At 28.2% G+C, this 109,889-nt stretch overlaps 20 protein-coding genes across 30 annotated transcripts; 10 read left to right on the forward strand and 10 right to left on the reverse strand.

Annotated features, from left to right (window-relative positions):
• Window positions 1-1,107: 1,107 nt before the first annotated feature.
• Polr2J (DNA-directed RNA polymerase II subunit RPB11) lies at window positions 1,108-2,018 on the reverse strand. Its single transcript, XM_027345431.2, has 4 exons — window positions 1,846-2,018; window positions 1,677-1,766; window positions 1,435-1,609; window positions 1,108-1,357 (listed from the first exon to the last, which is right to left on the reverse strand). Exons 1-4 carry the CDS (start codon window positions 1,896-1,898, stop codon window positions 1,322-1,324), a joined length of 354 nt encoding a protein of 117 aa, XP_027201232.1. The 5' UTR covers window positions 1,899-2,018; the 3' UTR covers window positions 1,108-1,321.
• An 18,059-nt stretch (window positions 2,019-20,077) lies between these two features.
• On the forward strand, window positions 20,078-39,773 carry LOC113794057 (myosin regulatory light chain 2, ventricular/cardiac muscle isoform-like). Of its 2 annotated transcripts, none has more exons than XM_075820861.1 (4): window positions 20,078-20,084; window positions 38,706-39,163; window positions 39,229-39,277; window positions 39,357-39,773. In XM_075820861.1, exons 1-4 carry the CDS (start codon window positions 20,082-20,084, stop codon window positions 39,462-39,464), a joined length of 618 nt encoding a protein of 205 aa, XP_075676976.1. In that variant the 5' UTR covers window positions 20,078-20,081; the 3' UTR covers window positions 39,465-39,773. The 2 variants fall into 2 exon arrangements, with proteins under 2 accessions (XP_075676976.1, XP_075676975.1); XM_075820860.1 differs by lacking the exon at window positions 20,078-20,084 and adding an exon at window positions 38,454-38,614.
• LOC113795276 (uncharacterized) lies at window positions 20,096-24,511 on the forward strand. Of its 4 annotated transcripts, none has more exons than XM_075820859.1 (5): window positions 20,096-22,053; window positions 22,151-22,433; window positions 22,540-22,773; window positions 22,875-23,021; window positions 23,102-23,317. In XM_075820859.1, the coding sequence occupies exons 1-5, from the start codon at window positions 21,163-21,165 to the stop codon at window positions 23,185-23,187; spliced, it is 1,641 nt and encodes a 546-aa protein (XP_075676974.1). In that variant the 5' UTR covers window positions 20,096-21,162; the 3' UTR covers window positions 23,188-23,317. The 4 variants fall into 4 exon arrangements, 2 of the variants coding, with proteins under 2 accessions (XP_075676974.1, XP_027201271.2); XM_027345470.2 differs by having other exon boundaries at window positions 20,097-22,053; window positions 23,085-24,511; XR_012846352.1 differs by having other exon boundaries at window positions 20,098-22,053; window positions 22,540-22,757; window positions 23,102-23,235.
• slgA (proline dehydrogenase slgA) lies at window positions 27,101-30,045 on the reverse strand. The gene is made up of 5 exons (XM_027345469.2): window positions 29,103-30,045; window positions 28,087-29,028; window positions 27,691-27,977; window positions 27,548-27,636; window positions 27,101-27,472 (listed from the first exon to the last, which is right to left on the reverse strand). The coding sequence occupies exons 1-5, from the start codon at window positions 29,469-29,471 to the stop codon at window positions 27,267-27,269; spliced, it is 1,893 nt and encodes a 630-aa protein (XP_027201270.2). The 5' UTR covers window positions 29,472-30,045; the 3' UTR covers window positions 27,101-27,266.
• On the forward strand, window positions 32,258-34,388 carry LOC113795277 (uncharacterized). 2 transcript variants are annotated; one of them, XM_027345472.2, is made up of 7 exons: window positions 32,258-32,421; window positions 32,519-32,690; window positions 33,248-33,366; window positions 33,433-33,558; window positions 33,624-33,758; window positions 33,818-34,027; window positions 34,089-34,387. In XM_027345472.2, exons 3-7 carry the CDS (start codon window positions 33,331-33,333, stop codon window positions 34,221-34,223), a joined length of 642 nt encoding a protein of 213 aa, XP_027201273.1. In that variant the 5' UTR covers window positions 32,258-32,421; window positions 32,519-32,690; window positions 33,248-33,330; the 3' UTR covers window positions 34,224-34,387. The 2 variants fall into 2 exon arrangements, with proteins under 2 accessions (XP_027201273.1, XP_027201272.2); XM_027345471.2 differs by lacking the exons at window positions 32,258-32,421; window positions 32,519-32,690 and having other exon boundaries at window positions 32,732-33,366; window positions 34,089-34,388.
• On the forward strand, window positions 34,869-37,033 carry Ran (RAN, member RAS oncogene family). The gene is made up of 5 exons (XM_027345446.2): window positions 34,869-35,042; window positions 35,253-35,352; window positions 35,433-35,643; window positions 35,947-36,134; window positions 36,230-37,033. Exons 2-5 carry the CDS (start codon window positions 35,311-35,313, stop codon window positions 36,446-36,448), a joined length of 660 nt encoding a protein of 219 aa, XP_027201247.1. The 5' UTR covers window positions 34,869-35,042; window positions 35,253-35,310; the 3' UTR covers window positions 36,449-37,033.
• Window positions 39,539-44,238, reverse strand: LOC113795255 (uncharacterized). Of its 2 annotated transcripts, none has more exons than XM_075820855.1 (4): window positions 43,588-44,238; window positions 41,517-42,673; window positions 40,573-41,439; window positions 39,539-40,505 (listed from the first exon to the last, which is right to left on the reverse strand). In XM_075820855.1, exons 2-4 carry the CDS (start codon window positions 42,667-42,669, stop codon window positions 40,288-40,290), a joined length of 2,238 nt encoding a protein of 745 aa, XP_075676970.1. In that variant the 5' UTR covers window positions 42,670-42,673; window positions 43,588-44,238; the 3' UTR covers window positions 39,539-40,287. The 2 variants fall into 2 exon arrangements, with proteins under 2 accessions (XP_075676970.1, XP_075676971.1); XM_075820856.1 differs by lacking the exon at window positions 43,588-44,238 and adding an exon at window positions 42,996-43,319.
• A 2,025-nt stretch (window positions 44,239-46,263) lies between these two features.
• Spt6 (transcription elongation factor Spt6) lies at window positions 46,264-52,894 on the forward strand. 2 transcript variants are annotated; one of them, XM_075820853.1, is made up of 7 exons: window positions 46,264-46,484; window positions 46,523-46,712; window positions 46,780-48,998; window positions 49,064-49,207; window positions 49,280-51,509; window positions 51,591-51,877; window positions 51,954-52,894. In XM_075820853.1, exons 2-7 carry the CDS (start codon window positions 46,562-46,564, stop codon window positions 52,647-52,649), a joined length of 5,727 nt encoding a protein of 1,908 aa, XP_075676968.1. In that variant the 5' UTR covers window positions 46,264-46,484; window positions 46,523-46,561; the 3' UTR covers window positions 52,650-52,894. The 2 variants fall into 2 exon arrangements, with proteins under 2 accessions (XP_075676968.1, XP_027201261.2); XM_027345460.2 differs by having other exon boundaries at window positions 46,264-46,712.
• Window positions 52,895-53,008: 114 nt separating this feature from the next.
• On the reverse strand, window positions 53,009-56,276 carry MFS16 (major facilitator superfamily transporter 16). Its single transcript, XM_027345461.2, has 9 exons — window positions 56,015-56,276; window positions 55,246-55,944; window positions 54,725-55,171; window positions 54,430-54,663; window positions 54,177-54,355; window positions 53,998-54,108; window positions 53,826-53,916; window positions 53,611-53,759; window positions 53,009-53,549 (listed from the first exon to the last, which is right to left on the reverse strand). The coding sequence occupies exons 3-9, from the start codon at window positions 55,164-55,166 to the stop codon at window positions 53,208-53,210; spliced, it is 1,548 nt and encodes a 515-aa protein (XP_027201262.2). The 5' UTR covers window positions 55,167-55,171; window positions 55,246-55,944; window positions 56,015-56,276; the 3' UTR covers window positions 53,009-53,207.
• A 183-nt stretch (window positions 56,277-56,459) lies between these two features.
• On the reverse strand, window positions 56,460-58,202 carry Es2 (ess-2 splicing factor homolog). Its single transcript, XM_027345455.2, has 2 exons — window positions 57,705-58,202; window positions 56,460-57,646 (listed from the first exon to the last, which is right to left on the reverse strand). Exons 1-2 carry the CDS (start codon window positions 58,103-58,105, stop codon window positions 56,536-56,538), a joined length of 1,512 nt encoding a protein of 503 aa, XP_027201256.2. The 5' UTR covers window positions 58,106-58,202; the 3' UTR covers window positions 56,460-56,535.
• Window positions 58,203-58,225: 23 nt separating this feature from the next.
• LOC113795272 (solute carrier family 35 member F5) lies at window positions 58,226-61,079 on the forward strand. The gene is made up of 4 exons (XM_075820854.1): window positions 58,226-58,963; window positions 59,024-59,982; window positions 60,047-60,206; window positions 60,280-61,079. Exons 1-4 carry the CDS (start codon window positions 58,449-58,451, stop codon window positions 60,995-60,997), a joined length of 2,352 nt encoding a protein of 783 aa, XP_075676969.1. The 5' UTR covers window positions 58,226-58,448; the 3' UTR covers window positions 60,998-61,079.
• Window positions 61,021-63,202, reverse strand: LOC113795274 (eukaryotic translation initiation factor 3 subunit D-like). Its single transcript, XM_027345468.2, has 4 exons — window positions 62,938-63,202; window positions 62,754-62,878; window positions 61,813-62,676; window positions 61,021-61,745 (listed from the first exon to the last, which is right to left on the reverse strand). Exons 1-4 carry the CDS (start codon window positions 63,116-63,118, stop codon window positions 61,251-61,253), a joined length of 1,665 nt encoding a protein of 554 aa, XP_027201269.2. The 5' UTR covers window positions 63,119-63,202; the 3' UTR covers window positions 61,021-61,250.
• Window positions 63,203-63,322: 120 nt separating this feature from the next.
• On the forward strand, window positions 63,323-66,903 carry LOC113795273 (uncharacterized). The gene is made up of 4 exons (XM_027345466.2): window positions 63,323-64,181; window positions 64,262-65,101; window positions 65,173-65,273; window positions 65,335-66,903. The coding sequence occupies exons 1-4, from the start codon at window positions 63,402-63,404 to the stop codon at window positions 65,420-65,422; spliced, it is 1,809 nt and encodes a 602-aa protein (XP_027201267.2). The 5' UTR covers window positions 63,323-63,401; the 3' UTR covers window positions 65,423-66,903.
• On the reverse strand, window positions 65,442-72,412 carry Atg2 (Autophagy-related 2). The gene is made up of 4 exons (XM_075820852.1): window positions 72,262-72,412; window positions 66,477-72,159; window positions 66,197-66,401; window positions 65,442-66,138 (listed from the first exon to the last, which is right to left on the reverse strand). The coding sequence occupies exons 2-4, from the start codon at window positions 71,817-71,819 to the stop codon at window positions 65,615-65,617; spliced, it is 6,072 nt and encodes a 2,023-aa protein (XP_075676967.1). The 5' UTR covers window positions 71,820-72,159; window positions 72,262-72,412; the 3' UTR covers window positions 65,442-65,614.
• Window positions 72,413-72,664: 252 nt separating this feature from the next.
• On the forward strand, window positions 72,665-80,859 carry LOC113795245 (uncharacterized). 2 transcript variants are annotated; one of them, XM_075820857.1, is made up of 5 exons: window positions 72,665-73,170; window positions 74,531-75,522; window positions 76,966-77,417; window positions 77,476-77,740; window positions 80,216-80,859. In XM_075820857.1, exons 2-5 carry the CDS (start codon window positions 74,562-74,564, stop codon window positions 80,452-80,454), a joined length of 1,917 nt encoding a protein of 638 aa, XP_075676972.1. In that variant the 5' UTR covers window positions 72,665-73,170; window positions 74,531-74,561; the 3' UTR covers window positions 80,455-80,859. The 2 variants fall into 2 exon arrangements, with proteins under 2 accessions (XP_075676972.1, XP_075676973.1); XM_075820858.1 differs by lacking the exon at window positions 72,665-73,170 and adding an exon at window positions 74,168-74,264.
• Window positions 80,860-82,810: 1,951 nt separating this feature from the next.
• On the reverse strand, window positions 82,811-85,537 carry LOC113795249 (uncharacterized). Of its 2 annotated transcripts, XM_075820993.1 has the most exons (3): window positions 85,250-85,537; window positions 83,379-85,171; window positions 82,811-83,305 (listed from the first exon to the last, which is right to left on the reverse strand). In XM_075820993.1, exons 1-3 carry the CDS (start codon window positions 85,323-85,325, stop codon window positions 83,000-83,002), a joined length of 2,175 nt encoding a protein of 724 aa, XP_075677108.1. In that variant the 5' UTR covers window positions 85,326-85,537; the 3' UTR covers window positions 82,811-82,999. The 2 variants fall into 2 exon arrangements, with proteins under 2 accessions (XP_075677108.1, XP_027201241.2); XM_027345440.2 differs by having other exon boundaries at window positions 83,379-85,537.
• A 3,080-nt stretch (window positions 85,538-88,617) lies between these two features.
• ATPsynB (ATP synthase subunit b, mitochondrial) lies at window positions 88,618-90,061 on the reverse strand. Its single transcript, XM_027345448.2, has 4 exons — window positions 89,903-90,061; window positions 89,772-89,843; window positions 89,191-89,696; window positions 88,618-89,125 (listed from the first exon to the last, which is right to left on the reverse strand). Exons 2-4 carry the CDS (start codon window positions 89,797-89,799, stop codon window positions 88,754-88,756), a joined length of 906 nt encoding a protein of 301 aa, XP_027201249.2. The 5' UTR covers window positions 89,800-89,843; window positions 89,903-90,061; the 3' UTR covers window positions 88,618-88,753.
• A 274-nt stretch (window positions 90,062-90,335) lies between these two features.
• On the forward strand, window positions 90,336-91,863 carry RpS2 (ribosomal protein S2). 2 transcript variants are annotated; one of them, XM_027345439.2, is made up of 3 exons: window positions 90,336-90,493; window positions 90,642-91,159; window positions 91,542-91,863. In XM_027345439.2, the coding sequence occupies exons 2-3, from the start codon at window positions 90,644-90,646 to the stop codon at window positions 91,806-91,808; spliced, it is 783 nt and encodes a 260-aa protein (XP_027201240.1). In that variant the 5' UTR covers window positions 90,336-90,493; window positions 90,642-90,643; the 3' UTR covers window positions 91,809-91,863. The 2 variants fall into 2 exon arrangements, with proteins under 2 accessions (XP_027201240.1, XP_075677110.1); XM_075820995.1 differs by having other exon boundaries at window positions 90,371-90,493; window positions 90,578-91,159.
• On the reverse strand, window positions 91,753-99,038 carry LOC113795265 (uncharacterized). The gene is made up of 3 exons (XM_075820992.1): window positions 94,118-99,038; window positions 92,907-94,059; window positions 91,753-92,846 (listed from the first exon to the last, which is right to left on the reverse strand). Exons 1-3 carry the CDS (start codon window positions 98,865-98,867, stop codon window positions 91,901-91,903), a joined length of 6,849 nt encoding a protein of 2,282 aa, XP_075677107.1. The 5' UTR covers window positions 98,868-99,038; the 3' UTR covers window positions 91,753-91,900.
• Window positions 99,039-99,117: 79 nt separating this feature from the next.
• On the forward strand, window positions 99,118-100,368 carry LOC113795250 (G patch domain-containing protein 11). Its single transcript, XM_027345441.2, has 2 exons — window positions 99,118-99,313; window positions 99,391-100,368. Exons 1-2 carry the CDS (start codon window positions 99,201-99,203, stop codon window positions 100,235-100,237), a joined length of 960 nt encoding a protein of 319 aa, XP_027201242.1. The 5' UTR covers window positions 99,118-99,200; the 3' UTR covers window positions 100,238-100,368.
• Window positions 100,369-109,889: the final 9,521 nt, after the last annotated feature.

Here is a 109,889-nt window from a genome sequence, read left to right on the forward strand (position 1 = left end):
TTGGATGTCGTGTCGTTTCGTATGCATGGCTGTCATTAACGGCAAATTGTGGTCACTTTCAGGAATGATTGTGTAGCAAGATTTTGACAATCACTTTTGGTTAATCCTAAGACATGAGAGATTATCATTGAATGGTTCAAAAATTGTTGGACAATCTTGTTGATTCAAATTCGAGTTGAGAAAAAAAATTCACAATTCTCGATGATTAGCAAGCGCACAGACTGCCATGCACAAGAAACGACACGACTTCCAGACGACAAGCAAAAAATGCATCAGTCTGGATGTCGTGTCGTATGCATTGCATGGCTGTCTATGCTCTTGTGCAACTGCAAATTGTCAACCATAGAAAATTGCGAATTTTTTTTCTCAACCCGAATTTTTTGTTGGTTTTTTCGGTTTAAAAAACTCTTGAATTAATCTGAATTCAAAATTTGAAAAAATTTTATCGTCAATCACAATGGTATAGGGCAAAAAGCACAACAACCATTCTTATTCCGACCGGAAATCAGACCGATTTCGGGAATGATCGCATTGCGGCAGGAGTGCGACAACCACTTTTGATAAGTCCCAAGACATGAGAGATTATCATTTAGTGGTCAAAAGTTTTGGAAAAATCTTGTTGCGGACACAGCGGGCCGAAAACAAAAAACGCCAAAATTTTGATTTTGACAAGGGTCACTTTCAGCGCCCCTAGCGGAATTTTGGGTGTTGAAATTGATAAAATTTTGGTACCAAATTAAAGTCTGATAATCACAAAAACAATCTGCGTTGAAAAAACTTCAAAAACATTAACCAAAAATTTTTGAGGAAAAAATGAAAAATGTTATACAAAAATACGACAATACTTTCCGAATCACCTAATAAATGTAATTCTTATGAAATTGCCAAAAAAAAAAACATTCGATTTGATTTGATTCGATTAGATGGGCGATTCAAAAAAAAAACGCTATCGATTTTGAACAAAATTAGAATATCGAAATGCAAAAAAAAGCAAAACATTCGATTTTTGTTGTTGTCCATCACTTTCTATCCATATCCATATCTTTTTTTCTTTTTTTTGAAGAAATTTTTTTTTACAAATTTTAATTTAATCCATTAATAATAATAAATTTTGCTTGAAGCAAAATGATATTTCTTTATTTAAATTAGAGCTTTTTTTAAAAGAAAAATTTACAAATTTTTTTGCCCTGCAGAGACAAAAAGGTTAAAATGTTGATAATGGAATTGGTTGGGAAAACGTGAATCGTGGTAACACTAAATGATTGAAAAATTTAAAATGATTACTTATGATACATTTGAGATGGTGATTTATCCATGATTTTTAATCATAACCTTCAGTACGTTCACGAATTGCTTCCTTGAATTTTTTTTTGAGAAAAAAAATTTAATTTTAAATTCAAAATGAATCACATTTTGCAATGATAATTTACTTACACGAAAACGTTCTTCCAACAATGACATTTCACTAATTAAATCTTTAATTGCATTCATTAATGCTTCTTGTGGTGAATAATCCGGTGTTGTTTGTATACGTAATATAAATTCATGTTGTAATGGATGTGGTACTTTATAACCAGCAAATATTACTTTTGGATCTTTTAATAGTTGCCTGGTTTCGAAAATATTTTACATTAACAAGTGAAATCCATGGGAAAAAACTGAAGTTGATAACTTACATTCGAATTAGATTACCAAGTGTATGATCTTCTTTCGAAACGGTAAAAAGACATGCATTCGGTACTTTGGTATCTTTTTCAATCGTAACCCTACAATAGTAACCGGGATGATGAGATTTTGTTTTAGAAAAAAAAGGTATTTCAACAACAACAAAAATTTGATACAAATTTTTTTTCGCCTTTAAACAAAAGAAACGATTCGAATGATGGTGGTGCGTTCATGTTTTTCTTTTTTTGTTTTGTTTAAATGAAAAAGTGACTTGTGACAATTGATACAAACAATCGAAAAAAAATCTAAAATTTGAAAATATTTCAAAAATTTTTCAAAATGAAAAAACATGCAGCTGCCGAAATGAGCTCGATTCAAGTTACCGTTCATAAATAATGTAATATTTCAATTTGGATCAACACCACAAGATGGCATTTGGATTTTTAGATTTTTTTTTTTTTAAATTCAAAAATTTAATCAAATTCAAAGTTGTCAGCCAGTATATTCACATCACGAACATTTACACAAACAAACAAAAAGATCAAGTGAAATTCTAGAAATTCTTGACAGAAAAAAATTTGAAATAACCAAAAATAAATATGATTATTCGAATGAAATGTCAGACAGAAAGTGAGAGAAATTCTGCTCGAAGCTGAATTCTGAAAAACCCAGATGAGATTTTGGAAATTGAAATTGAAAAATTTCAAAGAATTTTTATTTACTTAGAAAATCTTTTTCTTCTTCTTTCAGAATAAGAAAAGAATGTACTGAATGAAAAATTTCAAAATAAAAATTTAAATTTTTATGAAAGAAAATTTTCAATTTAAAAGAAAAAACAGAATTCACATTTCTATTCATTCAACTTTTTCTTCCTTTTTTTTTTCTTTCACTGAATTGAAATTCTCCTTTTTTTTACATTCATTTATTGATGATGCTAATTTAGCAAAAGGAAAGAAATTTTCTTCGAAAAACGAATAAAATAAACAATTTTCATTGTTTATTTGTTTATTTTGTTTTGATGAAAAATCGATTGAAAATAATTGGATAATAAAAAAAAAAGTTCTTGGGAATTTACCAAGAAATTTTCCTCATTTTATTGGTAACAAATGAAAATAATTAATTAAATGAATTGAGTGAAATGGGCCATTGATCCTTTTTATTAGTTCGTTCGTTCGTTTGTTTGTAGCGAAAAACAATTCAAGAAAAATGCTTTTTTTTTGGAAAAATCGAAGAATTCTTTTTTTTTGTCTTCTTTTTCGAAGTTTTTATTATTATGTAATTGTAGCGATTTCATGTAGTGCTTTTACAACAAAAATAAAGAATCGCTACATTTATTGCTTATTGTGTTTGTTTATTTGTTTCGGTTCTTCGTTCAATTTATTGCATGTTGTTGTTGTTGTCATTAATGTTAATGTTTTCATTCTTTTTTCTTTCATTTGCTACTTTTATATCCCGAAAAAAAATGTTTTCTCATTTGAAACCACACACACATAATATTCAATAACTTTAGCGCCAAAAAGAAAAAACATAAATTTTATTTTTCATTTTCATTTATGACGAATAATGATGATGATGACAGGCTAAATCTACATGAATTTTATGTTTGTTTGTTTGTTTCAACAAAAAAAAATTCTTCTCAATTACCATGATGATGGTAATAAAAGAAAAATGAAAAATTAACAGAAATGAAGTTCTTGTTGAAAGTTCTTTAGTAGCAGAATATTCTGCACGAAAGAAAACAAAAAATCTTTATAATTAAATTTTAAAAACAAAAGAAAAATCATCCAAGAATGAGAAGAAACAAAAACAAATCCCAAAAGAGCAGGAACAAAAAAAAAAATTGGGCAATAAATTTTCCGTATCCCCCAGAAACGAAAAGAAATCTTTATGAAAAATTATAAAGATTAGCCATTTGTCTTTCGAGGAAAATTTCTTTTCTTTTCTTTTTTGTTTAAGAAAAATCATTATCATTAGTAACATTGGTGTGTGTGTGTGGGGATGTTGTATCCACACAGTAAAATGTCTGGTGTATTAACATTGTGTGTGTGTGTGTGTTTTATTTCATTCATTTCTGTTTCTGTTTCCATAAAACAAGAGAAAAAATTCATTATTATTATTATTATTATTAGATTGAATCCATTAAATGTAGCGAATGATAATAATAATAATAATAATAGCAATTTTTTCGGTATAAAAGTAATAAGAATTTTCAAAAAATGGTCTTAAATCCAACCAGCAAACAAAAAACAAAAAATACAGGTTTTTTTTCATTCATTCATTCTTTAGCCACTGGTATTTTTGGTTCTGGATTTGCTACATCAGTTTTTTTTTTGCTTTGGTCGGATGAAATCAACTAATGATGATGATGATGATGAAGGAGTGGCGACTATTCACATAAAGCTTTTTCTTACGTAATTTTTTTTTTTGTTGTTGAAGAATTTTCATTTTTTTTTATTATTCCATTAAATTGCTACATAATGAAATTAAAAAGCATAGTTTCTTCCATCACTATAGATTATATGTTTTTGTCATTTTTTTTCTTTCCATTCGGTATCTGGCAGTAAGTTGTAGCGAAATTCATTTTGCTACATCATATATACAGTGGGTGGATGTGGGTGGCTGTGAACGTCGTTAATGATGATGATGATGATGATGATTGTTTTTTGCCTAGTGCAGAAACAAAAAATTTTATGGCTTTTTTTAATGGTAATATACGAGAGTAAACTTGGGAAAAATTTTCCCGAAACCAAAAAAAAACCATTATATTTTATCTAAATGAATGAATGAAAAAGAACTGGATGGAAATAAAATGCAAAAAAAATTGACAAAATTTTTTTGGAAAACTTGAAAAAAAATTGAAGGAAAAAAAATGGATACACATTATACGCACCGACAGAATCATCAACTACTGCTACAACCCTTCTTTTTGGAGCAAAAGTAGCAATCATCAATTTACAAATGGAATTTTTTTTTGTAGCAAAATTTTCATTTGTTTCAAACAACCAAACCAACCATTATTGACAATGACCATTTGTCGCCGCTACCAAAAAAAATATCCATTTTTTTGTCGTATATTGATCATGTTTTATCTTTAGTGTGTGTGTGTGTGCGTGGCCATGAGTGAGATCCAAAAATCCAATTCCAAAAAAAATCGTTTTGGCCATTTGAAAATGTTGTAATCTTTTTTTCTTTTTCCCCCCATCCTCTCAGTTTCATTATGTAATAGTTTCCTATAGTCATTTATTTGATTGCCACAGCCAGAATCCAGCCAATGAAACAGAACTGAACCAAACGAGAAAAAAAAATCCAATTTAAAAAATAACCAACCAATATTTATTTATTATCAGACAGAACCAAACAAACTGGAAAAAAAAGCCCGAAGAATATTCTCTATATTTATATGAAAATAAATGAATGAATAAATGAACATTCCATGTATGAACCGAGAGAATATTCTGATTTTTTCATTTTGGTCCAAAATTCCATTTGATTCAATGTGCGTGGATGGGTGGATGAATGAATGGGGAAAGTCATTTTGCAAAAAACTCTTTCATTTTCTTTCAGGATTATTAATTCTGTCATTTTTTTCCTGATTTGAAATAATAAATTGCTACAATCAAATTTTTTTTGTTGAAACTAAAAAAAAAATGTTTTCAATTTAGAGAATTTATAAATGAAAAAAATGAATGAATGAATGAATGACAGCTTGTAAAACATATCATATCACATTCATTCATTCATTCATTCATTCATTCATTTTAATCGAAAAAAAAAATGAATGAATGAATGAATGTGATATGATATCATATCACACAAGAATAATTCTCTCTTTTTTTCTCTGTGTGTGTGTGATTGCATAACACACACATTTGGATATTGTGTAATGAAGGAAAAAAAGATTATCGTTTTTTTGTTTTTGTTTGTTTGTTGTTACCAGAAAATTTCCCTCAATTATTTTCGCTACTTTTTTTTTATTGTAGCAAAAATAAGTAGCGAAAAATAATGAATTTGATACTTATGATTTGTAGTTTTTTTCTTGTTGTTCTTCTTGAATGCAGATTCTTATTTCATTTATTCACAAGAGAAATATAGAAAAACAATTTTTCATCAAAAGAATCTTGTTAGCGTGCAGTTTAACAAATTCCGTGATCGCTACAAGAAAGTAATATTTATTTATTCTGCAAAGAATCCTGGAAGGATTTTCATGGATTTACCAGAATGTTTCTTCTTCGGTATTCAAACCAGGAAAAGTTTTTAGTTGAAAATAGATAAAAAAAGGGGAAAGAAATTCTGACAATAATCATCATCAACATTGAAAATAAAAATTACCTGTAATTATTACGTTTTTCATGAAAAAAAAATTTCCCATCAAATCTCTAATCATTTCAATTCATTTATTTTGTTTGTTTGTAGTTTTTTCATGTGAATTTTGTTGCCCAAATCTCATTTGATGAATTTTCATTATTAATTCGAAAAAAATGACGGAAATTCTTTTTGTTGATCGTGATTTTGAAGAAAAATTACTGCTAACGAGAATTACTAGGCTTCATTTGTTGCAGTAGTAGCAATTTTTATTCATTGGAAAAGCCAGAAAAACAAACAAAAACTACAGACAGAAAGAAGAAAAAAACGACAAGTAATTGTAGCAACCAACAACAACAATGTATATCATACGAACATGATTCTTTTGAATTACTTTTGTTTCTGTTTGTTGATTTGAATAAAATTCGATTCTATTTCGACTCATTTTGGTTTTGATAGGAATTACTCTTCTGTTTATCTTTTTAATTTTAAAAAAGCATCCATGCAAAAATTGATAAGAATTTTTTTTTTTAACAAAAATTTTATTAATTCCATTTGATTGAACAATGTAGCGTTTTTTTCAGTTCATTCTTGATATTTTTATCTCTTTTCTCAAGAAGTTGTCGGATTTTTGTTGTTGTTGTTTCAAATCATTGTCGTTTTTTCAAAATTAATTTCCTGCCATTTTCATTTGAAAACAATGAGTGTAGATATTGTTCTTTCAGAACCAGAATCAAAGAGAAAAAAAGCAGATCAACAAAATTTCAATCAAATCGACAATAATAATAATCCGTTTAAACACAGGCTATCGACCTTGTTTGAAAAAATAGATTTTTTTCATTTCAAACAGACCCACAATTACATCAATCGATCAAATGTGAATACACAAAAACTATTCCCGGGTAAAATATCTATTGACAGAAATCGATACATTTCGATTCATGTTAACAATTTTCCGTATTCCATTTATAAATTCCATTCTTGATTCTGTTTTTCATTTGTCAAAAGTAAACATTTTTTTTTTGTTTTCCTGTCTTTCATCACCACATTTCGCTACATTGATCAATCCATCCAAACAAAACAAAAAAAAACTTTTTTTTTTGTCGATTTCACAATCCAAAATATTTTGCAAACAAATATTTTATTTGGGTGGAACATTATATGATTTGGGTTCGTTTATTGATTAATATTTATTATTTCTTTTACAAAAGAAAAGTTTCCAGTAACAACAGCAACAACAAAATAAATGTGTGTGAAAAAATTTCCTTGGAAAAAAATTCTTATTTTTACCCAAAATTTTTGTTTTCGGTAAAGTTTCTCGCCAAAAAATGATAATATTCCGGATTTTTTTTTTTGGAGTCTTTAAAATATGAAAAGAAAAAATAACGAAGGTCAATAATGTAAAGATTTAAATTTGAAATTTCTCGTTCTTTTCTCCTTTCCTTTTTTGAATAATGTACATTTTTTTGTCAAAATTGAAAAAAACATATTGTTTGCAAACCCACTAAATACGAAAAAGAAATATCAATTTGAATGTAGCGATCGAAAAGATGGGGAAAAAAAGTTACACTTTGAATATTGAGAATCATGTAATTATGATTATTTCATCTGAATATATTTCTATTTTTTCACGAAATAAATCGATATTTAATATTATCCAAAAGAAAAAAACTGATATGATTCAATTGAATTCCGAATTCCGTGCATTGACCTAATGATGATGATGCTTTTTTCTCTTTACTTTTTTTTCCATTATATAGGATCCTGTCTGAATTTTTTCTTCTTTTTTTTTGAATATTCGTGCATGTGGTAAAAATGATGCTGATGGTAGTAATGGTGGTGGTGGTTTTTCATCAATCACAATCTTGTCATTTTGTTCTTTTCAACATTCAAACAATTTCGAGATTGACAAGATTCAATGCCAAGAACAGACAGAACGATCATCATCATCATTATGATTATCAATTGACGAGAAAAGGGAAAAAAAGGATTTTAAAGTTTTTTATAAAAAGAATTCAATGAGTTTGCGTGATTCGAATAATGATTTGAATAGCATCCACACGCACAAGAGTGATATCTTTGTTCATTTGGTGAAATGGATACAGTATCTATTTTGTTTTCGATCTAGGATTCTGCGCATTATCACACTCACACAAACACAATCATTATCAACTGAAAATTTTTTTTAAAATTTCAAACTTGTGCAAAAAAACGACATCTCTACCGATAAAAGAGAGATAAAGATGCTTAACCTTTTTTTTCTGTTGCCTTAGTTGTTGTTGTAAATCAACATTTCGGTTGATGATCATGATCATTACCATCGAATCTCTCAAATCAAATCATAAATGAAAAATGACAATTTTTGTTTTGTTGTCTGTATCGTTTTTGATTGAAAAAAAAGAAGGAATTTAATTGAATTTTGTCAACATAAATTATTCAATCTGTAAATCCATTCATCCATCCACCCACACAACTCAATCAATAAATGAATGTTTTTTTTTCTGTTCTGGTAACAAACAAAGAAAAAAACTGCTGATGGAGATGGAGATGGTCAATGGACTTTTGGTTGTTTGTTTTGTTGAATCTAAACAACATCCATTCATGGTTTATCGCTTAATCAACATCATCATCATTTTTTTACTGAAATTTCTTAGTCGCCCGATAATAATAATAAAGGAACGTCATCGTAATGTTGCTCGGATGAGCGGTTATCGACCATAACAGAATCGAGAAAAAAAATTTTGGAAATAATAATAAAAAAAAAAGAACCCAGAGATCCAGACAGGCGGGTCTAAATAGTGTGTTGGGCCTGTAATTCTGGCCCGCCATCAGAATTTTTTTTCTTCTTTCTGGAAAATGATGAACCCGCCACAATAGCAAAAGAATAAATGCACAATTCAAATTCTCACACACGCACACACACACACAATGTTCATTTTCTATTTCTAAAAGAATTTCTTTTTGGAAAAAAAAGAATTTTTTCCTATTGACATTGAATGAACTTTTCTTTCTTTTTATTTCGGAATGGATTCTGTGTGTGTGTGAGTGTTAATCACAGGGTAGATGTAGCAATCCAATTCGTTCTACTCATGCGCATTTCATTTCGTTGGATTTTGAATAATTTTTCGCTACAATTTTTTTTCTATTAAATTGAAATGAAATGAAAGAAAATTATCATTTTTTTGTTCGCTACAAACCATGCAAAGCATAAGCAGGCACGCACAATGAAAAAAAATCTATTCAACATGAGAATAAGTTTGGCGCCAATTCATAAATTGGTTTTTTGCTTTGCTTTATTCTGTAAATGTCAAACACATTTTGATAAAGATTCCAGACAATAAAATCGAATCGAATGAATGGTTGATTGGCTGGCTGGCTGATTATCTTTCTAACAGAAAAAAAAATTGAGATATCTTTTGTGGATTGGGAAATTCAACTGAGAAAAGTAGCAAACAGCAACAACAAACAAAAAAAAGTTGATTGAAATTTCTAATCATGCGCACAACTAAGAATGCACTAAGAAGAAGAAGAAAAATTTGAAAACATATGGGAAAATTCACTGAATCCATCTATCCAATCATTCATTCATTCAATTCAATTCGTACATTTCAAAGCAATCATCTTTTGAAGATAAAAGAAGAAAAGAATATTCTAGATTCAAGATGATGATGTGATGAATTATGAATATGAAGAATATTCTGTTGTTGTTGTTGTTTGCTATTTGGGATTTTGGGATTCATCATCATCATTGAATGTAGAATCAAGATAAAAATAGCGCCTAAAACCATGATAACAAGCATGATTGCAACATACAGATGAGAGATAAGAATTTTGTGAAAAAAATAAGGGAAAATTCTCGAAAGAAGAATCTTTTTTTGGAGAAATTTTTCCAGAAAAAAAGATTCCAGAAAAATTTCTCATTGTATAAATTCAAATGTATTCCCGAAAAGAAAATTTGAATAAACAATCTTTTTTTTGGGGAAAATAAATAGAAAAAAAGGGTTAAAAAAAACGATGTTCGTTCTTTTCGATTCGAAGAATTTTTCATTTTAAATTCAAATTTTTTTTGCCAAATTTTCGCATCCACAATGTGAATTATTGAACAAAAAAAATTGATAACAATAAAAACCAAAAACAAAACAAATAGAAATCCAAAAAGGTCAAAACAAAAAAAAAAAAAATTGAATTTCCTTGCCACAAATCGCTACACACACCAGGTTGTGAGATATTTGTCATGATACTGTGAACGAAGCAAGCCAGTATTTTCCAGTTTTCCAGTTTGTTGTTTAAACGCTACAATTTTTTTTTGTTAAAACTTTAAAACTTTTCAAAAAAAAGCCGAAATTCTTATCATTCAACCATTTAGTTGTTGAAATTTGTTGAAAAAAATAATACTGATTTTACAATCAAAAATTAACGAAGACAACAAAAAAATAGCAAAAAAAATTGTAGCCAATGGCGTTGGTGTTATTTTTTTTTAAAAAAAAGGTGTGATAGTGATGATCAAATCCTTCGACCTGATTGATTGGTTGATTGGTTGATTGATTGGGAATGGGAATCAATCAAACCAACAGTGATAATATCTTGTGAATGAAATAAAATAAAAGAAAAAAAAATTTTTCATTATCTTTTTTTTTGGGGAAAATTTCCATGTTTTCCAGGAAAATTTTTTGTTTTTGTTGTTGTTTTGAACATTGAAATGTGTAAAAAAATTTGTTGTTTTTCCATTTCGTTTCGGCTCATATCACACATTTTTTGTTTTTGGAAAATAAATTAGTTTCTTCTCTTGGTTCAAAATCAATCTTTTTTTCTGATTTGATAATGATTAAGATGATTAAGATAAGCGAGAAAACTTTTTGATTGAGAAACTTTTCGGGAAAAAAACACCTTCATATTATCGTTCATTTATCTTCTAGATTTTTTGAATTTTCACATCCATCATCATCATCTCGTAAAGATTTCCCAAAAAGAATCTCAGTTTTTTTGAAAGAAATTTAAATGTATTTATTTTTCTGGAAAGTTTCTCAAAACCAACCAAACCAAAACCAAACAAGAATCTTCAATATTGACACTATAAAATGAACAAGAAAAAAAATTTGGAAAACTTTAAAATTTTATTTAAAAAAAATTTAAAATTAAAATTTTCATTGTACAAATACTTCGTTATTTTCCTACTTTCGAAACGCATCTCTTTGATGGCTGAATTCAAAAAAATTCAAAAATGACAAACACCCTTTCATTATTGATGATGATGATGGTTACGTAGGTTTTTCATTTCATTATGTAGCCTTTTTTCAAAAAAAAAAAAAAAATCATCAAAAATACATTAGCCAAAATCATTTCGCAACAACAACAAAAACAAAAATAACGAAATTTGAATATCGAAAAAATTTTCCTATTTGGTCTGATCATCATCATTATGTTGCGAATGAATGATTAATCAAAAAAAACAGAAGAAAATTGTATCAGATTTTAAAAATTTGATTAACGAATTGAATCATCATCATAATGATAATGATGATGATTTTTCCAGGAAAGTTTGACCATCAATCAATCAATCAGGTAAATTACAAATTCGTACGACTTGTTTTGAATTTTGATGTTCATTTTTTCTTTCTGAAATCTAAAATTAATCTCAATCAAAAATCTATTAGTTTTTTTTCTCTCTCTCTCTCTCTCTCTCTCTCTCTCTCGATCAAATTGATTAACGATATCATTATGATGATGATGATTGAATAATAATTTGATTTGATTAAATTATTCTAAAATTATATGTTTGAAATCTTTATGTTTGAAATTCTTTTTTCGTTTTTTTTTCTAGTTATCAAAATTGACATTTTGGTTTCCGGTACGGATGCTGAATTTCATGACAGAATCTGGTTTTGTTGCCATTGTTGATCGAATCGCGCCATAATTCTACATTTTTTTCATTCTTGCCGATGCTGCTACATTCAACATGGCGTCAAGAATGTTAAGCGCAAGCGTGCACACACACGCACACATTCGTAAAATTATTTCCACAGAATTATAGTGGACGAAACAAACAAACATCAAAGAATCAATATCAAAAATTCCATTCCATTTCCAATTCCAATTCGATCCATTCATTCATTCATTCATTCATTTTTTTGTAGCTAAAAATACAAAAGAATCAGGCATGCGCAACCAATTCTGACAAAAAAAAATAATTTGCTATTTTGTACATACATTCATTCATCTCTGTATTTTATCATCATCATTTTTTTACGAGCAGTAAAAAATTCGTTTTTTGCTTGCTTGCTTTCAAACATTATGATCATTATCTTTTTTCTGTGAAAAAAAACGAAAAAGGAAAGAAGGGTAATAAAATGTGACATGCGTATACTTAAAATCATCAGAAAAAAAAGTACATTCTGTCTTCTCTATATACATATGTATCGCTATTTGGCGATTCGCAATCCTCTTTTTGAATTGGTGATAGGATTCTATGATCGTTTTTTTTTGGCAACAATCTTTGATTTTGAACTTTCATTCAATCAATTATGTATTGATGAGAACATGCGTAGTCAATTATTGAACTTCGTAAAAAATGGCTATATCTTGGCTTTTGAATCACGCCATGTTCAATTCACTGATGATCTGAGTATGTGCTGATCGAATATTTTTTCATTTCGTTACTGTAGCGTTTTTTCAAAAGAAAAGCCAATTGAGGCATGCAAGCAATGAAAAAAAATTTGTTAAATTCTAATACACTGTTTGTCTGTATGTGTAGAGGTAGAGATAGGAAGATACATTTGATGAGGCAACAAACGAACAAAAAAAAATCCAATATCTTCGGTTATATAATTTCAGTGTGAAAAAAAAATCCGGATTGGACAAACACAAACAAAAAAACTTGCTTTTTGGCTTGTAAGCTTAAAAAAAATTGTGTGAAAGGGGGAATGAACAAAATAAAAATAAAAAATAAAAAATTCGTGCGTGTTGCATGAATGATTTTTTTTATTTAATTTAATCAAGGATTAAATTTTTTCCAAATTAAACCTTGAATGAAATTCAATTTTTTTTCATTTCTCTTGTCTGATAGAGAGGTCAATCTTTTCCGGTTTTTATTTTTTTAATTTTAATTAATAAAATCAAATAACCAGAAAAAAACCAGATTTTTTTTGGGTATTGATTAATTTAATAGTAGTTTTTTCTTTTTTTTTTTTTTTTTTTTGGTTTGGATTTGGACGATTAGCAAAAAAAAAATCGTGTGCTGAATTTTTGTCTATCATTTTTTTATCATCCATGGCCTTCTGGATATGATGAAAGAAAATCTTTTGTGTCCAGCAGATAATTCCATAAATCATAAATCAATTGAATATCAATAGATTTTATCTTTTTTTGTTGATTAAAAAAATTTCAAAGATTGAGGATAATGTAAAGAAAAAAACAAAATTTATGCGCCAAAATAAAAAAATTCATTTCAATTGAATTTAATTTTGAGCTTGCGCCACCATTTTCGCTACAATTACCAGGAAAAAAAAATCGAACATGCGCATCGCAATATAAATGTAGCCAAATTTATTTTTTTTTGTAGCCATTTTACTCAACAACAAACTGCTACGACCATTTTTTTTTTGTTCGCATTTAACACCAACCTCAATCAAACCAACAGCATCATCATCATGGTGGCCATCGATTGATCATCAACATCGTCGCAGAATGATCGTTGAAGACGAAGAAGAAAAAAAAAGGAAAAATAAAAAACTTTTATTAGGAACATTATTCGTTATTCAATGTTTTTTTGTTGTTGTTGTTTGTTGTCGTCGTCGTCTTCTTCTTCGTTCAATTTTGCTATTTTTATTCGAAAAAAAAACTTTTTCTTTTTTTTTGATTATATTTTTTCCCGTTTAAAACGGTGAAAACAAAAACAAAAAAATTCCGAAAATTACGTTCATTTGTACTGTGTGAAAGAATATTTTTCTCCCAAAAATTTCTTAATCCCGTCCCCCGTAGGTTTTTTTTTTTAAATATCTTAGCCAAAAAGTTTACAGAAAATTCTTGCTGAGTTTTGATTTTTTTTTCTTCCGAAAATATTTCTCCAATTTAAAATTTTATTGATTTAATAAATTATGATGATATGATGAAGGGTTAATAAATTTAAGGAACGGCTCGAGTTAGATAATAAGCAAGCCTTGAATGTTTAAAAAACAAGCAAAATTAATTTCGCTACATTGTCAAATCTTTTTTTTTTCATTTTGCGAAATATTGAAAAAAAATCCGGTATGTATCAATTTTTTTTCTGATTTGATAATTTTTCTGATTAAACAAAATTTTTGAACCCAAAAAAATCAGAACATATTTTTTTCTTTAAAAAAAGACATCCATCCAATCAATCAATCAATCAATCAATTGAATGATAAATCAATTTGCTACATTTTCAATATGATCAACAAAAATTTTTTTTTTTTGTTTAACGAAAATATCATAGAATTTTACAAATTGAAGTGAATTTCCACAAAATCAAAAATATTTCAAAAAATAAAAGCTGTGTTTCGTTTCACACACACACATCTCTTTGATTTTCTTGTGGAATGATTTTTCTTCTGTAAGTAAATGAATCTCTCGCTTTCATAAAGAAATTCAAACAACTCTTTTTTTCTTCCCTTTGCTACGACGATGATGTTTTAATGTGGCTGTTGATGTTCGTCGTGAAAACTACAACTACCATTTTGAGAATATCGTCGTGAAATATAAAAAACATTTTCCTAAAGCATCATCCAACAACTACTACGACAACGATAATGATGATGATGACGACTAATACGACGACGACGACGACGAAAACATTGTATTCAAAAGCGCCATTACCCCATTACTATCGTTAAAGTTGTCGTAGTTGTCGTTTTTTTCCCGAATCATCATCATTTCGACGAAAATATTTTTTTATTATTTTTTTTCGTTTCGTTTCGACAATAATTTGCTGTTGCCGTTGCTGCAAATTAATGAAGAAAAAGAAGAAAAAAAACTTTTGAAATTTGCAAAAGAAAAAAAATATCAAAGAGAAAAAAGAAAATTCTGCAACACGCGCAACATTTACATTTTTGCATCGCCAACAACAACAACAACAACAAATTGCACGCGTTTTGCAATCAATTCTACCTTGAATTTGAATTTTTTTTTGTTTCTTCGATTGACATTCGACAACTAAAAAAAGAAGAAAAATTCTTTAATGTTTGTGCAATTTTTTTGTGTTTGTGAATGTCGATTGGCAAAAAAACAACAAAAATTATTCTAAAATGGTGTTTTGATGTTAGATTTTTTGTTGATGTTAGATAAATTGAAATCATCATCGATTCTTGCGAAAAGTTTTCGGTAAGTTTTTTTTTGTTTTGTTTTGTTGTTTTTGAAAAAAAAACAAATTTTGGCGGGTTTTTTGTCTGTCTATCTGTCTGTCTGTCATTGTGTTTATATAGCCAAATTCCAGGCTATTTTAACACCCAAAAAAAAAGCAAAAAAAAAAAAATTATCATCCACGTAATGGATATTAATTCCAATGAAGAAGAATATTTTTATTCTTCCCGTTTTTCCCCCTAGAAACAACAACAACAAAAATAATTTGTTGTAGCGAAAAGAAGAAGAAAAGATACAAAACAATCGATATGCTTTTGGATGATGCCAATTCTATGAAATTCTTTGCAAAGCAAAAACAAAAACGAAAATAAAGTTTGCAACAAGTCAACATTGATCAATCGAATAAAGTGTTAAATTCTTGACTTGACTTCTCGGAATTTTTCTATTTTTTAAAAAAAGAAAAGAAAATTCACTACTTTTTTTCTGTTGTTACTTACTTTTGATAATTTCATTTTCTCAACCAAAAAATCATTAAATGTTGATGATTGCTAACAAAGATATGACCTCGAAAAAAGAGAGAATGGACATTCAAAGCATAATGGTGATGGTGATGGTGGTGGTAATATCATTCATGGTGTGATGTATTGTTGTTGTTGAACCGTTTCACTTTCCGTTGCTTTTCATTCATTTTCATTTTCATTTTCATGATGATCGCATAAATTTTATTTGCAAAAAGCAAAAAGCAAAAAATCTACACTCGCTACAGCACGATATTTTGAATGATTCATTCATTCATTCAATGAAATCAAATCCATCGATTGATTAAGAATCATTCATTCGACAATTCGCTAATGCGAAACGATGACCAAAAACATCAATAAACATAAATCCTCAATCATCAACGGGATATACAGGTTGGACAATGATGATGATGATGGACAGAAAAAAAACATTAAAAAATATAACTGAAAATCATTACCACCACATGACTTGTTGCTACCATCATTATTATTATTATTATCATTTCCCAAAAAAAAACAACAACAACAAAAATCTACTTTCAATTAAAACATTGGATATCATTTATGTTTTTTTCTTCTGATTTCTTTTCTTATTTTTTTTCCATTTTTCAAGGTTAGCCACTTTTTTACTCTGCTGCAGTCTGTAACCCGTTAGTATTTTGTTTCTTGTTGTTGTTTTAATGGCTTGTAATTTGCTGTAATTTAGCTCAGAATTTCATTATAAATACAATTTTCTGTTGTTGGAAACTAAAACAATTACTTTATAGCTTTGTCCAACTTTTCTTAACTCTTTTTTGTTGTTGTTGAAAGAAAATTTACATTTTTTTCTCTCTACCTTTCCAATCAATCAAATTTTGAATTTGTCGGTAGCAAATTGAATGTTTTTTTTCGATTTTCTCAATTCAAGAATTTCTGACAATTCTCAGGTGAGAATTGACAGAAGCTTAAATCGAAACGAAATCAACAAAAAAAAATCCATTATCAATTCAGAGATTTTAATCTTCGTTTTGAAATTTTACATCCATTTTTTTCTTTTTTCTCTTGATTCGATTCATAAAAATTGATTTGGAAAAAAAATTATGGAAAATTATGATTGAAAAATCTGTTCTGTTGAGTGTGTCTTTTTCGTTAATCATCGTCATCATCCTGTTTTTTTTTCTTCAAATTTTCCAACTTTATTGTCGACTTTGATCTTAATCTAATAATTTTTCTTTTTGCCAAGCATCAACATCTTCATGATTAAAACCACCAAAAAAAAAAAAAAAATAATAATAATTTTTGGTGGTCATTGGCCCTTTGCATTCATCAACAAAAAAATCTTTTTGTACAGTGTCGATTTCGATGTGCATGATGATGATGATGATGATATCAATTTATCATTTGCAAAAAAATTTGATTGCATTCATTTGTTTGCTTGTTTGTTTGCTTTGATTTTGATATTCGATATCAAAAAACACATCGCATATTGAATTTGTTTCCATGTTTTTTTTGCAGGAGGGGGGAATGGATGGGTTGAAATAGTCATCATTTGATGATGAATGACAGAAATTTTTTTTTTTGTTGGAAAATAGCAAAAGGGTTATAGTCGGGTGGTAGATTTCCACAGACAATCCGTCCACCTACATTCTGGTTTTCAAAAAAAAAATTCTTGATTTTTCAAACAAAAAATCCAGAAATTATTCTTGGAAATCAAAAAATCAAATCAAAAAAAAAACTAATGACATTCAATGAATGTGCCAAGTGATAATCAATGGAAAAAAATTGCGAATTTCTAGTTTTTTTTGATGATTCCTTGATAAATGACCACAAGATATGAACATTTCTCTTATTCCATCATCATCAACAACAACATTATCGTTATCTTTTAAGAACAATCTCTTTTCAAACAATGATAATCACCACTTTTAACCACTTTTTTTCTGAATAAGAAATTCTCGTTTTGCTCGATTTTCATCAAGAATTCTCTCATTCGACTGCCACAAAATATGTCATGTGATTGATATGATCGCTGGACCACTTTTAATCTTGTTTTCGGACAAATTACTTTTACTTTTTTTCTCATTCAATTCGATATTGAACAAGTTTTTTTTGAACAAAATGATATTGTGCAATATTGATCATTCAATGTTCTAAATATCAATTTTGATTTTTCTTGTTTTGCTTTTTTCACCCCAATCAAATTCAATTGTAAATCATCAAAAAGGATTTTTTCCTGTTATTGTTTGTTGCTATGCAAATTTTACCCGAAAGTTTTCTTTTTTTTTCTGTGTTTTGTCGCCTAATATTCTAAGATCCAGAAATCCAGATGGATTTTGACTTTTGAGATTTTTTTCTTCTTGGTTTTTTTCCGGGTTGTCATCATCAGAAATCTGGTTAAACCAGAAACTATATCCGTATTCAATTTAACAGCGGTTACGTAATGTTTTTTTTTCGGGGATTCAATCAATCATATTGACACAAATCCGAATCACACACACACACACTTCACACGCAAACAAATCGATCGATATCCAATCAATTCATTACATCCGATTAATATTTTTGTTTGTTTTGTTTTTTTTTCTGGTTTACCAGAAAAACCAAACCATGCAGGAAAAAAACCAACATCAGAAACAAAAGAGTGAATCGATACTATCGATATTTGTCCAAAATTTGATGCTAACTGTTCAGGTACTTAATAGTTCAATTACTTTTCAATCAATCAATTTTTTTTCCTGTTGACATTCTTAATTGATTGATTATCGATTTGATTTCAACAAGTGTGCTGATTTGCTTCAAGTTTGTTTTACTTTCTTCAAAACATTAACAATATCCTGGTTCTGGATTTGTTTTGCTGTTGATCACCCATCATCACCCATATAATCATTATCGTCTACCAAATAACACACACATTATTAGGTCAGCAGTGTGATTGCAAAGAAAAATCAAAAAAATAAAACTTACATCGATGAGAATTAGGTTTTTGTTGTTGTTGTTAGTTAGTTTTTGGGTAGACAGAAAAATCTTTTTTCTTTTTTCTTTTTTTTCGTCTTATTTTTGTTGTTGTTGTTGTTTTCGTCGTAAGAATTTTCTTGTTTTTTTTCTGTTTTTTTGATTTTTCTAAAACACAGATTCATTTACCGGAAATCTTAGTTTACTTTTGTCAATCTCTCTCTCTCTCTCTCTCTCTCTTGGGCGCACACAAACACGGATCTTATTTAAATTAACCAGAAAAAAAACATTTCGTTTCCCAAACGATTTTTTCGTTTAATTCTTTAACCCTTTTTTCCCTCAATCAAAAAACCGAACAAAATCCTTATCATTCTTATTAATCAAATCTTTTTTTCTCTTTCTCCAAATTTAGATTCATCAAAAATCATCAAGCACACTGCAACTGAAAATCAACCGAGAATATTAATAAAAAAAAATCCAATCATCAAACATCAAAAATCGACCAAAAATTTCTTAATATTTTTTTTGACTTTTTGAAAATTGATTTTCAACCAAAAAAGAAAAAAAAATTATTAATTTGTGCAGTGCCGTGTGTAATATGCTACACTACTTCGATCATCATCATTAGCATCGAAATCTTACATGTATCAGCAGAGCGAAAAATTCTTCCAATAAAAAATGAAGTAATGACCAAAAGAAAAACCAGTTCATCGAAAAAAAATAAAATAACCGGCCAATCATTTTAGAATTGATGATGATGATGATGATTAAAAATCATCAACGACATCAACAGCATAAAGTTTGTTTTAAATATTAGAATTAGATTTGTTGTTGTTGTCGTCGTCGTTTAACTCTGACTTTCAATAACATCAACGATCAACGAACGAATATTTTTTTCTTCTTCACCATATTTAGATTTGGTCATTTATTTTCATCTTTCACTATATCTACCCAGTTTGTTTCTCTCTCTATGTGTTGGTGTTGGTGTCTGTGAAAGATTGTTTTGAAGATGCTGCAACCTGATTTTGGTAAAAATCAGAAAATAAAAAAAAATGATAACAAAATTGTCGTCGTTTTTGTGGCTGACTGGCTAGGTTATCAAATTTGTTGATCAAAAATCCATTTCTGTGACTTAACTTTGCTGAATTTCTTCATCTTCTTCTTCATCGTCTTCGTGGTCTTCTGTCTTGAATGAATGATTTTGCCCGCCAGACTTTATGATGATGATGACCATCATCATTATCTTTATTTTCTTCGATTGAATAACAACAACAACAACGTCGTTATTATTATCGAACGACATCGCAAAACCAAAACAACAACAACATTTAGTGAAAAAACGAAAAAATGGCTGAAAAATATCGAAACAAACAAAAATGTCAAAAAAGCAATACATTTTTTAAACAAAAAAAAAATTAACCATTTAGCAAGCAGCTAGAGCCATCATCAAAGTGTGATAAAGTTCCAAATGGAAAAAAAACTGAAAATTTGAAAATTTGGACACTAAAATAAAAATGTAGCAAAAATGTTTTCATTTCATCAGATGATAATGAACCAAAAAACAAACAAACAAAACAAACCAAATGAAAGTTTTTTTTTCTTGAAAAGTAACTTTAGTCCCATAGTCACATTTCATCCAAAAAAAAAAAAAAAAAAAATTCGGGTGAAATAACACGGTGACTCTAAACACAGGCCAATCAATTGGATTTTAAACCAAAAATTTTTTATTTATCAGTCGCTCAATTTGAGCCTTATTTTTTTGCTTTAGAAGCCGATTTCGCTGAACGCAACGAAATTTTAAAAAAAGACGCATCAAGAATTTTCAAAGAAAATTCTCTTGAAAAACAGATTGAATCAAATTCATTTTTAAAACAATTAAATTTTTTTTAACACTTTCATCGACAAAGTCGATTATTTTGATTTTTTATTAATTTTTTTAGGGTTTTCATCTTGTTTCATTTTTTTTTATTTTAGGATATTTTTTAATTGATGAAAAAAACTTAGGCAATTTTTTCTTTTTCTTTTAACAAATTTCTTTAAACAAAACACAAACAAGCAAACACATTTTGAGCTCAATTTGATTGGGACAATTCAAAGAAAACAAAAGCAAAAGCAAAAAATTCAAAGAATTTTCAAAAACAAAAAAAATCCTGCCAATCAATCGATCGATCAATTGATTCAAAAACCACCGTCATTTCATTTCATATTTCAATAACACTTTAAAATACTTTCTTCCATCAAAATCAATCAAACAAGTATTGGTTTTTTTTTCTCATTTGCATAATCAATCAATCAATCAATTACTCACACACGTGTATCGATCTCATCGAAATTAAAATTTTTTTCAAGCCAAAATCGATTCAATCCGTTGATAATTATTTAATCAAACATCAAACAGAATTGATTTGCGATTCATTCATCGGTAAAAATGACCATTTGTAGTGGTCAAATTATTATCGGTAGCCGAATTATAAGCGATAATTTATCATCAACATCACCACCATCAACATCAACATCATCAACATCATCATCGATAGAGAATAATCAACAATCGCAACAGAATTCGTTAATCAATAATCATCATCATCATTATTATTCATCATTAATCAACAACAACAACAACAACAACGATAATCAACAACAACAACAACAATTAAATAAAATCAACATAATGAATACAATTAATACGGAAACATTATTACAAGCAGCAGCAGCACAACAACAACATGAAAAACATGGTTCCATTTTTGGTACGGCTACTGGGTTAAGTGGAACAGTTACAGTTGGTTTGACTGGAAATCAATTAGCAAATCATATCGGGCAAAGTTTACAGGCTGCAGGTATAACAGCTACAGGTGTAAATCATGCATTTCAAATGACAACAACAGGAGGTAATCATCATAATCATCATCCATCACATCATTTACATCATTCATCCGCTGCACATCATAATCATAATCATAATCCGCATCAAAATCATCTTAATCATAATCATCAAAATCATCAACAAAATACAACAACAACACCAACATTACATTCCATGACCGTACCAAGTTTTAGTTTTAATGGTCATTTATTAACAGCCGCAGCAACAACAACCGGTAGTTTGAATGGTCAGCAACAACAACAACAACAAAATCGTCGTTTATCAAATCAATCATCGAATCATAATCATAATCATCGTGTAACAAATAAATCACAACAACAACAGCCGACAAAACAATTTCTTTGTCCAATGTGTAATAGATTTTTTACACAAAAAGGAAATCTTAAAACACATATGATGATACATACTGGTGATAAACCATATGTATGCCATGTATGTTGCTTTTGATTTTTTTTTTTTTTTTTTTTTTTTGATTCTTGACCTTTGATTTTTTGATATTTTTTTTTTGATTCTGGATTCTAACAAATAGGTTTGTGGAAAAAGTTTTACACAAAAAGGTAATGTTGATTTGCACATACGAATACATACTGGTCATAAAGAATATGCTTGTGAACGTTGCGGTAGAAGTTTTACACAACGTGGAAATTTAAAAACACATATGCGTTCAGTACATACAAAAGAAAAACCATTTGCTTGTTCGGTTTGTGGTAAAAGTTTTGCACAACGTGGTAATATGCGTACACATATTCGTACACATAATAAAGATGATCGTTTTCCATGTGGTTTATGTGGTAAAACATTTTCACAAAAAGGTAATGATAATGGTGGGGATGGTGGGGATTTGTTTTGTTTTTTTTGGAACATTTTTTGATTTGAATTTGAATTCTTTTGGAATTTTTTTTTGCAAAAAAATCTTAGGAAATCTTAAAACACATATGCAAAGACATGCCGGTACATTACCAAAACGTTATAACCAGAATGGACAACAACGTCGTCAAACAACATCAAGATTATTACAGGTACCAGCTGCAGCAGCAGCAGCAGCCTTAACATTATCATCATCATCATCATCATCGACAACAACAACAGCAGCAGCAGCTGCTGCTGCTGCATATGCAATTGCAGCAGCCGGAAATGTAACAAATATTGAACGTAAATGATTAAATGTAGCAAATTAATTAACTAATAAAAATATCAAAAACTACATTCTTTTCACAAAAAAAAAAAAATGAAACAAAAAACAAAAATTATAGGAACAAATCAACAAACAACAACAACAACTTCTTCTTCATCATCATCATCAACAACAACAACCACAGCTAATACAATTGGTGGTCAAACGATAATTAAATCAACAAATGGTGGAAATAGTCGAAATAATTCTCAACGACAACAGAACGGTATGTATCTTTTTTTAAAAAATACTTTTTTTCCGGGAACATTTTTTTCCAAATTTTATTCAGTACGAAATCTACAACAGGTATCTCGACAGGATCAACAATTGTTGAACATCAACAACAACAACAACAACAACAGTCCATCTTTATATCCCATTTCTTTTGTTAATAATAATAATATTCTATATCAACAACAACAACAACAACAAATGGCAGCCGTCTTATTATCCAAATCATCGTCAACAACGACAACAACAACATTGTTAAATTCGAGCTTTAACAAAGATTATCATCAGTTACATTTTATGTCTAGTTTGTTTCATTAATCCAATCTGAAACAAGGAAAAACCTGGACAGAGACAGAGAGATAATCGATTTAAAGTAGCAGTTTTCAAAAAATATCACCAGCAACAACAACAACAAAATTAGCTCGAAAGTTACACTGCCTCATTCAATCAATCAATCATCCATCAAATTCATTCATCAAACCCCGAACACACCGAAAAAAAAGATGTGTCAAAACACACACAGAGAATTTTTCCAAAAAAAAATTCTAAAAAAACCGAATTAATCAATTCATCATCACTCATCGAATCTCGTCATTTCATTCAAAAAAGTAGCAAAAGAAAAATTCTTTATAAAAAAAAAATTGCAACATTACATCCATCCATCCAATCATCATCATCATCGTTTCATTTGAATTCAAAATTCATCGACAACAACAACAACAACAACGATCTCAGAAAAACGTTATTGATGAATTAGTTAAATTATCATTTCAACTTTAAAAAGTTCATCATCAAATCATCATTATCATCAATATTGGCCACTAATTTTAAAAAAAATTTCAACAAAAAACAAAACAAACAAAAAAACATTGATCTCGTTTGCTCACATCACATCACATTCATAACAGAGAATTTTTCTCTTTTCTTTTTTCTTTGGCAAATTCAAAATTCAAAGTGGAATTCAAAATTTCTAAAATTTCTTTCAAAGAAAACCAAAAAACAAAAAATCGCCTAATTTTTTTCAAATTTTTTAAAAATTTCAAAGTTTCAAAGTTTCCTTCAAAAACAAACAAGGCACACTAAGCGCCTATAAAATAGATTTTCTTTTCTTTTCTTTTTCATTCAAATTGTGTGCATTTTAATCGTTTCAAAAATTTCAAAATTTTAAACTTCAAAAAAATACCAAAAAAAAAAAAATTTCATTTTTCGCTACATTTTTGGCTACATTTTTCACTTAGGTTATGGTCAAAAAAATTTTTTTGCTTGTGTGTGTGTGTGTTGAACAGAAAAACTGATACACCAAAAAAAAAATGATACAAAAAAAAAAACTGATACATTTTCATATTTGAAAAAAACCAAACAAAACAAAGCAAACCAAAAATTCATGCATTAATCTTTTATTCATAACAATAATAATATTTTCTCTTTGAAATTGTTCCTAAAATTCTCTATTTCACCGAATACAACAGGTATACAACACAAACAAACGTTCAAAAACACTGAAACAGAAATGAAAAAACGTCCAGATTTTTTTTTTGAATACTTTTTTCTAGGTAAATAACAATTAATTAACTAATTAATTAATCAAGCAACACACAAAGATAAAAACTCCCAAAAAACCCAATGAAAAACATCATGATAATGTGTGGTCAAAAAAAAAATTGTAACAAAAAATGCTCAACAAAAAAAAATCAATGTGCAATCAATCAATGTTGTTTGTTAATGTTTAGCAAAACAAAAAAAATGTATCGAAAAGATGTTTGTATCAAATTGTTGTTTGTTTGTTTGTTTTTTTCCCCTCAAAAAAAAGAATTTGTATTGTCACCCATAACACTTATCACACACAAAGCCACACACTTATGAAAAAAAAGACATAATAAGTATTTTGCCATTTTCATTTTCAAAATCCGATTTTAAAAAATAATCAAATCTGATTTAAAACAACCAAAACAAAACAAAAAACCAAACAGAATTTTTAATTTTTTTCAATAATTTCAAAACACTAATGATGATGATGTTTGAATGCCGGTGATGATGATGATGATTTTCGATTTTTGTTTTTGTTTTTTAATTTTTCAAACGTGTAATTCTTTCATTTTCAACAATAGAATATTTTATGTAATTTTTTTTCATTGTTTTTTAATTTCATTTTGTTTTTGTTTCTGGTCTGATTTTTTTTCTCTTCCAATCATCATCATCATCGTGGATGTCACATGTCATCATTGAATTTTTTTCTTTTCTTTTCATTTTAAATTCAACAATAAAAAACTGAAAACCGAAAACTTAAAAATTTTTTGCTGAATTTTTTTCCGGAAATTTTCCCATAAAAACTGAAAGTGAAACACAAAGAGAAACTTCCGAGGAAATCATTATTTACAATGTAACAACCGGTGGGGAAAGAGATGAATTCTCAATTGAAATTGCCTGGGCCATCTTGCTCATCTTGGTGTGTTCATTTCATTGTTTTTCTGTTTCTTTCGGTAAAAACCAAAAATCGTGGCAATAAATTTTCAACCAAAAGAAACGAAACGAAACGAAAATTGTCATCATGTGGATGGCGGCATTTTTTCAATCAAGTTTTTTTGTTTTTGGTTTGTCTTTTTTTTCAAATGAAATTTCCTCAAAAATACTTGATTCTTTCAGCCTTGATCAACGTAGATCATAAATTTTTTTTTAAAGTCTTGATTTTTTTTCGGGAGAAAAAATAACCCTTTGGCGATGATTATCTTTCAACCTGACATCATTTAAATTACCTTTGATTATTTATGATTTTTTTTTGTTGTTTTTGTTTTCGAATAAAATTTATTTTAAAAAGGGTTTTTTTTGCATTTAACGAAAAAAATTCAACATCTTTGAGCGTGTGGGGGTGGTGGTGGATTTCTAACCCAAACCGAAAATAAATAAACTTTGTAGCCATTCTTGTCATTGAACAAAACAAAAAACATAATGGCCATTTTGAAACACCGACGATAAGTTTTATTTTATTTTTTTTTATGAAAAACAAAATGATTTAATGACTCCGGTGATGATTTTTGTTTTTCTAGATTCAAAACTCTTCATTAAAGGATTATCATTCAAAACGACTTGATTTCACCCGAAAATAAATAAAAATTTATGCTTTCGAGTGGCGGTGGTGGTGATGATGGAAGGGTTAAAAGGTGGGTGAAAAGAAAAAAAGCAATTAATATGGAATTTGTTTGTGTAGGATCGTTATGTTTTCGTTGTCTTTTTTTCTTTTTCTTTGGCTGGGATAAATTTAAAATTAAATCTCAAAATTTGAAGAAACAAAAAAAAAAATTCATTTTGTTTCAAAGTTTTTTTTGTTTGTCTCGTTTGTCAATTTTCAATTCGAAACTATTTCATCATTGTTGGTTCTGTGTTTCCGAATTTCGAATCTCTTGAGATCTGTATGTTAAAATAGTCGTCATTATAAACATTCGATTTTGTTTTTTAACAAATAAATAATGATGATGACAAGGAAAGGAAGATCGAGAAAATGAATAATGACTGATAAATGAATAAATCCGATTTTCAAGCAAATATTTTCATCCTTTTTCGATGATGATCCAGATGATAATGATCTTCACTTTTTTTTCCTTGGAAAAATCGGTATTGTACCATTAATTTGTTTGGCTTGCTTGCTCGTTGTTTTTCAAAGACATTAATTTATCAGGATTTTCATCAAGACAAGGTCATCGTCGTCGTCGGTTGTTAAACAATCAAGGAAAACTACAAACAACAACAAAATTAAACCGATTTTAAATGTTTTTCTCGGTTGAATTTAAACTCTTTTTTTTCTCGTTTTTCGTGGTTGCTTTGAAAGACGACGATGAAGGGTTAGAAAAAGAAAAAAAGTTTTCAAAGAAAGTTTAAAATTTCTTTTTTCGTTTTTTTTCAAACTTTTTTGTTCAGAAAAGAATAACTTTTTTCAAATTGAAACTTTATTTTATTTTTTCTAAAAAATTTAACCAATTTTTTGTTTCTTCGAAAAAAAGTAAAAGTTTTTTTTTGAAATTTTCGGGAATATTTCCCAAGGAAGAAAAATCATGATGAATGAATCAAAGAAAATACCCGTTTCGAAAGAAGAAAGATGGGAAAATTTCCGGAAGAATTATTATTCAAATCAAATAAAGATAGATAGATAGTATAAGCAAAAAAAAAGCTTAGATAAGATAGCAAAAGCAAAGAAAAGCGATAACAAAAATGAAATTGTCGCCGAAAAAAAAATTTGTTTTTTTTTTTAGATAGGTTGATAATTTCCAATTGGTTTATGAAAAATTTTTCCATTCCAAATACGACGTAATAATTCTTTCATTAATAATTTTCGTTCATATTTTGATTTTTTTAATAATCCATGATTTTCTAATGCACGTCTTGATAAATATGGCATTACTTTATCGATTGGTCCATATGGTACATATTTATAAACTGAATAACCAGATTGACCTTGAATTAATTAAACAATTTGATTAATTTTATTTGAGCAAAAAACAAAAGAAAAGAATGAAGAAAAAAACATACCAAGTATAAAACTTAAATGATCACTCATTCCATATAATTGACCAAAACAGATTAATTTATGTTCAGGTTTTATGTCAAGTTCTTGCATTCTGAATTTGGAAAAAAGGGGTGAAAAAATCAATTTTTTTAACAAACGAACTTACTTTTTCAATGTATATCGTACAGTATCTTCATTATGTGATGCAACCATAATGGCAAATTTTTTCTGATCAATACCAGTATCAACAATTTTATTCATGAAAAAATTTAAATTTTTTTCATACATCGCCGTTGTTGATTCAAATGTTGGATTAATTGGATCATTATAGCCTAATTGTTTTGCACGTAATCTTTCCTGTTCCAAATAAGCACCACGTACTAATTTGGCACCAAAATAAAATCCTTGTCGACGGGATAATTCGGCATCCAATTCACATGTTTCATAAGCATTCTATATTAATTTAACAAAACAAAAAAAATCAAAATCAAAATCAAAATCAAAATCAAAATCAAAATCAAAATCAAATCAATCAATTTTGGTTTGTTTTTGAATAATTTACCTTAAGATAACATTGATAAGTATTAAATATGATTGCTTTTTCTTTATTATATTTACGCATTAATTCCAATGTAATACGATTAATTGCTGGTTGAAAATATGTTTGTTCAGCATCAATCAAAACACGTACATCACGTTCAGTTGCAGCACGTGCAATTGTATGCATACGACGCATCATATTACGAAACATTTCTTCTTCTTCCTGATTCAATGCATTTATAATCATTTCCATACGACCAGTACGTAGATTTGGTACTTTAAATAAATCATTAATTAATGTATCCATATCGATCAGACCATTCCATGCGAATAGATTCATTAAACCACGTTGATCATAATCCATTTGTTTTAAAAAGGCAGCAATTTCCGGATTATCAACATTTAAATTAAAACGTTTATCCAATTGTTTTTGAAATTCTTCTGGTGTTATATTACCAAGACCAATAGAATTAAGGCCGGTAATTTGTTTAAAATATTTTCGTGTTCGGGCAATAACTTCAGATAATTGTAGCAATAATTCTGGTCGACCAAGAGCTGTTAATTTAATTGCAGCAAATCCGGTACCATATGTTGCACCAGCAACACAATCAATACAACGAAGAAATATATCCATATTTTTTTCACATTGTGCTTCATTCATATAGAAATATGTTCGAGCAACTGGACGTAATTCTCGACGGCCATGTACAACATCATCATATTCATATTGTTTAACAATTTTATCTTTTCCTTTTTGTTTATTTGAAATTGTATCAAATTTTTTTTCAATATCTTCTTCAGCAGAATAATCCAAAATAGATTTAACACCAAATGATCTTAAATGATTTAAAACTGGTTTAATATCATATTCATCAATACCGGCAACAAATTGACCATAAAATGTTGAACGCATTAATAAATTAAATAAACGTTCACCCATTAAACGTTTTGACCATTTTAATAACTGTTTTTTTTTTTGGGGGGGGGGTAAAAATTAAAAATCAAATCAAAACCCAAAAATACCAAAACTACACTCACCTTATCATGATTATAAACTAATGTATCGAATGAACTAACATATAAAACAGCGATAGCACGTATTAATTCGAATGTTGTTTTACTTCTATATGCTTGTTCAGTATTTGAAAATGTTAAATCTAATTTATCGCAATTTCTTTTCGACGATGATGATTCAATTGTTGTCGATGTCGATGTTGTTGATGTGGATGATAATGATCGTTGTTGTTGTTGATGATTTTGAATACAAAATGATGATGATGATGACAATTTTCCAACATTAAAACCAGATCGATGATAGAATAATAAATGATGATTTTTCGAATGAATATTATTTTGTATTCGTAATAATTTATTAATGATGATTGTTGATGAAATCATCATCATCATAATAGCATTTGTTTTTTGTTTGTTTGTTTTTGAAAATTGATGAAAAATAAAATTTACAAAACAAAAATTCGAGACAGTGTGAAAGAATTAGATAGAGAAGAGAGACTAAAGGGTTGACTAATGCTTCTTTTTTTGTTTGAGCTTTTGTTTTTCAAATCAAATGTGTTTTGCTTGTGTCTTTTGGTTTGATAAGTTCATTTGTTTGTGTGTGTGTGTGTGTGTGTGTCATTTGTTTGTTGGTAAGGACAAATATGCAAGGAAACAAACAAATATTCAAAACAACAACAACAACAACATTAACAACAACAGAAATCAATCATTTTCTCACTATTAAAAAAAATATCATGCTATAATTCGATATCGATGATTGAATAATGACTGATTGAATAATCATCAATATAATTACCGAAATTGATAAAATCACATTCGATCAATCAATCAAACAAAGCTTTTCTTCGAAACCAAAAAAAAATCACTCAATTAATTTAACCAAAAATTAATTAGATTCGGATTAGATTTAGATTAAGTCGACTAGAATCATTTAAAACAAAAATTTTCTTTTTGAAAAAAACACCACCAACAACAACAAAAACAACAACAGAAAAGAGTAATAAGGAATATTCCACACAAAAAAAAAGTAGGCTCTTCAAAATTGGAGAATACCCTCCAAATCTGGGAGCATGCAAAAATTTTCAATTTTGGAGAGCATTCTCCAAAATTGAAAACCAACAATCGCATGCAGCGAATAATCGATTGTTGCAGGTTCTCCCCCTTTTATTGCAATGGCCCCCATATTAATTTAATTACACATAAATTTAAATTTAATTATAATTTTATTGATAATTAAAAAATTTGAATCATAAAAATCATTAATATTTAACATCCCACGTTGATCCATTCTTGTCCAGTTCCAAATCGATCCAAAATTGAATATTCGATGTCCAGCGATCCGATTCATGTTTCAAAACTCAATGTCCATATTTGATCCATGAATTTGAATATTTGAATCCCATCATTCTCAGCGGTGATCTTGAATTTAAAAGAATATTAGTTGATAGTTTCGATCATTGGATTCAACAACTTACCATCATTAACTGCAAGTATCCATTCCAGTTTGAAAATATTCGAATGATATCATAATTTTCGATCGTTTTTTGGTTCTAAAGTCTCATCAGGCATCGAATTCAATAGGAAATAGCTCAGACCATGTTTCCTAATTCTAATCTAACCTAGCCTAGCCTATTGTTTAACATTGTCAAACTATTCTTGAATCAGATGCCGATGAACAATGGAATCGCCAAATCGATCGGGAACATGATAATCATTCGAATATTGTTTCGACATTCATTAGCAAAATTTTGAACTAAAGTGGAAGAATTATGGATTAGATTGTAAAGTTACTTTGAAGTTACCTTATTTGAAGTCCATCGATCCAATCAGTAGTTTTATTTTTGGACCATGTATTTTTCTTACCAATTATCCAGTCTTTTGCCATGTCGAATGATATGCTAAGACGAAGAAAAATTGTCATTTTCATGTTACTCAAAATGGTAATATTACCTTTATTAATTTACTGGAAATGTTAATTAGCACCATAATGAAACTGAAAAAATAAACTGGAAAAGATGTGATTAAATGAAAATTTATTTAAAATGAAATATCATTTGATAATTACAAACTTGAATAAATGACATCGAGAAACTGATCATTTTTCGTCAATTGCATCACAACTCGTCCAAACAATTTTCATCAATTTGGTAGCCAATTTTTAATCTGAAGCAAATAAAAGCATAAACAAAGATAATCTTTAATCAATACGAGTGGTTGTTCCAAAAATTTGGACCAAAATTAATGATTAAAATGGAAAAAATAACTTATAAAATCAACCTGAAAAAAACGTTCGAAAAAACAACCGTCACCAAGAAAAGTTCGAAATAGAATGACGAGGACAAACGATTTTGACGACCGTTGAATAGAACTTTTGAAACTTGCATTCTGATTGGACGAAAGAAAAATATATAGAAAATAGTTAGCATTTGAATATGCGCAAAAGATCTTTTGTCGAACTTTAGAATTTTTTGAAAAAAAAGAATGCATTATTATTTTCCATAGACTTAACATTGACAAAAATTAATTTAATTATCATTTTTTCCAACTTGTGAATTGATGTATTTTAGAGATGATGAATCCTTTTGAATCGATGGACCACATAATAAAAATATTTTCAATTCCAAAAAGAACCAAGAGTGAATTAGGAGATATGTTTGACAACTTGTTACATATCAAAGATTCCATTCCAATTATCGATTATAACCAAAAAAATTTACATTTTTATCATTAGCATCAATTCTAATTAATTTTCGTGATAAAATCTCATCGGAATCACTGTCGGATACATTTTTTTAGCAGAATTACCGAATTCCATCATTCGATTGTTTTCACTTTTCAATTTTGAATAGTGTTAACCAACGTTGAAGAATGTTATTCAAAATTGGAGAGTATTGATTGGAGAGCACTCTCCAATTTTGAGCAATGCTTACCAACGTTGAACAGTGCTCTCCACAATGCTCTCCAAATTTGGCTAACATTCTTCAAAGTTGGTAAACACTGCGCAAAATTGAAGGAAAAAACCTTCAATTTTGGAGAGTATTCTCCTTACTTTTTTTTGTGTGTTCATAATCATCATCATCATCATCGAATTCGAACATGATCAGGCAATAACAAACACAACAAACAAACAAACAAACAAACAAGGGTTTTTCTTGTTGGAAATGCGCAAATCGAAAAAAATTCAGTGTGGAAAAACAATATAGACAAACATTCGAAATAGACATTCGAACACAACAACAACAAAAGGCTTGTGTGTGAACATGTGATTTTGTGTGTTGTGATATTAACATTGCATACTTATTACATCCGAGGAAAAATGAAAAATGCGAAAAAAGTAAAAGTAAGAAAAAACATATGACTTGATGATGATGATGATATTTTGGTGATTTTTATTTAAATGACGATTGTTTTTTTTTCTCGTTTCCTTTCAATGTCAGACTGCAGACGACAATTTTCTTTTTTTGATGTTTGTTTCGTTCAATCAATTAATCATTTTTGATCGGAATCAAAAATCGTGATGTCATTTCGATTGATTTATCATTTTGATTTGATTTGGTGATGATCGATAAATCATCGAATCGAATCTAAAATTGAACCGAAAGAAAAATGGTGAGTAGGTGGACAATTCTGTTTAAAATAATTCTGCATTGCAGAGAATTTATTTTTGGAATCGGAAAAAAATTTTTTGTTTTTCCAAATAAAATGCGCAATCCATTTTCACACTTTATGTGCTTGTGTGTGTGAATGGATCGATCCAAGCAACAACATCCATCATCGTCATTGAAAATGTGGGCCGAATCTGATAACTGATTGAAAACAAAGCTTCCATCCACTAACTGACACACACACATACACCTGACCATCAAACCAAGTTGAGAAAAATAGATTTTAAAAAGAAAATCTCCTTTTCTTCGTTCGTTTTTCTTCTCTTTCTTTTCTTTTCATTTCGTTCAAATCAATGAAAACAAAAAAATCAATTTATATAGTAGAATAAGTGTTTGATGATTTAGTGGTTGTCCTTCGCATCAAGTAGTTTTTCATTTTGAAATTTTCACTTTCACTTTGTCTCGCTGTGTGTGTGTTTTGAAATTTATTGAAAAACAAAATGAAAATTTCAGCAAAAAATAATTTGATATTTCTTTCGGTTATTATTTTTATCAATTCAGTAACAATTTATGGATTAAAATTGAATACAAAAATATTTGCTGAAAAAAATCCCAATCTGATTGATAGTAAACATGGTATTCGTATGGGAGAAATATCACCGGAATGTGATGATGCAAAGGTTAGTGATGTTTTTAACCCAAATTTAACCCTTTACTAATTCAAATCAAATTAATTTTATAATCAGTCAAATTTAGATATCGATTGGAATGGTTCACCAATCAATCATACCTGTTATCATCGACAACCATTCCCGATTGATTTAAATATTAAATCAATCGTTGAATGTGAAAAATTATCATCAAATTATATGGTAAAGTTTCAAAGAAAAAACCTGTTGATTTTTTTAATTTGATTTTTCTGATTTTCCGAAATTAGCCACAACATTTTTGTATCAAAGATTCGATTGATTATAATCAAACTATACCAACATATGGTGATCATCGTCCATTATGGCCAAAATTTGGTGAATATCAATTTGTTCCACCACAACGATGGTTACATAATGTTGAGGTAATTAATTAATGAATTTTCTGTGATTAAAATTAATGAATTCCGTTCGTTGATAATAGCATGGTGCAATCATAATGTTATATCATCCATGTACACATCCAATAATGGTCGATAAACTTCGAAAATTAGTTAAAAATTGTATTCGTAAACATATTATAACACCAGATTCCACAAGATTAAATTATAAACGACCATTAGCATTAATTGCATGGGGTTGTCGTTTACAAATGAATTTTGTTCAAACAAATGAAATTATTTCATTTATTCGGGTTTGTTTTCCATAATTTTCTATTTTGTTTTGTTTTCTAAACCCCTTTTTTCAATTAATAGAAACATGCTTTACATGGACCGGAAGGAAAATTATCCAAAGAAGGACAATATGATTTTAATCTAATACGGCAAGCCGATATTCCAATCGGTTCCAATTATGATGATGATATTCTATGTCCATTTAGTTTTCGTTGAATTCAATGAGGGGGAAAAGTGGAAAACCAAAACAGAAAAAAAATTCACTCAAAATCATTCCTAAATCTGTAAACGAAAAACAAAAAAAAGTTTTTTCAAACAAACTAGTCACATTTGTTATTTTCACCCTTTGTCAATTTTTTTTTTATTTATCAATCCATTGATTCGATCAAATTGAAAACAAAAAGATTTTCCATTTTTTTTTTCATTAAAATGAATTGAATTTTAACAAAACAAAAAAAATCAAATTTTTTCCTCAAAAAAAAAAAGTTTCAGAGAAATAAGAATCCAACGAAAAAATGATAAAGTTCCCGGAAATTAAAATGAAAATCAATTCAATCAGGTATAGATGGCAGTCAAAATGGCAGCATGGTTTTTTTTTAATACCATTTATAACAAACACAATGTTCCGCCGCCATAGTAGCAGCGTGTATTGGTTATAAATGAAATGGTGGCAAAAAAAATCACATTCATCGCTCACTTTGAAGAAGTAGTAGCATAGTGATAAGGAAAGATTTTTTTTTTTTTTTTTACTTCACGGACAATCAATGTTTGTTGTGTCGAAATGGTGTTGGATTTTTTTTTTCTCTCTCTCTCTCTTTTTTGGCCAAAGTGTGTGTGGATTATTAGACATTCGATTTCAACCGGCTAATAAATTTTTTTTTTTTTTTTAATTTTGTTGAATTTTTTTCATTTTTTTTGCATCAAATTTCATCATTTTTTTAACTGGAATCGAAAAAAAATTTGTAAAGTTTTCTTTGGTTCAATTTGATCCGCATTGTTTGCTGATTTCAACGAATTAATCATTAGGATTCTCAGGTTAGTTTTTTGTTTGAAATGATTTGATTTGGACATGAATCATTTGAATTGATTGAATCGATTTTAAAACTTGTTTGATTCGATTTTTGAAAATGTCCAATAGAAAAGATAGATAGACTTGAAATCATTGTTTCAAGATTATGATCATTTAGTTTATCTTTTAACAAACTGATCAAGTACTAACAGTTTTTTTTATCTTTTTCCATACAGATTTTGAATTTTATTTATTTTTTTAAATTGATAAACAAGAATCATCATCAGGATAAAGATGCAAGGCCAACCACAAGAACAGGATGTGCCATCATTTAAGGTTTGTTATCAACAATGGAATAACGGGCAAAAAATTTGAATTTTAAACTTTGTTTTTCTTCTGAAATTCTTCAATTGTAGTGTTTACTTGTTGGTGATGGTGGTACCGGAAAAACAACATTTGTCAAACGACATTTGACTGGTGAATTTGAAAAAAAATATGTTGCTACACTTGGTGTTGAAGTTCATCCATTAGTATTTCATACTAATCGTGGTCCAATTAAGTTTAATGTTTGGGATACAGCTGGACAGGAAAAATTCGGTGGTCTACGTGATGGTTATTACATTAAAGGTTAGTTTGATTGGGGAAAAATGAATTTAATTAAACTCAAAACAAAACAAACAAAAAATCTTTCTCAGCATAAATGAATTACGATATGATTTCGATTGATGACATCATCATCTTTAAGATGATAATGTCATTGGTTGTTTATAATCTATCGTCCAGAATTATGCCAGATTATTCTAGAAGAATTATTTACGTCATTCATATTACGTTTCCATTTGTTTGTTTGTTTGTTTTATGAAATTGATTCTTTTTTGTTTCGTGATTGTAATAATTCTTACATTATTTCTTTTTTCTTTTGTTTGGCAGGTGAATGCGCTATAATTATGTTTGATGTTGCATCACGTGTTACATATAAAAATGTTCCAAATTGGCATCGTGATCTTGTACGTGTTTGTGAAAATATTCCAATCGTTTTATGTGGTAACAAAGTGGATATAAAAGATCGTAAAGTAAAGGCAAAATCTATAGTATTTCATCGTAAAAAAAATTTGCAGGTAAGTCAATAATAATAACTAAAGTAAAGTAAATAATTCATGATTATTAACCTAAATATTGTCTTTTTTATACACTTTTTTTTATTATTATTTAGTACTATGACATTTCAGCCAAATCAAATTATAATTTTGAAAAACCATTTTTATGGTTAGCAAGAAAATTAGTTGGTGATCCAAATCTAGAATTTGTTGCTATGCCTGCATTAGCACCACCTGAAGTACGAATGGATGAAGAATGGCAACGTAAATTGGAAGATGATATGCTCAAAGCACAGAATACTGCTCTACCAGATGATGATGATGAAGATTTGTAGGATCAATTATAATTTGAAAAAAAACATACCAACCAACCAGGAATTATCATCGTTTTCTTTTCTTTTTTTTTTCTTTCTCTTCAATCATTTCAACAACAACAACAAAACCAAAATCAATCTTATTTTTAAAATAAATAATAATGGTGTAGCATCCGTGTGTGTGTGTGTGGTGGTTAGGAATGAAAAGATATTAGCCGATATATTTTTTTTCTCGAATTTTCAGTTTAAAAATGAATTACAAACAAAAACAAAACAACAAAAAAAATTTGTAAATTAATTTATTAGCTTTTACATATTTTTATCCGTAAAAAACAAACATCAAACACACCACAAAACATTCTGAACATTTTGTTTTCTTCTTCAATCAACCAAACAAATTTTTCACATTTTCATATTTGCTTCGTGTTTTTCTAATTTACCCATTATAATTCATCAGTTTGATTTTTGATTTATGTTTTTTTTTCTTTCTAAAATTTTCTCTCATTGTGAAATTGATTAATAATAAAAAAAACATTCAGATAAAAAAGAAACAAACAAAAAAATCACACCGAATAATAAAAGAAAAAAATAACTAATTGAAAAAAATCCTTGTTCCAAATGGAAATTGGTATTAAAAAAATTTGATTTTTGATGCGAAAAAATTCTTTGATTAATTCTTCAGATTATCAAGATGATTATGATGAAATTCTTTTTTTTCAACTGTCATTGAATTGTTGCCAACAAAATATCCAATGTGAATCTTCATCTCTGATGTGCTGTAGGTAATGAATGTGAATTTCAAACTTGAAAAAAAAAGTTTCATCACATCTTGATGATGATGATGATGGCGAACAGATTTCGAAATGTCGAGCAATCATTTTTTTGAATATCATCATCATCATCGTTTGTCTTTTTTTTTCATTACCAATCATCATTCTATTAAATGATTTCAATATGGTTGAAATTTTGCGAAAGAAAAATTTTGAAAATTTACAAAATTTTTACAAATTAAAAATCAGAATTTTTGAATTTTTTTAACCCTTGATTGCTCAATAGTTTAATCTTCATCTAAATCTCGGAATGTTTTTCTTCTTCTTCAGAATTTCGAAATAATTTAGCCAAGAATAGATTATAAAGAAAAATTCTTTTGATCTAAGCAAAATATTCTTTTTGTTCAACAATATCATCGGAAAAAGACAAAAGAATTCTTCAAGGAAGAATTTCTCGTCTTGTGATCATCCAACGTCTTCGGTCTTCATCATGAAAACAAACGATTTCTCCCCCTATTTCGACTTAATCTGTCCTACTTTTGTGTGCTCTTCCTCTTCCATTCATTCATTCATTCATTGATGATATTATGGCAATGGCGGTGGTAGTAGTTGACGATTATCATCATCACCAATTGTAAATCATCATTCGAAAAACATTGAATTTTTTAAAAAGAAGATTTTTCGGCATTAATAATTTTTAACCTTCGAACAGGAAAAAAAACTGGAATGTCTTTGAAAAAAGACAACCCAGAAATGTTTATGGCATCATTCCAACAAACATTAAAAACCATCATCGACACAGACACTGAAAGAATCAAGAATCAAGAATTCCGATTTTTTTTTGAACAAAAAAAAACTGTTTCTTGTTCAAAATAGAATCCTATTGTTGTTTTCTGTAGATTCTTTAGATTCTGTGTGTTTGTAAGTTTGTATATGGGAATAATTATAACACGCATTATACATTTATGATTTGTTCAATTTTTTCTGAAGAAAAGAAGCAAAAATCCAATTTATAAAAACTTATTAACTTACTTATTTAGTTTACGTTCGTTTAGCTTAGCTTTTTTCTCCTTTCCTTCAATTATTCATTAGACATTTTCGTTTGATGATGGTGAGGATTACGCCCTGAATTTTTCTTTTCATTTTTGGCTCTTGTAATTGTTGGATGATCTTTACGGGGTTTTTTAAAAAAAAGAAAAAGAAAAAAGCTAAACATCATTGTTTGATAATAACCAGAATTCAATAAAAACTAGAATTCTTTTTTTCTTCTTCAGTTGGATTCTGGAGCTTATTCTGTGCTGGTCGTCACCATCATCATCAACAACATCGGTTTTTGAAATTTTTGTTTTTAAAAGAATCTTCATTTGATTTTGATCTTTGATTTGAAAATCTACACTTAGAAAAACAGGAAAAAATGGTAAGATTCTTTGTTCGTCGCTGGCTCTTTCGCCTTCTCTGATCTTGATTTTTGACTTTCGATTTTTGATTTTTTTTGAAATTAATTTCAGGCTGATGAAGTAAAAGAAAAGAAGAAGAAAAGTAAGAAATCGGAAAAAGCAGCAGCAGCTGAACCAGCAGCAGCCGCAGCTCCAGCTCCAGCCGCAGCTCCAGCTGAAGAAGCACCAAAAACAAGTTCAAAAAAACGTGCACAACGTTCAGGTTCGAATGTTTTTGCAATGTTCACCCAACATCAAGTTGCCGAATTTAAAGAAGCATTTCAATTTATTGATCAAGATAAAGATGGTTTCCTATCGAAAAATGATATTCGTGCTACATTCGATTCATTGGGTCGTATTTGTACCGATGCTGAATTAGAAGGAATGATTAAAGAAGCATCCGGCCCAATTAATTTTACAATGTTTTTAACAATATTTGGTGATCGTACACAAGGTACGGATGAAGAAGATGTTATTTTGAATGCATTTGCACAATTCGATGAAGGAAATGGTCTTTGTAAAGAAGAAACGTAAGTATTGTGTTTTTTTCGATAACCACAATTAACTAATCAAACAAATCATTCAAACACAACAGACTTCGTCATTCATTGATAACATGGGGTGAAAAATTTTCAACATCTGAGGTAATCTAAGGCAGAATTTTTCTTTGAAAAAAACCTTTTCCGTCATTTTAAAATCAATATTTTTCGTCTTTTTCTCTAGGCTGATAATATTTTAGCTGAAGCACCGACCGATGGCAGGGGAAATGTTGATATTAAAAAATTTGCCCAAATCTTGACCAGAGGTGAAGAAGAAGAACAAGGTGCATAAATCGTTCGAAAATCAAACCAGAAATGAAATGAAAAAATCGAATTAAATTATTAACCGAAAACAATCACCATAAACAAAACAAAACAAGAACTTTAACACTAAATTACTACACACACACACACTATATTCACCAAAAATTCAAATTAGGTTTTAAAAAACAAAAATCCCATATCCATCGTTTGATGATTTAAAATCAATAAAAACACAAAAAGTTTTTCAACAACAAAAAAAAATTATATTTTATTTCAATGGGGGAGGGGGATATATTTAGTTAATTATAAATATTTTTTTGTTTTGTTTTGTTGTCTATATTGGATGCGTGTTTGTTTGTTTGTTTTTGTTCTTAGAAAAAAAAAGAATCCGGGCTTTTTTTCTTTAAAATCAAGGTTAAATTATCAGATGTATTAGGTTGGTTAGTGTAAAAGATTTAAGTGAAATGAAAAAGAAAAAACAGAAGAAACCCACCGTCCACTAGAAATTTTCGTTTTAAATTATTAAATCAAATGAGATTAAATGTAAAAAATACTTTTTTTTTGTTTCTTGCTGTTTTGTTCAAGAAAACTGTAAATATAAAAGGTTTTGTTCAATTTGAATCTAAAATGCAATTAAATGTGTGTGTTTTTTGTGTATCAATGTAAAAAAAAAACGTTGTTGGCTGAAATCAAAACTTTTTTTTTGTTTAGGAAAAAAAACAACAAAACAAAAAAATCAGGATATTTTTCTTTTTCGAAATTGAAAACAAATCACATTTTTGTTTGCAATTTATCAGTGATGATGATAATGATGATATCTCACCATCACCATCATCACCACATCGTCGTGTCTAAGTTTTTTGTTGTTTCTGTTTTTGTTGTTGTTGTTGCTGTTGATGTTGTTGAAAATATTTGAATGCTTCCGCTGCTGAACGTAATAATATATCAAAATCTTCATCATCATTTCGATCATTATCATCACCACCACCATAACCATTGATACGATCATTCGTCTTTAACTTGTCATCGTTGTTGTTTATTCTAAAATCCAATTTTTCTGGTTGAGAATCTATGAAACAAGAAAAAAAATCATTGAATAAATCTAAATATTCAATCTTTGTTTGTAAATCACTTACCAATATCTTTAATAGATCTATTTATATCGATAAAATTTTTCTGTTGCTGCTGATGTTTTCGATTATTATTTATCGATAATGTTGTTGTTGTTGTTGTTGTATTTCTACATTTATTATTTTTATTCGATAATAATGATGATGATGGTAATGATGTTGATAATTGTTGTTTTTTTGTTATAGTTTTTGAATATGCTTTTGTCCATTGTTTACCTTTATCCATATTCATTTCGATTCGATGTTTTTTATTAATTGTTTGTTGATATTTATTATTATTATTATTATTATTTTGATGATTATTTTTGGCATAATAATAATGATTATGAATATTTGGCATAAAATTTTTAGCCAAATTAAATGTTCGTTCGGGTGATGAACTACGTGAACTTGATGATTCTATTGATTCTAATGATGATGATTCAGATGATGACATTGCATCCGAACTATTCACTGAAGAACGTGTTGAAAATCGTCGTTTACGTTTGGTCAATATCATTGTTGATGATGATGATGAAAGACTACGATTACGTTTCGATTTTATTTGATTTTTGAGCCTAATAAATGGTGATTTTTTATCATCCATAGATATATCATCTTCGGTACTACCGGTTGTTACACTTGCCGCATCTGAATTATCAACAATATTATTCGATGAATATTGATGTTCTTTGGTTATATTATCTAAATCTGGTGAATGATTATCCTCATCATTATTATCATCATCATCATCATCATTAAAAATATCTTCAGTTAAACAAGAATCAATAACTTGTTTTAAATCTTCTTCAGTTAGATTTAAATCTGGTAAATTTAAATCATCTTGATTTGATAATGCTTCTTCCAGATATTGTTCAGTCATAATATTGCAAGCTATTTTTTTGAAGGGGAAAGGGAAAAATAAGAAAAATCAGATTTAAATAAGTAAAAATATCTAATAAATAAATTACCATTATTAAGATGATTTAATAAATCATCAGTATTATTATTATTCATTAAATCATTACTATCCAATCCACCAATTAGATCGGAAAGACATTCAGGTAATTCTTTTAACATAACATCATCCGGACAATAACCATTTAATATATCATCAATTTCATTTTCATTTTTTTTACAATCATTATTATTATTATCATCATTTGTTGTTGTTGTTGTGGTGGGTAAAAATATTATATTACTACAATAATCATGATCTCTTAATGATATATGTGGATGATATGATATTTTAGATTCATTATCTAATGTTGATGATGATGATGATATAGGCAGCGGTGGCGACAATTCAACTACATTAGACATTAGAATTGATTTTGGTGTTATGGATGCTGATGATGCTTTTATCATTGACAAATTTGGATTGGGATTTTTATTATTCTTTGACATCGATGAAAACAATAATGATTTATTTGATTTTCGTGATTGTTGTTGTTGTTTTGCAAGAATCGATGTACCTTTTGTAAAGTTTTTTGCTGATTTTTTCTGTGTAACATAAACTTTTGGAGAAATTGTCATTGTTGTTGTTGTTGTTGTTGCTGATACTGCTGATGTTGCAGTAGCAACAACAGATGTTGTAACAAAATTAACATTATTCGATAATTTTGATCCACGATAACGTGTGGATGATGATTGTGATTGTTTTAATATCGATACAGTTGGATTTGATAAATTTCGATTAACAATCGATTTTGTTGTTGTTGTTGTTGATTTTAAATTTTTTTGTTGTCGTTGTTGTTGTTGTTGTTTGAATATTGATGAATTTAAATCATAACCGGTATTATAATTCTTATGATTCCTATGATGATTACCATTATTTAAAAATTGTAAAGATGATGATGTTGTTGATGATGATGATGATGAAAAATCATCATAATGATCATCATTAAAATTATTTAATGATTGAAATAATAATTGATCATTAATTGTATCCAATAGATTATCGGTTGTAATAAAATCATTTACATCATCAATATCATTTAATAATAAATCATCATTTATAATTGATGATGATGAATTAAAACCAAAATTATTCCAATCATCATTCGATGTTAATGAATCGAATGTATAATTTAATGTTGATAATATTGATTCAGTGGGATCCATAGTTCTAATTTATGAAAGAGAAAATGGAAAAACAAATGGATCAAAAAAATGTACATTAAAAAAATTTTGTTCTTCAAATACAAATTATTATTATTATATCAGGAAGAATTATAGTATTTATCATTGAATCATCAAATATCAAAAATCACGAGCTTCACAAAATTTGTATATTTTTGGATGTCTCATTGCTTATCTAATCTCATTACTGTTTTCTGATAAGAAATTTTTTTTTGTTACAAATGAAAAAAAATCGAATTAAAAAAAATCAAGGCTATGACACGTGTACACCATACACCACGTACACAACAACACCCACCTACACTCACCTCTTTTCCCGAATCAAAACATCAAGAATATCGATAAAATAAAAACATTAAGAATTCGAAATTATAAAAAAAACTAAAGAATCTAGGTCTAAAAAGATTCGAACGAAGTAAACCGGCTTGTATTGTGTGTGTATGTGCAAAATGCGAAAACTAGGTGGATCTATTTTGGAAAATGAAAAAAAAAAATTCTATTTTGAAAAAAGAAAAAATAGGATTTTTTGTTTTCTTTCTAATCGTTCGTTATCATCATTTTAAAAGCCACATCAACAGTTTTTTTCGTTAAGAATTGTATGGCGTGGCGTGCGCGATATGTACGTGTGTGTGTAATATGTATTCATCATCATCATCATAATCATCGTTTAATTTTCTACTATTAAAAATTGTAACAGAAAGTCTTTTTTTTTTTTTTGTCAAAATCAAATCAATCAGGAAACTTATCAATGATGATGATGATGATGATGATGTGTAATAAAAAGAGGGAGAAGAGAAAAAAAATTTGATAAAATGATTTGATTTTTTCAATTTTTCTTCGATTGAAACAAACAAAAATATTCATAACATTGAAACAAAAAAAAAACAAAAAGTTACAAACCTTTTTTTCTCAAATTTATTTACTTTTTTTTTTATGTTAAAAACAAATTTATTTTCGTTGTTTTCATCGATGTTTTTTTTGTTGCAGTTGTTGTTGTTGTTGATGATCCATATAGATCAAATCGAAGAAGAAAAACATTCGAATTCGAATTTCTCTATTTCAAAGTTTGCGTGTGTATACGCGTGTAAGATTCACGTTTTTTTCTGTCGTTGTTGATTTTTTTTCAAATTTGTTTTTCCCGTATTTAACCCTTTTTGTTCTTTATTTATTAAACGCCGGTATCATTTGGAAAATAAATAAACACAAATTTTTTGTTGTCTCTAATATTCTGGGTTCATTCATTTAATTTTTTTTTCTTGCAATGAAACGAAGGGAAAAAAACCGCGTGGTCGACCAGAAAAAAGAAAAGAAAAAAGAAACACAATGTGAAACCGAACGTGTGTGTGCATTACATACACATTGAAAGAGTGGGAGAGAGAGAGAGAGAGAGAGAGAGAGAGAGAGAGAGAGAGAGAGAGAGAGAGAGAGAGAGAGAGAGAGGGACACAAAAAAAATACCAAATGAGTGTGCTTGATGATCAAAGAAGAAAAAAAAATCTATAGTGGTGGCGTGGACACCAAATGCGGCCTTGCTTGCTTCATTCATACAACGTGGATTTTTGCCATGTTATTTAACAAAAAAAAAAATCACGTTGTTACGCACGCGCAAAAACAAGTGTGTGTGGAACATATTTTCGAAATCCGAAAATGAAAAAAAAAAATTCCGGCACTTTGCATGCTTGTATGCAATCTTTTTTTCGAATTGAACATGCGTAGCATGCGTCATTTTTTTCTAAATATTCGTTTCCCCACCCCCAAATGTATTGATTTAGTTAAATGTATGTAAAATCGGGTGTTTTATTTTCTGTGTATGATTTAAATAAATCCTACAGGATGAATGAATGCGATGAAAAAAAAATCTAATCACCCTGTATTGAAAAAAGAGATAAGAGAGAGAGAGAAAAAAAGCCGGTATACACAATGTGTGTGCGGCGGCGACATCAACGTGTTTCGAACGTTTTTCAAAAAAGAAAAAAAAATTCGAAGCTGGATGTTTATATTTTTTGAAAAAAAAATTTTTCTTTTCTCAAAAATTATATGATAATAATCCTCTGGTTTATTTCACCTGAATCTTTGATGATTATTTCATTGGTTGTGTGTACAAAATATAATTGATAATGAAAAAAACTGGTTCTTAGCCGTGATAGAGTAGAGTAAGAGTAGTGGTGATGATTATAAAATTGGTGACTAAATTTTGGTTAAGTTGGGTGTTTCAAAATTTTTTTTCTTGTTTATGTGAATGAATGATTCATCAATACGTTTGTGGCTGGTATGAGTGAGTAATAATGATGATGATTTTATGAATTGTAGGATAATCATCATCATCATCAAATAATCTGAAGAGAAAAACTAGAATCAAGGATGATCATCATCGATGGATAGTCATCGAACCCGAAAACTTGATTTATTTTTTCTTCTTTTGGCTTGTTTCAATGTTGCAAATGTTTATGATTCAGGTTTTTTTCTTAGCAGAAAAAAAAATTTAAACATCTTTGGGTTCGGGAGTGAAAAAAAATATCTTTTGAATTTTAACGAGAGAAACTTGTCGGTTGATGATGAGGAATGTGTGTAAATGTGGAAATTAGAGGGGCGAGAAAAGAATCAAAAAATTCTCTTCCAAAAACCGGCGAAATGATTGGCCAATAAATTTTTTTTTCGGCGAAAAATCAACTTCCAATCTCTCTTCGTCTTAATGATATTTAATCGATTTTTTTCAAATCCGATCAACTTGTTATTTTCGACCAAAACGAAACGAAACCTGTTCATCATCATAATAATCAACAAAATTCCTAATCACCATGGTTATCTTTCATTTGGTGTTAATGATTGCCACAGTGTTCAAAAATTTGATTTTTTCTTTTTGATAAACCGGCGATTGGATATCTTTCTCTCTTTCTTTAGATTCTCTCTCTTTAGATTGGAGATGCAGAAATATTTTAAATATTTTTAAATTGAATTTTTTTTGTTTTGTTTGTTGTCGATTAATTCCTGGAACCATTCTATTTTGTTTAGTCGTTGAACGGGTTAATTTTTTTCTTTTTTATTGCTTCCACCTTTGAAAGGATTTTTAATTTGAAAACAAGATATATATCCTGACTTTATATGGGATTTATATCATTTTAAATGGATGGCCGACACACCTTTTTGTTCACCTAGAAATGGATGATTAAAAAAAAGTAATTTCGATTAAGAAAAGATAGATTAAATTGATCAACTCCCTTGTTATTGTTGTTTTTTCGTTTTTTTCACAATTTTATCTTTGATCATAATTAGTTTTAATTAATTAGTTTTGATTTGAAAAGGATAATAATCCAAAAAAAAGGGTCATCGATGTTGTTTTTCACAGATTGAATTGGAACACGGTAAAAAAAATTCAACAAATTTTCCAAAAAAGAAAATCTCAATTTCGTTGGAAATTTGAGAAAAATTGAAAAATTTTTTGAAAAACGAAAATATTCGAATTCGAATTTCGAATGTTTCAGCAAGGGGGAAAATGAGCGCCATCTTTCGAATCAAATTCGAATCAAATTTGGATAATGTTATTTTGCTCACCAAACAGCAAAGAAAAAAATGCTGGTTTTTTTTTCTTCTTCCATTCTTTCTCGGTTTGGCTCGTGTTGTTTACATATATCCATCCTTATAAAGGATACGGCCATCATTTTGTTTTCGAAATTTTTTTTTTCGTTATCCAAATTTTCAATTTGGAAATTCATCAAACTAGTTTATCGTAAATTCACCCTTTTATTTTTCTTTTGAAAAAATAAAAGGGTGAGAATTTTTGTTCGTTGTGAATTGTCATTTTTGTATTTCAAACTAAATAAGTTTTATCAAAAGTGTTTTCGTTGTTCTCGGTCCAACAACCAACCAACAAAAAAATGGCCGATTTTTTTGATCGTGAAGCCGTATCATCCGAAGGTAGTGAAGATGATGAAGTACGTGAAGAAATTCGTCGTCATAAAAAATTAAAAAAAGTTCATGCTGGTGGTGGTTCGGATGAAGATTCCGAAGAAGAAGAAGAAGATGATGGTTAGTTTTTTGGTTTAGTTTTTTGTTTTTTGCGTTTGAAATTGATTTTTTTTTTTGATTTTTTTAGATGAAAAAATTGCTCAAGAAATGAAAGATCTAATCAATGATGATGTTGAAGAAGAAGAAGAAGAAGATGATGATGGTGATTCTGAAGATGGTATTGGTCGTGGTCATAAACGATCACATGATGATGATGATTTGGAAGAAGATTTAGAAGATGATGATTATGATCTGTTGGAAGAAAATCTTGGCCGTCGAATCGAACGTAAGAAAAAATTTCGTCGCGTTCGACAACTTGAAGATGATGATGATGATGAAGATGATGAAAATCCTGCAAATACATTAAATGAACGTGATGCTATTGCAAATGAATTATTCGATGATGATGATGGTTTTGGTTCAAATAATAATTTGAATAATAATAATAATGATCAACAACAACAACAACAATTAAATCGACAACAAAATCGTATTCGTGAACAAATTGATGATCAATATGGTCAAATTGATTCGGAACATTCGGATGAATCAGATGATGAAGATAATTTTATTGTTGATGATAATGATCAACCAATTATAACACAAAAACGTTCAAAACGTCATGATGGTTTTAATAATCAAGCGCTACAACAAGCACAGGATATTTTCGGTGTTGATTTTGATTTTGATGTTTTTGATGATAATGTTGAATTTGATGAAGAAGAAATGGAAGAAGATTATGATGAAGAAGGTATTGATCGACAACGTCAAACAAGTAAAAAGAAAAGGCAACGACAACCGAAAAAAAGTATTTATGAATTATATGAACCAGCTGAATTGGAACGTAGCCATCTAACTGAAGCTGATAATGAAATACGTAATACTGATGCACCGGAACGTTTTCTAACACGTTCGATTCCAGTAACGGCTGCTGAACCGAATGAAATTCGTGAAGAATCTGAATGGATTTATAGAAATCTATATGAATTACCAACAATAACTAGGCAAGATAATCATAGTGGTAGTGGTGGTATACGACAACCATTAGCCGGATCAAAACCAAGATCAACAATCAATATTATATCAAATATATTGAAATATATACGAAATGAACAATTAAGTATACCATTTTTATCATATTATCGTAAAGAATATTATGCACCGGATCTGTCGATCAATGATCTATGGTTAATATTTAATTGGGATGAAAAATGGTGTCGGTTGAATGAAAGGAAAAAAAATCTGCTGAAATTAATGGAAAATATGAAAGAATATCAATTATCATTGATGATAAAAAATTCTACCAACGACGACGATGGTAACAATATTGATGATGATGATAATGATCAACCATTACCAGATGATTTTCGTCGTATAACCGATAAAGATTTACAACGTATACAAACAATACAATCATTTGAAGAATTTAATGATTATTATTTACAATTTCAATTATATTATAGTCATCAATTAACTGAAATGAAAAAATTTCTATTAAAACAAAAAAGACAACAACGTGAACGTAAAAGACAGCAACGTTTACAAGAACGACAACAGCAACGTGTTAATGAAAATGGTGAAAATGATGATCCAAATGATGAAATAATCAATGAAGAATTGAATGAAGATAATGATAATGATGATGATGATGAAAAAGAAGAATTAATGTTAACCGAACGTATGAATTTTATGCGTTTATCAATGAAAAAAGATACATATTCATTTTGTCGTGATTCGGGTATTGGACGTTTAGCATCAAAATTTGGTCTAACACCGGAACAATTTGGTGAACATATAACCGAAAGTTATCATAAACATGAAATTGAACAACATCCAATAAATCCGTTGGAAGCAGCACAAGAATATTTAAATAAATGTTTCGATACACCGGATAAAGTTTTACAAGCAGCAACATTTATGGTTGGTAAACAATTATCATGTGATCCATTAGTACGGAAAACTGTACGGCAAATGTTTTATGAACGTGCAACAGTTACCGTACGGCCAACAAAAAAAGGAAAAAAAGAAATTGATGAATCACATCAATGTTATTCAATGAAATATTTAAAACAAAAACCAATATCATCATTTTCAAATGAACAATTTTTACAATTAAATATGGGTAAAAATGATGGTTTAGTTGATATAATAATCGAATTGGATGATAATTCAACAACATCATCATCAATGCAAAAACATCATTCATCAACAACAATGTCCAGTTCATCATCATCAATGTTGAATAATAATAATGATTCAAAAGCATTTAAACAGTATTTAGAAGAGATAAAATATCTTTATCAAAGGGTATGTTTGTTGAATGTTTTTTTTCTAATTTGATTTTTGATTTTTTTGTTTTGGTTTTTCCATAGGATGAATTTAGTAAAAATGTACAAGATTGGAATGATCAACGTACAAAAGCATTGGATATTGCATTGAATCGTTTTTTATATCCATTTTTATTAAAAGAATTAACAACAAAAATTCTAACCGAATCACAACATACAATTATACAGGTTTGTTTTGATTTGAACTCATTTGAATACATAGAGATTATATTGATGATCATTTTTTCTTTTTCCCAATAGAATTGTGCCGATAAATTAGCATCATATTTATCGATTGGACCATATATACCGGCTTTTATACAGGATAAAAAAAATCGTAATCATAATCATAGTGGTGATGACGATGATGATGATGATGATAATGATGATGATTTTGATACACGTAATGGTATTCGTATAATGGGTTTTGCATTTGTACCAAATAATGAAGAAGCAAGTTTTTGTGCATTAATCGATGGTGATGGTGAAGTTACGGATTATATAAAACTTGAACATTTTATGTTAAAACGTTCGGAAGGTGGTTTTCTTAGTGATATTGAACGAAATTTACGTGAAAAAGATCGTCAAAAATTACAGAATTTTATTTTAACAAAAAAACCACATGTTATTGCATTAGGTGCCGATACATTAGTTACTAAAGATGTTATGGATGATTTAACACAAATGATACGTAATTTACATGAAATTCAACGTTTACCATTAATACCGATTGAATATATTGATTCAGAATTATCGATTGTTTATATGAATTCAAAAAGAGCCATTACTGATTTTCATAATTATCCATCAAAATTACGTCAAGCAATTTCATTAGCACGGCGGCTGCAAGATCCATTATTAGAATTTGCACAATTATGTTCAGCTGATGAAGAAATCCTGTGTTTAAAATTACATCCATTACAGGATAATGTACCACGTGAAACATTATTGAATGCAATTTATTCAGAATTTGTTAATCGTGTTAATGAAGTTGGTGTTGATATTAATAAATGTCTGGTACATCCATATACATCATCATTAGTACAATTTATTGGTGGTCTCGGTCCACGTAAAGGTGCTTATTTATTACGAACATTAAAAAAACAACAAACACCATTATTGGAAAGTAGATCTCAACTAATACAAAATTGTTCGATTGGTAAAAATGTTTTTATAAATTGTGCTGGTTTTATAAAAATTGATACAAATTCATTTGCTGATTCTGGTACGGAAACTTATATTGAAGTATTGGATAGTACACGTGTTCATCCAGAAACATATGAATGGGCTAGAAAAATGGCTGTCGATGCATTAGATTATGATGAAGATAATGATCATAATCCAGCACAAGCATTGGAAGAAATTATTGAAAATCCAGAAAAATTACGTGATTTAGATTTGGATGAATTTGCAAAAGAATTACATCGACAAGGTTTAGGATTGAAAAAACAAACTTTATATGATATTCGTACTGAATTAACTGATCGTTATCAAGATAAACGAAAATCATATCGTTCACCAAATGATGAAGAAATATTTGAATTATTAACTGGTGAAAATCTTCAAACATTTTGTATTGGAAAATATGTACAGGTACGTGTAACAGGTATTGCACGTAGAAAACCTAAAACCGAACAAGTGGATCAAGCACAACCAATTCGTATGGAAACTGGTCTATGGAAATGTCCATTTTGTTTAAAAGATGATTTTAATGAATTAGGTGAAGTATGGAATCATTTTGATACAAATCAATGTCCTGGACAATCATTTGGTGTTCGGGTACGATTAGATAATGGTCTTACAGGTATTATACCATTAAAATATCTTTCAGATAAAGATGTAACCGATCCACTTACACGTGTAAAAGTTGGTATGACAATTAATTGTCGAATATTGAAAATTATTATTGAAAGATTTTCATTGGAATTAACATGTCGTACATCCGATTTGATTGATTCGAATAATCGTTTTAAACCAAATAAAGATAATTATTATGATTTTGATTCGGAAGAATATGATATACGTTTAGAAGAAGATGGTAAAAAACGTAAAAATCATCAACGTACATATATGAAAAGAATTATTGTACATCCATCATTTCATAATATTGATTTAAAAAAATCTGAACAAATATTAAGTGCATCACCACAAGGTGAAGCTGTCATTCGACCATCATCAAAAGGTAATGATCATTTAACATTATCATGGAAAGTACATGATGGTATTTATCAAAATGTATTGATACGTGAAGAAGGAAAAACAAATCCATTTTCATTAGGACAACAATTATTTATTGATCAAGAATCATTTGAAGATTTAGATGAAATTATTGCCCGTTATGTACAACCGATGGCAAGTTTTGCACGTGATTTAATAAATTTTAAATATTTTCGTGATCTAAATGGTGATAGACAAGCAGCTGAAAAAGTATTGAATGAAGAAAAACAAAAAGCACCATCACGTATACCGTATATTGTATCAGCATCGAAAGGTATTTGTTTTTTGACTTTTGACTTTTGAATTTTTGATTTTTGACTTTTGATTTTTTTTTTTTTTTTTTTGTTTAAAATAGAATTTCCCGGGAAATTTCTACTATCATATCAACCGAATCAAAAAGCATTTCATGAATTAATAACAGTTACACCGGATGGATTTAAATATCGTATGAATGTTTTTAAATCAATATTTCAATTATTTAAATGGTTTAAAGATCATTATAAAGATTATTCAACAATAACAACAATGATAACACCTGGACAACAACAAACACCAATTAATGCTAGTCCATATGTAAAACAACAACAACATCAACATCAACAACGTACGCCACAATCATCAACAACATCACCTTATGTTAATGTAAGTGGTTTATCCACAAGCGATACAACTTGCAGCGGCATCATTATTTAATCATTTATTTAATTAATTATCATAGGTAACTGGACATCCAGGTGGTACAACGACAGCAACATTTAATGGAAATTTTGCTACCGCTGCTGCTGCTGCATCGAATACGGCCATTGCTCAATCATTAACGGTAGCCAGTGGTGGATCTACCTTTCAAAGACCTAATTTATATCCAATACCATTATCAACGACAACAACAGCAGTTGGTGCTGGTGGTATCGGTATGGGTGTTGGTGGTGGTGGTAATATTCCATCATATGCAACAGGACAAACAATGATGCCACCGCCTCCACCACCACCCCCTTCGATTCCACAAATACAAAATCAACGTCCTGGTCAACGTGGTGGTAATCAATGGTCAGATTTATTAAAACAACAATCAACAATAACGCAAGATTGGAATTCAAATCGTAATAATAATAATATTAATCATCATCATAATCGTACAATGACATCAACAACATCATTACAAATACCACCATTATTACAATCATCATTATCATCAATAACAGGACAACATCAACAACAACAACAATCATCAATGCCAACAATACAGCCATCGATATCATTAGGATTAATAAATAAACCTCGTACACCTGGATATTCAACACCGGGTGCATCATCACAAATGTCAATTAGTCCTATGCAAGATGATCAACAATCAACACCGAATATAATTAAAGGTGGTGGTGATCAAACACCATTAGTTGATGAATGGAATTGATTGATTGATTGATAATTGATTTTTTTTTGTGTGTGACTTATACAACTTTCCATTGATGATGATGATGATGATTGTGACCCAACAAACATATACTCTCTTTTTTTTCGTTCCTTTCTTAACTCTTTTTCTCATTATCATCTTAATGTCGATGTTAATCATAATAATAGTTTAGGTTCAACAACAACAGACAAAAAATGCATGAATTTTGAAAAAAAAAAAATAAAAGTTGAAAAAATTCTGTACAATTTTTTGTTCTTTGTTTCCATCATCATCATCATCATCACATCATTACATTCAAATTATTTTGTGGAGAATTTACTTCTCTGGATTTTTTTCAATTTTTTTTCTTCTTCGATGAATTAATAAAAAAAATCGGTATATTTATCCTTTCAAAAAAAAAAAAATATTTATAAAATGTTTTTATCAAAAAAAAATTAGTTAAAGTTAATTAGAAAATGATAAAAAAAAGGGTTAGGAAATTCGTTGATTTGATGAGTGAAAAAAAACCATAATCAGCGCCACGACATGATCAATGTTTGTTCGTTCGATTAGTTTGGTTCAATTTGATCTTAAACGATAATATTCTTGCCGTGCAATACGTAACAATGATAATAATGCTAATGTATCGGATAAGATGACCATAAGGAAAACATAACTCCAACCAATACCACCTAATGGTCCGCTTAATAATGGACCAATAGCTGCACCCAGCGATCCAGTACCATCAATAATAGCCGTAACTGTAGCTAATGCTTGACTTGATTTAACTTTGGTACCCAATTCAGCCGATACGGCCGTCGTTATCAATGCATATGGTCCATTAACAAATGTTCCGGTTATAATTTGTAACAGGATGTTCATCGAATTTGATTGATTACCATAGTTGTAATATAATAATAGCTATTTTGAAGAAAATCTTATTAATTTATCGATCAGAAACAATCATCAAATATTTATTTACCGAAGGTATTGCCATACTAAGCATACCAACACAGGTAATAGCACTAGCACCATAACGATCAACAATAAAACCGGCTAATATACCACCAATAATACCACCCAAATCAAAAAATGCGGATAAAAATGCTGAATTTGATGATGAACTATGCACTGGAAAAATTTTAAAATTAAAATGATAAGATGTTGATTGATATACACCAAACAAACAAAACATACTTGAAAAATTAATATAAAATGGTAACCAGAATAAAAATGTATAGCTAACTAGTTTGGCAAAAAATAAACAAACAGAAAATTCAATTACACCCTTTGTGTTTGTGTAATTGAAAATTGATTAATTAAGTTTTTTGGGTAAAAAAATTATTACAAACCAAAAAGAAAAACTTACAGGAATTTTTAATGCCTGAAAAAATGAAATGGCATGTTTTTCCGGTATATGTACATTAATGGCACTATCGTCTAATGAACAAAGTAATGGACTATCTTCTTCCATTTGTGACTAGATAATAAGGTGGAAATAGAGAAATTAGAAAGAAGAGATTATTAAAGAGTTGTTTCGAACGTTACCGATTCAATATCATTATCATTACGAATAATAATTCTACGATGATTATCACCACTACGTGCAAATATACCCGAATCTTCAGCTGATTGTATAATCGATTCGGTTGGATCAATTTGATCAGCGATTGTTGATTGTTGCGGTCCATGTATGATTGTTGATGATATTCCAACATCTTCGGGACCTGAAATTGAAATTGAAAAAACATTGATCAATGAACAAACGTCAGCAAACAAACAAACAGAAAAAAAAACTTACAAGGCACAAGAAATAAAAATATAAAAAATCCAGATAAACCAATAATCAATCCGGGTATTATAAAACTTAAACCCCAATTATAATCGACAAAAGCACCGGCAACTAATGCACCAATAATATTACCAACATTTGTATGTGAATTCCAAATACCAAACAAAACACCACGTGATGATTTATTAAACCAATGACCAATACAGGTAACAACAGCTGGCCAACCAGTTGTTTGTAAAATGCCTTTGATTTAAAATGATAAATTAGTAAATTAACCCGGTAATTTGTTTCAAAAGCAACTTACCGGAAAGAATTTGTAATAAAACAAAATATGATAATGAATGTATATTATAATAATATGCTAAACCAATTGAATAATTTAATAAACCACTAAATAACATTCCAAAAGCAAGAAAATATCTTAAATTACAACGTTCAGCTAAAAACCCAGAGAAAAACATTCCAATAGCATATGCAAACAAGAATGCTGAATCCAATAATCCAAGTAATGTTTCTGAATCATTTTGATTATTGAATGGTTTCCAACCACATTCATCCCCATCATTATGATGATCAGTTTGATTATTACAGGTAAGAACACTTTTAACAATACTGAATGGACGACGACTTAGATGATAACTAGCATATGCTAAATATGTTAATATTAATACAAGAGATCTATAAATGTTTAAAGTACGAAAACGTTTTTGTAAAAAACAACGTATTCCAATTGGTAATTGTAACATTTTCGCTGAAAGAAAAAAACACAGAAAAAAAACCAGATTCAATTAGAAAACAGACAAATTTGAAGAAAACAAAACTTACTGAAAAGGGTGATTCGAAAAAACGATTAAAATAATACTCGCCACGAAAGAAGAAGATCAGAGAACAGAAAAGTCAGTGATCGATCAATCAATCAATCAATCAATCAAATCAAATCAAAACAAAAAAAAACGTTCGATTTTGTTTGATAATAAAAAGGTAGGATAGTGCGTATGATGACAATTATAATCAAAGCAAAGAAAAACAAAAGAAAACAAAAGAAAAAGCTAAGATCACAATGATGGATGATTATTATTGTTTTGGTTGTTTTCAATAATTAAATTAAAAGTTTGTGTAAGGATGATGAGGTTAGATTCCATTTCGTTTGGTGGTTAATCGGTTGAAATCGTTGATTTGTCAAAATAAAAATCATCAAAAGAAGAAAGAAGGAAAAAATAATCAATTTATCGAATGAAATGCGTCATATTTTATTGTTGGCTGTTGATGATTGGAAAAATTGTTGATTTTTTTTTGTTCATTTGAATTTGTTGATGATAATCAACCAATGGTTACCAATGATATCGAATAATGAAATTCATATCACGATATTGATCGATGATCGAATGAATGGAGAGAGAGAGAACGAATGAAGTGAAGGGGAGAAAAAACAACAACAACGACGATATTTTGATATGAAAAAAACGTTGATTATGGATCGGTCCAGAAATAGATTATGGTTATGGTTTTTTGATAAAAGTTTCTCTATGAAAATGAAATAGATCACGTAAAGAAAAGTAACCAAAAAAATAAGATAAATGTTTTGTTTTTTTACCATTTTCTTTATTATTTTCAAATCATTGCCACAAACAGATCATTATCATTATCATCATCGTTGTTCATTCAGTTTATGATATCATTGATGATGTTATCATCAAAAAAATTATCAAATTTTAGCTCAACCAGAAAATGAACCAAAAAACTGTACACTACACACAACACTACGCGTATCAAAAGTACAAACAAAAATGAAGAATCCTTATGAGGATTTTTTTGTTGTTCAATCGAAAAAGATTTCAATGCAACAACATTCTCAATGTCTATCACACACACACACACAGACAACATTATGTTTTGTTTTCACCAAAAAAAAAGAAAAAAGTTCAAAAACTCATTGTGCATAATGAAATGGAATGAATGAAATTTGTTTGTTTTCCATTATCATCATCCAAATCTGTCAATGATAATTTTTGTCAAATTGAGGATAGATTCACCATTGATAACCGAGATTAGAATATTTTTTTTTATTAGGTCAAAGTTTTTTTTCTTTTTAAAAAAATATTTACAAAATAATAATCAAAAAAATTGTGATGCTTTTGATCTTTTACTGTTTGTTTTCAAATGTTGATTATCATTATTCATTATTGAATTTGTTTTAGGCGTCATTGTTGATGATGATTTATTAGATATCGATGGTGATGGTGTTATTAAACGTCTTGGTGTTGGTGTTGGTGTCGATATTGATGTCATCAATGGTGAATAACTAGCCTGTAAACGATTATCAATATTTTGATGAACACCCAATTTTTTTATTGCTAATAATTTTGCAGCTGGTGACATTGAATTTAATCGTTCATGATTTGTTGTACCTTTTATAAATGGACTTTTCATATGATTTTCTGTAGTTGTTTTCTTTTTCATCAATATACGATTAGCTAATTGTTGGCCAATTTGTTCTTTTTCCGATATATCAGGAATTTTAAAATGTGATCCACCACCTGAATGTAATAATGGTGTTTGATCACCTTTTAAATTGATTGGTGTAGCATCAATACTACCCCATGTCATTAATGGTGAACTACCACCAATTAGATTTTCTGGTTTTAAACAAGGTGTACTTGGTACAAATGAAAAACCATTAATATTTGGTGTTTCTTGTCGACCAGCTTCTTTTCCATCGACACCAATTTTTCCACCATTATTTATTACGGCTGCTGCAGCTGCTTGTTGTGAAACAATACCCGTTTGAAATGGATTCATATTAAAACGAGTATTTTCATGTCGAATAATTTGTTTAGATTTTACCAATTCTAATTCATTTTCAGTAAATGGTACACCATCCGGATCAAACATAACAGAATTTTTATTCGAATGTTTCCATGTAATTAATCGACTACCAGCTGATTGTAATTCTTTTGTTGATTGATTCGAATTCATCAAAATTTGTTGTTGTTCAATTGTTGGTAATTCTATTGATCGTTCAACCATTTCATTATTCATTCGTGAATCACTATTTAGAAATTCTAATCTTTTTAAATGTTTTTCAATATCTTTATCTTGTAATCGTTCAAATGTATCATTATCTTCGGATGTAAATTTATTTAGAAATTTATTCAGATTTAAATTTTCAATATTAATCGATTGATCGGATGTTTCATCATCATCATCTTGATCTCTAGGATCAATTCTATTTAGGGGAAAAAATATCAGAATTATTAAGTTGGTTTTAAGTTTTTTTGACTTACTTTTGTAAACAAATTTCATCATCATTTAATGTTGATGCAGGTGTTGAAAAATTTGCTGGCGTATTTGACATATTATTATTATTCGTACCTTTATTATTTTGCTCGATTTTTTTCCTAGCCAAACGAGAAATTCGTTCAAAATCATTATTTTTTATAGCATCTTGTAATTCTAATTCAAGTCGCATTTTAGGTAAATCTGGAAAAAAATCTCGTTCAATAATTGAACCAATTTTTTGACTATATTCATCTTCATCTAAAATTTTACGTTTTTTTCGTTTCAATTGATTATTGTTATCCGAATCGGATGAACTTGATATAATTTGTAGTTTAAATTCATTGATCTGTTCGTTGGATTTATTATCATCATCACATTCATATGGTACAATTGCTTTGGAATCCATTTTAAACCAAAAATCAAAAAAACAAAACAAAATTTAAATAAATCACGAAAATGATGATGATGAAATATCTGTTGACAAAATAAATATTCGAGAAAAAAATATACTATTTCAACAACAATTGTTCGATTGTGTGGAATTAGTCAGCGAAAAATCGAATGTTTGATGATGTCATCCAATTTTTTTGTTTTGTTTTCATTCATTAAAACCAAGAATATTTACCTTTTTTTCAAGCAAAAATCAATTTCATTTTTTTGTAATATAATCTCATCAGAACGATGGCTTGATAAAATTATGATTATAAAAGTTAAAAGAAAAAAAAACGACCAAGACAACGACAATTACGATGAAATTAGTTTCCTGTCGTTTTATATTCGGTTCCTTGATACTACTTTTAGTCGATTTATTATGGGTAGCAAGCTCGGAATTAACTGAATATTTATATCATGAAAAAAATTTTCATAAACCATTTTTTACAGCCTATATAAAAAGTGTTATGTTTTCATTATATTTATTTGGTTTTATTTTTTTCGATTCATGGTGGTCACAAAAATCACATCTAAATCCTGGTGATTATTATTCAATTGTTTCTGATTCTGATCAACAAAATTTAACACTTGAAGATGATGATGAAGATGATGATGACGATGAAGAGGACGATGAAGAAGATGTTGATCATTTGAATTTGAATAATATTGATAAAACTGGTGATACAATTACCGAAGAAAATATTCCGAATGATAATGATGAAAATAAAGATTTACAACCGATTAAATCATCGTCGTTATCGAATAATTCGCATTTTATAAGCGATTCTGTTTGGATTCCAATCAAACGATGTAGTGATACTAGTTCTTTGAGGTAAATTTTTGTTTTTGGTTTGTTTTTTTGAATTAAAATTTTTTCTTTTTTTTTAAACAGTGGGAAAAGTAGCGAAACTGAAGATGATGAAATTGTATCGAATGATGGTCATGTATTTATTGAAAATATTAATCCAGAATCGGATAAAATTGATAATTCAAATATTATCAATAAGAATAAAAACATATCATCATCATTATCGAATGTTAATTTTATTCGAAAAACATCATCATCGAAACGTTCGAAAAGAAAAAATCAAAATCTTATAAAAGGAAAATTAAAAAAACCAAAAAGATTGGTAAGATTTTCAAATCTAATTGAAGTACGACAATTATCGGATAAACATGCTGATGATGCATTTTTATCACGTCTTTCATATTCATCATTTATGCGTATACTTTATCAACGTAATCGTCAACGACAATATTCATCAAATTCTATTGATAATCGATTATTATCATCATCATCATCGGAACAATCAATGAATTATGATGATCATCATCGAAATTCTGGAAATAAATTAACAATACGTGAAACATCAGTATTGGCATTCTATTTTACATGGATTTGGTTTGCAGCACATCTTAGTTTTCATATGGGTTTACAATATAGTGAAGCTGGTTTAGTTAATGTTTTATCAAGTACAACACCATTATTTACATTATTATTGGGTATATTATTTCCATCTGGTTCAATAACTGATTCATTATCATTAACAAAATTATTATGTGTTCTATTATCGATATCAAGTGTTGCAATGATCTCTAATATTGAACCAATTAATCCAAATTCACAATCATCATCATTATTAATTCATAATCAAATTGATAATTTTCAATCTACATCCAATAATAATAATAATGGTAATGGTGTTGGTGGTATGAAATTGAACAATGAAACAATATTACCATTAGGTAGTATTTGGTCATTATGTGGTGCATTTTTTTATTCAGTTTATATTGTTTTGATGCGTTATAATCTAATCAATGATTCAATGTTAAATTTTCCAATGTTTTTTGGTAAGTTATTTTTGATATTTGATGATTAACAATGTTGATAATTTTAATAATTTTTTTCGCAAAGGTTTTATCGGATTTTTTAGCATGATATTTATGTTTCCATTTTTAATGTTATTAAATTTTACACAAATTGAAACATTTCAATGGCCTTCACAAGATCAATGGATTGTATTACTAGTCAATGGTTTTTGTGGTACAGTTATATCTGAAATATTATGGCTTATGTAAGTTTTTTTTGTGGAATTTTATAAGTTTTTCGAATCATTTTTATTTTCGTTTCTTCCATAAAAATTTCAGTGGTTGTTTTATGACATCATCATTAATTGGAACAATATCGGTATCATTTACCATTCCAATGGCCGTATTTTTTGATATATTTTATAAAAATATTGAATATCCAAGGATATTTTTTCTGGGAACAATACCAATGTTTTTTAGTTTTATTTGGATAATAATTATATCACAATATGAACGTTGGGATCCAATATTGGATCTATTAGAACAATGTCTTTATTCAATTGGTTCATCACCAAGAAAATGTTCCGGTACAATACGTTTAAATGAATCAAATGTAATAATGAATAATTTGATTGAAAAAACAATTGATAATGATAATCATCATCATTATTCGGATAAAAATAATCATTCAACTAATGAAATAATGGACCAAAATATTATTACCAATAATAATGATGATGATGATGAAACCGGTGATTCAAATAAATCAATCAAAATGTCGATAAATAATCGAAGATTTTTAAATGGAAAAAAAGATTCTTCTGATCATCATTCCGTATCCTTATCATCATCATCATCATCATCATCATCAACAACATTATCATCATCACCACCATCATCGCCTTCATCCTCCACTACATTAAGACATTTACAATTTAATAAACAAAGAATGGCCGATCAAAATGATCATCATCATCAGAATTCGGATGATGATGATGAACATAATGAACAGACAAAATCATTGATTGATGCTGCAGCTGCTGAATTAGCTTGCTGATTTTTTGTTTTTTCCAATAGGAATTATAGAAAAATTTATTATTTATTTCAAAAAAATTTTTCATTTCATTTTTTCTTTCGTTTTTGTGTTTTGTTGGTTATTGTGATATTTAATCATTATTATTATTTTTGAAAAATTTTGAATGCTATTTTTTTGAGAGGGGGGATGAAAAAATTCTTAAAAAATTTGTAATATGATTTGAGAGAATAACCGAAGAATAAATTTGATTGATTGATTCATTTTAAAGATGAATTTACTTTTTATCATTAGCCACTGTTGTTGCAACCATTGGTGATTCACTAACATCATTCGATTTATCATCATCACCATCATCATCATCATCGTCGTCGTCATCATCATCTTCATCGGTTTCAAATGTTTCCGGTGGTATTGAATAAATAATTAAATTTGGTTTGTTCGGATCTTTTAGTATAAGATATTTTCCTTCATCTAATTTCAAACATTGATCAATAATACAACGTAAAATACCCCATGCATTATCCAGATTCAGATTAATTTGATCGGCAAATTCGCGTGGTCGAAATTGTTGTGTACCAAGAATCGAATGTTTTGTTGAATCACGAAAATTCACTCGTGAAACATAACCAAATTTTATCTGATGTGAACCGGCCAACAATGATTGTACAGTCCATTTAGCCAATTTACAGGCATTATTTTTCAATTCATTTGCCAATACAGCACCACGTTGTACATCAAGTTTCCGTCGCCAATCAATTGCTCCGGGAATCTGATTTTTTGGCAAACACAACAAAAAAAATAATTCAAAATAGATTCAACAAACAAATCACACTTACTCTTGAATCCCATTCATTCAATGCTTTTATATTCATTAATTGTTGTTCATCATTCGAACCATATGTAACGGCATCATGTTCACAACGTACAACCAGATTAACACCATCACCAAGATTCCATTTACGATAACGATAACCAACCGATGCAACTTCAACATTTTCATCATCACCAACAAATGGATTTGGATTTTCAAAATTATATTTTTCACCATTTTTTTTCAAAACTTGTTGTGAAAAATTATGATTAATAAATGTTGCTTCCAATGCTAAATTTCTTGGATTATTAATGCTATTTGGATCATCATTATATGGTGGTTCGGCTGCACTTTCATTCACTGATAATAGATCAAAATCAGAATCATCACGTTTATCGAAAAATAATTTATCTTTAAAACGTTGTACAATAATATCCCATGAATTTACTGATCTTGTTGCACACATTAATGTTGCAATAATTGCATCTGTAGCATAAACATTTCCTTCAATTTTTGATAATTTCCGAATGATTGGATCATCAGTTGTTGTTACTTTATGAAATATACGATTAATACGTTGTAATGGTTTTTCCATTTTTGAATTTATACGATCATATGTTTTATCATAATATTCCATTGAACCGGCTGTATAAATATCATGTCCATCGCCAATATTCGGCAACGATAATTTGGATAAACGTGGAAAATCCATTTCTTCCAAAATTTTCCATTCCGGTCGTACATTAACAGATGATTCACGTTTTTTTGAATTCTGTCCTTTATTATCATATTTTTTATTCGATTTATTACCATATTTGCCACGTGTATTTTGACGATTATTACGACGAAATGCATTATGATTGTTTCGTTGATTACGACCACGTAGATTCTATAATTTTTTTTAAAAAAATAAACATTTCCCAATTAGTTAATCAAAAACAACAACAAAATGAACAAAAAATTTACCTGTCCCATACGAATTTTACTACGTTGTGTACGTTGATTTTTAGTCTGATCAACAACCTGAAATGAATCTTCATCTTCAATCATATTACGATATTGATTGGCACCATATTGAACTTGATATTTCACTGAAAAAGAAAATTGTGTTCAAAATAATTTCGATTGATAATCGAAAGAAAAAACTTACTCAACAAACGATTATCGGAATAAGTATCACCAGTCCAATCGGCAACCATACCAAGACGATCATTTTTATTAAATGATTGATAGGACATTCCATTGAATAATTTTAGATTATCAACTGGTCCCCAACCATGTTCATTTACAGGTAATTCAGGTAGAATTAATTGCTTTTTCGGCGCTTCCATTATTATGATTCCACTTTTTTCAATAAAAAACAAATCTTAATCCGGATTTATCAATGAAAAAAAATGTGAGCGATGAAAAAAATAACACGCGTACAAGCCGGTAGAGGCGTCTTTCTTCTTCTCGTTGTTCTTTGCTTCATTGCTTTCTGCTGTCACGCTTGCAAGCAGCTCATCAAATATCAATCAATTGCTGCCATCTATGATTAGCGCTCGGTAAATTCGAACGAAAAAAAAATCAAGAATTTCGAAAATTTTTCAAAAATTCTTTTGATTCTTTTTCGATATGAATTCGCCAAAAGATTGTAATGATGATGGTGAAAAATTTCAATGGCATCGATCTTGTATCGATGATTATAACCTATTGGATTTAATCGGACAAGGATCATTTGGTCGTGTTTTTCGTTCATATTGTACAGTGAATGGTCAAGAATGTGCTGTAAAATGTATATCGAAACAAAATCCACAAACAAATTTACAAAAAATTCGTACCGAAGTTTATATTCATATTCGTTTAAATCATCCAAATATTTTACAATTATTTACCGTATTAGAAGATTCAAAAGCTGTTTATCTTATAATGGAAATATGTAATGGTGGTTCATTAGCACAATTAATTGCCAAACAAAAATCACAAAATTCTATTCGTCCAATTCTACCGTATAAATTGATTGGATCATTATTGTTACAAATCTGTGATGCACTAGATTATTTACATCGTAATTCAATTGTACATCGTGATTTAAATCTAAATAATATTCTTCTTCAACGACCTTATTGTTCGAAATCGTCGACAACAACAAAAATTAAATTAGCCGATTTTGGTCTGGCAATTGATCAACGATTAATGTCCAAACATCGTTCGCCATCGACAACGACGATCAACCATCAGCCAAATGATGATAATGATGATTTATTTGGTTCAACAATCTGTGGTACACCAGGTTTCATTTCGCCCGAAATTTGGAATCAAATACCAAAATCTGTTTCATCAAAAAGTGATATTTTTAGTTTAGGTTCAATTGTTTATGCTTGTATTACAGGTCAAACACCTAAAAATGATATTGTAAGTCTGTTTGTTTTGTTTTTTTGTTGATAATTTCGTTATTTACCTGTTGATCATTTATTATCTTAACAAAAAAAAAGATTCTTGATAATTCATTTCCACCAATGGCCGCGGATCTAATCACCAAACTATTGAATCATAATCCAGAAAAACGATTAGAAATTAATCAAATAAAACAACATATTTTTGTTATTGGTCATATCGATAGCCGACGTTTGAATCCGATTGAAAAAACAACCAATACATTACGAATGTCAATCGATTCGAAACAAAATGTTCGAATGTATTTCCGTAATGATAATCTTACCATTGATGTTTATCAAAATGGTTCATTGATTAATATTCATCATAATCATGAAGAAAAATATAATTTCTATGATTTACCGGAAAAATATTGGAAACATTATCAATTAATAATCAAATTTATCAATCTGGTACGTTCAAAAACACGTAAAATAATTATTTATTGTGGTGATTGGTTCAAACAACAGCCAAATAATGGAAAACCTACGAAAAAATTCATCAACAAATGTACATTAATGAATGATGGTCATTTTGAAATAAATGTTTATGATCGAATTTTGGATGAAAATCAATGTTATCGATTGGATGAAATCACTGCCAACAACAACAACAACAACAACGACAACGATCAATTTGATTTTAAACCACATTTAGATAAATTATTTAAATTATATTCAATAATTTATCAATTGGAACAAACATTAGAAATACAAAGTGAAACGATTGGTATTGATTTGTTTCCAATTACAATCGGCTGTGATTCAATGAAATTATTGAATGAATCGAATGTAAATACCACCGCAAATAACGGCACAAGATTAACGGATAATAATTCATTTTTAACAAGTAAAATTTTACGTTCCATACCGATCAATGGAATTGGTCATGCAATTCAGGTAAATTTTGTAAAAAAAAATGATAATTTTACTTTCAAATGAATAATTTTTTTTATATCAAAAAATTCAAGTTTACAAACGGTTCGATTAAAGTAAATTTTGATGATGGTTCCGATCTTTGTATGGATCGTGATAATCGTATCTATTATCTACATGATGGTATTCTTGATCGGTAAGTTTTTTTTTGAAAATCCAACATCTAAAACTCCTAATTCTGATATTCTTGTTTTTAGATTTCATAAAAATGATAAATTACCTGATTTTATTGTGGATAAATTGGCACAAATTCCACAGGTTATTGAACGTTTAAAAATTTCTTAAAAATCAATAATCAAACCAATAATGAATTGTACATTTCGTTTTATTTATTTATTCAAAATAACATTATTTTTGTGTCAAAAAAAACTTTTCGAAAGAAAAATAAAATTAAAAAAAAAATATTCACATGAACAACACTCAATAACAAAAATTTCTTCTTTTTTAAAAAATTTGAATTCGACGATAATCACGAATTTACCAATCATTAGCATTTTTCCATTTTTCTTGATCATCTTTCCTGGCTTCAGGTGTTAATTGATTACGAAAACCAACTAAAACACTTGATGTTGCTTGTGATAAATGAATAATTGGTCGAACAACAGTAGATGGAATTTGTCGTACAACTTCACCAATAACCGTAACAGTATCATCAGCAACTAAATTTGTATTTGTCATTCCTCTGAATGTATCATGAAAACCTTCACGTATAACTGTATAGGCAACAGTAAAACCTTCACGTAAATCTCTTGGTTGTGATGATGCTGGTATTAATTGATGACGATTATAATGACCATTACCAGGTGTTGGTGGTGTAACAACATTATGTGCAAATTGTGCTGTATTCTGTATCAAAACAACCAGACGATTTGCTAATTCTAATGTTGCCATTGCAGTTGATACTGAAAATGCATATGCACCACGTTGTATACCACGAACAATACGTTGATCACGACGATATTGATCGATTGGTATCCAGAATAGATCACGAATACCTTGAACTAAACCAAAACCAAAATTCTTAAAAATTGTTACAAAATGTTTTTTCCTATTACTTACATAGTTGAATAAATGAATGCATTGGACCAACACCACCTAAAATTGATGGTAATTGATTACGTTTTATATCACGTCCCCATTCTTCAATAGCATATTGTATAACTTTATCTAAACCTAATAGACCATGTTTATTTGATAATTTTTTCAAATATAATTCACTTTGATTAAGTTGTGCTAGACCTAATGCAATGCCAGGTAATGCTCCCTATAGGAATTCAAATAACAAAAAACAAAACCATAAACATCAAATAAAAATCAACAAATCAAAAATCAAATTTACCTGTTTCAAATCGATATGTTTACCATGATAATCTAAACGTATTGGTACATCGGGTAAAAATGTAAATGATTTTATGAATAATGATGAATTTGTACGATCATTCATTGAATCTTGATGTTGTGTAATTTGAATCGTTCGATTTGAATTCAATGATGGTGATTGATCGATTGTAAATAATGTCGGTGGATTTTTAATTGAATTATCATCATCATCATCATCATCATCGTTATCATCATTATCATCATCATTATCGTCATCAATATTGATGGTTAATTTATTTTCAAATTTTTTTATTGTTGTTGCCGATGCATTACTGTTGTTGTCATCATCCAAATCATTATTATCATCGGATAATTGTTTACTACCACCAACATCACCAGTATTTGTTAATTTTGCCATTAAAATATCATTAAATTTTGTAAAAAAATCCATTAAAAATAATAATGTATCTTGATCAACATTAATACGTAATGGTTTTAATGAAATTGTTAGGTCAGCTTCTTCAAATTTATCTTGAAAATTTCTAAAACAAGTCATACGTATTGAAAACATATTTGAATATTGACGACGAGGCATTGATTCCGAATAATATTCATAAAGCATTTTATTTATTTTCGATACACTAACTTTATCAATAATTTCTAATTCTTGTACCATAAATCGAAATAACCATGATATTAGTTCATTTTTATCATATTGATCAAATAATATTCGTATTCGTTTCAATACCAGAACAACATATGTATCAGTTTTACGTTTAAAACCACCAGTTGATTTGAATGAAAAATGTGTATCCACCGGATTTGTTATTCTTGATGATTTTGATCCAGATTTTATGGATCCAGATGTTGTTGATATTAGATCAATATTTTCCCATAAAATTGAATTATTTTGTTGTTTAAAACGTACACGTTGTTGTTGTGTTGATTTATTCATTAGATTTTCATTTTTTAATGAATAATTCACTTGACTTATAATATCCGATGATAATGAACTATTCGAACGTTTATTATTACCGGTGGTGGTGGTGGTAGAATCATCATCATTATTATCGTTTGATTGATCATCATCAAAATCTTTTCCCGCATAAAGATAAACATTTAATGACATACGATCTAATAAATATCTTGCAATAGTTGTTGCTGTCATATCTGGTATACCACTTATTTGTGTTATTTTAAAATGATTTTCAATAATTTTTATCGGTTCATCAATTAACATACGTATACGTGGTTCTTTACTTGTATGTATACCCGAACCAAGATCATTTTCACCCAATATTAAAAAATTTGATTCATCCATTTTGTTGTTGTTGTTGCTGCTTAAATTATCCGAACAAAAACAATTTTTCTCTTTACGTAATGATGATCGTATCGTAAATTCATCATTATCATCACCATCACCATCATCACCGCCATTATTATCATTAACTGATAATTCGGATAATGCATCAGCTAATAATTCATTACTATTTAATGGATTTTTTGATTCTTTTTGATTAATCGTCGTCGATGGTGGTGGTTGTGTTTTATCATTTTGTTTATCTTGTTTCGAATCTTTTACAATCGTACTATTTTGACTTAAATGACCATCATTTTGACTATTTTGACCCGAAAATGATTGAGCGGAAAATGTTTGTAAAAATTGACATAATGCTGCTAATGAATCATAACAAACTTTTAAATTAATTTCATTATTCGATCCTTTCCATTCGATTTGTCCATCTTTCGATATTTTTAGATTAATATCAATAATACCTGAATCAATAATTGGTATAAAATTTTTTAAATAATCCATCGAATGTTGTTGTCTTTTAAAACATAATAATGCTTCTTCAATAAAAAATCTTAATATTGTTTGTTCAGTATTTTCAATAACCATTGATGTTAGATAAATATCTTCAAAATGTATTAATGTTTGTCGATCTTTTAAACAATCAAATACAATACCCGATTTCATTAAATCCAAATGTAATTCAATAATAACCCTTGGACAAACATAACCAATAATATCATCATCATGTACGTTGATAAATTCCCAAAGATTTTCAAATACAGGTAAATCCAAACCTAAAAGTATTGCATTTTTCAGCTGTACAGTTAATTTGATTTTTTTCAATAATTCATTTTCACGACGAATTTCAACAGCCAAATTTAGTTCGGAATTTAAATCCAAATATGAATTATTAATCAATATTGATCGATCATTTGAATTTAAACGAAGATTTTCACTACATAATGTAATCACAGTTTTTGATAAATCACTTGCTGGTCCACCAACAATACCAAGTAAAAAATTTTGCATAAAAATTTCATTTTTTACCATCAATGTCGATATAGGTGATGATGATTTTGTTTGAAATTTTATCATTAAATTATCCAATTCCAATTCAATAACAAATTCATTCATCAATGATTTTTTCTTAATCTGATCATCATCATCATCGTCATCCATTATTTTATCCATCATTATTGAATGATATGAATTATTACTTAATGTTGAATCAAATATTGATGATGATGATGTCGATGATGAATCCATATTATGAACATTTTTACAGCTATAAAATATTGATGAATTTTGTGGCGGTGGTGGTGGTTGCGATTTCGTTTGCGGCTTCCAATCATCATCATCGTCGTCGTCGTCGTCGGTTAATGTTTCATTCAACATTGGTAATAATAATTTTGGTGGTTGTGAATTGTTTTTCGATTTCATCACCATTGATGATGATGATGATGATAATTTTCTTTGACGAAAAAATGGTCGCCATAATATTAGATCATTAACAAAACGATTATAAATCAATTCAAATAATCGTTTATTATCCAAATAAATTTCACCATAAGGTAAATGAATATAGATATAGAATCTAGTTAATTCACGATTATATGCTAAATAATGACGACAATGATCACGATCACCCGGTGTTATAATACGTTCATGGCCACCATTATTATTATTATTTGTACCATTTGTATTATCACCAAACATATTACGTTTTATTTGAAATGGTTCATTTGATTGATTATTATGATTAATAGCTGATGATTGTAAAAAATTTATCGATTCATTCATTGAATTTAATTGATTTATTAATGAATTACCACCACCGACAACATTATTACCATTATTATCATCATTATTTTCGAATGTTTGATTAATATCGATTGTTTGTTCAATAGGTATCGATGTTGAATAATGTAATTTTATATTACGTTCATCACATTTCGAATGAAATAATTTATATTGTCCATCATTTTCATTATCATTATTATCATCATTATCATTATCAATTCTTAAATCCATCGATATTTCATTACATAATAATTCACCAAAATCATTTTCAATTCTTGTTGATAATTGTTTGATTACGATTAATAAAATTTCATTATGTAAACATGAATAATCATTACGTTCTGGTCGTAAATCTGGTATTGGGAAAAATAATTCCATTTCCAAATTTTCACATTCAATATTTATTATTATTGAATCTTCATCATCAAGATTATCATGGTTAATATTGGTCAATTTTGTTGGACATTGCACTGGTGGTGGTGGTGTTGGATTAACATCCGTTAATGTTGGTAAAAATAATTCAAATAATTTTTGATGTCTTTCAATAATTGTTGGATCTAAACGCAAGAATGTTGGTGCCAACATTATTGTTATTAAATTTTTATTCTTTTTTAATCTTATTGATGGTATTATTGTTGAATCGGAATTTTGACCATCACCACCACCACCACCAACAACATTATTATCATTAATCCAGAATAAATTATTCAATATTCCATCACCATCGCCATCGTTGTCAACATTATGATGATATTCATATGAACTAATATTTATACAACTAAATTGTAAGTAATCTTGATTACGTAATTCTAAACAAATATTTGATGCTAATAATCTTATATGATTATATTCATGTAGTATATCATTTAAAAATGAATTTATACCAATAAATGTTTGTAAATTATCAATTATTGGTATTTCATTAAATTCTGGCATATTATCATCATTATCGTCGTTACTGATCAGACATAACATTATACCGGGAATTTTTATATTACATGTAACTAATGTATTTTGATTTGGATCACTACCACCAGCGTCATTCATCGATTTGGAACCACCATCTTTTTTGGAACCATCATTATCTTTAGAATGATGATGGTGATGGTCGAATGATTTAAATTGATCATCATTACTATCGATTGTTGTCCATGTACGACCACCACCATTAATCGATTGTTGTTTCATTGATGGTAAATGATGATGATGATGTGGATGATTTTCTTTATGCATCAATTCCTGTATCCGACGATAATCCTGTGCTGTCATTAAACGTTCTTGTGGTTTTTTATTTGTCGATGATTCTTCTTCAGTTTGCTGCTGTTGTTGTTGTTGACCATCATCATTCATCATTTGAAAAAATAATTTCAAAATACGAATATGATTTGAATTTAAAATGGCAAATAGATATGAACCAAGATAAACATCCATATCGATACGATTTTGATTGAAACGAAGTTTTAATGAATGTTTTCCAAATAATTTTGTTATTAAATTATCATTAATATAGATTTCAATTCCTTCTAATGTTAAACGTTTGGTAACGATATCCGAAAGTAAAAGATTCGATGATGTTTTATCACTTGACGATTCTTTATCCTTTGCCGCTGAAGATTGTTGGCCATCTTTACCACTATCCAATGATATTTCTTCTTCTTCACATCGTAGATGACCAATACGAAATTCAATTTCATCACCATCACCATCACCGTTACCTGATGGAAATTGAAATTTTATCCGAGTATTTTTGGCTGATAATTTTACTCGTCGTATTATTGAACTAATAAGTTGAGCAAATTTTTCTAAACCTTCATATTTTTCGGATTCTTGTTTTTCCAAAATTTCTTCAGCCATTTCCATACTTGATACCATCATTGAACGAGATAATATCGATGTTGTTGTTGTTGTTTGATTCGTTGATGATTGCTGCGGTTGTTGTTGTTTTAATTTACAAAAATTTAAACGTATACCATCTAAACGTATTGTACATGAATCAATCCATAATGAACTCCATGGTACCATAAATTCAATTTTTTCAACAAAACCTTCTAAAAATTTTAATGATAATAATGTTGATAATTCTTGATTAATTGTTTGTACATTTAATGGTATTGATTCTATCGAAGCAGTACCATTAAATAATTCAATATCTAATTGTGATAAATCTAATTCTTCGGAAAGAAAATGACCCAAATAACGTTCGATCAGATATTTTATTGTACATTTTTTTAATGATTCAGTTAACCATGGTATATTGAATAGGGCCATTTTTTCTTTAGTTTTTTTTGTTTTCTTCGAAAAAAAATCAGAAATGATGATGATAATGAAAAACTTCGATTGATTTGATTCGATTTTAGCTTTTCATTTTGTTGTTGCTGCGATTATCGTTGTTGCAATGATGATGAAATTTTTCTTTAAAACAAAACAAGAAAAAAGCTGAATAAGGATGATGATTATAATGAAAAATTAATCAATTTGGAAAAAAAACAAACTAAGAAAACAACAGAATTAAAGATTAGAAACAAAAATCACAGTTTGTTGGAAAATAGAAAGAAAAATATGTTGAAAGAATATAATCGAAGACGAAGAAAGAAGAAGAAGGAAAAACCTAATGTCGTTTGGGTTTGTTTTGTTTTGGTTGGCGAAGGAGAAAAAACAAGAAAAAAAATTAGAATATTCTTCATTCACCCACCAGAAAAAAATCTTTTACCTTTTTTTTCAAATTATTTAATTTCGTTATTGTCGTTTTCAGTTGTCGTTCAAGTTTTTTTTTAGTTGCGATTCTTCCAGTTATAATATAAGGCGCAGTATTTTTTTTTCACTTTTGTTGTTGTTGTTTTTTGTTTTTTTTTGTTGATAAAAATCATCAACAACAACAACAAACATCGATCCAGATGAATATTGCGTATTTTTTTTTCTGTGTTTATCAATCGAATCTATGCTGTATGCCACTACCTGCTTTCATTATCCCATGCTACTACCACCACAATGGAAATATCACTTATTGGCAATGGCAATGGCAATGATGATCATAAGACATTGGTATCCAGTATATCTAGTGGTAGTATCCGTAAAAGTAGTAGTGGTATTGTGATTAGTAAGGTTTTTTTTTTTTTGATGGATTCAGATTCGGATTCGAATTCTGTTCATTTGGTTTTGGTCTGTTTGTTTATTTTGGCGCCGAAGTTTTCATTCATTCATTCATTGATGAAATGTTCAACCGGACGGATGTTCTATGCAAGAAAAAAACGACAGACGAAAGAATTTCTTGTGAATTTGTTCGTCTTGGTTATTTTTTGTGAGATAAATGTGATAATTTTGTGTTTGTCGCAAATTAAATGATGATGACAAATGATTAATGAAATTATAAATTGTTTTCACTAATTCTGTGTGTGTGTTTTCAAATGAAATGAAACAAATCGGATTAATATTATCTATTAGTTTTGATCAATTTCGATCAGTAATAATAACAAAGTTCATTGATAATTTGTAATCAATTTTGTTTTTTTTTCTCACTCGTTTTGTTAATTTCTTGCTTATTGATCCACATCAGCGAAAAATATTCGCGTGATTAGTCAATTAAATTGATCGATTTAAAAAAATTGAATTTTATTTCCTGGTAAGTTTATCTTTCAAAATTCTTTCCGAAAAAAAACAACAAAAATTCTTTGAAAAATCCAAAAAAACTTTCGATTCGAACACCCAATAGCATCGTTCGAATTCCGAAACGTTCGAATCTGAAAACATTCGAATTCGAACGTTTTGCTTTTTTTTGTTTGTTTTTTTTTTTTTTTTGGTTCGACCAACTTTTTCAGTGTAAATATTTCATTAAATTGATCTTGATGATGATGATAATTTTTCTACTTTTCCTCTTTATTTATTTATTTATCTTTTTTTTCTATAATTTGAGTATATAAGAGATGACCTCATCCAAAAAGTTTTTTTTTTTGTTGAGATCCAACTCTATCTACAGAGACAAATAGGAAAAAAACTAATGTTTGCTATGTTTATATTTTTCGTTCCTGTCCTTTCCTTTTTCATCATCATCATCATCATCATATTAAATTCAAGAATCCATCAAAGATCGATGAAATAAATAAATAAAAATAAAATAAGTAAACTATAATGTCACGCATTACGATTATCGGCAAACGGAAAAAAAAGTTGAAAAAAACAGAATTGATGGATCATCATCAACATCAGAAAATAAGGGATAGAGTCGAAAAAATATGTCAATTTTTTTTTTTTGTTTTGTTGTTTTTTGACACTCTCCATCACAACATAATTATCATCATAATAATTTGATGGATCAATAATAAATTATGATAGTGTTTCACGCTCACACGCAAATTATTATTATCATTAGAATTTGAATAGAGATAGACTGATGATTCTGGTCACAATCATGTTGATATTTTAAATGATTAATAAGTTTATTAATTTTTTATTATTATTTTTGGTAAAAAAAAATAGAAATAAAATAATTTTGTATCCACCACAACAACAACAGCAAAATAAAATAAACAATAACAAACAAGCCAAACCAAACAATAATGGTTTGATGAAAGGTGTTAATATATGTTTATTGACATTGATGATGATGGATTTTTTTTTTTTTTTTTTTTTTTTTGGTTCATGATGATGGAAAGAAAATTTTCACCCAAAAGATTTTCCATTTTTTCTGTTTGGATATCATATTACCGGAATATTTGGGTTTGTTTGTTTTTTTTGCTCTTGTTGTTGTTGTTATGGTTGTTGACATGAATGATTTTGATGATCCACCAGATTAATAATTGAACTAGCAAACACACACACACTGTATATAATATGACAGCCAAGTATAATTATCAACACCGCAATAATAATAATTGTTGTTTGTTGTTGTTGTTGTTGTTGTTGTAAATTATTAATGAAAACTTTTAGAAAATTAAATAACAATTTCATAATAATAATAATAATTGAATTTTTTTTTTCTTCAGCTCTCTAATCCACATCCATCCAAAGAAAAAAATGTTTAGCTTAAATAATCAAAATTATCATCATCATCATCATCCGTGTCATTGTCATTGCCATCATCATCATCATCAACATTATAAATCACAATGTAATTATTGTTTACTTGATCATCTTGATGATAATGATAATATGGATGATTCGGATTTTGGAAAATCATCATCATCATTCATCAATGGCATCAATGATCAACAACAACAAAAATGTCAATGTTTAACAACAACAACAACAATGGCAACATCCAAGAAAAATGTATCAATCATATCGAATAATCAAGATAAAGATAATCATTTGATTAATAAAATGATGAAATTTAATCAATCAGCAGCAGCAAATAATAATGAAGAAAGTGATGATAACAATAGTTTTGTTCATTATTCTAATTCCATCAATTTATATCGAAATCTTTTAATATTAACATTTTTATCAAGTATATTGTTTGGTATACTACAAAATCTTTTTACAATTGATCATTATATTTATCATTATAGTGAATGGACAACAATTTCATTAGCAATTGGTTTTATGTTCAATGCCCTGTCAGTTTATTATGCACAAATATTTGTTGAATATTTTGGCCTGTATTGTACAATTTTATTTACAATCATATCAATCATTTTATTTATTTTTATTCATTATTTTATTAATAATTTTCATCTATTTCAATCAACAATTATATTAATGTCATTATTGATTGGTCCATTTTATTCAGCACAATTAGAATTTTTATCAAAATTTTTATCAAATTTAACATTGACAACAACGATTAAACATTATCGTAATGAACATTATCAACGTATTTTCCATTTAATATTATTTTGTCCATCATTTATTGTTGGCCATTTAATTTATGTTATCATTTTTGCCTTAAATACTTCATCATCATCATCAACATCGAAATTGACATCATCATTACATCAAATAAATGGATCAAAATTTCATTATAATAATAATCATGGTAAGATTTTGTAAAATTGAAAAAAAATTCTCTACGTAATTGAATCGAAGCCAAAAAAAGAAATCAAATTGAAAATTGCATTCGATTTTCGTCGGTATTGTTGATGAGAGTGAGAGAGAGAAATAGATGAAAAGCATCTAATAAAATGTTCAAATTCACACACTGTTGGCGGTCCTGAAAAAAATCATCAATTGGATCATCGTTTATATAATTCCCAAATGGAATCATTTTTGTTCCATTAAAAAAATAATAAGAAAAGAAAAACCGTAAACGAAAGTATAAAAAAAATTTCAAACATATTAAAAGGCCGTCTTGCATCACAAAAGAAATGAAAAAAAAACAGTAATGTTTCTCACTTTTCATTCATTTTGTTGAATTTTTTTTTCTTGAAAGCAGAAATTTTCCCGAAAAAATTGTTTAATGATACTTATTATTAGCCAGAATGATAGATAGACATTTTCCATATTAAGATTAATTGATTATATTCTATTTGTGTGTGCATCTTAACACACAAATCTTTCTATTGAATTAATTTTTATTATTATTATTATTATTAACCATTTGTCATTGAATCGTGATTTGAGTGATAACCAAAAAAAAAAAAATTCCAATAAAAAACAGAAAAAAGATACAGACAGACAGTGAATGTGAATATCAGTGAAATGAAAATCTTATTAGAATTAATAGATTTTTGAGAAAGTGAAATTCAAATTTGATTTTCTAGTTTCTAGTTTTTTTGTTTTGTTTTGTTTAGTATTCTATTCATGCATCTTTTCTTTTTCTATTCTTTTTGATCATCACAATCATGATGATGATGATCACAAGTTGGGCAATTGAAGAATTTATTTTCTTTCCAAAAAAAGAAAAAAATAGAGTAAAAAAAACGAAAGTGAAAAAAAACAGTGAATGTTCATCATAACAACAATGATATCATCATCATTATTCTAGTCGATATTTTAGTAAAATAATTGTGAAATTTATCCGATTAATCTATAATGCCAATCAACATTTGGTATCATTATTGAGTGAATAAAGACAATTATTTTCCGAACGGAACAAAAAAGAGAAGAATTGTTTTTATTTCCGAAAAATAAAATTGATACGGATGATGCAATGAAAATGAAAAAAATAAAACGAACAAAAGAGGATTATATAATTAAACAAAGTGAACATCGACAACAACAACAACAACAAAAAGTGATTATTATTCAATGCCGGAGAATTTCGATTCCAAGAATTCACAGAATTTTTCTGTTTTTCTGTTTTTTGTTTTGGTTCCGAATTCTTTATTCTTTCTCTCTTTTAAATTGTTTTATTGACAAATTATCATCATTGTGATTTGGAATTTTTTTTCTTCTAATCTTTTGTCAACTTTTGTAATGAGACAAAAAAGGGTTCATTAAAATTAATTAATTAATTTTGTTTTATTCCGTTGATCAACAGAATCATCGACATGGACATTATCATCATCAACATCGATAAAACCTATTTGTTTACATTTATTTCGTCAACAATATTGTGATCATGCATTTTATTATATTTTTTCCAATCATCATCATCATAATATTCGTTTATCATCATCATCTAGTGATGCTAATCATCATTCGAAATCTGTATCAAATCAATTTGATAATGATTTTATCAAAATTCTTATAACAATTTTTATTATAATTTCATTGATAATTTTATCGATAGTTATTGTTTTATTGAATCGTATTGATCAACAACAACGACGAAAAGATTCATTCATTGAACATTCTAATAATCATTCGTCATATTCAATTCGTAACAACATTATATTTCGTACATTTCGTGATAATCATTTACGTTTATTATTACCGATGGCATTTTTTATTGGTTTTGAACAAGGATTTTTTATGGCCGATTATAATAAGGTTTGTTTTTTTTTGCCTGAATTTGTGAATTTCATTTTTTTTAAAATGATAAATATAGCTTTATGTAAGCTGTGCCTTAGGTTTAAAATCAATCGGTTCAATCATGTTGATTCGTGGATTAATTCATTTGGGTTCAACATTATTAATTCTTGAATTTATTCATCATATACAACGACCAATAATTCTATTAGCTGGTACTGTTTGTCAATTATCAGTATTAACAATACTTTATTTATGGCATCCAAATGATGATATACCATTATATTATGTAATTACAATTACATATTCATTAGCCAATGCTATTATGGAAACATTATTATTAAGTAAGTACAAAAAACAAACAAAATTTTCCATTTAAAGAGGTCTATATCCGAAAAAAAGAGAGAATTTTAAAAAAAATTGATTGATTTTTATATAGAATAAGAAAAATCATCAATTTTTTTATCCAGAAAAAAAACCGGATGAACCCAAAAAAACGAAAACTGACGATAATTATAATGATGATGATGATAATCATTTCTTTTTCTCCCATAAGAAAACGACGAGAAAAAAATCTATTATCATCATCATCATTATCATTAAATTCTGATAATAAATTGAACTAAATTAAAATTAATGCCATGTTTGGAATTTTGTTGTTGTTGTTGTTATCATTTCATCCCTTAAATCTTCCATGTTTTTTTTTCTTCCTTAAAATGGATTTTTTGTTTGCCCTTTATTCTGGTTGAATCATTTCAACAACAACAACAAACAACAAACAAACCATACAAAACAGAGCAGAATAAAAGTTGAGCAAAGTTTCTTGTTTCACACTTTTTCATCACTCACATGAATCTTGATGATGATGATGATGGATAAGTAGAATGAAAAAAAGAACGCAAACATCATTTATGGATGGATAAACATCAAGAGTAAAAAAGCAAGATAATGGAAGAAACCGAAGATAATAAGCAATCCAGAAACAAAACGAAAAAAAAATTCAAAAATCGATATTTTATTTCAACCAAAGATGATTCATTTGAATTTCTTTGACTAATTTTACTTTCAAACATACCACCTACACACACATCAAATGACATTTCTATTTTGTTTCGTGTGTTTGTTTTTCTTATTTCGGATATTACAATTTCTATTCATGTTTTTCTTTTCCCTATATTCAGGAAATGAATGAATTTGAAAATTCATTTCAACCAAAGAAAAATAACTTTTATCGTATAAATATTTTTGATAATTTTATACAATGTAACAGAAAAAATATACTTTCATCGTCTTAATAAGAAGAAAAAAAATATATTCTTAACATTCGAATCAATTTTTGTATACATTAACTTCATGCAGATAAAAAAAAATTATTGTTGTTGGTGATGGAAAAGAAACAAATTTATTGAACAAATATTGATTCAATGTCATCTAATCGATTTTTTTTTCTTCTTCTTCTTCTTTGTTGTTATTGTCATTCATGTATGTTTGTTTGTTGACTATGAAAGTAACAACAAGAAAAAAAAACGATGATGATGATGATGATGATGATGAACGAAACATGAAATTTTGTTTTTCTTTTCTTCTGTCCAAAAGAAATAAAGGAAAAACATTTTTCAACAACATTTTAACCCGCATCATCATCATCATCATCAAAAGTTGCCTTTAGGCTTTTGGTTTTTTTTCTGACATCATTTTTCCATTATCATCCAAAAAAAGAATCTTGACGAAAAAAAAACGAAAGGTTGAATAAATTTGGTTCTGGCGCAATGAATGTTTGTCGTCACCATAAAGATGATGAAATCGATAGTGGAAATGGTGATGGTGATGGTGGTCAGAATTCAAAAATTGTTTTAAAATCAATTCTTAAATCGACAGCAGCAACAACAACAACAACAAACGAAGAAATAATGGAAATACCAACATCAATAACTTTAGAAAAATTTGGTCATTCTATTTCAACAATTCGACAATATTTTCCTGAATTATTTCATCAACAACAACAAGATTCGACATGTACGAATGTTGACAATTTGGATCAAAATAGTCAGAATCTAAATCAACAACAACAACAACAACAACATTCGAATCGAATGTTGGAAAATGATGAAAAAATTTCTAATCAACAATCAAATCGAAAAAAATTTCGTGTAAAATTTTTGGAACAAAATCCCGATGACGATGGTAACGATAATAACGATGACGGCGACGACGACGATGATGAACATCATACATCAGCGGCAAAAATATTGATGAATAAATATCCAAATTCGAATGATGATGATCATTTTAATCATTTCTGTTGTTTTTCATCATCATGGTTGTTATCATTATCAAATTTTTTATCAAAATTTTTCATTCAATATTGTTGTTGTTGTTCACATTGTTATTATTTTCAAAACAATCATAATTTTAATCAACAACAACAACAAGAACAATCAATGGTAATGTTGAAAAATATTACCGAATTGATTGAAAATAATAATAATAATCATTATAATCATCAAAATGTTGATGATTATAATTTATATTGTACAAAAGAAAATTCAACATTACGTTATGATGGTCATCTTGATGTACCACCTTGTATTATTTGATATTAATAATAATTGTATTTTTGTGTGTTTCACTCAATAACTTGGTCTAATTGCAAAATTGAATCAAATTTTATCCATGTTTTTAATCATTCAAAATGTTAATTATTGAATTTTGTTTTGTTTTGTTTTTTCTCTCCAATTTCCCCCGTCCCACCAATCATTCATTCAATCAATCAATCAATCAATCGAAATCGATCATCATCATCATTTTTGTTTACAAAGCAAATGTTTTACGAACATTTTGTCCGGATGAATGGAAATATTCATTTCTTACCATATATTCAATGAATAATTTAGGTTTAGCAATTGCATTTGCAATAAGTGAATTTATTTGTCTTTATATAAAAATCTATTCATTAATAATCATATTGATTTTCGCCTGTATACCAATGCAATTATGTGAATTACGTTTGATGAAATTTGAAAAAATTCTTGGCCCCGGTTCACAATCACAATTATGACTATTAATGGCCAACGATAATGATGATGTTAATGATGATGATTTTGATCAACAAACGACCGACAGTCCTAATATCGATCATCATGATGATAATCAATTACGAAATAATTATCAACCGACCAATCAAAATTATGATCATTTCGAAATGATTCAATTGAATATCCAACAATCAAATGATAATGTTCAACGTTATTAACGTAAACAACGGATAACAATCAACGAAAGAAGAAATTTTGCCATTCCATTTTTCACCATTCTGTAAACACAAACAAACAAAAAACGCACAATAATTTCTCAATCTGTTTGTCCAGTTTGTCTATATTTCACTGTGTGTGTGTGTGATACATATCGAAAATGAAATAAAATAAATTTTTTTTTCTCAACGAAAAAAATTCTGTTTTTGAAACAAAACAAAAAAAAAGAACGAACTAATTAATTGATTACTTAAGTTTGGAAAAAGTGAAAAGAATTTTCTGTGAAAAAAAAACCAAACAAACGAATTGAGTCAATTAAACGAAAAAACATTCTTGAAATTCTGTAAATTTTATAAGGAATTTTTTCTTTTTCTTTTTTTTCTTGTTTGATGTTTGTTTTAAGGAATTTTGTTTTAAGGAATTCCATTAATTCCATTAAAGAATCCTTATAGTGCCAATCATTAACAAGGCTGTTTGTTTTTTGTTTTTGCTTTTCGCAATTGGCAACGAAAAAAAAACGAGAAAAATTATTCTTTTAACGAGAATTTTCTATTCTTTGAAATACGATATTCTTCTTTATATTCATCGATAGTACACAGTATTCTGGACAGACAAAAATAAAAGAATAACTGAAAGTTATTCTTATAGCAACCAACCAACAACAATGAAGATGACAAACCAGACCAGACCAGCAAAAGAAACTATTTTCTGGAATTGAAATCGAGAATATGAACCAACAACAACAACAACAATGATGATGATGATGATAATGTGATGATAATAAATATTCTGTTGTTGTTTTTTTTTGCATTTCTCGAACACAGAATTCAAAAATTCAAAGCGAGAGAGAGAGAATTTTTTTGTAAATAAAATTTCCGGAATTTACTATTGCCACTTCAATTGGCTCACTGCTATGAATATAGAATTCCCTTAACAACAACAACGAACGTTCGATTGTTCGAATGTTCGAATGTTGATGAAGGCGCAAATGATGAAAATGGATCGAATTTGAATTTGAATGTGATTTTTTTTTTCGTTTTCGTTTTTGTGAATTTAAATTTAAAATTTTTTTCAAAAGAAGAAACGACAACAACAACAACGACGAAGACGAAGAAAATAAAACATTTGTTGTTGTCATTGTACATTTTTTTTCTCATTCCCACTATTCTATACACAAATTGCTGATTGACAATTTTTTTTTGTTTGGTTGGAATAAAATTTTTCAACAAAAAAAAATTTTTTTGGTTTTGTCATTTGGCCATTATTGTTGTTCCATTCATTTATTCATTGAAAAAAGATATCGATCGATCGATACTCAAAAAGATTTTGTTGGCAAGTTTTCGCTTTCCAATTCGGTTCACTTCGATCGTCGTCGTCTTGGTCGTTTTATTTAATTCGAAGATTTTTTTTTTTCAATGAAAAAAAAAGTTTCACGCTTCCCAAAGATTCATTTTTTTTATTATTAACGCTATCCACGATTATTAGGATCTCATTTGTCTTCTGGAGGGGGGGAGCTCTAATTTTGTTAAATTCTGGAGATTTCTGAAGTGAAAAAGAAAAGAAAAGAATCTTCTGGTTTTTTTTTGATATCCTTAAATAACAATGATACATTAATAATCATAATGAATTCTCATTTCGAATGATAAATCGTTTTCATGTTAAAGACCATCATCATCATCATCGTTGTCGTGGTTCTGTTTCAAAAAGCGAAAAAAAATCAATTCAAAAACACAAAAATTGTCATCATATTCGGGCATCATCATCATGTCAAAACGAGTGAAAAAAGCCAGATTTATTCATTTATGAAACGACGACGAGAACGAAAACGAAAAACAATTTATTAAATGGATCATCATCAGCGGCGGCATACAAAAAAAACTTTTCACTTCTGTTTCGAAACATTTTTTTCCCCATAGAAACCAGAAATTAGATTAAATCGAAATCTCTCTCCTCGCCGTTCGATCAAGCCGACACTGACCAGAGACAAAATTTTTTTCCCCCCTGAAACAAACCGACCGAAATGGAAAAGGATTATCATAAAAAAGCAGTGAACAAAAAAACGGAAGGAAGGAAATGAGTGATGATAATAAACACAGTGACCAATTTTTGTTGAAAAATTCCATAGAAATTAAAAATCAAACAAAACAAAAATAAACAGAAAAATAAACGAACAAAAATCATCACAGATATTATTTTTTTTTTTTTTGACAAAAACATTCGAATCGGCTATTATCACCCAAAATGTGTCTGTTTGTGTGTATGTGGGTAGGTAAGTTTAATCATAATCTTTCGTGACTAGATTTTGGTTTCTTTTTTTGCAAATCAATTCCTGGTTCAATTCGATTATCATTATCATTCCATTAGATGATTATTATTCGATTCCATTGATGCCATCGATCTTGATATTGATGATGTCGATGTGGTTGTTCGATGTTGATCATCCATTGGAATAAATATTGGATGTTCAGATTTGATTGATGTCGATGTTGTTGATGATGATGATGATGATGATGGTGGTGGTAGAAAACCTTTACAAATTTTATTCACTTCATCCGGTAAATGATTATGCCATGATTTTAGATAATAACGTGTATATTTTCTTAATTGTCGAAATTTACAAAACATTGCCGAATTATTAGCATCGCTTATTTGTTTTGTCTAAACGGGTTAGGTAGAAATAGAAAAGAATTTAAAAGATCAATAAAAGATTCGAAAATGTATAACATTTTACCTTTACAAGAAAACCATTCTGTTTGAATGCATCCTCCAAATGACGTCTTATCTGATTACGATGATATAAACGGCTACGTGGAATTGTATTCATCAACGATGTCGATGTCGATTGATGGCCACGTTGACGATAATTATTATCCAAATTATATGGTTCAAGATTTTTATTTAAATCAAATTTAAAATGCATTCGTAAATTATGATCATCATGATCATTATCATTAAATGTATCGGACATTAATTGAAATATATCAACATTATCGGTAAATTTATTATTAATCATTTTTACTTCATTTTTTAATTGTTTTAATTTTCTATCAATTTTCCTATCAAATTCATCATTATCATCATCATCATCATTCGAAAATGGTTGTTTTTTGCTCAACAATGATTCTGTATCCATAAACGACGACGACGACGACGATGTTGTTTTACTTTCCGAATTATTCAGAAATTTTTGTATCTCTTCTTCTAATAATGTATCGAATAAATCGATTGATGATTTTCGTTGATGATAATTGGATGGTTTTAATTCTAAATGATGATGATCAAACGATGATGACGAAGATGATGGTAAAGAGATTCGATGATCATCATCCAATAATGGTATCGGTTGTTTAAATACAAATGGATTTGTTGTTGTTGTTAGTGATGGACGATTCAACAACGATATATCATTATCATTATCAACAATCGATGGTGAACAACATTTAATCGATGATAATAATGTTGATGGACTTTGACATAAATCATTTCGTATTTGTTGTTGTTGTTGTTCATTATCACATCTTGGATTGAGATCTTTCATCACCTGATGATTATCATTATCAATATCTATAATCGTTTCCATGGGTTTTTTCTTCAATGATAAATCCAATGGTTGTTCCGTTTGTTGTTGATGTTCATCATTGAAAATATTTTCCAATTTTTGTTGAATTTTTCTACGATATGTTCGATAAAATAAATCATCATCATCATCATCATCATCGTCATCATCAAAATCAACAAAATCATCAGAATCAACCGCCGAATCAATATCATCATCTGCATCATTGTCAACAATAATTGGATGATGAATTTTTCTTCTTTGAATTGGATTATTGTTACCACAATGATTTTTTCTACGAAAATGAAAACAATTTTCATTCAATTGTAGATTATCTAATGAAAAATTAATATTATTTGCCGCAGCCGATGATGATGATTGTGATGTTGCTGCTGATAATGATGTGGATGTTGTTGTTGCAATCGATGAACCACTATATTTATAATGATCATTATCATTATTATAATCAAAATTACTTCCTGATGATGATAATAATAACGATGAGCAATTATTATTATTATTATGATAAGAAGAATGACCACTTGAACAGAAACTATTTTCACTACCCAATATTGGATGAGGTAGAAATTGTTGTTGTTTTCGAATAAATTCTGTATTCGATTTTTGTTGTTGTTGTTGTTGTTGTTTGTCGATATTTTTTATCAAAGGAAATGATAATGAAGATTGAAGAATTCCTTCGTTGATAATCGATTGACCATCATCATCAGCTTTATCCTCTCTTTGGTTGTCTTTATCATCATTCATCAATGATGATGATGATGATGGAATAAATTTTAATTTTTCACTTTTAATCAATTTTGAATCCGAATCACATTGTCGAAGATTTATTGTTGTTGATGATGATTGTTGTTGTTTTGTTGGTGATTGTTGTTGTTGTTGATTATTTTTATCATCATCGGTTGATTTCCAATGTAAAACAGTTATTTTTTTATTACCATGTTGTTCTTCTAAACAAAATTTTTGATTTGTTTCATTAAAAACAAAATTATGAAATTTAAAATTATTATGAGATCGATTATAATTACGACGATTATTCGTTGATGATGATGAAGATGGTGATGTTGGTTGTCGATGATGATTATTTTGATTTGATCGTTGCATTTTGTTTGTTTGAATCAAAACGAGAAAAAATTAATTAATCAATCACAAATGGCGAACCGAAAGAGGTAATCTTTTCATATTTTGTTGAAAACTTTTTTTTTAAAAAAAAATTTTTGTTTTTGGTTTCTCTACTTTTAAACTAGCCAAATTAAGAGAGGATGATGATCATCATTTTAACCAAATATGGAAATTACAACAGCAGCAAAACGCACCGTGTGTACATGTAACAAACCGGTGGCAATTTGAAAAACGAAAGAATGTCATGTGATCATCAAATGTTGAACAAATCACTATGATGATGTTCACTATTTTTTGGTTGCTTAAATGATCAAATATCGATTTAATTTCCAAAACAAGAATTCAATAATATTTGTTGATTGAAATTATCTAATGAAAAACGAAAACAACAAGTTATCATCACGTGACAACCACATTAACAGCAAGAAAAGCAAATCTTACCTTGAATTTTTTTTTCAATCAAATCTTTTCAATTACTGAATCTTGTTTGGTTTTTTCGTTTGCAAAAAAGAAAAATTCTTTGAAATTATCCAATTCTTGTTTCTGGACGGCAAAGAAAGAATACCGGCTATGATGACTCAGTCAGTCAAACATTCGAATGTTTTTTTTTCGTTCTTACGGAATAATCATCATTATCGTTTATCATTCGGCAAAAAAGTTTTTGTTTTACTGGTTTTTTTCATCATCACAAAGTGAAATTGAAAACTAAAATGAAAATGAAAGAAAAATGGCGTGGGTTTTCTTCATTTCATCGATGGTGATGATGATTCTTTGTTCAAAAACTTCTACACCTTTCTTTCTTTCTTTGAAAGAGAAAACACAGAACATTTTCTTCTTCGTTTCGTTTTCTTGGCTAAATGACAACAACATTAACAAAAATAACAATCATTTTCGGCAGATGATGATCGAAAGAAAGAAGAAAGAAAGAAAATCGCATTTGTTTGATTGCGTATTTTTTTCCGTTGTTTTCGTTATTGTTGTTGCATTTTGCTGAAACGCACATTGGATAATGGTGGTTGGTTGGTTGGTTAATTATGATAATTATGAAAGTAAAGTAAAATTCAATTAACAAACGAAATGAATGAATTGAACCTGGCTAACTGACTAACTGAATGATGATGATTTCAAACGAAAAAAAAAATTGCATCCTTTTCTCTCTTTAGGTTACTTGGCATCGGTTTTTGTTCTTCTTTCATGCAATTGGATGCAACCAGAGAAAATTCTTTGTGTTTATTAAAAAAAGAGAAAAAGAATATTCTTTTTTTTTACAGAATAGAGATGATGATGATCATCAAGTTGTCAAGCAACCGAATCGAATCGTGGATGGAATAATTTTACATTGAAAATATGAATATGAATGGCCTTGAATGATAAACAAACGATATCTAATTCCTAATTGGATTAATTTTTTTCTCAAATTATGTTGCAAACATTTAACGAACAAACGATGCTTAATGCCATGGCCAATTATTGCCAAGTACACCCGGCGGGAAAGCGGGGATGCGGCTGGTGGTTGAGAGTAGAGGTATTGCGGGAAAATAGATCGGATTTTTTTCTTCGGTAATGAAATGAATTTCAAGAGCAAAAAATTTCACTTAAAAATTTTTGATGCAATCGACAATTTCTGTCAAAATAGTTGAATGTTACGTCATCATCATCATCATTTTCCGTTGTTGAATTTTGGTCAAAAATTTTTGTCAATTCAAAAACCAAATGAAACGCATCAATCAATCAATCGAGTAACGATTACAGTTTGGTTTCCCTTTTTCCGCCATCATCATCATTACCATATTTAGATGAATTTGAATTTCACAGAATTCGGTTATTTCTGCTCATTATATCCCTACATGTGTGTGTTTTGTATTTGAATAAGGAATATTCTTTTCTTTTCATTTGTTGCCAAAAAAAAACCCGAATTCTGTTTATGAATTCTCCATTGATGCCATTTTTTTCATCATTGCTAAATTTAGATGTATGTTTTGTTTTGTTTTGTTGTGAAGCAAAACAAAAGACAATAGCCTGATGATAGCATTGTTGATGAATGGATTTAAATTGATTTGAAAAATTGAAATTTTCAATTGCTATATTGACTGCGGTGTGGTTGTACAAGCATTAACGTTCGAAAAAAATCGGAAAAGGTGGAAATAGAATCGAATGAAAATGAAAAACAAATCGAATGTTTCGTTCTGAATGATTATTTTGACATTAACAACCTGGGAGAAAAAAAGAATCAACGACAACGTCGACGATGATGGCATTAATCAAAATTATAAATCATCATCATCATCATCATGATTATCATAATCAGAATTCAATTTCTTCCCTTTTACATAATTTCTCTCTCTTCACTCCTTCCATGAATTACAAATTATAATTAATAATTACAATGTGTATAATTACCCAAGAGAGACTCTAAAAAACAAAAGCAAATTCTTTTCAATGAAAAAAATGATTGTTGTTGCTGTTTTTTTGCCCACAAAAGCTTCAAAAAAGAATTTTTTTCTCACAGAATCGGCTCAGTAATTAGTGTCTGTTGTCGAAATAGTTGGTTTTGAAATGTTTGGATTCGATTCCTGTTTTTAGTGCGATGTTTTTTTCCGAGTTTAATGAGAATTTGATTAATATAAATTGTTACCGTTTTTTCTTTTCTCTTCCTTCCATCACACACCATCACAATTTAAATGATGAATGAATTTTTTTTTCTCTCTTTATTTGATTGAAAATTAAAGCCAAGAATTTTTTCCTACGGCAAATGTTTTTCAACTCTTTTCTTTTCTCCCCGTTGTTGTTTGGCAAATGATGATTTCATAGATCATGGTCGTCGTTGTTTTTTACTATATTCGTTAAAGAATGATCAAAAGTACGCAAATAACAGATGAAATTCATATGATTTTTTGTTTGTTTGTTTGTGCTTTTTATTTTCCATCAATTTTCGATCAAAGATGCAATCATCTGTAACAACATCATCATCATCATCATCAGCTGCTTTTTCTTGCAAAAAAAAATTATTGAAATTTTTTTGTTTTTGTTGCTTCCTATATTTGCTAAAAATAATTTTTCTTTCCCGGTTGTGATCAAGGTAAACAGAAATTTATCAAGATTTTTTTAAAGAAATTTTTAAATTTTTTTAAAATTTTTACCAGTCATCTTTGATGATCACTAGATGTCAGCAGTGGTTTCGTGTATTTTTAAATTTAACCCTTTTAACTCTCATCACTTTATCTCTCATAGCAATACAAACAAAAAAAATTCTCCAAAAACGCAAAATGTTAACAATCCCTTATCAATTTATTAATGGAAAAAAACTAGAATTTTTAATTAATAATTTCTTTTTTGCTTTTGTTGGTGTTGCTGTCTCTATTCATTTATTATGATTACGAATTTTTTTGTTTAATAAAAAAAGAAAAGATTTAGATTTTTGTTTTATCGGATAAACGTTTCAATTCGGCCAATGTTGTTTTTAATGTATCTTTTTCCTGTGCTGGTGTTATACTTTTAGCAACATTATCAATAATCCATTGTACCATATAATTTTGTTGAAATTGTTTTTCAGCTTCTTCTTTTGCAACTAAATAATTAAGACGTCGTCGTACTTCTTGATAGGCTTCCATTTGTCTTCGTCGATATTCAGCTTCTAATTGTAGTTGAACATTTTCACGTTTTGCTTCAAATAAAACTGAATGATGTTTTGGTGCATCACGAACTGATTCTTCTGATTTAATGTAATCATTTAGAAATTGAATCATTCCTTTTTGCCAATCATCCCAGGATTGTGCTGTTGCCTAATTTTTACAAACAAAGATTAATCAATTATGAATTTCTTTAAAAAAATATAAGAAAAACATACATCAACTTCAGCGCCACCTTTATTACGAATAGCTGGTCCAAATGTTTTGGCAGCAAAACCTAAAATAATTGTCGCTTCAATACCGACCAATAATTCATGTTCAAATACTAGCCATTCTTTTGATAGTAAAAATGTTAGAAAACCCCAAAAGAAACAATAAGGACCAGTAACACCGGTTTTTTCATAAAACATTTGAAACCATGATTCAGGTATAATACCCAAACGACATGGTTCAGGAAAATCAGCACGAACAGGTCGAGGAAAATTTACTAAATCACGTCGTTCACTTTTTTCATCCAAAATTGTTGGCATATTCGGTCCAAAACGAAGATTAAGAAATTCTTCTAATGATCCATTTTGTTTTGGATCAAATTCTTTTGCTTCAGCTTCATTATCATCAACAATTTCGGGTAATGGCGGTGCTGCACGCATAAATAACATACGATTTGATTGATGATTTTGTAATAACCATGTTGTTCGATATTGGGAATTGTTCAATAATCGAGCTGGAAAAAAAATGATTGGAGAAAAAAGTCAATAAATTTTTTGTTTTTATAAAATGAAAAACAAATTTTACAAACCGGCTTGTAAAAAGTTTCGGACAAGCATCTTTTTCGTTTCTCTTTTCCAAAATTCCTATTCACAACTGAAAACTAAACAAACAAAATACTGATTGTAAATCATAAAATACCGATCGATGATCAATACAAACCTAATGAATTATCATCAAAAAACCAACAATGGAACTATTCAATATTTATAATTTTAGTTGTTTCGATTCAAAGTCACCAGCCAACCAGCCAATAATCATCAACACAACAAATAAAATAATTCGATTTACAAGAGCAAAAAAGACATTGATTACCGTTCAAAGACAACGTAACGAAATTTTTAAGATTATTTCTTTTTAAAATCAACTTTTTTCCCCAAACAAATCTTATCAACCCTTATTCTTTCATGATTGAAAGAATAGAAATTATTGTGCTTGATTATCCAAAAAAATCATTAAATTTTAAAAATTTTCGCAAATTAAAATTAATTGGAAAATTAATCAAAATAATCGTCTGAGTTATTTATTTTGTTCGCAGATAGATGGCCTTCAAAGTTAATTTTTGTTTTTTTATGCGCTTGCGTCGGCAAAAAAAGGCTGATCTTCCTTTTTTGCCTGAATATTGCATTTGACAGCGTGTTTCCTGCTTACACGGTGTGCTTTGCTGTATATTCTCACTCACAAGTGTCTCAAACCTCGTTGTGATCGTTTCGTTTCGTTCGTTTTCCAACCAAATTTATTCTGACATAACCCGTAAGTTTGGATTTTGGAAATTCTTTAAAAAAAAAATACCCGAACAATTGTTTCATACCCCTTTTGATCGATCCAACATCGAAGAAACTATTCGTCAATTTTGTTTATTTGTATTTTATTTTGGTTCATTTCTGAATCGATTGAATAGAAATGGCGGACGCTGCTCCAGCCGGTGGACAACAACGTGAAGGAGGTGGTGGTCGTGGTGGTTTTCGTGGCGGATTTGGTGGTCGAGGTCGTGGCCGTGGTCGCGGACGTGGACGTGGCAAATCCGATAAAGATGCCCAAAAAGCATGGAATCCTTTGACTAAACTTGGCCGTTTAGTTGTACAGGGACATATTAAATCATTGGAAGAAATTTATCGGTTTTCATTGCCAATCAAAGAAGCTGAAATTATTGATCATTTTATTCGTGGTAATTTAACCGATGATGTTTTGGCTGTAAAACCGGTACAAAAACAAACACGTGCCGGTCAACGTACCCGATTTAAAGCATTTGTTGCTATTGGTGATTCAAATGGTCATGTTGGTTTAGGTGTAAAATGTAGTAAAGAAGTTGCTACAGCTATTCGTGGTGCTATTATTATGGCAAAATTATCCATCATACCTGTACGTCGTGGTTATTGGGGTAATAAAATCGGTGAACCACATACCGTACCTTGTAAGGTAAGAAAAATTATTAATTTTTACATACATCCTGCATACACACCAACGTTCATGGTATCATTGAATCATTGGTTTAGTTTATTGGATCAAATTGATCTTTGATGAACTAAATCAATTGATTTTTAATGACCATGTTTTTAGTCACTTTTGGTCGGACATAATTTAAATATCCCGATTGTCCTGACTTTACGTGTCAACGTTGAATATTAGAAAATCCGACTTCGTTTATTTGTTAATCATTTCGATGGTTTCAATAAACTTGAGGTCTTGATTTTCCGAAGTATATTCCATTAGCTTTTTGTATTGTGATTATAATCACATTGACAATTAAGAAAGACCATACTTCAAACATTTTCTAATCTAATTCTTTTTATATTTACAGGTAACTGGTAAATGTGGATCAGTAACTGTACGTTTGATTCCTGCACCACGTGGAACCGGTATTGTATCGGCACCTGTACCGAAAAAATTATTAACCATGGCTGGTATTAAAGATTGTTATACATCATCACGTGGATCAACATGTACTATGGGCAATTTTGCTAAAGCTACATATTTGGCTATACAAAAAACCTATTCGTATTTGACACCCGATCTATGGCCAGTTTCGGCATTGACTAAATTGCCGTTTCAAGAAACTACCCATTGATAATAAAAAAAATTAAAAAAAAACAATTTTTTGAAATAAATATTTTTTTTTTGAATTTTTCATTTTTTCGATTTATATCTTTTAAAAAAAAATTACTTTGTATGATAACATTCAATACAATTTAAATCTTTTATCAAATTATTTAAACATTCATAATCAATTTCTTCGTTAGATAATTTTTGATTAATCATAGTAAATGTTGTTGGTGTTTCAATCGATTCCAATTTTGATTGAAATTTTGTCCTGGTCATCGTATGACCACATTTAAAAATTAATAACAATGGATCTTCTTCAATATCGCTAGGAATTTCTATCTCAATCATTGATTGATCTGTTATTGCTGTCATTGTGGCTGGCTGTCGAAGATATTCATCAACAATATTTTGCCATTTTATTTCCAATGGCCATTTTATATGATAATGATGATAATTATCTGATGATGATTGTGCGAATAATTCCTGTAATGTTACAATTGGATCATGATTCCATTCTAATGATTGTCGTATTAATTCATCAGATCGTTCAACAATTTTCATTAATAAATGATCAGTCAATCCTAATCGATAACGAATATTTTGTTTATCTGTTTCATTATTATCATCATTATCATCATCGTCGTTTTCCATTTGTTTAATTAGAATTAATAATAATGGACCAAAATATGGATTTATCATTGATTTGTCGAAAAAAATTTGTTCCAAAATTTGAATAAAATCCATGGAAAAGATCATTTGAAAATCCTTTTGAATTTTATTCCAAAATTGTAAAAAATTGTCCAATAATTTTGCAGTCATTCGACATCGTATCGATTGTGATGATGATGATTGAATTTTATAATTCAAATCAATTTGTTCAATAAAAAATTTTAACAAATGTGAAATTTCTTCAACAAATTTTGAACGTAATATTTCATTATCATTTTTGAATAATAATAATTCTTGTTGAAATGCATCAAATTGATATTTTAACGATTTGATTCGATCATTAGCCAACCATGATACAATCGAACAAAGTTGATATAATTTTAATTGTTCGAATCTATTTCGACAACAATAAAACAAAATTAGTAACAAAAATGACAAAGATTTTTTGATTTACCTTTGTATCAATGATTTAAGATTTAAATCATGACGATAATATAATAAGGTCAGCAGGATTTTTCTTTGTAATTTTTTCAAATCTTTAGACGATTTATCATCATTGCCATCATCGTCATTATCATTCGGTATTTGCCAATCAGTAAAATTATCAAAATCAAATGTACCGGAAAAATTTTGTTGTTCCATAATATCTTTGATTGCGAATAGAATTGATGGTTGCCAACGATTATGTTTTGGTGAATTTGATGTTAAAATCATTTGATTAGATGATGATGATGAATTTAGATTAATGGTTATATGTTTTGATGATTTTGGTGAATCAGTATCATTATCATTATGTGATGATAATGATATTGATAAATCATCACCATCACCCATATTAGTTGATGTTGTTGTTGATGATGATTGTTCAAAAAGTTGTCCATTCGAATTCTGTCCCCAACCCCAAATATTACCATCAAAATCAATGGCTAATGAATGAAATGAACCACAAGCTATATCGATAAAACGATTAGGATTTTGATTATAATCAATATAATCATGGTCATCATCATCATTATCATCAATAAAATTTATCGATATAGGTTGTGCTTCTAATTCGGCTGCCAATATTGTTGATGATGATGATTGTTTCGATAAACCTAATTGTCCATCACGTCCATTACCGAATGCAAATATTGTACCTTGATCGGTTAACAATAATGTATGTGATTGACCGGCAGACATTTTCTGTATACAACAATTATCGGGTAATTTTTTCAAACTTATTTCACGTATTTTTGTATAATCAACAGTTGGATCTCTATAACCACTACCACCAATGGCACCATAACTGTTCATATTACGATTATGTTGATTATTCAATGTTTGACGATCGGCACGCATTTTTAATCGCCATGTTTTTGGATCAATACCCCAACAATAAAGTTTTTCTTTAACAACATCTGATGATGATGAGGATTGATCATGATCGATTGCAATACAAACCGTATGAAATGGACCACAACAAATCATTCGTATTGGACCAGAAATTAATGTAAATCGTTGTGGTAGGAAAAATTTATTACCACTACAACCACCTTCTCCTTCAATACCTAATTGCCCATAACAATTTTGACCAAATAAATATAAATCACCTGTAGTTGTTAAAGCTAGGAAAAAAAATTTCCTTCAATTAATTTCAAAAAACAAAAAATTCAACCAACTTACCAGCTGTATGTGCATATCCGGCAGCAACATCAGCAATCGATACTTTAATAGTATCGAAAAAATATCGAATCAATTTTGGTTCATATTGATCATCAATTGAATTACCATGACCAAGTTGACCATGTAATGACCAACCAAATGAATATAAATGACCATCAATCGATAATAATAATGTATGATATGATCCACATACAATTTTCCAGATTTTTTTACTATCATTATCACCGGTAATATTCTGACCAAATTCCAATAATAATGGATAACGTGTATGTAGAATCTGTGATCCTAAACCAAGCTGTCCAAATGTTGATGAACCAATTGCATATATACCATTATCAGTTAAAATCATTAAATGTTGATAACCAATCGATATTGAACGTATTGGATCATTGATTAATGATGAAAAATAACGATTACATTGTGGTTTTGTTAAACGATTTGTTTGTATTGATTGTAATGGTATTCGACATTCTGCTGTTGTTGATGATGATGGTGGTTGTTGATTATGATCATCGAATGAAAATATTTGCTCTAATCGTTCAGAATTCATAAACGTATAATCAAAACGACCCCATAAACAATATTGTCGATAATCAAATATTAATGAACAATGTGTACCGGCTACAATATGATTTTCAAAATAATTTTTCAAATCAATAATTTCATTTGATAATAATTTTTGTTTTTGTTCATATTTTTGATAATGTTTATCAAGATTTTTCTGATAAATTTCTAAATGTTTTGGTAACCAATCGATAACTGTTTCAGCGAATGACCAATCATATTGTGATGATGATGATTTATTTGTAATCATCATTTTTTGTAAACATAATGATTGTAAAAATATTTCCATATTTAATAAATCACGTCTTTTAATTGGTAATAAACTTTTACGTAATTTTCCCGTACTAGTTATTAGACTTGATTCCGAATCTGATATTGATTCATTTGATTTTTCTATTGAATCTTCAACTCGATCATGTTGATGTTCATCATCATCATTATAATCATGTTTATCATTACAAAGATATGTTTGATTACAATAAAATAATGTTTGATTAATTAATAATCGTACTGATAATCTTTTTGGATCAAATATCCATGCTAAACGTAATAAATATCTTAATGATAATTTTGGTAATTGATTAAATAAAAATTGTAAATATTGTTCGATAAGATGAATAGAACGACATTTACCAATTCGTTGTTGATGATCATAATGAATAAATTCTGTACTAAGAATCAATGAATATGTAACATGTTTAGATGTTAATAATCGTATTATATGACGATGACGACGACGACGATTAGAATCTAATGAATGCGGTTGTTGATCATCAACAATCATTGCGCATTTATATTGTAGAATAAAATAAATTAGATAAAGATAATCACCATGTAATTGTGCTAAATATTCACTCATTTCAAATAAATCCAATTGAATCAATCGATATAATATTAATTGATGATTATAATATTGACGATATTCATAAAAATAATCATATAAATTTTGAATGGATAATGATTTTTCTTCATTATTAAATTGATTTTGATGATAAAATTTATAAATAGCCAATAATGATTCAAATAATTGATATGAAAGATAATTACGTTCATCATCATTTAATTCGAATAAAATTTTTGTATGAAAAAATTTTCGTAATTGCCAAATTGAATATGACCAAAAACCAAAATGATTTAATGCTGTTATAACACGACGTCTTGGACAACGACATAATTCTAATAAACGAAAAATTTGATTCAAACGATTTTGAATCCATTTTTGAAGATTCGAATCGATTATATCGATATTCGATACAATCGATATTATTCGTTGTCGATCAATATCCGATAAACATCTTAATTGTTCATTATCATTGAATATTTGTTTCATCAATAATAATGCCGAACGACATAACCATAATTGCCATGATTGACTTGGCATCATTATCATTGATGATATTGTTGTTGGATGATATGATGATGACGATAAAGATGATAATGATGGTGAATCGGTTGATGAATATGATGAACTTGTTCGATATAAACTTGAACGATTCGAATGTATCGATGATGATGATGTTGTTGATGATGGACTAAAACAATCGACCAAAAATTTTGCTCGATTTATTAGATCACCATCTTGATAGCATCCATTTTCTTGATCTTGAATTAAAAATGATAAAATTTCTGTATGAAATATATGACCAAATGATTTTTCTTTTGATTCGATTATAAAAACAGATTGTTTTGTAACAACAATAAATTCTTCATCCAATTGATTGGTACCCTGTTCCAATTCATCCGATGAAAGCAGATCAATTAGATAATGTTCTTGATGATCAAATTGTTGTTGTTGTTGATCACCATCGAATTTTTGATTAGAAAATTTTTCAGCCGTTGTTGTTGTTGTTGATAATAATTTTGATTGAAGATAATCACGTATGTTTATACCATTTTGATATTGATTAGTAACAAAAACATCGATTATTTCATTTGAATCATGTTGATTATCAAAACGAAATTCAGCAATTATCGAACAATTTGATTGTGATAAATTAGATAGATTTGACATTGATGTTGATAATGATGGTGTACCAGGTGAATGATTTGATGGTGATTTTCGACGAAATGATCCACCAAAACGATTAATTGAAGATGATGTACCAGGTGTTGAAATATGACGTGGTGATGATCGTCGATGTCCACTTGAATCACTACGTTTTAATAATAATGGTGATCTTGGTGAACCGGTTACAGTTTGATTACCACCACCCCCACCACCACCAATCATACGATTACCGGATTTATTTGTTTGTTCGGAAAATGTTTTCGATATCAAACATAAACGTGAAGGAAATACGAGCAATAAAAATCGATAGGAACAATCGATTAATCGTATCAAATTCGATTCATTCGAATTCGAATCATTATCATGATGGTGATGATGACTATCATTATCCGAAATCGCTAATGAAATTGAAAATAATCTTGATGAATTTAAATTAAAAAAATTTTTTGTACAAAATTTTTGCCATGAATATTCATATAATTCAAATATAATTTGATCAGTATATAATGATATATTACAAAAATCATTATCCAAATGTTTATCATTATTATTATTGTTTTTGTAAATTTTGGAAGACTTTTTTGAAATAATAAGAAAATCTTGTTGTATTGTTTGTGAATCATCGGATGAATCGGCTTCATTACCACTGACATTATCAGCTGTAGTTGTTGAACTATTAAATGATGATGATGATAATGAATTTGTTTGCTGTAATTTTAATTTGGCACAATTTTGATATTTAACAACATAGATATTGTTGTTGGCATTTGTTGAATTTTTTATCATTAAATTCTGTGATGGATAAATGGCCCATTTAACATTTGATTGTTGCGTTTGATGTGGATGCGAATGCGAATGATGTGGATGATGACTAGCAGCCGATGTCGACATTAATGGTACAAATAAATCATCATTTGTGAATGAAAATATATCATCAGCAATGGTGGTAGATTTATTATTAATAAAATCAATCGATGATGATTGATCTTGATTGAATTGAATCAATTGTGGTCGTAATGTTGATATCAAAGAATTATTACCATCATCATTATGGTCATCCATCTGTACAATATTATCTTGATTGATTTGATTCAATAAAGCCAATTCAGCATTATCATCATTATCAATGGATAAATTCAATAAACAAGTTAAATAATAATTATTAAAATCGGAAAATTTTCCAGAATTTTGACTCGCTGTTGTTTTAGATTCTTTCGATGTAAATGATTGAAATAATTCGGATAATTTTGATAAAGGTGATGATGTTGAAATAGATGTTTTTGTTGTTAAACATGGTTCGATTTTTGTTGTTGTTGTTATTGATGATTGTTGCTGTTGTTGATTTGTACAACGAAATTCTTCCAATATTAATTGATATTGTTGTCCTTGTTCACTTGTTATCAATAATGAACGATTATACATTTCATCATAAATTTTTAATGAACGAATTGGTTCTGAAATGGAACAACGATTAAATTCTTGATCCAAATCCAAATCAATCATTGATATTTGTCCGGATTTTGTACCAATCAATGCAATTGATAAACGTTGTTGTACATAATGTTTATTACGTTGCCACCAAACAATTGATGTTGGTTGTTGAATTGTTTTACGACAATTCAAACGTAGACTAGCATCATTTTCAATCACAGTTCGATAATGATTGACTGTTGGATCATAATATGAAATAAAATTAAATGGTATCACATAGATTATTGATTTATTTGTAATGGCTAATAATTGTTGACCATTTTGATTGAAACACATTGATACAATCGAACCTTTATCCGGATCAATTGGTATAATCCAATGTTGCCATTTTTTCTGACCATCACCATTATTATTATTATTGTTTGATTGTTCAACGATGAAATTGTCAAACAAACCATATTGAAACAAATGTAATCGATAATCACTTGTATAAAGAACAAAATTACGTTCCGAATGTATTCGATGATAATTCGAATGATGACCATCATCAAATTCATTTTCTGAATCAATTTTATTACCATCATCATCATTTTCATTATTATCATCATCATCATCAATATGAACATTAGAAAATGTAGCCAATTCGATTATGGTTGATTGATTTAATGATTCATCATCATCATTATTATTATCATTAATATCGTTCGATATTAATTGAAAAAATTGTCGTTTTTGAAATAAATCCATAATGATGTTGATGTTGATGTTGATAATTGCTGTATGATATTGGCCATCGATTTGATTTGTTTTGTTTGTTTCAGCAAAAAAAAGAAGAACCGAACAAATTCAAAATAAATTATATCACAAAATTTGGAATTTTAATTAACGATTATGGATCATCGATCCACAATAGGTCGAGGACACTTTCAAACACACAAACATAAACATAAACATCGAACGAACATTGGCTATATAATATGATAACGTAGTTGATGAACGGTACATTTCGAACTTTGATTTTGGGATTTTTTTTTTTTTTGTTTTGATTTTTTCGATTTTGTTTTTTTCGGTACACCAAAGATGGATAGTGGTTTATCAAAATTTGTTGATAATGGAAAACGTGACAACAACGACGACGACGATGATGATGATTATATGTCAGATAAATTTGTTGTTGAAAATAAAGATTCGAGGTAAACACAATGTTGTTGATGTTTTTGTTGATGATTTTTGATGATTCATTTTTCTTTCTTTTGATTATTTCACTTAGCCAAACATCATTATTACATAGCCATAAACAAAAATATGAACATGAACGATATAAACGACGTATAGAATGTCAACCAAAATCCAAACAAACAATAAAAGAAATGGAAGAAGAAAAAAGACAAGCCGGTTTATCTAAACCATTATTAGATCCAATGAATAAAGGTTTTTGTTTATTACAGAAAATGATGAATAATGATAATAAAAAAGTTGAAGAATCTTTGGAAACTAAACAGTCGTCATCACAGCCGGATTTATCAGATGAAAAATCAAATAAAAGAAAAACAGTTGAAGAATTAGTTATGGAACGACGGCCAATTGATATTGAATTTCGTATTGGTCGACAAGGTTTAGGACATGAATCAAATAAACGTATTAAATCGAAAGATTCAAATCGATCGTTGATGATGGCTAAAAAAGAAAAAAATCTTGAAATTAAAAAGGATAAATTTCTACGTGATTGTTTGGAAAAATCGGAAAAATTATTAGCAAAAAAAGATTATTTTTCATTACAAAAAATTTGTTATAATTTGGATCAATCGAATAATATTCGAGAACCATCAATAGAAGAATGGTATTGGCCAAAATCATTTTTGATTGCATTGCGAGCAGCAAGAAAAAACATTGAATCCGATGAAGATGATGATGAAGAAGAAAATGATGATTTGAAACAAGAAAATCAAGATGATGATGACGAAGATGATGATAATATTGATTATCAAGAAAGATTACAAAAACTTTCTGAATATGTTCGACAAAAATATTTTTATTGTTTATGGTGTGGTTGTTGTTTTGAATCGAATAATGATTTAAATGATAATTGTCCGGGTAATAATCGTCAATTACATTGAATTTTGGTTATTTTTTGTATTTGATTTTCATTCAATTCATATAATTTCCTTATTAATTGTATATTTACTTTTTATAAGTCCATCTCTTATAATAATAATAATAATTCAAATGGTTCAATACGATATATAAATACAACCGTTATTATAAATGATATTAAAATAAAAACAATTATTGTGAATATTATTATTGTTGTTAATAATAATGATTGTTCACCATCAATCAATTCATCTGTTCCATCATCATCATCATCATCATCATCATCATCATCATCATCATCATCATCATCATCATCATCATCATCATCATCATCATCATCATCATCATCATCATAATCATAATCATCATCATCATCATCATCATCATCATCATCATCATCATCATCATCATCATCATCATCATAATCATCATCATCATCATCATCATCATCATCATCATCATCAAAACCTAATGGTTTTTTATCATTTTTATAGATGAATGGATCTTTTATCAATTGAAATTGATTTTTATACATTTCATCATTGGAATTTTCACCGTCTTTAGGATAATAATAATCATTATGAATAATTAAATGTTGATTATTAAAATTAACCATTATATAACGAATTTTTGCATTATTATGTTGACGAATTAGTTGATTATTTGATTGAAGTTTAAAATTATGTATCAAATATTTTATAGAATTTTGACCAAATTTTGTTACAAAATACAATAAAATATTATGATATTTATGATCAGTTTTATTTAAACGTATCATTGAATATGATGATATTTCATCATCATCGGATTCGGTTGATGATAAACAAAATGTTTGATTTATTGATGATTGAATTTGTTGAAATTCATAACGATAACCATTATTTAAAATGAATAAATTTTTTTCCAGAACAAAATGTTCATCAATATTATTATATGAAATTTTTGTACAATTTTCAAATTGATGTAAATTATTATCGACAATAGAAATGACAAACATTTTATGTTCAATACCACAATTAATATATTCATTTGATTTATCAAATTTTATTGGTTTTGTATCCATTATTTTAAATACCAACAATGATAATAATAATGTTATTTGGATGGTGATAAAAAAGTAATTTACAATTTTCATTTTGAAGAGAAACATCATTTTGAAAAAATTGAGCCGAACAAAAACAAAATAATTTTGCGAACAGGAATTCGAACAAAACTTAAAAAAATTCTTAAAATTCATCATCACAATCGATATAATCGATATTTATAACAATCGATTATTCGAACACAATTTACATTGATTTATTTATTTTTTTTAAATGGTGATTTTTATTTACTTTTACTTTTACTTTTTTTTGTTTGTTTGTTAGTCAAATCAATCAATCAATTATATCATCAAAATATGATGTTGTTCGAAAATAAAGTATTAATATCATTGCAATAATAACATTGACTATAATTACAATAACAAATGTTGAAACAGAAAATTTACCAATTTTTTTACTATTTCCCATTTGATTTCCTTGATTATTTGCCATTAATCTTTCATTAAAAATAGCTTCTCTTTTTGTTATTCTGTTGGTATCACTACCACCACTACTGGTTAATGGTTTACAAACAAAAAAATCATCAAATGATTTGATTATTAAACGAAATTCATGTTCAATATAATCTTTACGTAATATTCTACGATCAATAATTAATACTTTTTTTCTTTCATCCGATATTAAAAATAATTTATCATGATATGATGATGTAAATGATGTATGTATATTATGAAATATTTTATCAGTATATGAATATGATTTACATTTATTTTTTCCTAAACGTATAACAAAATCATTGATTGTATGATTATATGATATACAAAAATAACCAATCGGTTGATGATTATCAATAGGATCATTATCGAGTAACATGTCTTTAATCAATGGATATTGATGTGTAGTTGCATCATTATAAATAATATATTGTTTATTAAAATTATTTACCAATATATAATGTATATTTGGTAAATTTGGATGATTACGTAATACAAGTAAATCTTTTTGTTGATCCAAATTATGTATACGTATTTCTATAGTTGTTTTATTTAATTTTTTAACAAAATATAATAATGTTGAATTTGTTCGAAAATCATGACCATTTTGATTTAAACGTAATATTGAATAGGAAAAATATAATTTTTTTGACCCAAAATTTTCAATTGTTGATGATGGTAAACAATATGATTTATTTAATGATGATTGTAAAACATTAAATTGAAAACGATTACCATCGAATAATGTTAATTGATTTTTATCCATATCAAAACGATTACGAAAATCACTATAAATAATTAATTGACAATCAAGAAATTGATAAAGATTATCATCCATTACGGAAAAACCAAATGTTTTATCTAATGATTTAATACCACAATCCATATGAATAAATGGTGTTGGAATACCAAATGTTGTTGTTTGATGATAAATTAATAATTGTAAAAAATTGATGATAACAGTGTTTATAATCGTTGTTGTTGTTGTTGTTTTCATTTTGGAAACTTTCAAATTGATTTTATAACGTTGACAAACAGAAACAAAAAATTCGAACGGCAGGATTTACACAATCAAAAAACAAAAAAGAGAAAATTAAAAAAAAAAAACAAAAAACATTCAGATATAATCCACAATCGATACAATCGATATTTATATAATCGATTCGAATATGTTCGATTAATCGAACAAACAATTTTACTTTGATTTGATTATAATTTAACTAGCATTGCAAGCCATTGGCCATTGGCTTCGTCTACTAAGTAGACGAAGTCTAGCTTAGTCATAAGGCCAATTCCAATGCAAGCCAGCCATTTGTTTATGTAAAAATCAAAAGACCCTTATAAATAAAAAATGCAAGCCATCCATTTTTCGAGCATGCGCATTGAAATTGAAAAAAGTGTTTCGTCTCAGCCAGTCAGTGTTTTACTTTTTTATGTTATTGTGGATGTTTTTGTTTTTGTTTTTGTTTCATTTGTAAAATGTTGATTTTTTAATTACAATCGAACACAATTTACATTGATTTAATTTTTTTTTTTTTTTTGAAAAAATGGTGATTTTTATTTACTTTTACTTTTTTTGTTTGTTTTTGTTTGTTAGTCAAATCAATCAATCAATTATATCATCAAAATATGATGTTGTTCGAAAATAAAATATTAATATCATTGCAATAATAATATTAACTATAATTACAATAATAAATGTTGAAATAGAAAATTTACCAATTTTTTTACTATTTCTTCCCATTTGATTTCCATGTATATTGGCCATTATTCTTCTTTCATTAAAAATAGTTTGTCTTTTTGTAATTGGTTTGGATTTTTTACAAACAAAAAAATCTTTAAATGATTTTTTTTCCAATACAAATTCTTCTGCTACTCGTTTTGGTGATAATAATTCTTGTTCGGTAAATAAAACTAATTCCATTTGTTTTGAAATAAAATATATATAATTTCCATATGAAAATGAAAAATCAATTTTTTCAAAAAATGAATTAGTTAAATACCATTGATCACATGGAATATCATCCAACATAATTGTTAATTGTTTATTTATCATTTCAATACAGATAAAACCTAATGATTTTTCTTCATGGCCAAGATGTTTATAATTATCTTCAATACCAGGATCATTAATTAATTGATATTGATAACCATTACTATTATCATTTTGATCATGATAATCATTATGTAATACAAATTGTCTATTATACATTGATACTAATATATAACGTATATTTGGATTTTTATGTTTTAATATAAAACGTTTATCATTTTGATAATTAAAATCATGTATCATATATTTTATTGAATTTTTATTATATTTTGTTACAAAATATAATAACATATTTTTATGATATAAATGACCACTTTTATTATAACGTATCATTGAATAACTTGATGATGTTAATGATTCATTGGATGATAAACAAAATGATTGATTTATTGTTGAATCCATTTCATTCAATAAATAACGATAACCATTCGATAATAATATATTATTTTCATATTCATTCAATCTATGTTCAGTTATTGGATATATAATTTCTGAACAATTTTCAAATTGATGTATATCACCATCTTCAATTATTGATAATCCAAACATTTGTTCATTTAAACCACAATCAACATTAGATAAATCTGGTGATAATGTTGGTAATGATGATGTTGATGATGGTATTGAAAATATTGAAAACGATATGATCATCCAAATGGCTAAAGGGTTGATGGTTTTCATCTTCTTCTTTTTTGTTGTTTTGTTGGTTGGATAAAAAAATCAAAGAAAAATATTATACTTCGGACTATTTTTCATTGAAAACAAAATGTTTTTCCATTCATTTTAAATCAGTTTTTTTCCGGTTTCTGTTTTTGTAATTTTGAATTAAATTAAAATTAATTTAACAAAATCAAAATTAACGTCGCGATGCACTTAACTTGATTTACTCAATTTTTGTAAAAATTTTTTTTTTCGTTTGTAAAAATCATTAAAAGATAAATATTTTTTTTTTTGTAATTTATAAATTGATTTTATTTTTATTATTTCTTTTTTTATAAATATAAATAATCAACATAACACAAACAATATCGATTATAATCATTATTATAAATAATATTGATATTTTTCCTTGAACTTCGGATTTAATTTCATCCATATTATCATCATCATCATCAACATTACAAACTAAAAAATCTTTTTTTAATATTATTTCAAATTTAAATGTTTGTGATAAATGATTAATATTGAATAATTGTTGATCAACAACTAGTATATTTTCTGTTTCACTTGATAGAAAATATATTTGATCCAAATATGTTATTGTAAAATTAATTTTACTAAAATATTTTTCAATTAACATCCAATTTTTACATGGATCTGGTTGTAATTGTATTAATTTTTTCTGTTCATCATTAATACATAGGTAACCAATAACATTTTGATCCATATATATTGATGGATCTTTTATTAGACCATATTGTTTACCATTACTTTTATCATTATGTAAATCATCATTTGTTGTATGATAATCATTATGTAAAATAAATATTCTATTTTCATAATTTATTAATATATATCTTGTAAATGGATTACGATGATAACAAAATAAACGATCATGATCTTTTTCATTTAAATCATAAATTAAATATTGTATTGATTTTTGATCTAATCTTGCACTATAATATAATAATAAATGATTATAATTATCATGATCAATACTTTCATTTAAACGTACTAATAAATATGATGATGAATAACCATTTACTAAACAAAATGAATTTGTTATTGTTGATTGTAATTGTTTATATTGATATCGTATACCATTCATTAATTTTAATTTTTTTGATTGTTGTTGTTGTTTCTTTTTCTTTTTCTGTTTCTGTTTCTGTTTCGGGTTTTGTTTTGGCTGTTTAATTGGATAAATAATCACTGAACAATCACCAAATTGATAAATGGATTTATTTTCCAATACGGATAAACCAGATATTGTATAATTTAAACCACAAACAACTTGATCATTTGATTTATAATCCGGATGATTCCATGGTTTTAAACGATATTTTGGTAAATCTTCAAGTATTATAATTTTTTTACGTTGACATTCTGCCAATGTTAATCTTGTTGTTGTTATTGATAATAATGTTTGAATTATTATAATCATCATGCTGATGGTGTTTGTCGTCGTTGTAATTTTCATTTTTGGTTGAAAATAAAAAATAAAAATTTTATAATTTAAAACAGGAAAAATTCGCCAACACTTATAAAACAAAAAATTACAAACATTTTTAGAACATTTTTATATAGCTGAGAAAAAAAAATAATAATTTGTAAATTAGAATTTCGAATTGTAATTTTAATTTTATTTGTAAGGATGTGTGTAAATCTTTGATTGTCTACTATGGAAGTTTTTCATGGCTTGACAACAGTTTGTGCTGACTTATGGTTTAAATGGTTCTGATAATGCTGATATCATCGCCTGATTTAGGAGATTTAGCCTATTCAGCTAATCATTCAGTACATTGCTTAAATCATCAATAATTGTCACACACACACATAGTTTTGTATTTAAACAGAGTGAAATTGTCCTTGTTCGACATGAAGGTGTTCAGTAGGCTCATCAACATGATGGTGCCTTAGACACAATCACCTCATCCGCATGCTGGTACATCTCATGCATGTTGTATTTTTTTAAAAATTGTTTTTATTTTGTTAAAATCTTTCTTCAATAAATCTATTTTACAAACAATGTTTCGTTATGATTCTTATAAGCAACATTTCCTGGATTCACAATCAAAGGTCGTAGCTGCAAATATTAACGTATAAAAGCCAACAGGATTGTAACCAAATCCAGAATCAACGGAAAAAAAATCAGCATCATCATCCACGAAACCTCGTCGTGAATAAAAGAAGACAAAATGAATTCAATGTTTAATTTCTCAACAAAAAAGCCGACTAAAGAAGAACTGAACGAAAAATTGGCAGAATTGGGGGAAAATCCGCCAGGGCCATAAGAACGAATATTACCCAGTTGGCGAATAACATGGGTAAAATGGATACAGCAGATCTGGCCAAAAACCCAATTGCAGATAAAATTGGCTCTTGTGACAGAATAAAAGAAGAAACGATGGAAACATTCAAGAGATTCAAAGATATAAATGATGTTCTCTGCCAAAATGTGGACCATCTTCTGTAGAAACCAAAAATTCGATCATCTCTTGGGGGTAGCAAATTTCTTGAGATGTCTTGCCGAAAAAAATTAATCTATTGGACTTATCTGTTGCCAACTATAGTTATGTCTTCTGTTGAAATTCAATAATACTGTTGGTCAAATTCTTTGGAACTTCTGTTGATCACAATTAAATCGTTATTATCTTCCTTGACAAGTTTGCTAGGCTTTCAGCTTCTCACAACAATATCGACGATTCACAATAATCCATACATACGCGATCGATTTTCTGCAATGTTCAATTTATACGATCGATCGATAATCCATCCACCAATTGATCTCCGACTTGATTCATCCTCCTGTTGGGGCTTATAAAATTCAATAAACCGCACAATTGAAATTATAAATCATTATTTTAAATAAAATTCTGAATAATCACAAATCACACACAGCACATGGTTTAACCCCTAAGATGGAACCTAAGGGTTTATATACCATGATATTTCAATACAATCAATATAATGATGAAGTAAGCAAATGTACAATCAAAATTGTGCTGAATAAGTTAGATCTATATAAATGAGGTGATGATTGTTATCATCACCTTATCAACTACTTTTCAACATAGTCAGCAATAAACCTGTTGTTATATGGTCTGATTTCTGGAAAAACCATTCCACGTAGACAATTATTATCAAGGATTTAATAAAATTTTTCTCTGTTTTGAGATTGACTACCCAAAAAATAACCAAATATAAATAAAAAAATTTCAAATGTAAACAATAAAAACCAATATTGTATTGGTTCATCACGATAATAATCATCTAATAAATTATAAAATGATTCTAATCTTTCAAAAAATTTTCCACTTAATGTTGTTGGTCTTGATGGTGGTGGTTTTGATGTTTTAGATGGTGGTGGTGGTGGTTTTGATGTTTTAGATGGTGGTGGTGGTTGTACTGATGTTCCTTCCGATTTAGTTGTTTGTTCATTTGGTATAGTTGATTTTTCCTTCAATTTAGTTGATGGTGGTGGTGTTTCACTCGATTTAGTTGTTGTTTGTTCCTTCGATTTAGTCGTTTCTGTCTTTGATTTTGTCGTTTTTTCCATCGATTTAGTTGTTTTTTCCTGGGACCTAGTTGATTGTTCCTGTGGTCTAGTCGATTTTTCCATTGATTTGGTTGTTTTCTCCCTGGGTCTAGTTGGTTTTTCCTTTGATTTTGTTGTTTTTTGTCCATTCGATTTGGTTGTTTTTAATCCATTTGATTTAGTTTTTTTAATCAATGAATTATCATCGATTATCGTTGACATTGTTGTTATTGTTTGTTTATGATCATCAACAACAAATGTTGTCATTGTTTTTGTTGTTTTATTTCGATCATGTTGCAATACTTTTATTTTGAATTCAAAATTATCTTCGGATTTTGTTATTTTAGGCATTGTTCTTTTTCGATTTTTCATTACATAATTATAACGACGACATTCAATGATTTCCATCAAACAAATCATCATGATGATTGTCGATAAAGGATTCATTTTCTTCTTTTCAACTTGCAAAACAAAAAAACCTGAAAAAACAAAATTCAAAATTTTTTTTCTACATTTTTTTCTCACTTTTATTTGATCAAAAATTAATTAATCAAAAAATTTGATTAAATTTCCCAGAATATTGTTGAGAAAAGTTCCAGAATTTTTTTTCTGCACTATAAAAATTCTTGGAAAAATTTTTCCAAAATGTTATTTTTTATTCTGAAATTTTCTGAAAAAATTCTGTGAACCCAAAAATCGTTTGAAATAGAAAATCAACCAACAAAAAATGATTACAACAAGTGTTAATATAGCCATCATTATCATAATGTTGTCATGTCAATCATCAACAGTATTAACATTCGATAGTGATTTATGGTTTCCAAAAGAATTTCCTGAAGATAGATTAATAAAATGTGGTCGTAAATATGAAATGTTTGGCCTATCCATAGTGGATGATCATATATTTCAATTTGAAAAATGTGCTGTTATTATTTATCCACCACCATTAAAAAAACGTTTAGAAAGAAATTTAAAACAATTAAAATTAGAAAATGGTTATCGTTATAAATTTGATGAATTATTACCAAATTGGCAACCAAATTATTGTGAATATGCTAAACAATCGGTTATAACACCATCATTTACATTATTACGTTTAAATCAATCAAATATACAAAATAATAATTTTCAGAATCATTTAGTTTTATATTTTATGGGAAAATTAAATAAAAGTGGTCGAAATGAATTTTATATTTATGATTTTGATGTAAATTTACATATGGATCATACAGATAAAAGAAGACAAGAAAATTTACATTTTATTATATTATATAATGGTCAAATACCATTTCATATATCAAATTCAATGTATAATGATCGTTTTGAATTAACTGGTGATTATATAACTGATACAGCCGGTGAAACATTTGATTTTATTTGTATAAGAGATGTAAGTGGTGGTGGACATGTTATATCAAGACAAACAGAAAAATATTGTCGTGATAGTTATTATGAAACAACATTTTCAAGATTGGAAAAAATTTTCATTTCATTTTATGCATATGAAAGAATATTAATGATATCGATTGAAGATAATGTTGTTTATATTACATATCCAAATTTATTGGAAGCAGAAAATCTTGCACATGAATATCCATTAAATATAATATCATTGAATGATTTTTTTTTCTGCAGTAGTAATACAGAAATCAAACCAAATGAAATTACAACAGAATCGAATGTTGATAGTAGTAAAAAAGGTCATCAATTTACAAAAATTGTAATACCAGTAATAATTGTTGTTGTTATTATAATTTTGAGTATTACTATTGTAATGGTAATGAAATATTCAAAGAAGAAAAAACAACAACAAAAAAATATAAAACCATTATCATCGTCAACATCATCATCATCATCATCAACATCATTAACAACAACATTAATGAAAAC

This window comes from Dermatophagoides pteronyssinus, unplaced genomic scaffold (assembly GCF_027571235.1).
Source record: "Dermatophagoides pteronyssinus isolate colony J.1.1.1.1 unplaced genomic scaffold, Derpt_VIB-CSIC_2022.12 sq0008, whole genome shotgun sequence".
Classification (NCBI taxonomy): domain Eukaryota; kingdom Metazoa; phylum Arthropoda; class Arachnida; order Sarcoptiformes; family Pyroglyphidae; genus Dermatophagoides; species Dermatophagoides pteronyssinus.

Excerpts from the sequence above, each read along its gene's own strand:
- LOC113795250 (XM_027345441.2), top strand. The coding sequence starts at position 99,201 with ATGGATAGTGGTTTATCAAAATTTGTTGATAATGGAAAACGTGACAAC. Across the intron at positions 99,314-99,390 it reads GTTGAAAATAAAGATTCGAG|CCAAACATCATTATTACATA; the intron begins GTAAACACAATG and ends TATTTCACTTAG.
- slgA (XM_027345469.2), bottom strand. The coding sequence starts at position 29,471 with ATGATGATGATGATTTCATCAACAATCATCATTAATAAATTATTACGA. Across the intron at positions 29,029-29,102 it reads TAGTTTATAATCATGATAAG|TTATTAAAATGGTCAAAACG; the intron begins GTGAGTGTAGTT and ends AAAAAAAAACAG. Across the intron at positions 27,978-28,086 it reads CTTATCAATGTTATCTTAAG|AATGCTTATGAAACATGTGA; the intron begins GTAAATTATTCA and ends AAATTAATATAG.
- Polr2J (XM_027345431.2), bottom strand. The coding sequence starts at position 1,898 with ATGAACGCACCACCATCATTCGAATCGTTTCTTTTGTTTAAAGGCGAA. Across the intron at positions 1,610-1,676 it reads CTTGGTAATCTAATTCGAAT|GCAACTATTAAAAGATCCAA; the intron begins GTAAGTTATCAA and ends TTTCGAAACCAG. Across the intron at positions 1,358-1,434 it reads TGTTGGAAGAACGTTTTCGT|GAAGCAATTCGTGAACGTAC; the intron begins GTAAGTAAATTA and ends AAAAAATTCAAG.
- LOC113795272 (XM_075820854.1), top strand. The coding sequence starts at position 58,449 with ATGAAATTAGTTTCCTGTCGTTTTATATTCGGTTCCTTGATACTACTT. Across the intron at positions 58,964-59,023 it reads AGTGATACTAGTTCTTTGAG|TGGGAAAAGTAGCGAAACTG; the intron begins GTAAATTTTTGT and ends TTTTTTAAACAG. Across the intron at positions 59,983-60,046 it reads AAATTTTCCAATGTTTTTTG|GTTTTATCGGATTTTTTAGC; the intron begins GTAAGTTATTTT and ends TTTTTCGCAAAG.
- LOC113795273 (XM_027345466.2), top strand. The coding sequence starts at position 63,402 with ATGAATTCGCCAAAAGATTGTAATGATGATGGTGAAAAATTTCAATGG. Across the intron at positions 64,182-64,261 it reads AAACACCTAAAAATGATATT|ATTCTTGATAATTCATTTCC; the intron begins GTAAGTCTGTTT and ends ACAAAAAAAAAG. Across the intron at positions 65,274-65,334 it reads CATGATGGTATTCTTGATCG|ATTTCATAAAAATGATAAAT; the intron begins GTAAGTTTTTTT and ends TCTTGTTTTTAG.
- LOC113795265 (XM_075820992.1), bottom strand. The coding sequence starts at position 98,867 with ATGGATTTATTTCAAAAACGACAATTTTTTCAATTAATATCGAACGAT. Across the intron at positions 94,060-94,117 it reads CGGATATGCACATACAGCTG|CTTTAACAACTACAGGTGAT; the intron begins GTAAGTTGGTTG and ends TTTTTTTCCTAG. Across the intron at positions 92,847-92,906 it reads CTTAAATCATTGATACAAAG|ATTCGAACAATTAAAATTAT; the intron begins GTAAATCAAAAA and ends TTGTCGAAATAG.
- Ran (XM_027345446.2), top strand. The coding sequence starts at position 35,311 with ATGCAAGGCCAACCACAAGAACAGGATGTGCCATCATTTAAG. Across the intron at positions 35,644-35,946 it reads TGATGGTTATTACATTAAAG|GTGAATGCGCTATAATTATG; the intron begins GTTAGTTTGATT and ends TTTGTTTGGCAG. Across the intron at positions 36,135-36,229 it reads ATCGTAAAAAAAATTTGCAG|TACTATGACATTTCAGCCAA; the intron begins GTAAGTCAATAA and ends ATTATTATTTAG.
- ATPsynB (XM_027345448.2), bottom strand. The coding sequence starts at position 89,799 with ATGCTTGTCCGAAACTTTTTACAAGCCG. Across the intron at positions 89,697-89,771 it reads CCGAAACTTTTTACAAGCCG|CTCGATTATTGAACAATTCC; the intron begins GTTTGTAAAATT and ends TTTTTTTTCCAG. Across the intron at positions 89,126-89,190 it reads AAGGTGGCGCTGAAGTTGAT|GCAACAGCACAATCCTGGGA; the intron begins GTATGTTTTTCT and ends TGTAAAAATTAG.
- Es2 (XM_027345455.2), bottom strand. The coding sequence starts at position 58,105 with ATGGATTCCAAAGCAATTGTACCATATGAATGTGATGATGATAATAAA. Across the intron at positions 57,647-57,704 it reads GATGAAATTTGTTTACAAAA|AATTGATCCTAGAGATCAAG; the intron begins GTAAGTCAAAAA and ends TCCCCTAAATAG.
- LOC113795249 (XM_027345440.2), bottom strand. The coding sequence starts at position 85,325 with ATGCAACGATCAAATCAAAATAATCATCATCGACAACCAACATCACCA. Across the intron at positions 83,306-83,378 it reads AGAATGGTTTTCTTGTAAAG|ACAAAACAAATAAGCGATGC; the intron begins GTAAAATGTTAT and ends TAACCCGTTTAG.
- LOC113795274 (XM_027345468.2), bottom strand. The coding sequence starts at position 63,118 with ATGGAAGCGCCGAAAAAGCAATTAATTCTACCTGAATTACCTGTAAAT. Across the intron at positions 62,879-62,937 it reads TTCCGATAATCGTTTGTTGA|TGAAATATCAAGTTCAATAT; the intron begins GTAAGTTTTTTC and ends TTTCTTTTTCAG. Across the intron at positions 62,677-62,753 it reads GTAAAATTCGTATGGGACAG|AATCTACGTGGTCGTAATCA; the intron begins GTAAATTTTTTG and ends AAAAAATTATAG.
- LOC113794057 (XM_075820861.1), top strand. Across the intron at positions 39,164-39,228 it reads GGTCTTTGTAAAGAAGAAAC|ACTTCGTCATTCATTGATAA; the intron begins GTAAGTATTGTG and ends CAAACACAACAG. Across the intron at positions 39,278-39,356 it reads AAAAATTTTCAACATCTGAG|GCTGATAATATTTTAGCTGA; the intron begins GTAATCTAAGGC and ends CTTTTTCTCTAG.
- RpS2 (XM_027345439.2), top strand. The coding sequence starts at position 90,644 with ATGGCGGACGCTGCTCCAGCCGGTGGACAACAACGTGAAGGAGGTGGT. Across the intron at positions 91,160-91,541 it reads CACATACCGTACCTTGTAAG|GTAACTGGTAAATGTGGATC; the intron begins GTAAGAAAAATT and ends TTATATTTACAG.
- LOC113795245 (XM_075820857.1), top strand. The coding sequence starts at position 74,562 with ATGTTTAGCTTAAATAATCAAAATTATCATCATCATCATCATCCGTGT. Across the intron at positions 75,523-76,965 it reads TCATTATAATAATAATCATG|AATCATCGACATGGACATTA; the intron begins GTAAGATTTTGT and ends GTTGATCAACAG. Across the intron at positions 77,741-80,215 it reads TATGGAAACATTATTATTAA|CAAATGTTTTACGAACATTT; the intron begins GTAAGTACAAAA and ends TTGTTTACAAAG.
- LOC113795277 (XM_027345471.2), top strand. The coding sequence starts at position 33,187 with ATGAAAATTTCAGCAAAAAATAATTTGATATTTCTTTCGGTTATTATT. Across the intron at positions 33,759-33,817 it reads GATGGTTACATAATGTTGAG|CATGGTGCAATCATAATGTT; the intron begins GTAATTAATTAA and ends CGTTGATAATAG. Across the intron at positions 34,028-34,088 it reads AAATTATTTCATTTATTCGG|AAACATGCTTTACATGGACC; the intron begins GTTTGTTTTCCA and ends TTCAATTAATAG.
- LOC113795255 (XM_075820855.1), bottom strand. The coding sequence starts at position 42,669 with ATGGATCCCACTGAATCAATATTATCAACATTAAATTATACATTCGAT. Across the intron at positions 41,440-41,516 it reads ATTAAATCATCTTAATAATG|CTTGCAATATTATGACTGAA; the intron begins GTAATTTATTTA and ends TCAAAAAAATAG. Across the intron at positions 40,506-40,572 it reads TAGATCTATTAAAGATATTG|ATTCTCAACCAGAAAAATTG; the intron begins GTAAGTGATTTA and ends CTTGTTTCATAG.
- MFS16 (XM_027345461.2), bottom strand. The coding sequence starts at position 55,166 with ATGTTACAATTACCAATTGGAATACGTTGTTTTTTACAAAAACGTTTT. Across the intron at positions 54,664-54,724 it reads TTTATTACAAATTCTTTCCG|GCATTTTACAAACAACTGGT; the intron begins GTAAGTTGCTTT and ends TTTAAATCAAAG. Across the intron at positions 54,356-54,429 it reads ATTTTTATTTCTTGTGCCTT|GTCCCGAAGATGTTGGAATA; the intron begins GTAAGTTTTTTT and ends TTTCAATTTCAG.
- Spt6 (XM_027345460.2), top strand. The coding sequence starts at position 46,562 with ATGGCCGATTTTTTTGATCGTGAAGCCGTATCATCCGAAGGTAGTGAA. Across the intron at positions 46,713-46,779 it reads AGAAGAAGAAGAAGATGATG|ATGAAAAAATTGCTCAAGAA; the intron begins GTTAGTTTTTTG and ends TGATTTTTTTAG. Across the intron at positions 51,878-51,953 it reads CAACATCACCTTATGTTAAT|GTAACTGGACATCCAGGTGG; the intron begins GTAAGTGGTTTA and ends TAATTATCATAG.
- LOC113795276 (XM_027345470.2), top strand. The coding sequence starts at position 21,163 with ATGACCATTTGTAGTGGTCAAATTATTATCGGTAGCCGAATTATAAGC. Across the intron at positions 22,434-22,539 it reads TAAAACATTTTCACAAAAAG|GAAATCTTAAAACACATATG; the intron begins GTAATGATAATG and ends AAAAAATCTTAG. Across the intron at positions 23,022-23,084 it reads TTCTCAACGACAACAGAACG|TACGAAATCTACAACAGGTA; the intron begins GTATGTATCTTT and ends AATTTTATTCAG.
- Atg2 (XM_075820852.1), bottom strand. The coding sequence starts at position 71,819 with ATGGCCCTATTCAATATACCATGGTTAACTGAATCATTAAAAAAATGT. Across the intron at positions 66,402-66,476 it reads AACATATCGATTTGAAACAG|GGAGCATTACCTGGCATTGC; the intron begins GTAAATTTGATT and ends GAATTCCTATAG. Across the intron at positions 66,139-66,196 it reads GCATTCATTTATTCAACTAT|TTCAAGGTATTCGTGATCTA; the intron begins GTAAGTAATAGG and ends GTTTTGGTTTAG.